This window comes from Vanellus vanellus (assembly GCF_965231255.1).
Source record: "Vanellus vanellus genome assembly, chromosome: 1".
Taxonomy (NCBI): Eukaryota; Metazoa; Chordata; class Aves; order Charadriiformes; family Charadriidae; genus Vanellus; species Vanellus vanellus.
Window position 1 is genome coordinate 146,634,463 of NC_138905.1, and position 121,896 is coordinate 146,756,358.

General features: G+C 42.7%; 3 protein-coding genes across 3 annotated transcripts in view; 1 reads left to right on the forward strand and 2 right to left on the reverse strand.

Moving 5' to 3' along the window:
• RP2 (RP2 activator of ARL3 GTPase) overlaps positions 1-4,184 on the reverse strand; it is a 17,588-nt gene extending 13,404 nt beyond the window's left edge. Inside the window, exon 1 of the mRNA XM_082494138.1 lies at positions 4,036-4,184. Within this exon, the coding sequence (XP_082350264.1) occupies positions 4,036-4,170 (135 nt within the window). The 5' untranslated portion in view covers positions 4,171-4,184. The remainder of the gene's footprint in view (positions 1-4,035) is intronic.
• Positions 4,185-21,590: 17,406 nt separating this feature from the next.
• On the forward strand, positions 21,591-96,507 carry SLC9A7 (solute carrier family 9 member A7). The gene is made up of 17 exons (XM_082498478.1): positions 21,591-21,943; positions 55,728-55,927; positions 58,013-58,090; positions 58,811-58,887; positions 59,865-59,977; positions 61,350-61,455; positions 61,746-61,887; positions 65,387-65,492; positions 65,849-65,937; positions 66,052-66,165; positions 68,593-68,704; positions 70,080-70,233; positions 77,308-77,367; positions 82,269-82,332; positions 84,838-84,920; positions 88,002-88,107; positions 93,944-96,507. The coding sequence occupies exons 1-17, from the start codon at positions 21,670-21,672 to the stop codon at positions 94,190-94,192; spliced, it is 2,127 nt and encodes a 708-aa protein (XP_082354604.1). The 5' UTR covers positions 21,591-21,669; the 3' UTR covers positions 94,193-96,507.
• Positions 96,508-117,016: 20,509 nt separating this feature from the next.
• Positions 117,017-118,849, reverse strand: CHST7 (carbohydrate sulfotransferase 7; the record flags this gene model as incomplete). The annotated part of the gene is made up of 1 exon (XM_082486346.1): positions 117,017-118,849. Exon 1 carries the CDS (start codon positions 118,439-118,441, stop codon positions 117,017-117,019), a length of 1,425 nt encoding a protein of 474 aa, XP_082342472.1. The 5' UTR covers positions 118,442-118,849.
• Positions 118,850-121,896: the final 3,047 nt, after the last annotated feature.

Consider the following 121,896-nt stretch of genomic DNA (forward strand, 5'->3'; position numbering starts at 1 on the left):
GTAGTTCTTTTGGTGCACCAGGAAGGGTGAGGGAGATACACTGGATTTAAGGACAAAATATGTCACTGTCTAGTTAGGAAAAGAAAGGAAGCAATTTTATTTATATTCCAAAATAAAATATAAAGTGGGTACCAAAATGAGAAATAGATAGTTCAAGATGTCCATGTCAGCCCAGACCATTCTAGCAGAATCCTCAAATGTAACTAACAAAAGACTATCTATGATTTACGTAGAACGTTAAGCTCTCAGGTTTTTTTAAACTCAATATAGCCATCACAGCCTGATATAGCAATGATAGCTGCGTGTTTCCTATCAACTAAAGCAGTCAAGTTGCAAGTCAATCAACATAAACCAAAACCTTACTTGTTCCTTCTAAAAGGAAAAATCACCTGGGAAGGAAAGTCCCTCTAAGCTTTAAATGCCATTGCGATCATAATTAATCTAATCCTACTTCTTTAAAGGCATCAGGCACAGCAAAAAAAAGATGATGCAGACTTTTGTGTTTCTTCTCCTGCAGAGAAGGTTACAGCATGTGGTTTTATCTGCCATCACAAGACACAAAACCCCAGTGAATACATACCCATATTCAGTTACTGCTGATCACCCTGGTCACACATGTAAACAACGTTAGTCACACAGAATGGAAGGAAAGGAAAAGGGAAGCCAGGAGCAGAAACACAATTTTACATTCCAGGTGGAAACCTAGCTGAAGAAGGCTGAGGAAGGCCAAGCACCACCAAGTTCCTCTTCCACACTTGGTCAGAAGGGGACTCTGATGACAACCTAATGACATGACAAGTCCCCAGGATGCGGTGCAGCAGTAGCAGACTGTAATTCTCCTGGACTAAGAATCACAGAGCAACAAGAACTGAACACTCATTCTCTTCGCTTCTGTTTTCAAGATAAGCTGATCCTTTGATTCGTCTATTACATCACAAGTAATCTTCACACAGTCCTCTGAAGCCAAGGGTCAGAAAGCATTACAGAGATCCCAGCAGACTTATGACGCAATCTAAGTTTCATTAATTTTTGCATACCTTAAAAACCAGACTTCTGTCCTCACTTAAATGAGGTCACGTAGAAATCTGAAAGCCCCCTCAAATTTGTATACTTTCCTTAATTTTAATTCAGCTATCAGCATCTTACAATATTTTGTATTTGGAGTTTTCTACCACACAGTCCATTTTCAGGACTATTATACAAGAGTTACATGATCACAAGGACATTGTCGTATTACTACACTAGCAGACAGTACCAATACTAATAATCTTTTGCCACCAGACCACAATTAAAATAGACTACGCTAACGACGCTGTCCTTCAGGAGCAGAAGAAATAGTTTCATTGGAGGAAACCCTCAGGTTCAGAGCTGCTTCTAGCACAGCTATCAGTTGCCTCTTTTCACATCCCTAATCAGACAAGTATGCACATGAGTGTGCCTGCATTTCTCTGCCTAGTGAGAGTGTCAGCATGGCATTAGTTTACAGTAAGACAGCTGGAGTGTCTGAGCAGCAAGACTTACCCACCAGTATGAACATACAGAGGGCAGCTTACAAGAACTGTAGACAATCATCAAACCTGCTTGCAGAACTGCACTATATAACCAAAACTGTATCACCGAGCAAGAGAGCAGAAAATTAGAAACACACCCCCAACCCAAATAGTGCAATGACACATTACTGAAAGTAGCGGGAAACGAACGTCACTAGACCACTAGCACATCTTTTGCCAGAGTTGAGGTTTTCTGGGTTCAGAATACAATTTAATGCACTTGATGAACAAAAAGGAGTCTTGATGCCACAAGTTTTCTGCCTGGCTTCAATCTAACTTTGTGTACAAACACAAATTGTGAAATGAATGAGTATAATATATGTGATGCATTAGAAATGAGAAAGCAACAGGATAATGTATCAGAGACAATACTTAACACTACTATATTAACACTGACTTAGTATCACTTAATACAAGCTTGGGATCAACAAGTTTAGCTCACTCAGGGCTCAGTATTCCTTTACCTAAGACCGGGTGTCTCAGTACTGCTTCCCTGGTTTAACGTACTAAGCATATATCCAAAAGCCCAATGAAAGATAAGGCTGCAGAGAGCAAGAGGCTTAAACATTAAATAGCTGCTCTTGAGCAGCTAATTTGACGGCTTCCTCAGTTCAGCAGCACAGCCCAAACTCACCAATTCTTCTGGTTTCGAAGAGTCCTTTACAGAAAAGGAGGAAGTTGTTGTACATGCAATACATTACGTGCTTTTTTTTCCTCCACAGAGATAACTTGTTGTTGCTGCAAGAGCCTCGTCTGTTAGCTTAAGCCTACTTCCAGCACATTAACAACAGTCACCTCCTTAGAAACGCTTCAGAAAACAGGCAGCCTTGTTGCTATGTCCTGACTTTCCTCCTGTTAGTTTTAGAAGTTAGCGTTATATGAGCAGATGGGGTAGAAAGTCTCATATCAGTTGAGCTGTAGCTGATGAATCTGCCCTAAGATTAAATCATGTGATTTCAAATGCTCATTTGGTAGTGTGCTTTTGTACAGAGCTAAGATTTGTTCTGCTACTCTAAAATAGGGTTTCAGTACGGCCCTCTCCCTGTTAGTACAGTCTCCATACAAGTAACAAGCTGCCATCCTCCCCTTCTCTCTCCAACGCTGCACTGCAAATATCCACTAGCAAGTCAGAGCAACAAGCCCAACACAGATCAACGGTCTTTATCCTCAGGGAACTGATTCCTCCGGGCCATGCGCACGCTCTCTAGCTCATCTCCATCCCAGCTTGTCTTAATCTACTCGGAAGACTTAAGGGACACCCTAGAGCACCCAGCTAAGTTTAAAAAACCAAGCAAACTAAGCATTCAAATAAGTTCACACATTTTCTTTTCTATACTTGTAAAATATGGCCTAAAGGTTGGGGATTGTTAAAACCACATCAATTAAGTTTATGGCCTGCCCCATTTTCTCCTTCCCCCACCCAAAGACGGCTAGAGAGGAGGGGAGACCTGGCAGGGCTATGATGCCATGATGCATTTAGGAAGTGAAACTTGAAACGAGGGTGGGAAGATATATATTTAATCCAGCATTTAAGTGCCTTCCTGCTTGAGACTTTGTATTGCCTTCAACAGGTCAGGAAAAAGCACTGGGAAAGATCTGTCTCCCTCTGTCACTTCAGGGACTGAGGGGCTAGTCCTAGTTCCTCTGGCCTTTCAAAAACAAATAAAAAAAACCAAACCAAACAAACAACAAACCCCCACCACCTAAACAAACAAAGAACAAAAAAAAACACACCAAAACACCAACAACCCAAGCAGCCAGGCAGGAAGAATAACTATTGCTGACAGTCAGGACACAAGTTTTAAGCCCTCACTGAAGTACCGGGTGAGGGGCTCCAGCTCCCGCAGGCACGAACCGCTCCCCACTAATTGCCATTACAGGGCTTTGCTGGGCCGAAGCGCGCACCCACGGGGGGCTCCAAGCTCTACCAGAAACCCCGACGGCGGGCGGACGGACAGACAGACGATCCCTCACCACCCGCGGTGGCTGTCACAGCCAAGCGGATGGCTCCCGCCTGCCTGGACGGGCGGTACGAGCCGCCCACAGCCCACGGCCGCACCGCCTCACGCCGGTGGAGGTGGGGGCAGCAGACACCCCACGCCCCCTCCCCGGGGCACAGCCTGACCGGGGACCGGTGCTCGCACCGGCGGCAGCCGCAGGACCCGGCGCGCCGCCCCCTCCCCTTGCGCAATTTGAGACTGCCTGGTAAAATCCTCAGGCTAAATACTTTTAATTTATTTTTTTAAGTAAATGCACTGAGCTGCACGGACCCAGCCCTAACACCGACACGGGGGGGGGGGGGGGGGGAAGCTCCTTACCGGGGTCGCTTCCCCCCACCGCCCCCGGCGAGCCCGACGCAGGGGGGGACCCCACCGCGGCTACAAGACCCGCACACTCCGTGCGGCCGGAGAGGGCGAGGCGCTGCCCGCCGAGACTAGCCGGTCCCCCCGCCCGGCCTCGGCCCCGGCCCCAGCCCCAGCAGTACCTTGGCTCGCTGGTCCCAACTGTACTGCGGCGGCGCCTTCTCCTCACCGGCTGCCGCGTCTTGGCCGGTTCCCGCTGCCGCCTGCTGCTGGCCGCCCTGCGCCGGCTTCCTACGGCGGGAGAAAAAGCAGCCCATGGCGGCACCGCCGCCGCCCGCCCGGCCCGCGGGGAGAGGGCTGGGAGGGCGGGAGCACGCGCCGGCACCGCCCCGCCCGCTTCCGGTCCCCCCCCCCCAGGTCTCCCGTAGCGACGGCGACACTTCCCGCTTCCACACCCACCCCCCCGACCGTCCCCGGGCGGGCCGGGGAGGCCCATGTCCTGCAGCAAGTCGCTTTTTCTCACTGCAGGCCGCACCGCCCTCCCGGTGTGTGACACCGCCGGCCCCGCCGCTGCCGCCCCACCCGCTTCTCAGCGGGCCGCGCCGGGAGGCCCCGCCGGTGCCCCGGGTTCCTGCAGGGTGGGAACCCACGGGGAACCCACGGCTTTGTGCCGTCCTGTGTGAACGGCTGGGCGGGCTTTTTACGTCTGTCCTGGTTTGAGTGACACAGGACTAATTTCTCTGCTAATACCTGGGAAAATCATAGAAAGGAGGGTTTAGGTTGGAAGGGACCTTAAAGATCGTCGAGTCCCACCCTCCCTGCCATGGCCAGGGACACCTCCCACTAGATCAGGTTGCTCAAAGCCCCATCCAGCCTGGCCTTGAACACCTCCAGGGTGTCCTCCCCATCCTGGGAGCCTGATCTGGTTCTGTATATATTTCATTATTTTATTTGTATTATTTTATTAGTAGTATTTCAATAAAGTAGTTTAGTTCCTTCTAAACTCATAAGTCTCTTTCTCTCTCTCCCTCCTCTCATTGAAGAGAGAGTTGAGGGACAGCATCTGTCATTCACCTCAGTGGCCAGTCTGGCGCAAACCATACCAAAATGTTTTCCCAGAGGTGCCACCAGTGTTGCTGAGGGCTCAGCTGTGCCCTGTGGTGGATCTGTTGGAGGTGTCTGGAAATGGCTGTGTCCCACTTGGGGCAGCTCCTGACCTCTCCTCACAGAGGCCACCCAGCAGCCCCCTTCTACCAAAAGCTGGCCACCTACACCCAATACGTACCCACTTACAAAACTTCAAAGACGTTTTATGTAAACTAAAGGATGGCATTCCTGCTGTGGGAGCAGAAGAAGAAGAAGAGAGGAGAAGCCCTGGAAAAGTATCTGAGAAGTGCTCTGTGGGTTGAGCAGGCTGAAAGCGTCTCCCTGCTCAGGGCTCCGGGCACAGCAGAAAGGAGGAAGCAAGAACAATTGGTCAGAAATGGTTGCTAAGGAAGGGGGTGACTGACACTCTTTTTGGCATCAGCTGTACTGTGAAACCTTACACCTGGGCAGGTGTGAAACCTGCTCTGAGCTTTTGATGCTACGGCCCAAGTCAGCAGCTCAGCCAGCGCTACCAAGGACAACACAGGGTACAGTTTTACATCTCAGCTACAACATGGATTTACTCTCTGAGCCACTTGTCTGGGTTTCTTGGGCGCTGGCTGTCTGGATCCTGGTCTTTCACCAAGTCTTCTATGCACCAGCTCGTTCCACAGCATGTCCAGCTAGGCCAGTTGGAGACAGTTTGCAGCTGCAGGGAGTTTGATATACCCTCACCTCTTTTGGCTCGCTCTCTTGAAGTCTAACAGTCCTCCCAGACCACTGTGTAATTTATACAGATTAGCAAAGTTTGCAGTCTTCTGGCAACCAGGCTCCTCTTTCTGCACATCCATTAAAAACATATATAATCATTTCTGATAGAAAGAGTAAAAGTAACATTTTATACATTTTTGTTAAAAGCTAAAATACCATTTAATTAATCTATGCAAAACCTAAAACTACATTACCAGAACATTGTTACCTCACAATAATGGATTATCTGTCATAAGAGAGAACTTCATAGTCTGTGTGTGTAAAGAGACTTCTTCCCCTACTGAGATGCAGCCAGCTCTGCAATGGAAATACCTCATCATCGACGTCAGTAATGCTTCACAAAAGTATTTAAATGCAAGAGAAGAAAGTAACTTTTACATTTCTAATGAGCAGATGCAAGGCAAATGCTCAAGTTTCTGAGCTGGGATTTTTCCATGCTGCCGTGACCAACATACTTTTCTTGTAAAAGCATCTGTCCCATAAAAATACAGGTTTTTTTTATGGCTACAGCTGATCAGGAGAGGCTGTAGGTTTTTTCTCTCTGTCACAGTACAACCTCTCAAGCTCCAGGGTGTTTCCTGATGCCAAAGCACCAGAATATTTAGTCCAGACCAAATTAATATGACATGTGGTTTATGAGCACATGACTTCTTAAGAAATTGCAAATGCCTAGTTCAGTTCTTCATTCTCTATTCATATGCCAGCCAGACCCAACCCTCTTGGCTTCTGAGATTTGATACAATCATAGCCCGAAGTGTAGTAATACAAGATTGCAATAATATCATAGTGACTACCAACCATTATTACACTTAGTTTAATTTCAACAAACTGCTGTAATTAGTGATTTCGCCAGTAGGGATGTTGTGAAATACATCTAATTACAGTCAAATACCGAGCTTTGTGATCCCCAGTCAGTAGTTTCTAGGTAACTGAAAAATAAAACATTTTCACTGTAAAGGTTATATCCTATAGTATTTGGTGAAAGAGACCTGCTGTATCCGTACCTTCTGGGCACACACAGCTCACAAGGAGTCTTTCAGACCTCCACTGTCCTTCCCAGGAGGGCAGCGATTCTGCTTCAGCGGGAGAGAAGTCCCTCTCAGGCAGACAGGCAAAGCATGTGCATGGGCGCTGTCTGTGTATGGGCTGGCTTTTATCCCCACATAGCTTTGCAGGGCCGGCTTACCCGCAGGTGAGAAGACCCTAATAACTCCCTTTCCTCCTTCTCTTGTTTGATATGCTTGTGCATCACCGCAAAGGCACAGGGAAGCAGCTGTTCCCAGCAAACGTCAGGACCTGGAAGTCTTCCCAGGTCTTGAACAGGTAGTGTTAAGGATGCGGGAGCTCACTGTGTGCACATCTGTGCTTCTAATGTCCTGCAGAATCAGGTTCACTCTCTCTGTGCTGTTGGAAGTTTGCCAAAATGCACAGCCAAACTTTTACAATCTTCTCAATGAGATTCATTGTATTCTGTGTGTGTGTCTCTGAAAGCTCTTGAAATCATATCTCTGTGACTAAATCTGAAGGGTGTCTTGTTTAAAGCAGGTTTTTAATCCTGTTGGTTATAGAGAAGGCCTTGAAAATATCACTGCTAAAACATGAAAATGAAGAGGACAAAACAAAAGAACTTAAGTACTACTACATTCTAAAAGTTCATTTCATGTTTTCTGTCAGGAAATGTTATAGATCCTGTACTTGAGATCCTGGCAACTTATCTAGAATTGGCATAAAGCTTTGAAAAGGATTCCTAGTTAAGATTAGATTCACCTATATGAAATTGTGAATTACAGATGAGACAGATTACACCTGACAGTGGCAATTCCTTACATAGTATTCAACAGAAAGGAAGGGAGAGATACTTTACTGCTGGGTTCACTCTCTGAGGCTGTGTTCTGATACACGCTTAAGACAGAACTGCTACAGAAAGCATCCCTTGCCCTCAGCTGCTTATTTAAATCCCCAACCACCTATGCAGTGGGACAGCACAAATGTTTGTACAGACGTGTGGTAAACTGTGCTGAGGAACTGATGAATGTTGAAAACAGCCATTTCAATTAGACATCTGTGCATTTCAGTCTCATACAGACACTCTTTTTTTCCAGAAGCAGATGACAAACATACTGAATAGTATTTTCACACAGCAGTCATCGCATACTGTGAGATCACACTGGCCTTTTTTTGGTCTCTCTAGCAAATTCTGTACTGCCGGAGTCTCTGGCCAGACTGAACACCAACAGAAGCTAGTCTGGAACGTGAGACCAGGTGGAACGAATAATATGTCTAATTTTCTGACAAAATGTACTAGAATCTATTTTGCATTGCTATTGGTGACTTTGGACTAACATCCTCCCGTTTTTCAAGAAATATATGGCTTTCTAGCATCTCCTTGCACATGGAACTTAGCCCTGGTCACCAGAAACTTTGGTGAAGCACACTACTGCTGCTCAACAAGGGGATGTATTTTTTTATCACTGTTCCCCACATAGAGTCCGTTAACTGTGATATACAGCTTTAATGTTGGGGTTATTTAAGTGGGAACAATGGACAGATGTGCCTGTGTCCCAGGTTACTGTGAATTTACATGCTGTGACAAAGAAAAGCAAAACTGAATAGTTCACATTTGCTAACTTGTTTGTTCAGAAATGCCCTTCCACATGTTCCCAACGTAAATTACCTTCCTTATAAGAAATTACAGCATGTCCACACATCATCTTCTGCTGCTGATGTTTGGGACAAAGATGAGCAGAGTTCTATGCAGTATACAGGATGCAGACAGAGAGCATACTATTTAAAATGGCTCTTTAAAGGCACTATACAGAACTACAAATCATTTTTGAAATTTTTTACTGAGGATCTTGTCATGGTTTGAGTGACACAGGACTAATTTCTCTTCTCATACTCGGGAAGACTGCCCTTTTAGAAGACTCTAGTGTCTGAATTGGTGAAAATATTTACTTTGTAGCCAGCTATGGTGTGTGGGTTTCAAGGTCTCAGTGCTTTTTGAGCTCTCCAGGTGCAGGGATGAGGAGGAGCGAGACCTGAGCACTTGACCCAAGCTGGCCAACAGGGTTATTTCATACCATCAACGTCACATTCAATATAAATTAGGAAGTTTGCTGCAAAGTCTTCTCTCTCCCTTGATGGCTGCCATCCTGAGAACTTCTTGCCCTGGTGCTGGAGGCCATCCCTTCCTCCTGAAGCCGTAGCACTGGCAGTGTCCAACATTTGCTGTCCACTGCTGGGAGTGCACAGCTTGCTACGGAGAGAATGGGCTGAGTGTAATCCTTGTCTATTTTGTATTGGTATTGGGATCAATATTGGTTCTTTAGTGTTATTAATGTTAATTATCTAATCTTAGTCTATTAAATCTGTTTATACTTCAGCTCCCGGGTTTCCTTATTTTTCCCAATTCCCTTTCCCAAGTGGGGAAGCGTCATAGGGTGATAGAATGATTGTCTAAATGACAATAAATTGTTATGGGTCTCTCAAAACATAACAGATCTGAATAGTCAATAATTTTAAAAAGGCATAAATTAAATATTATTGGCCAAATGAATGAAAAAAATCATTAGAAAGCAGACCATAATATATTTTATCCTGTATAGTTGAAGTATTTATCCTAATATTAGCAGAATGGACAGCATAGTATATGATACTAAAACCACATTAACTCTGAACTTTGCCGCAAGCCATCTCTGTGGCAGAAATTATGAAGCTAAGAGGGTCACAATCTGCTTAAGGACCGCTAATGTAGTGACTGCACTTAGTCAAACAGAGCACAATTATGTTTTCAGCTCTAAAGCATACTCTCGTTTAGCAATTACAGGTTCATAGATCTTACGCAAGACTTTAGATCCCAGATCCTTTTTTGTGATATGAAGAGAACTGCCATAACCAGGGTGTTGCCCAACATTCACTTTGCCAGAAAAGCTTGTGTTCCACCTGAGCCTCTAGCTGAGGCAAACAGACTCTTCAGTTTAATGTTAAATGAAAATGCGATGTAATGACAATAAAGTTTATGGAGTGTATCTTCCTTGGTTCGTGTTTAATAGGGCAGCAATTCAAATAACAAGCTACAGTGTTGATTCATCAAGGCATGTATGCATTTGCTAAAACCTACAGATTTCTGTGGGATTTAAGCAAGAGCAAAGACTTAGGCACATAGTTAAAATTAAGATGAGCTTTAACGGGTTGCTCCAACATAGCCCAGCAGCCCTTACTTTCTTCTCAAGCTTACAGGACTTTTTTTTCTTCTAAAGAGGCACCCTAGTTCCCTTTGTAGCCTAGTTAAAATTGACAAGATCATCTGCCAGCATCTGCCTCCAGTTATGTCTCTTTATCCAGGTCTCTAGCACCAAACATGGGAGCACTGTTCCAAAAGTGGACATTTAGAAAGTTTCACTCTGTCACAGTCCTAATGTGGAAAAGGAAAGCCAAGAATGCACTGAATAAAGGTTGCTTGCTCTTATCACTTAATGCCTTGCCATTTTTAGAGCCTAGATAACTTTTTGACTGGAGAAGGATAGAAGTTCTGTTTGTTTGGTTTTTTTTTTCTTGCTTAGTGTCTGACATAGTAACGACCCTCTTTTACTGTTGGTTTGAGCTGCTGCTGAGGCCTGGGACAGGGGTTGCTGAGGCCTGGGGTGGACACTGTCCTCCTAATTCTGGTACAGCAGACCATCAAAGACCAGTAGTTGGAGGAAGCAACATGTTAATTTGGTATTTCACAGTTCATCAGAATTTATCTATCTGAAGTCTTATTTTACATTGTTGCCCAGTCTATTGATGGTCTTCCAATTTCAAGCTCTTAACATTAATTTTGTGGGGTGGCTTTATCTATGGTGCCAACCTGCCATGCATGTTGTCCTTGTGGGGGAGAACAGTGGCTGCCTGATGCTCCCAGAGACTGGTGAAAAGTGAGAAAAGTGGGATCTCCAACAAAAATGTAGGAGACATCACTTATCTGGACCTTGGTGGAATCCTAGCAAAATATACTCAAGGGCTGCAGCAGTACTGGACTCTGCCTACATTAACTTTAAAGAATTACACAGAAATCTGTAACACTGAACAATCCCCACACAGGTCAAGATTTTTATCAAACTTCATCAGCATGGTAATGAGCCAGTGAATGAGATCTCAACTACACATTTAAATATTCAGTGTTAACTGTAAAAAAGTCCTGCTGTTAAAGTAAACAAATACAGGATACCATTTGTTTTGCCTTTTCTTCCCTTTCTGTCTTTCAGCAGAATGTGCAATAAACATTCTAGACACTGTTTTTGGAAATACTGCTACGTCACTGTAAGACTCTAGGGAATAAATTAGTTAACCTGGTAATAATGCAAATAGCAAGGGATTCTGCAGAGACAGCAGATGGAAAGAAACTACTGAAGTATTTATTATTTGGAAGAGTTTAAATTCTAAAGCTTGCTTTCATGTTAGGAAGACTTGTTGCACTAAGACTGGTTTTCAAAGAATGTAATTTGCATCGAAGGAACAAAAATGTTCAGTACAGAAATCAATAAATTAAAATGGTCAGACAGAGCGGAACAGGGATGGAATGAAAGATACGTTCTCTTGCAAAATAGACACAGTTACTGGAGAGAGGCATAAGACAAATCTGACATGTGGAAAGACCTTCCTCTCTGTCCAGATAGATAGAAATATAGATTTTAATACTGTAAGGTGAAATCCCAAAGGAATTCTGTGATCATATACAGGGGTAAGTACACCCCATGTAACTTACATATAGTTTAGGCAAATTGATCTTGACTTAAAGGTCAAAAGAAGGGAAGCACAGTCGTGTCATGAGAACCTGGTGCAGAGCTGGCCGATGTGGGAAACGTCTTTGAGTTAAGACAAATGAAGTCTCTTCTCATTCAGCCCTGTGCTGTTCTACTGAATTTCAGTCCCTCTTTTTCCAGGAGCTCAGGGGTTATTCAAACTGCAGTAACCTCTCTAAAATTTTTTCAGTGAGAGAAGCATCAGGACAAGACCAAATAAAAAAAAAAAAAAAGAAGAACCAGAGTCTAATAAGGATGGCTCACTTTGGGACTCATACTTTACTCTGTTTCAGACCTATTCAGCAGGATCTATGTCCCCAACAAAACAGTCTATTAATTGCCTCTGGTTTTATTCCGATAAGGAAAAATCTGTCTCTCCTCTACTTCTGTAAGTGACTGCACATCTTCAGTACAGGCAAACTAACAAAAAGTCCCTTTTTTTTTTTGAGTTCGCAGTACTCACTGGGATCCACTGCTACCAAACCAACTGGATTCATGTGTAGGTTTCCTTAGTCCTAGCATAGTAGGTCTGCTAGTTAGATATGTAACTCTGAGTACGTCACCCAAAGCAATCTCTTCATAGGCAGTGGAAAAAAACTTTGGGATGGCTATTCATCTCAGATAGCACTTTGGGATGATAGCTAACCCAACCTATCTGAACTGTCTGTTTTTCTTTGTTAACTATAAAGTCAATTAAGGGTGATGAACACAGGCTCAGACATCAAAACTTTAGCTGCCTAAAGCTGACCTTCCAAAGCTGTTTTAGGTAAATCACACTTTTAATGTGAAACTGTTTGTCATTATTTGTAGAAGCTCTCTGTAAGTTGGAGGGGCTATACATAAATGAAACCACAGTTCATGCCAGAAAGGGCTTACATCTGGAAAACAGCTAAGCCAAATCAGCTCACACACATTAAAGAGGTGCCTGCTATAACAGCTCAGCTTCAAACAACTGGCTAAATTATACTCACTTGTTAATAATGAAGGTGATGTATCTATTTAGATAAATACACTGAGTAAATAACCCTGGATCATACCCTGAAACAAATCCATTAGGAGTCTTATTCAGGCACATGAAAAAAGTTTCCAATTTAAGTACTTTGGTAAGATAAGGCAAACACAATGTTAATTTTCTGAGTTAAATTGGTCTGTGGTCAATTTTGTATACTACCTACTTAAAATTGTTTCCTTTTAAAATAATTTGCTTTGAAGTTCTTCTCTCGATTTTGCAGCTATTTACACACCAAAGGACTAAATAGCAAATAGCAGAAAACAACAAGGAAATAATTAGAAAACATCAGGAATACAGCCAGCTGCCATGAATGTAAAAGAAGTGCACAAGAGAAAGGTCCCAAACCCCAGAACGTGAGTGAAACCGAGTGTAAGTGCAAATAAAACAAAATACGTCTTCCATAAAGAGCAAATGCACTTTGTCAAAATGTCTGTGCATCTCTCAGTTGGGGCAGAGCACTGAAATATTTCCCACTGACGGGCTGTTGGGGACTGACTCATGGCACACTCAGTGTGGCTCACAGGCCACAGAATATGATGGATGAGAAGGGAAACCATGGGAACAGTCCCCGTAACTCTAAAGAACGCAACTCATCTGCCTCAGGGTGCCCTGCAACCTGCTGACTGTCCTGCCGGGAGACTGTGCCAGCAAGTCCCTGTGAGAACGCTGGTCTCCTCCTAGAAGGCCTGTGGGAAAGCCTGGTTTCCTAATCAGGCAGTCACATTCAGTTTTCTGTTGCCACGTTTGTTGCCATTTCCACCTCATCTCTGTGCCAGTAGCTTCTTTCTGGCAGCCCCGGTCTTACTTCTCCCTGCTGCCAAAGTCTGTATCCCAGGTCATTCCCAGCCTCCTTCTCTTGCTGGGGGGACTCCAGAACCTGTAGGGGGATGTAAGCAATGACAGTTTCACCTCTTCAAGGGAACAGGGCCCTGATAGGACCCACAAAAATGGTGAAACAGAACATTATTCTTCTGCTAGTTAAAAGAAAACATTACTCCTTAACTTTGAGTCACCGCAGAGAAGACATTGCAGATTTTACCTTCCAGTTCTCATTGTCATTCCTTTTTTCACTGGCGTTGCTGGGTTCCTTATTCCTCTACATGAAAACAATAGGAGGGAAGATTAATGACCGTGTGTGATTAGTTGACAACGAAAGCATCGCTGCAAGACATTTGCTCTGCTGAGTGTTTGGAATTTCTGCTGAATTAAAAACTTTTCTCAGTCTTACCCTGGCAGTGGGACAAGATTTGGGCCGGCATAAAGCTGGCAGTAAGGCGGGGTACAGCAGGATGGAACTAGCACGTATGTGATGGTACCTCTGTAACCTTGGCTTTTCCCCAACCGCATCAGACTGCTATGAGTGACTTTGACAGTGCCTTGGGCTTAATACCACTAGAGGTCATGCAATGTACTTATTATCTAAGCTGCTTCTGAAAACTGCTCTAATACTCCACATCTAGCAGATGTATTTGGACTGACTGTGTTTGCAGACACTGCTTTGGTCTCTAGATGTCCCTGCTTTGTATGCATGTAATAACCACGCCACAATAAATCACCCCATCTATTCTATTGCCCAAACTTGGAATTTATCTCGAACAGCACACAACTGGGGAAGGATGAGGAATTGGGAATATACAAATAATACTAGCATGAAAAGCATTCTTTATAGAATGAACTATCCTATCCACTATAATAAGGAACAAAGAGGGAAAAACAGTGCAGTATAATATCAAACTCTTCATTACAATAGCACAAGTGGTGGCTTGTGTCCTGTCTATTGTGATGCTGATTCAGTTAACATGTCTGCCTTGGACTTTTTCTATCTTGGGGATACAGCTTGAGATAATATTGATTGCATCTTGAAGCAGCTGACAACTGCTCTCTGTCTTTTGATTTCAAGCCTTTTGGTGTCTTTCTTCTCTTTGCCCTCTGCCACTGGCCTAGCAGTCAACCAAATAACAAGCACCCCTATCTGTATCATCCACATCCAGCTCCACCTCGAATAGGTATGCTTTTAGGGAGCTGTCAGACTTCACATTTTGTCACAAGTTGGCTCATCCCCACTACCATAATTTTTCCAGTAGATGCAGATCTGTTGTGAGAGGGCTCGACTGTTGGAGCCAGCATGTTTTCCCTTAGAGCTTGCCATTGGTATTAGCCAGGGTCCATCAGGAGCTTAAACTTGCCCAACGGCACTGCCCTCACCAGCCTGAGTTTGCTTATTCTTGGAAAAGAACAACCAGTCCCAGTACTGGCATCACCTGATCTTACTCTGCGCTCATGTCTGATCCAGGTTGTGGGGAACTGGCTGCCTGTGTAGTCTTTTCAAAAACATGTCTCCAAACTTCCTACACGATTTGGCAGATCTTGTAAAATGAGATCAGTAATAGTCAATCAGTTGTTCAGTTTCCACAGTAAAAAAAAAATTACAATTAAATTGTTCTAATCCTTTTGAAACACCATTGACTTAGACTTTTGCCAGTCTGGAAAACTCTGGAGAAAAGTATTGTTACTAAACTAGATATTACGTTCTTAACCTCATAATTAATAATCTAATCTCATTTTATCATACATTGATAATCTCATCAATGTATATAAATACCTGAAGGGAGGGTCTAAAGAAAATGCAGCCAGGCTCTCTTCAGTGATGCCCAGTGACAGGACCAGAGGCAATGAGGCAACAGGCACAAACTGAAACACAGGAGGTTCCCTCTGAACATCAGGAAACACTTTTATCACTGTGAGGGAAACCAAGAACTGGCACAGGCTCCCCAGGGAGGTGGTGGAGTCTCCATTCTCGGAGGTGTTTAAAAGCCATGCAGACATGGTCCGGGGCAACTGGCTCTAGGTGGCTCTGCTTGATCAGGGGAGTTGGACCAGATGACCTCCAGAAGTGCCTTCTGACCCCAGGCATCCTGTGATTACTGGCCAGTTAACTGACATTCTGTCACTCTTTTAGTAAGTTATTTATTATCTATGTAGGAGATTGCTTAGATTATACAAGTTGTATTAGTATATTGTTAATAATTCAGCCCTTTCAGCAGAAAAAGAGCCTATGGCAGTGTGGCAGGCAAGTTATACCTTCTTGCCAAATTAGTAGGCTGCTTCTAAAACTGCAGAGCGCATTGTCCAGCATGATGGGAGCCATTTATCACTCAAGCCCGCTTCTCCTTGGATGTTTTAGGATCTAATATGTATAGAAGAGCTTGTTCTCCTGTAGAACAAACTAGGAGTTTCTTGATTTTTTCCAGAACAAGAGCAAAAATAAGTGCCTTCAGGCATAACTTCTCAAGATAGATCTAACCTATTTCTTTCGTATGTCTAGCCATGCCTCTGGGCTGCCTAATTCAGATGAAGCCAAGATACTTAGCATAACTTTACTTACAAAGATTCACTTTCTACCCTATGCAATGCCTACAGGTATAGCGTATTGAGACTAATCGAGATTTAATCAAACATAATTTTGACTTTCTCTTTCTCTATCAAGAAAAGAACAGTGGGAATTTCCAGGACAGCTTTGTCAAAAGATTTGGTATAACTGTACCAAAATATAGACTATATAGAATATATATAGAATATATAACTGTACTAAAATATAGAATAGAAATATTTTATAACTAATTATTTTATAATTAGTTATATTAATTTTAGTAATTTTTAGTATTTTATTAGGGTATTTATAGTATATTAATCAGTAATATTAATTTTATAACTAATTTGAATGCCACACCACTGTACCCACATTTTTCCCAATCTTTCCTCCTTTGCACTTCAGAACTGCCTTCAAGGAAACCCTCTGCAGGCACTGTGGCCAACTGACAGCTGGCAGTAACAGAGCATCCATGTGCATGCTTGCAACTTCAAATGATGTTCACATAACTACTCATAGGACTAGACAAGATTATTTTTATGCAGGAGGTTGAATTATAATTAATGTGCCTCAACTGAGGCTCACTTGCTCATTTCCAGAAGTTTTTTAGACTCTTCTGGCACAAGTTGAGCCGTGGCACTAGGTTATTCACTTGTTTAAATATTTATGGGGAATGTGGTGGGGAGTGATGAGTGATAAGAACGGTGATCACTTAGCTGCTTCTTCAAGCGATTATAACATTGAAAGTCATAACCATGATTTGCCACCTGCAAAGGGTAACGAACTGCCTTCTTCTGAGGAATAAGAGAAAATCTGCTTTGTCCTTAGTAGAATGACACTTCCTGATATCACGTACAGCTAGAAGCGGAAAGCAATCTGTTTGGGTATGAGGGAGATGGCAGAGCATGCTTCTGCAGATAACATTTCTAGTCATATGCCTCTCAGACACTTTGAAAGTTTACCGTGACATAAAAGCTGTGAGATGTGGCTGCACAGTGAGTGACTTTTGCACCTTGCAAATAGCACAGAACAGCTTTTGCTCTAGCTAGACTTTTGTCTACTGGAAAGGCTAATGTTGATTTCTCTGTTTGCACTGATGGAAAATGACAGTTCTGACATTTTTTCAGATACACGACACCTCTGCAGAACTGGTACTAACAGAGAAATGTGTCACAATTGTTAGCACTTTCAACAAACTGGAGATTCGAACAAATTTGGTAAAAACATGACATGTTCTCCAGAATTTAATTGTAGAGCGTTTAGTTGTCATTTAAAGACAATAGGGCATGTCTGCAATAGGGTGTGTTTTATAGGATCCCAAGGCGTGGGGATATTTTACACAGACAAAGGAACGCAGCCCACAAGGCGATCCCACTGTTGCCACAAGTTGGCTATAGGTTGAAAATAGGTTGCCATTTTAAAGCAAAGTGATGGGAGGTTTTGGCTTAAAGGGGAAGAAAGGAGAAAGAAAGGGAGGTCGTAAGGAGAGTGGCTGACATGCCAGCTGCTCTGCAAGGTTGACATTGACCTGCCTGCTAATTTACTTGGTACTGCATTCTGGATTAATGTGCTAGAAAATTTGAGTGTGCAAGGGAAGTTGCATAAACACGCCGCATATTAAGATAAGGATTTGTTTGATTTTCCAGTTTGTTATAAGTGCAAGCAACTGTGAGGCCTCTCTCTATCAGGACCAGTCCTGCAATGGCACGTTAGATCAGTGAAAATCTCAGAACTGCTGCTTTCATCAGCACAAAGGACCAGCCTCAACAGACTTGTGTAATACAGAAAAGGTCTCGATAGAGTGCAAGCTCTTCAGTGTTACTGACCAGGAGTGGACAATGTTACCACCAATAGCTCAGAGAGCGGGACTTGAAAATACAACCTCGCGTTTGCCTTACATGACATTATTCAACTCTGGGAATACGAATAAACCTGAAGTGCATATCAGTTCATGTGATAACAATGGCATATCAGTTCATGTGATAACAATGACTTTCATAACAAGGGAAATTGTAAAAATGCTGAATGGACTATTTGATGGTGCTTCTGGCAGCATGAACTTTTTAATAAAAGACTGATAGGCAAAAGGAATGGAGTAGGTTGATCTGTATCTGTCTCTATGGTGTTTTGGTCCAACTCATGTGAATCAATCCTGCAAGTCAATCATCAATTACCTGCAAATGCATGTATTTATTAGCATTTAACACCAAAATCCTCTTGCATCCCTCCAGGTATGGCTGAATCCTGTTGAATGGCTTGATTTTGTCCTTCGCTCTATACCAGTGCCATCTCATAGGTATAGTTTTAAGCCTTTGATACCTCTATTGTGATCTCACTTGGCCATTGCCTTCCATCCCTCTAAGCACACATCATTGTCTCTGCCTCAAGTGTGGCCTCTCGAACAGCAAGCAGATCAAAGACCTCTGCCTGGGACCAGGTAAAAAATAACAAATGGGAAAAAAGCAGGAATAGAACAAAATGATAGTTTTGCTAAGCAGGCAGACTGACTTCTGCAACATACGTGGTGGCTGCCAGACAGAGGTAACGTCCAGGTCCCACCTGTAGAGAACACAGAGGAGGTTTACTGCAGAACAGCTCGGGAAGGCAGGTAGAGGCCTGCCAGAAAAAGTTTGGAGCACAAACTGTAAGCACAAGGTTATTACAGTGACGGAGCTACCCCTTGAGGGGAAATTACTGATGTTCCTAATGGACTGAAAACACCACAGCAATCTGCTAGCTACACCGCTGTACGGAGTTGAGCTGTGTGAACACAGCTGTCCTACAAGGATGCAGCCTGGTTTACAGACAAGCTCAACTTGATACCTTTTTTTTTATTTGATATCATACACTCCAGATGATCCTGTTTAAATCAGTTAAACTATTCATGCACCATGATACCAATCCATGAGCATAAAGAGACAGCAAACTTTGGCCTGTATGAACCAAATATACTGTGCATATCAAATTCCCTGGCAACAACATATTAGACAGAACACTGAGTTGAGGAGAACTTAATTACATCACTATGAAACTTTGATGCCCTAAACGGACAGAAACAATCATACTCCCATCACAATTTGTGTATGGGATTTAGTTACATCCACATAGCCCAGAGTAAGGATGAGTTATGCCTGATTTTGTGCACAACAGTGGTAAACATAATTTTTAAATTCGGTAAAAATATTTTGGGACAGTACCTACTGATATATTGATTTCAGTGGAGGTGTTCCTAGGATAAGGCAATACCTGTGCAGAGGCTACAGAGGCAAGGCAGCAGTGAAAACACCTGTAAATGTGAATGTGGACACTTAAAGCTTGTGCTGATGGTAGCAATGACACGTCGAACTATGGATGAAAGCTTTCCTCCACAAACAACACAGTTCAACTGAAAAACAAAAAAAAAAGTAAAACTGGGCTATTACGCTTAACTATTAAAAGAATCGCCTGGATATTTCTCACTGTGGCCTGGAGAGCAAGAGGCATAGTGGATGGTGAACTATGCACATGTTGAAGGACAAGTTACTGGTGGAAGACTTTGTAGAAAGTAACTTAAAACCCTGACTGCAGCTCAGCTGAGAGGTAGATGAAATTACAATATACATGGAAATTGTCTTAAAAAGAGCCACATATGCTTAGCAACAGACTTTACCCAGCACTATGCAGCACACAATAATAATAAAACAAACAAACAAACAGCAGAAGAGAATGTGTTATTGCCATTAACCTTTTTATTTTACAACTTTATCAGCATTACACATACTTAGCACTATGTTGCTATGTTACATACCCGTAGTCTGCTGTGAGGCCTGTAGGTTATGTCCTAAAGATATAAGTTGTATTGTATGTAGGTTGCATATCCTAAAGATACACAATAAAGATTTAGCAGTATAATGCTCTCCTAACAGTAATGTTAATTTTGAATGTGAGATTTAACATAAGGCAGTCTTGAGGCAGTAATTTTTAATGGTTTACTTAGGTTTAAGAGCTAGGTCTTCAGGGCAAATTAATGCTTTTCATCTTTAAGAGGTTCAAAAATTACAGCACTATCAACGTAAACTTTCAGCCCTGCACAATCAAATATTTAAAGGTAATTGCACATAATTGTACCGGATTTTGAAGGTTGTTGAGGAGTTTGCATAAATACTGTATTTAAAAGAACTACATATAAATAAAAATGTGGATTTACATCGCTGTCATCTTGAAATGTTTCTAAAAATGAGTCTCTTAAACAAAAGCTAATTCCAGATCCACTAGCAGAAGGAGAGAAAGTTTGGAAGAGAGACTCTTGTAACTAGAGCACCCCAATAAATACTCTCAGAAACAGCCAGTCAGTGATGTGAAGAAAAAAGACAGCACTAAAGGAGATAAGATCTGTATAACTAATTAAACATGCAGCCAAAGGTATTCTGCTTCGTTTAAATACAAAATGATGGTAAAATACATGTTAGAAGTTGTGATTGAAAATTACAATTCTGGGAGAAATTTCACGGGAGCAGAAATGTCAGCACTGCTCGCACCACTACTGGAAATCGGGAGGGAATTCCTCTGGTAGCCAAAGGGAAAGCACGTTCCTGCTGAAGCTGATAAAAACAACAACAACAAAAAAAAAAACAACCACAAAACCGAGTTTTACAGAATTTTGTGTTTCTTTAAAACCGAACACTTTCATTACTTGGAATTCCCTGCATTTTATTTTCTGGGTTTTTTGGGGAGGGAGGGGGAGGAGGGTTGTGGGGCTTTAGTTTTTTGTTTGTTTGTTTGTTTGTTTTAAGGTTGCGATTTTGTGATTCATTAAAGAGAGAAGGTAAAGCTAAAGGAGAAAGTTCTGATTTTAGCTTGTTTGCAAAAAGCAAGAAGTGACTTTTCCTTCTCTCCCCCAACTCGAGACAGCTTTAAAACAGCAGGCATGTGCTCTTTTTTTCTTTTCTTTTTAGTAAAGAAATTTCAAATGAAAAATACTGACCCGCTCTATTCATTTCCTACAATTGTCTTGCTTCCTGGAAGCAAATCCCCAGTAGGATGTATTTGGATGGAAACCCCCAAGTTAGCAATTTGCGTTTAGCAAGCTTTCCTGTATCTGGGGGAAGGGAAAAAGAAATGGGGCGGGGGGGAGGGGGGGGGAAGAAAAGAAAAACACCCACGTGCCAAAACACTCGAGTGAGCGTATTCTCACTCTTGTGGGAGAACTTTTGCAAATTCACGGAGACCCAGCGCGGCCGGCGCCTGCCTTTATTGCCCTCCAGGTCCCAGGGAGTCCGTCACCGCCCGCCCCGCTCGGTGCCGGACGAGGGCAGAGCGGGCTCTGGACGGATGATTTTTCAATACCGCACCCGTGTCACAGCTGCTCACCGGCTTGCTCTGCGACGCGGGGAGAGCGGCATCGGCCCCGGCCCCGGCCCCGCAGCGCTGCCCGCATCGCTCAGGCGGCACCTGCGGCTCCCGAAGCAAAACCAACCCCCGCGGCGGGGAGGGGTGACTCCTTCCCGCCACTTCACCTCCGCCGGGCGGCGGCGGCGGCGGCGGCGGCAGGGCCGGGCCGGGGGAGGGCGGGCGGACACCGCGTCCTCACGGCGGACGAGCCGCCGCCGCTGCCGGGGCTGCGCCTTTAAGGGGCCGGGGGAGGCGGTGGCGGCGGGCGGGTTCCTGCGCGCCAGGGCCGTTCCCTCCCTCCCTCCTTCCCCCCCTCCCTCCTTCCCCCGCCGGCCAGGCGGCGGGCAGTGCCCGCGGGCCGCCGCCGCGGGTGTTGGGACGGGGAGAGGCAGCAGCTTGCTCTTCTTCCCTCCCGCCCGCAGCCATGGCTCTGCCCCTGCGCCGCCGGCTGCCGGTGCTGCCGCTTCTTCTGCTGGCAGCCGGCGGGCTGCGGGCGGCGGAGCAGAACGGCGGCAGCAGCAGCAGCAGCGCCATGGAGGAGCTCGCCACCGAGAAGGAGGCGGAGGAGAGCCACCGGCAGGACAGCGTGAGCCTCCTCACCTTCATCCTGCTCCTCACCCTCACCATCCTCACCATCTGGCTCTTCAAGCACCGCCGCGTCCGCTTCCTCCACGAGACCGGCCTGGCCATGATCTACGGTGAGTCCCGGCGGGGCCCCGCGCACCGCGCCTCAGCCCCGCTCCTCCCCGGCCGGGCGGCTCTCTGAGGGCCGGTGTCGCCCCCGGGCAGGTGCTGGGAGAGGCGGGGGGGGGGGACCCGGTGCCGGCGGGTCCCGGTGCTTGGCCGCGCCCCGCCGCGCCCCCGCTGCCTGAGGCGAGGTGCGGCGGCGGCGCTGCGGCCGCGCGCCCCCCTGACGGCGGGCGGCGGCGCAGGGGTAGGCCGCACCCCGGGGGGGGGAGAGTGAGCCAGTCAGCCTCGGTGCTCCTGCGTTCCCTCACCGGCGCCTTTCCTCGGGGGCAGAGGGAGACGGAAGGCGGGGGGGGGGCGGGGGAGGGACACGGGGACGACACGGCCCGCCGCCTGCTGTACGGCGGCAGAGCGGTGTCCTGCGCCGAGGTGCGCCCTGCTGCCGTGCCCTGGCCGTGGGGTGGCTGCGCTGGCAGGGCACGGCGTTTCGGTAACCCTCCCCGCCGCAGAAAGAGAGGGGTTGTCGGGGAGGACGGGGGGACGGCGGCTTTACAACAATTGCGGGAGTACCGGGGCCGTGCCGTGTCGCGACAGTGATGGTTTTGGAGGGGGCTATCGGGATGCCCTCCCCGTGCCGTGGAGGGCGCTGGGTGAAAAGAAGGAGCGTGTTTAAACTTCCCCGCTGCGGGGTTTGCCCGCTGACTTGTGGGCGTGCTGGTCACCCACCGGCATCAGTGACACCCCACACCCGAGACGGCACCCGCAGCTTGTCCTAAGCCCACCTGGTGGAATAAGGACTGCGGCGAGTCGAGTTTGTCCTCTCCAGGTCCCCTCTCCCTCAGTGGAGGTGAGTAAAGGGAAAGTAAATCCCTCAGCAGAAGCGGTGTTCTCCCCCACCTTTGTGGGGAGGGTGATCTGGACGAACTGGGCTCTGCGCACCTTGTATTGGTAATGGCTGGCAGAGAGGTCTGCAGGTGAGCCTGAACCTGCAGCACCGGTGTGCTCACTCCTCTGCGGTTGTATTTCCTACTCTCCTCGCACGACTGTATTTTGTGCGTGTTTTGCTGTGCAGAGCATAAACAGTTGCGATGAGGGGCAGCCATCCGTTTAAAAAATGATTTGTCTGCTGGTGATTGGCTACTGCCGTAGCACCGGGGGTACTTCTTCTTCTCCTCCCTAAGCTGAATCGGTTCTTGCTGAACAGTGTGAAACACCTACCTGGTGTTGGTCAGCATAAGCATTTTGAGGGTAATGACAGATGAGAAATTTGGCATTCAAGGGGAGGGGGAAAGCGAACAGTTTCCTACGCTTATGAGTACTACTGCTCGAGAGCTACGTGATTGCTTGCAAAGCAGTGGAATTTTCCTCTACTGATGCTTCTCTTAAACCATCCCAATTTGCTCTTAGTCACTGATATATTTGCTGCATTGCTGTGCATGCTTGTTGCTGAAAACTGGCAAATTAACAATCGGGCATGTAAGTTACGCACTAGCATGGTAAAGCCCAGCAGCTGAGCAGCGCTCAGGAGATGGTAGATTAACTGTATATGTGCTGATTGGAAAAGACAGGCTAAGGCTGTATTGAAGATGTTGTTTAGATAGTACCCTGGTATTGTCACCTTCAGAAAGTTCATTTATGTTTTATGACCATTTCAGTGATTTAAGTGGTTTAGTTTATGGTGGAAATCTTGTGTATGTGGGAGTGCTAATGTATGCAATACAAGTATCAGGGCATCAAGGGCATTTGGGTATGTATTTTGATGAGCTGTGTGGGAAATAAGTTGTTCAACTGCAGAACTTCTGCCTCTCATTAAAGCCAAATTAGTTTATTCCAACATCCAGTTCCTGATCCATTAAATGGATGCTAGATCTCCAATTTGACGTACAAGTGCTGAAATTGTGTATTAGGTAAGGCACTATGTTACTGCCCTTTCTGCACCACAGACAGCACTGCTGAAAGAATGATTGGCTCAAACCATTACATGTTCTTGGTGTGCCCTCGCTTCAATCATTTTATTTTCATAGATCCTTCCTCAATACACACACCTTTGAAATAAGCCCCTTTAATATACCAAAGTACATGCTCTTCTCTCTCCCAGACTGACTCTTGCCATGCCATGGCCAACATCTAAGGAAACGTTTAGTGAGTCCAGTTCCTTTCTAACATGATTAGCCTTCATGCCAGTAAAGCTCTGCTGAGGGCTGGCTTCACTTAAGCAATTTGCACACATTCTTTAGAGCAAAGAAAACAACATAGCAAGTGTCATAGTAACTGTCTGTTATACTTCTGATAACTGGGCTTTATTCTTCAAATAGGAGTTTCTCCTCTTCATTCTTTGACACTTAAAGGATAGCGGTTAAACTGAGATGGGTTTCTATTTTGCTGATAACTTGGTATCTGACAAATGCACGTTTTTTTTCAAACTATGGATGTATTTAAAATGTGTATGTCTGATCAGTCTGACTTAAACACAAAATAATAAGGCAATATTTTGATCTAAAACCACAAGTATCTAGCGTGAAACAGTTCTGGGTGTCTAGGTGCTCTCATAAGGATGTATTTCATAAGATGGTATTGGTGTAGGCTACAAACTCTGTACATTAGGTAACTTTCACATGGTTTTATGGTCAAGTCTACAGCACTTGTACCATTGGTGTTAAGTATTTCTGATAGAGAAATCAAAGAGTTTCTATCACAGCGGTTTTCAACGTTACCTGAGTAAGTGGCTTTCATTTACAGGAGAAGTAAGCTAGCACTTCAGTGCTGATTAATTTTTATTGTGGAGACACTGACTGAGGAAAAACTGTCTTGTTGCACCTAAACCCCCTTCAAAACAGTTGGTTTCAAAGTGATGACTCTTTGGAGGATTGTATTGGATCAAATACACATTTGACCTGAGCCAGATAAAACTGGTGGATGGTTGGTTGGTTGCTTCTTTTGCTCTTTAAGAAGAGATGATGGAGTGGGATTTCTTTTTTTTCTTATCCAGCCATGTCAATTTACAGTAGACTTCTTTCCTTGAGAGCAGTAGGAATTGGGTGGCACGACACTAGCTTGAAACAGTGAGCGGAGAAGCTGCCTCCAGCCAGAGCTTTAACCAATACTTCTCACTTTTCTGAGAATCCAGACAATGAGCACATCCTGTTCTACTTTCTGCTGTTGATTTGATCACGTTTCCTTTAAAGACAGCATGTGTTTTACCCAGCTAAAAAGACCAGTGGCCCAAGTACTGCTGGTGCTGCCAAAGTCTGCATTTCTTCTGGACTTTGAGTAGCACTTTTTCTGCTGCTCATTGAATGAGAAGCATCTGTCATGCCTGATGGTTTCAGTGTGGTGGTATAATTACCCAGTCATCAACAACACAAAGACTACTGCTGCATCCAGATTTACTGTGTTTTATAAAACTGTGCTAGGTGCTTCAATTTGAAGATTTAAAAAGTCATTAAAATCATTATGTAGCCTTTCTATGTTTCTTATTTCCTGTGTTGTCACCTCTTCAACAGACAGCGGCTGCTTGTCTGCCTGTATTATTCTGATGTGTTAAATATTGTTGCCTGGAAGCGTCTGTTAAGGTGTGAAATAACATGGAGTTTACATGAGTGTTTAATGACTTGCAGTGCTGCCTGTTTTTTTGGTGTTGTGCAACTTAATTTTGTTTTTGATGAAGCAGTATGAAAGTCACGGATCTCAGCTGCACATGCTAATTCTGACAATTGTGTATGTGAAATGCACAAGATGCACTGGGCTTATGAAGTGCTAAGTACAGTTGAGTTCTGGTCTTGAAACTGTAACAAGGCTGTTGCTCTGTGAAAGTCAAATACTTGCATGGGGCAAATGTTCTTCTGCAGCTGCTCCAGCAACAGTATCACTAATGCAAATTGTTCTGGAGCAATTAAAAAAAATCAAAACCAACAACAACAAAAAACCACACAAGCCAACAACCCACAACAGAGCAATTAAGGAATCGAGACTTTGCTGACACACATATGCCGACTGGTGATAGTGACTGTGATGCTTACTTTTCTTTGTGAGGGTAAAGTGTTCTGAGCTGTGTTTTTCCTGAAGAGGTTCAGCTCAGTGTTTGGCAGGTTTCTTCGCCCTCCACTGAGGAGCATCCCCATGTGGTAGGGAGCCACAGGACATGGACTGTGCCCCTTGAGAGCTCAGGGAAGAGCTTAAGGACGGGAAGTGACAGTGGTTCCCCAGCACTCTGCTCTTTAGGAAGCAGCTGTCTGGATATGTAGAGGTGTCCCAGGAGATCCAGTGGTATCGCTTCCGTTAGGCAATTTAGTTTATCCCTTTTCATAAGTGGTAATTTGGGTAACTGGCAATCCACGCATCAGCACAGGTGTCAGCCCTACCGGGTACATTCTCGGCTGTGGGGTTGTTCTGGAACTGCCTGGGGGCCATGCATGCTAGCACTGCAGGTGAAGGTAAAAGCAAAACTGGACTTGGGTACAGAGAAAGAGAAACAATATATGAAGAAGCATATGAAACTTCTTTACCTTTTGTGGATGAGAAATGAGACATAAGAGGTAAATGTTCAGGATAAAAATGTCAGGTTTGTTCTGAAATAATCTGTATCAGACTAAGTTTCTGTATCCACAGAGCAGATACAGAAAAGACCTATTTTTAGCTCATTTGGCTGCAGTGCTCTCTCTGTGTTACCGTTCTAGTCTCTACACATGCTGGAGATGACCTAATGCACTTCCACAGCCATCAAAATAATGGCAGTGTTGATATTTAATGAGCCACTTTCACATAAGCCTTCTAATACTGGATTTAGGAGCATAACTCTGAGCACCCAGTTCTCAGAACATTATCCTTTTTCTGGCAACCTGCTTGTTCTTCCTGGATATTCTTTTAAATCACTTGGTTACAGACTTTCAAAGTGATTCTTGCTCAATTTGTTGGCTGGTCAGGACATTTTAATTGTATTGCAAATCTTGCCTGTACGCTTACTTTGTGGCCTGTGCGTGGATGGAACTTACCATTTTGTCTTGTGATAGATTTTGGAAGAAATGTTATATCTCTGTTATTAACCTACCTGTATTTCAGATTTGCTCTTCCGGTGGGGTAGTTGGATAGCTTATAAATCACTAATGTTTCTGAAATCTCTTTGGAGTACAATTCAGCTGTCGTCCTCAAAGCAGTGATTTTGTGGGGGGAATGTATGTGGTTGGTATTTTGGTGGTGGTGTAGTGGTTTGGGTTTTTTTTGAGGGAGGGCAGTGGTTTTATAGCAATTAAGATAAATTAGTTCTTTTTTATGTTTGTTAACTTCAGCTTCATGAGATGTCCTATGAAATCAGCACCCAAATACCCTTCTGATCAGTGGCATGGGCCAAAGAAGAGAGAAATGATAACCCTGTATTCTTCTATGTGAGAAAGCCTTTGGTGACATAATTGGCTGTTAAAGCTAGTACTGCCCAACAACACCACACGGTTGTACGAACTAACCAGAGGCTGAAGGGGAAGGTGTTCCTTTGCATTTACTGTAATTCTTATATGAATTAGAAAGTTATTGCAAACAGATGCCAGTTCTGCAATATTACAGAGCTCGCACATCTGCCTGCCTTCTGCTCCTGTGTGCCTGCTCAATGACTGGTTGGGTTGGTAGGAGTGCGCTGAACTGAGCGTAGGTAATGTGATGTCTGCACAAATGTGTTGTCAGAATAAGGTGGTTCTGCAGCACAATGCGGGTTACTGTTGCTCTTGCCTGGGCCCTGTAGGAGCCTGAGGTTTTCCTTAGTTCACTTCAGATTGTTTTTTTTTGTTTTGCAGCCATTTCCAATTTTTTTCATTGCTACCTTGCAATAGAAATATGACTCTAAACCGGTCCTCCAGGGAATCTCCCTAGAACAACACAGGGACTGACCTCCTCTGCAGATGCAAATCATCTGCAGCTACTCCAGTAGCTTCTGCTCTTGGTGCAGATGAAAACACTGAAAAGGGGATGGTGAGAGCGTTTATAAAACTGTCAAATCCTACAAGATGCCCAAAGCTGCTTCTCCCGTGCTGCTAGAGTCCCCATCTCCATGCTGCTCTGCTCCATAATTGGGGCTCTGTATGAAGAGAAGGAAGAAGGTGGATGGGACAGATCAGGTCTGTTTTCAGTTGTCTCCTTTCCCTTGGGTAAGTTAGGCTTTTGTTTTATGAATGATCATAGAAGGGTAATAGGGAGCATTTCCTTGGTTATGTTAACAAAAATCTATGTAGCAACTGGCACATAATCTTATCTCTGGGTTTCACAATATTGCATTGACTTATGCCTTATGCAAAACAAAATGAACAATTCGGACATTGTTCTTCCTGATATTTAATGAAAAAAAAAAAAAAGTCGTGCTGGACTGAAGTGATTCTAGCTGTGCCTTTTCTTGCAGTGTGTCTTTTACACACCTCTCTCACTTTCTGTGCTATAGAAAGACTAGAGCATCTTAACACTGAAGTCCCCTTCATCCTAAGCAATTAGCCACACAGCAGAGTCCTTTCGGAAGTGCCTCTGGTTCATCTGTATGACCAGTCCTGGGCAACATTTAGGTGCAGGAGTGCAACCTGTGAAATGCCTTTCCAAACTCCTGCATGTCCTGGGCTCACTAACAGAGGTAGGAACTCTGAAGACTTCTGCTGTGTGTGTTCCTAGCACAACTGGAAACAGGCGTAAGCCTTGACTCTGACTCGCTGGGGCCCAGACTCTCCCTTCTCGGGGAACTGGCCTTGCCTCCAAGCTGGGATGGTTTCCCACAGCACACAGCTCTGGAAGCAGTGATGGGGAGGCTTGATTCCCTGTGACAAAAAAGTGACATTCAGCTAGCTATGCTCCCCCTTGTGTCTTCTGTCCCCACAAACCTCACTTTGTGGGTACATAGTAACTCTCTTTCCCCATCCTTCCTTCTGAAAGTTGGCCTTCCCTTACCAACCTACTCTGTAGAGTAGTTCAAGACAACATTTTAATAGTTGGGTGGAACCTTCCCTTGTTTCTGATAGGGAGATATTTCCACCCCCATCCCCTGCTATCTGAACAACCATTATCTCCATTAGGTAGAGGTGGCAGTATCCATGCCCCGAACTGATCGAGAAACCAGAAGTCTGAAGCACAAACCACAGGTCAGCCATCATTTAAAAAATAAAAAAGCCTCAGAGCTATGGTGTGTTATAGGACACCTCCTTTAGTCCAGAACTAGGTACCTTGGCCTGTTAGGGACCAGAAATAAAAATATTTTGCAGTTCCTATCTAGCTCTTTAAAAGGTGCAGTGTACCATGGATGCTCTTTCCTCAGCACATGCTGACTGGTGTGAGTCCGGCACTGAGCTGCTGCACTGTCCTTGTTTGTTCGGGAGACAGCCTCAGTATTTAACTCAAGGCTGTTGTTTCCACTCTGACAGCCAGAAATGCCAGCTTGTAGAGACTTTTTTTTTCCCCCCAACAGAGTCCTTGTTTGTGACTCAGGATTAGTGCTTTATCCCAGTTTAATACTGAATATAGCTTTTCTCCCCTGCTTTAGACTAAGTGGTGTCTATATTGTAAGGATGTGATACAAGCAATTATTTTTTTAGAAGGGTATTTATCTTGAAGGGGTTTTTACTAGTGTTGTAAAAAATACACAGTTATTCTCAGCAGATCAGATCTTTTCTGTGTCTACCAAAGATGGGTAATTTAGCTCAAATGCACAGCTTTTTTCCCCGTCTATTAAAAAGCACTTCAGCCTGCAATTAACTGAGTGTGAAGGGAGAAAAGAGAAATGGTATAAAACTGCCTTTTTTTTTTTTTTTCCCCATGCCCTGAAATCAGACAATGCACTTTACTTTAGAAGGGCCTAAAAGCCCTTGAAAACTATGGTGGAAGAAGCTGAGGTGGGTGGTTTTTTTTGTGTGTGTCTTCTTTTTTTTTTTTTTTTTTTTTTAATCAGGGAGAAATAGTTGAAGGCTCTCCCTCAATTAGAGTAGAGGAGATGAACTGTGCTCTCAGCCAGAGGAGGTGCATGGTTTCTGTGCTTTCTTCCTGGCTTCAGTATTTCATGTTCAGTTTCAAAGGTTGGGGTTTGAGATCTCCATTTCTCCTGATAAAGCTGTATGTGTGAGCCATGCATGGAAAAAAGATCATACCCCTACCCAGTAGGTCTGTCCTGGTAAAGCTCTTGTAGGTGCAGCACTGCTGGCAGAAGGTGTTTTAGGGCTTGGCTAGACTGGTACCCCAAATGGCCCAGCAATGGGGTAGCTCTGCCGCCGCTGGAGGGTCCTGCCTGTAAAGCCATGCTGGTGGGGCTTGGAGGTCTGCTATAGACTGGGCCACTTCTCCATAGCTGCCATTTTCTCCACTTGCAGGGTTTTCAAACTAACCCCGCCCTGTTGAAATAGGTTTTAAAGGCAGCTGGGGACCACTAAAATACCTGGTGCAAACTTTAAGTGCACATAATGAGTGTATTGCCAGTTCTTCCTCTGTTACCTTTTAAGCCCCTTGGAGGGGACAGTTTGAACAGCAGGGCTGTGGGTCTGATGGACACCTTGGTGTGCTGGCTTTGTGGAAACGTTTAAGTGGTATGCTTATTCTGAATGCCAGGCCTTTCTGCGGTTGTCTTCACTTCTCACTTATGCTTTAAAAAAAATAATTAGTACTGAGGAGATTTTTTTTTTTTTTAAGTGGCTGCTCTTTGACTTTTTCTGCTCTTTTGTTATGAAGTTGGGGAACTATTGTTAGCAAAGAAAAGGGTGGAAACAAAGGAGCATGCTATAAATGTATTCTAAAATGCAATTAACTTGTCTGGGCATAAGATGACAGTCTTCAACATGCTGGCTGCATGTGGATGCACCTGTGACTCTTACAATCAGTAGCTAGCTGGAGAGAAAGCTGCTTGTGTGACTTGGGGTCTCCTATGTGTGAGGTTCTTCCCCGCATCGGCTCTGCAGCAGGGCATGCTGTGGCCGTGTTCAGTGCCAACATACTGGGAGTGTAGTCATTGCTTCTGGGGCTCGGTGCTATCCCATTAATTCAAGAATTGGATTAAATATGAAAACTGCTGTTAACCTTTGCCATTTCTTTGAGTATGAGATACTAATAGAAAGAAAACTGATGATAGTTTAAAAATATCAAGTGCCCCACAAGGATATGACTGGCTTTTGATTTGTACTCTTTGAATCCATTAGGCTGGATACTATCAGTTTCCACACTAATTCTGAGAAATTATTATTTTTTCCCCACTTCTTAGCACTTGATGGTATCAAGTCCTTCAGTAGTGAAAGGGGACCAGCATTTGAAGTGTCATGTACCTACCTAGCTGATGTTGTTTTACTGCTGCACAATTCTTCCTATTTGCTTTTTCCTTCATGTCAGTCTTCATTGTGTTTACTGATTGTGTAATGGCCTTTCTTCTGGGAATAGTTTCTTTATCCGTGAGACAGCTTGACTGTTCTTCCTTAAATTGCCTTCTTAGTGAGTGAATTGTTAGTGTTTAGCTCAAGAATTCACCCTCTCCTGCAGCTAGAGAACTTGCTTTACAGCCTTTGGTGAACATACAAGTCACCTGCTATGGGGTTGAATGCTTGCTCCATCCAAAACTCTGCTGAGGCTGGAGATCATGTATTTACATCTCCTGTATACACAGCACTGTTATTTGCAGTTTTAGCGTCTAGTTGTTTTTGTAGGTGAATCACAATCTCTACTTTTATACACTGTGAAGTATTAAAAAAACCAAAGCCAACCAAAACCAAACAACATTTGGAGAAGTAGAGGCTTTATCTGGGCATGTTTGAAAGTGATCTGGGTTGGCTTTTTCATACAACGGCAATCATCAAAGACCTAGCTAGGTTCTACCTAATTGATACTATATTTGCTTGTCTGTGTTGGAACAATGAAGTTGATAACCTAAAGTGGTTGAGAGAGAGAGAATACAATTCATGCTTTATTTGTGTTTGCCAGTAGATACCATATTTAAACTTGTTATTCTTGGCCCGAAATACCAACTTACTCCAGCTGGCTTTTAGGTTTGCTAAGTAATTGACTCTTTCTAAGTAGCCTTTAGAAGTTGAACTCAATAGAGGAGTTTGAACTGGCACATGTTGGGATCTCCTTGGCCAGTCGTGAGGGGTATGCCACCTGAGGTGGTAGGGGCATTCACAGGAGACATGAAGCAGTGCATGGAGCCGGCATCGCCGGCTACGCTGCAGTCCTGCAACGGCTGGAAAATACAGGAATAAGCATGGAGGAAGAAAACCCATGTAAAGGCTTATTTTTGTTGTGGAAGTGCCGCCTGATTGTTCCTCCTGGGTTATCTTTGATATTCCAATTGAATATTATGTAATGTTGTATATTAAGAGCAGAGAATTGAAGCAGGTACTTCTGCTTGTTTAGCTTGTCCTGAAGCTTTATGCTTTGGCAGTCGTGACTGCTACATAGCATAAAAGGTATGGTTTTGTCATACCTATCTGCAATGCTAGTGTCTTGCAGGGAGCGTATTCCCACCAAACACTGTTTTTGGTGAATAGTTCTTAGAAGGAGGTGAGTATTTTGAAGACATGATGGTGTGAGTGAAGTAGTCTTAACTCTGGAATAGACTTTCACATGGGCAACTGAGTGCCAGTACAAGGTTTCAGCCTAACCGTTCTTGCTTTTCACCTCTGCGCGGCTGTATATCTAACTTGGCAAATATTTTATTTATGAAGTTGATTTTTATCTCTATAAACTTTTAACCTTTTTTCAACCATGTTCACATGTGTTAGAGTACTGTGTTTATCTGCTCAGCCCCAGACACATTCTTCAGACTTCAGGAGCTTGAATGGAAAGATTGTGCTTCTGTATCAGGTTTAATTTTTCTTTGAAGTTCTGACTTACCAAGTTCTTGGAGTTTGCTGCTCCCAAACATCCTACTCCAAGAGGTCCGTCCTTGGAACACACACAGTTTTCCTGAGCTTCCAAAAATTCCTCCTAATGATTTTTTTCAGAGATTCGTGGACATAAAATTCATCTTTTCCTCAGAACTGCATGACTGAAGAGCTAGTGAGTGATTTCCTACTGGTGACCTGCTTGTTAAGCTGCAGTAACTAAATATAATTGCAGCGTACTCAGTTTTTATGCGTGTCTGCATGAAACGGAGAAACATCAACATAGTTATCTTAGTGATATCTAGTACTTGATTGTGTGCCCCTTCCTCATATATTAGCCTCAGAGAACCATAAAAAGAGTTTATTGCTCTTACTGGCAAATTCTTGAGTGTATTTATTTCAACATTTTCAGTTTTCGACCCTAATGGTTTTGGGATCTCTTCCAAAATGTAAAACATAGGACAGTTATATTTCTTCTTCTCTGTACTTCAGACACAAATATCTAATCTTCCCATTGCATCAGGCGCCTATGAAGTCAGATACATAAGTGTTTTGTCACCCCTAGTTAGGGATAGGGGAAACTTTGCATTACATGTTGTGTGTACCTGTGAGAGCCCCTCTCCTAAAGACTAGAAGGTCGGGGCAGGAAGTGTAAGCACAGTCTACTTTGTGTTTATGAACACTTGCTTCTAAGCCTGTTGAAGCTAAGGCCCCCACTGTCAGGGCCTCAAATCTTTTAGGTACTGCTTAAACTTGTAGTTATATTCTTAAACAAACCAACCCAAAACCCACCTCTGAAGCATTTGGTTGGCTGCTCTCACTGGCCAAAGTCATAGGTTGTCTTTTCTTCTCTGTTACCAGACCACAAGCTGTTTTTCTGCATTAGATGCTAACTCTACCACAGCTCCAAGAGAAACTAGGGATTCTCAAAAAATTTGGAGAATGTTGGATTTTGGATTATTTTTTTTTTTTAAGGACTTTGTTAGCTTTCTTTCCTTCTTCTTTCTTCATATTTGAGGTGCTGACACAGATACTGATAATTCTTGCCCTCCAGTGGTTCCTGTGGGTTTGACTATTCTTTTCTGGTCTTGTCTTTTAGCTCTTCTGAAAGAAGTACTATACTTATTCTGCCTGCCCACTTTTTTTTGTGGGAATTGCCTAAAACTTATTCCTTGCCACTTCTCTGCTTCTCCCCGAAGGTGCATCCAATAGCTTATCTTAATGCTGACAACCTGGGCTCCTCTTCATATATCAGACCTACCTTTTTTTTCTTTTGTCTAAACTAAAAATCTTTCCTCACTTCCCTGCCTCTTGGGAACATGTGGGAATTGGCTTGAGCTCAGAATGGCTGAGATAACATGTAATTTTTTTCTTCCTCCTGCTACCACAGTCTTCTCCATTGCTCAGGCCGATTCATGGAGCACTGCTGAAATGATCTGTACCTTGTCTTCACCTGTGAGCTGTTTAAGCAGTGCAGATTCTTTCTATGTAACATATATGTAAAGTATTAATTCCTATCTCTCTCTGCACAGCTACAGTCCAGCCTTTCATTGCAACGTTGACTCCTTTGATGTTTTGCTTCTCAAGGCACGGGAGAAGAATTGTGTTCAGATTTGCTGTTTGTGTTATAAGTAACTTTTTTTTCCTCGACCCTGTCTTGCCTTTTTGCAGTGTTCTCAGCTGTCCTCCTGGTTCTGTGTGTATTGTTTTAGATGTTCTTAAATTAATGCTATATGAATCAGCATTTTTGCGAAGTGAAAGTTTATAATTAAATATTCCTACAGACAGTGGCATCTTTACAAGAAGCAAACTAACATTATTTAACTTACTAATAGGCTGTGTCAAAAGCAAAACTGACTTTTCAGTACTTGGACTTCCAAAGAAGTCTTAAAGTTTGACTCATGGGCAAAGTACGGATTGCTCAGCTATAACAAGAAAACTTGGACCGCTGATGACTATTTACTACCAGGGTTATGAAACACACTTTTCTTGGAATGGAGAGTGAGGAAATTAACTCAGTTTGTAACACTAGATTATAACGAATTTGTAAAAAGCGGTCTTTTAGTGAATCTAATCTTCTGAGTTTATCAGAACACTTAATTGCAGAAAAGGGCAATGCTTAAGAACAAACATCATCAGCTTTTGCAATGATGGCAAAGTGCCAGAATCCAAATAATGCAATATCTCAGTGTCCAGAAAATACCATGCAGATCCTTAAACCGGTCACATTTCTGCCTCACGTGTGTGCACCCACATACAACATGCACACCTTGGTTGAATTGCTCACTTTCCAGAATAGCCTGTTCTTGTGTAATACTCTTTGTCGGAACACGGAGATGCTTTTTTTGATGCTTCACTTGATTGGAAACAGTATTTCTTTGCATTTGATTTAGTATAGAACATGTATGATTTTACATGTAGACATGGTATTTTTTTCTAACGACACCAGAAAGACTTGTCAACTGAAGAAACTTAGGTGCTTTCTTTCTATTGTACTGAAACATAAATTGAGTGTATATTGTATGGAGACCATAAAAGGTCTATAAATCATATATTGAAATATATGATCACGACAGTCTGATGCACTTTAAGTAACCATTAGGTATACTCCTAAATTTGACAAATCTTACTGTAGGTGATTTACCGGTTATGTTGTATTTGCCTTATTGATTGAGAAACTTGAAACAGCAGCTTGTTGATGAATATGGATTTATGGGAAGTTCCTGAGCAGGCAGTCCTCCTATGTGGTTCAAAGGTGGTGGGCTGGTGCGACCAGGAGGGTGTTCTGGAAAGCGAGCAATTCAACTCAGAGCCATGCATGTTGCATGTGGGAAGACCTTACTGATTCCTGTTAGCAGCTGTTTGCCGGAGGTCCATTCCATAATGCTGGGCTTCAAAGTTAAGGAAAATTAAATTTTAAACAATATCCTACAATATCCTATTTTTAAAATTTCTAGGGAAAAAAAGATCACTTTTGTACTGTAACTTGAATTGACCAAGTTCCATGGACTTGGGGTTACTACTGGGATATCCCATTTGCAGGACACGTTCTGCTAGACAAGTGGCTGTATTGACCAGGAAAAATTGTCTATGACTTAGTTTGATGTGCTTGAGGATTAAATGGTTTTGTTGTAAGCTTCAGTGAGTGAGAGATCAGCCAGTACTGAAGTCACCTACCCTGTCTGGAAGAATTTGCAGAAAAAATTGCTGGGGCAACAGATACCCCAAGGAGAAATGCTTGGCTGAATTGCATCTGTGGAGAGAGACTGAACCAAGGAGAAGGCAGTGGATTCAGTCAGGCTTGTTGAGAGACTGCCTATAGGAACACAGAAGTATTCTGGGAGGATATGAATTATTTTATTTTTTTTTTTAGGAGTGACAAAATAGTGGCTGAAAAACTAGAAGCTTTTCTGCAAGGAAGAAAAATGGTCTAGGCTTTTCATTGCCATATTCCTATGCTATGGGGCAGACTCTTCCATGTAGTTTGTGGGTCAGAGTCCAGTAATCTTAAGTCTTTGAGATGATAAATAGGAAATCTTGAAAAAGAACAGTTTTCCTCAGGAACTTAACTGGGGAGGTGGCTTCTGGCTGTGGCCAGGGTTAGGCTGTTGGGCTATGTGGCATACATTCTGAGAAGTCAATGTCAGTTGCACCATCTCTGAACTACCACAACTATATTGCTCAGCCCATAAAAATGTTAGTCACCTGTTTACACTACTGCTTTTTAGTTGGTACTCCTACTAGCTTGGCACACCTAGCACAGCTGAAGGGATGGTATGATAGCAGGGAGTGGGGGAATGGTTGGGCCACTGCTGCTCATCAGACTGAAGTTAGGACCCAGTTCTTCTCACTACCTCTTTATGTAGGCTGGGGAAAAAACAAAGGCATGTGTATGTATTTACAGCTCCATGAAATACCATATCAGTATCCAAGCATTGTAAAGCCTTAATAATTTTTGTGTCTTAAAGGTGGAAAATAGTACCGGATCTGAAGTATGCAACAGGAAAGGTTTGCTTAAGGCTACTCAGGAAACTCACTGCTGAACTTGGATCATGAGTTGTGATTCTGTCCTTACTCGGTGATTTCCGCCAGCGTCCAGCGTCATCTCTTCTATTCGGGGACAAGCAGAACCCTCCACTCTCTGTAATGATCATACAATGTCCCAATTAAACATGATCTGACTCTGCATACCATAACTGCACCTGTAGCGTGCCCATGATTTTTGCTTTATAGGAGCTGCGCAAAGCAGCTACCATGTCCCTTACAGGAGAAGCGCAAGTGCTAGAGAGCATGAGGATCCTGGAGTGCTCAGTCCCCATTGCTCAGTCTTAACTGGGCATGGGGGACTGTGAGTCACTTTTTTGACTCTTTTTTTTTTTTTTTTTTTTTTTTTTTTCCTAGCCAGTAGCTATAAGGAAAGCTGTTGTGGGTTTTTGTGGTGTTTAGTTGTTTTGTTGTGTGTGGTGTGGGTTTTTTGGTTGTGTGGTGTGTGGGTTTTTTTTTTTTTTTTGTCTGAGTGTTGGTAAAATAGTTAACAGGGGGGGTTCCCGGGCGCTTTGTGGGGTTTTTGGTATTTGCTATGAGTGTCTTAATATCAGACACTCTGTGCATTACTCATCTTATACGATCTGCTTGGTCCTTTATTTCTGTGTGATTCGGTGCAAGATTTTTAGTTACTGTTGTAACAGGAGAACTGTGGCATACCTTGTTAACTTTCAGTTCTCGATGATAAATTTTCCACTTAGACTGCTGGAAAAGATGATCTTTTGTTCGGAGTGTAACCAAAGCTGAACCCAGTGCTCAAAGCAAATCTTTTAGTAGTGCCCAGTCATTGTGCTGGTTTCTGAATATGTACATTTTATACATTTAATGATATTATCTGCCAGATTTTCTTTATTGTCACGTTTGTGGTCTAAAACTTGGCTGACTGCAGTCTGAGTGCTTTCCCAATGATCTGGTAGTTCAGTCTCTCAGCATTTAGCATGAGTAACAGGACACACCTTTTGTCTATGTTTCGCGATTATAACAACCCAGAAGGTGACACTTTCTCCTGCACCCATCTGGATCTCATAATCTGAAACATTATGGTAACAATGATAATGCTGTACTCTCCCTCAAAGTTCTGCTGTTCCTTCTGAAATATTAGTTATTTATGGCAGAAGAAAATTATAGGCTAAGTAGTCTAGTTGCTTCCTTATGATAATTAGCTCTAATCCCCAAACTGATCCTGTACATCTGTGGGTCTAATAGCTAGGTAAAACTTTACTGTAAGGAGTTATCCAATTTGATCTTCCATTTATTGTTGCTTAACCTGCTCATATTTTATAACAAGTCCTCTTGCTTAAATTGATACAGCTTGTTAAAGGCTTTAAAAAAAAAAATAAATGCAATGAATGTGTATTTACTGGGTTGCATTATCTATTGTGTAATCTATTTTTAGCATTTGGGAGGCAATTTTTTATTCACACTGGATTATAGCAAAAGCACTGTGCAGCTGGTTTGCCTGCTACTGAGGGAAGGCTCACTGGAGCAGTAATTCTCTCGAGGTCCTTGGCGTGAATAGACATCACGGCAGTAATTTTTCTTAAGAACTACTTTAATTGCTACAGCTTTAGAACATATCATTGTCAGGAGCTGACATGAACATACTTTTTGTACAGAAGCAGCAGAATGCTCCACAGTGCCCATAACAGCGTTTCAGCATATCTGTAACCTCATTTTATTTTTTTGTCATTCCTTCTTTCTGAGAGTTATTGATCCCTACACAAAGGATTGGGGAAAGGTAGTCTTTGTATTTGGGAGGGAGGGTGCTGCGAAACAACTTTATACAGAAGCACTTCACAGCTTTTGAAATACAGCATCTGAATGAGATGTAGTGCTTCATAAACCCTTTTTGACTCAATTTCCACCGTTTTCCTGTTTTGTTTTGAAGAGTGTGTATGTCTTCTAGCTGACCGTTGTACAGATCAGCAAATCTTCAATGCATGCTCTGAAAGCTTGGATTTTCTTAGGATGGATTTTCATTGTGGCCCTATTGCTGTTCTTTACAATCTAAAGAAAGCCTGCTTTCATAGGGCTTACTGCATCTGCAAAGGATGAAGAATAAGTAGGAATGATGAACTCCAGTGGTCATGAATGGATGGATTGTCCCGTGCATTTGTTCAGTTCTCAGTATATTGTGAAGTATTTGGGCTGGCAAAAAATCTTAGCTTCGGGTAACATACTCATTTTATTAAAAGCACAGTAGAGTACTCGAAGAGAGTGTATTTCAAGACAGCATGTGATGTACCAGTGTATCTCTCTTAAGTGTGATTAATATGTTTATTTCTCACTAAAAGCTTGTCACTTTAGATTTTAATTCTACTTTCCATCGCTAGCTGCGCTTGGCTTATCAGACAAGCCTTACCAAAAAGGCACTCGCAATCCTGAGTAGGATGCTGTGTTATGTTATGCCAGGAGCACTGAAGAAGGAAGACCTTGCTGTACTGGCTCAAGATCAGGGTTAATTCTGGAGTCTGAAAAGTTCCCTGTTATTCACAAATATAAATAGTACTGTGACCAAGAGTTGCGTGCCTTCAGATCCTACTTTGTCCGTGTCGTGTTGGGTGGTAGTAAATGCAAGTTTTGCCCATGGTGTTCTGATAAAGCACTTTAGCGGTTCTATCCTCAGTGATACTTTGTCTCTTCTAAATACAGCATTAATCCGCAGTAAACAGTTGCTGGGCGGTTGCTGTGCTCTTACATAGCATGCAGCATTTTGCAATGTTCCAGTACCAGAGCAACTAAATAACATCTCATGTTACCGGTCTGCTCTTGATAGAACAATATGGTTCAACTACGACCAACACTTTAGATGGATAAAATGTTAGAAGGCTAGTACAATGCGATTTAAAATAAAGAATTAGAATGCAATTGTTTGAAGTGTTTTGCAGGGTATGGGTACTCGGTGTGACTGGTGCTGACTGTGCAGATCAGAACACATGTGTCTCTTGAGACTGTTAGGGGCTTCCAATTCCATTGGCACTAGGTGGTAGAGTAACTGCACAAACCAAATATAACACCTGCTAACATTATATCAAAATATAACACTCATGTGAGTTGCACATGAGTGTTATATTGCACACATTATTAATATTCTGGTCTGAAAAAGGTTTTCTTCCCTTTAAGGTTTCACAATGGAATCTGTTTTGGTTGAGTCAACAAGAAAACCTGGGCACTTTCATACAGCTACTGAAGTGACAAATATTAGTGGTGCTTTTTGAAGATGTCTATACCTAGAGATAACCTTTCCTGAACAGTATTTTGCTAGTGACAGTTTGTTACTAACTACAAGTCTTGCATAAAGAGCCTTTGAATAGCAAACTAAGAGCTCAAAAATAGTAGCTGAGATACATATTTAGAGGGAGGGAAGCAAGGGGGAAGAAACTTTCCCTTTTTGAAGATATATTTACTAGTAGTAGACTTGAGCGCACAGTGATGTGTTTTGTTGCAGATCTCTGCTAATGTATGTGTGACAGGAGTTGGTGTGACTGCATTGCCTGACATCAGGATGTCTGTGATTATTGCTGATAGAAGTTGTTAATTGAATATTTGCACTTCTGTAGGCATCAGTTGCCCAGCTGTTATCTGTCAGGCTGGATTTGCATTGCTATAGTAATATCACAGGTTTTTTTGTTGTTGTGTTTCTGTTTGATAATTTAATAGGTTGTGCTGAAGGAACTGGCCTGTGTGGTACACTTGTATGAACCAGCTTCCAGCTACTTCTGGCACAGAAAATAGAATAACAATGTCCAATATTACTATATCACATGATCATGTGGACTCCTAGGATATTTCACCAGGTCTTTTGGAAACTCCAAAACCAAAAGTGTACAAGATCAACCTATGCTCTGCTTGTGTCCACTCTAAGAAAATGCATCATCATCTTTGTGGCAGTGTACCTGACCCATGCTTCAGCTTTAGCTGCAGTAGCATAACTTGTGCTTTACCTTGGGCTCAAGGATACTATTGCTAGCAGCGATGAAAGTCGATTCGTAGATGGTGTTGGAGAAAGAGTGTCCAAAAGAGCAAATGACCTGGTACAGTTGACTTAAAAGGTCTACTTTACTCGCAGTGTCATCTCTTCTTAGCTTATAGAAGAGAGCTTGTATGTGATACATGGAGCTGTTATCACATGACATGTCTCTGTAAAATTTTCTTCCTTCTCCTATTCTCTGGGAATATGATTGCTACCCTCGAGGGGTTCACACAACCATTAAACCCCATGATGTGTTTGCAGGGGAGTGCTGTTGCTTCATCTTGCAGGTAAGGAGTTGTGGCAAGGAAGAAGATTAAAAGCATTCACTGAATCTCTTTGTTGTCCCTTTTTGATGCCTGCAATTGGGGTTTTTCTTCTCTTTATGCTCTTATGTATCAGTGAATCTGGGAAAGCCCCCTACTCTTTGCAAACCAGACCTCTAAAGACTCGCTTGTTCAAGAATGACAAGTCATGCCCCCTTGTGAGAAGTGGCTTGTGGTTGTTTGCAACACCCTTGAGCTTGCAACACCTAGAGCTTGAGCTCTATAGACTCAAGCCTAGAATCCAGCTCCGCAGACAGAATGACTTTGCTTTAAGGCTTTGTCACTCTTGGAAGAGACCCACCTTGCTGATATAATTTCCAAATTTTAACAAACTGGACATGGTCCTAGTGCACAGCAGCCTCCTGTGAGCTCTAACATGTCCAATCTTATAGTAAATCCAAGATGTGTGTTGGAACGAGGCTGGATTTCATGTTTGAGCTGTCTAACACCATACAACATTCTTGTGTTCTGCGTGCTGATTTCTGGGAGCAGAGAGCAATTTTTTAAAGCAAAGTGAAATAAAGTTTATTGTGCTGCATTTGCAGAGTGGGAGACTTCAGTTTGCTTTAGAAAACTGTATTCTACACAAAAATGTGCTATTGGAGTTAAGATAAAGTAACGGTAGCAGTAATGGAGAGTAAAGACAAGTCAGCTCCACGCAGTTTTGGTTACAGCTTCTTTGCATTTTGCTCTTGGTGAGCATTTTTTGTCATGGGTTCTACAGCCTGTTGTCACCCTGCCTTCTTCCTCCCTCTCTGAGCTATGTCATGGTGCCCTCCCTGCTCCAGCATCTGTGGATTTTTCTGGTGTCCCATGAGTTTGTGCTGTAGTTTTGATCAAGGGAAATCTGGAAGCCTAGGTAGATTCCCAGAACTGTTTCTAATCTTTCGTAACCAATGGCACCACTGTGATGGAAGCCTCTTGGGGAGACTCATAAGCTAATTTGGATTTTTCTTTCTAGTGTAGTAAGTGATTGTCTTAACTACAACACAGAGTCTTTTCTCACTGTTGTAACTTTTTTTTTTTTTTTTCAGGACTCTTGACTTTATTTTTTGAATCCCCTTTTAAAAAAAATGTATGGAGGTCTTTAGTTAATCTTTAACAGCAAATTTATTTTAAAGCACAGGCATTAAAAAGGATAGGACTTAAGCCTAGCAAAATAACTCATAAAAATTTTATTTGACAAAACTTCCCTTGCTTTTATGGGACATTTCCTCGGAAACTGGAACTGTGAAATGTCATTCAGACAGAAATATTTTCTGTTCCTTTTCTGCAAAAAAAATCAAGTTACTTCCATGCAAGCATGCCTTTTGCAAAATCTGCAGCAACATTAGGTGAAGATACCACAGAGACCACTCAGTCTGTCAGTGTTGGGTTGCAAAGTCTTGAGTCTTGTTGACATTTCTGCAATTTGTCTGGCCTTAATATTTAATAAGCCTGATACTCTGCAATCTCCGGAGTGAGAGCAGTTGTTTTAAAAACCGCTCTGTGCCTTTGCTGGAGTTCTCACCAGTTCTTTCAGTTCAGAGGTGTGCTTGCAACACCATGTCTGGAGGGTATGGCAATAATCAATAATTGTATGGCTCCATACTCCTGTTGTATTAAACTCGTAAGCAGTTTGTAGAAAGAATACTTCATATAGCACAGCAGGACCTTGGTTTTGCTCCTTATCAGTGGGAGCTACTGCAAATCTCAGGTTGTCTTTTCAGGAGGGTGAGTGTTAAGAAGTGACTTGACAGAGGCTGCTACAGTCAGGCAGTGCTACAGACTGCGTGTTCTGGTTGTCGGTGTGATGCTGAATGTCTCGCTGGGACCTAGACTTTTCCAGAGGGAGCTGGTCATTGAATGCACAGGAGATGCGTGAGAGGTGCAACCCACATCTGTCAGTGAAATGGCAACAGTCAAGGCTGTGGATAAAGGTTTGCTGATGTACTGGAAAAGAGCAGATGGGGCTGCTCAATAAAGACAAACTGGGGTGGTTTTTTTTTTTTTTTGTCTCCTGCCAAAAGCCATGGAGAATCTTGGGGAAATAAGGTCCGAGTAAACTGGTTCAGGCAGCATCTGTGATCATAAGGGCTCTTTCATTTCTAAACTTCTGATTTGAGCTCTGGTTTTGTCTTTGGTTACACAGGAGTCAATTTTCAGGATTGCTGACTGTCTGCAGGTTCCCACAATTTGGACTTATTTATGGTAGCGGAAAGTTTTCATTCTCTGCACCTTATATCCCAAATTTGCTAGCTTGAGTTGGAGTTTGCTGTTGAAACAGCTGTCTTTGGTTTTCAGGCAGCTTAAGCAAAGAATCTGACTTCCTTCTTTCTGTAGACCCTTAGCCAGTAGAAAGTCATGCACAAATCACAAAAGGTATTTGTCAGTATGTTGGCATATTCCATCAAGAAAATCCATGATAAATATAACACTTTGAATTATTTTTGTATAAGAAGCTGCATAGCTGAAACTGAAAAGCACTGCTCAAAGTTATATGGTTTGGGAGTTCTCTAGAACGCTACCAAAAAACTCTTCAATTTTTAAACCCACGGGAAGTGGCTTTTTTTACATCTCAAAAGTGGTTTTAGCAAGTAATTTTGAGCTGACATCTAAAGGAAAAAAAAAAAAACACCTTCTCTTTTTTTTTTTTTTCTTTTTCTTTTTCCCCTGGAGGCTTGAGACAAATTTTGATTTTATTTTTCTCTTTAGTTATGTATGCCAGTTGCAAATGCTTTGTAAGAACATCTCGTTTTTATCCTAATATGTCTTTAGATTTTGAGCTTGAGCCTGAACTATAGTATTAGATTTGTCAGACTTAAGTCAGTGCTTATACTTCAACACTGTAATTTGTTTTATTTGCAGTTAATTACTGTTCTTTGGTTGGTTTGATCGTCTTGATGAACATCCTGAAAGATAAATGTGTGGGAGCTCTTGCAAACTGGTAATGGCTTTTAAAAGGCAAATTGTTAAATCAGAACTCTCTTCAAGTGCACCAGGGACTTTCAGTGTCCACAAAAAACTTAATTTTTAGCACTTCTGTGGCTTTTTTTAACATGAATTGCACGAAGGAGATCAAATGTCTGCCTATGGGGTTTAAATGAACTCAACTCTAATAGTGTGAGACATACTAAAATGTAGCTTCTGGGATGTAGGAAGTATAGTGTTTGGCTGAAAATGTTATGTTGGGCTGGAAGCTCCAAGCAGTGGGATTAAAGGAAAAGTTATTTATCTTCTAACTTCTAACTATCCTCAAACCAGGACAAGCAGTAATGGGAGGAACAGGCAAGCTTAGGCTCTGACTGGTTTCTCCTCTTAGCTTGTAAGCTTGGCTGCTTGGAAGGGGACAACACAACAGCTGTGTTTCCTGCTGGCTCTGGGCAAGAGCCATTCACTTATCCTAGTGGCTTCCCTAAATGTCAAGGTGTAGAGAGTGGTGGTACTAAAACTACGCTATGTGGTGGCAAAATAGAAGCTTGTAATGAGTTGTCCTAGATCATTTATCTCCACTGAAGTACATCCACAGTCTTTATGCATTAGCTATGGATCCAGCTTGTGTGCTGTTTACTATTAATAAGTATACATACACTGCCATTTAACCTGCAAATTCCTATGATGACAAATCTTGGACTAAGTACTTATTAAATTTTCAAGAGTTTTTTTTTTGTGCCTTTTTTTTTTTTTCAAGTGTCTAGATAATCATCCATCTCTTAACCACATTGTCCAAGAGCAATAGTACTAGCATGTGACTTCTAAAAATATAAAGCTTGTTGTAAAGACTTGCGTATTGTCTGAGGGTAGCGCTCTCTCGATGAGCAACGTTGACAGATGTAGATTGTCTCAGCACTTAAGTGCAGGGTGGTGTAACCTGTTGTCTACACAAACAAATGTTTTTGGGGTTTTTGTGTTAAGGCTCTGATATCAGATAAATAGTTTAAACTAACAGCCACGTCACTATTACATGAGGTACTTTTTTGTGGTTTGGAATGGCAGTTGAAAGCTAGACAAAATGCATTATATCATATTGCATGTTGTCACTGACACTTTTTTTAATTCTGTCAAGCATTTTCTTAGTCTAAGGAAAGAGTATCTTTGAAGTGAAAGTGAAGCCAGAATTAGCTGATGCTGTATTTCACTTGAAAAATCTAAATGAAAACATAAAAAGAAAAGGCCATGAAGGTTACATCTGAGCAGTACTGTGGCTGATTTACTTAAACTCGTGTATGCAAAAATGGCGGAAGACATGCATGGCGAGCAGCAGTGCTTGGTTTAATGGCCTACTTACTCTCTGTGCAATCTCGCGTGTGTGAGTGTGGGTCCCTCCCCTGTCCTCTAGTTTAACAGGAAGCGGGAGTTGTTCATGTTTCTGATGGCAAATGTGTAAGTTACCAGGTTTTTATACATACCATGTGCAGTTAATTCTTTTAAAAGCATGTTGACTTAAGCAGTTTTGTAACTGGACTAGTTAGACATAGTTAACACCTTGTACTGATAAAAATCATGTCATGAGAAACAACTGAGGAAGTTTAGAGGGTGTTTTGGTGACACTTATCTGAAGCAGCCCTGAAGACGCAGTAGTATGAAGAGACTGAAATATAAAGAGCATGCTTTTGGCTTGATATCTTCCTGAAAGGGTACCCATTACCTTGGGATGCAAGAATTGCTTTATAGTGATTATTTTGCGTATGTCCGAATGCAAAATTTTAGTGTGGGGCTGGGATTTGTTGTGTTGATACAGTTTGTGCGGCAAAACCTGCTGGTTCAATCTGAGAATCTCTTATGTTTCTTCTTGAGTTTGTATTTGTTTGAAAGAGTACGCAGAGGAGAGGGATCAATGGCCAAAAGACAGAATAAATAGCTTTATGCCCTTAAAATATCTAGGATAAGAGCAACCTCATAGGGTGTGCATTGGTTCTGCTCATGTGAGATCAGCCTTTCAAAGGAAGTTTTACTCCTTACCTTTTTTCTGTTCTGCTAATGTGTCTTGCAACAAGCCCCTGTGGTGTCACTGGGTCAGACTTTTCCACGTAGTGGAGATTGGCTGCTCTTTAATACGTTTGGTGTTACTAGGACTCAGCTGGCACCTTTTGGATTACGAGGGGACATGAAATCACAGGTTCCCAACCACTGTGCCACTAGCGAGACATGCTGGGGTTAGAGTTGAAGTGGGATGCAGAGGAGAGCCGAAGCGGCTATGATTGCTCAGGCACCATGCTGGCACCGCTGATGCTAAAAAGACTGGAAGGGATGGCAAAAATGCCAGGGCAGAACAGTACCTGAGATCTATCAGGAGCAGGCAAGGGGGCGTCAGTCTGTAATGGGGGAAGAGCAAGAAGGTCATGGCTGGGAACTGTAGGGTGAATTTGGCTGGAGTAAGGTAAAACTTGTACCAGTTTTGGAGGGAAGAAGGAGGGTGGTAACAGGCTGTGTAGGAGGTTGGGAATCGCAGCTGTGGGACCTCCAGACAATGTGCTGCTTGTGAGCAGGCTGAGCTTTTGGCTGGCTTTTCTTGTTGCAGCTCAAAGTGCAGTCTTTCTTTGTTCTCTCTAGCTCGTGGGAATCAGTCAGGAAGACAGAGTGTCATAAAACTGCTCACGCACCGCAGGCTGTGGCAGCAGTCATTTGCCTGGCTTCTGCACTTAGTACTAAAACAACTGCTTAAATTTTACGCTATATATGAAAGCAGAAAAAGCAGTCTTGGGCAAGTAATTTTTTTTTATCCTCTGTTCAGCTGCCTGTAAGGTCCTAGAAGAGTATTTCCTGGCTCTTTTTGGTTCCTAGCATGTAAGGTGGGATGGATGTCAGAGTAGCTGGGTCAGCAGGCTGAGCAGTTGTAGAGTGGACTTGAGTATTTTGGTGTGTTTGTGGGAAGGCCATGGCCACTGAAGTCCCCATGCTCAGAGCAGACACCCAGAAAGGCAAAACAGAGGGAACACATGTCTTCTCAGCTCCGCTTTGGGAGACGTTGGTAAGCGGCGAGTTGCCCCTATGAGATGGGATAGATCTGTTGAGCCTGTGTGTGTTTGGATGTTGCAGCAAAAGACTTCTGTGGTCAGACACAATCATCACAGAAAGCCAGAGTTGCCATCTTGCTGTTATTTCTGACTTTTGGGTTGGTGCAATTCCCTGTAAGCCACAAACCATCTTGTTTACAAATGCTGGTTGGTCTTCTGCCTACAGCTACAGAGCGTGGGGTTTGCCTCAGCAAAAAAAGGTTTCCTTGAAAATTCAGTCAACTCAAAACCTTTGCCAGTCCTTACGGGTAGAAGGTTGTGGTGTTAGTAAATAGATGGGGGTTGGTGCAAAAAGACCTTTGGGAAGAGAGAAGTACTGGGAAGTTCTCCTTGAGACAACTGAAAACCTGTCTGATGCAGACTTAATTCATTCACCTTGCTCAAACTTCTTCCTCTTCTTTTTTTTCTGACACTTTGCTTGGGCCCCTGTCCTAATCAGAAGCTCCCAGAAATGTTTTTTGGGATGAAGGCCACCACACGCATCCATCACTTTAAACATCCCTCAAATGAGTGAAGGCCTGAGGCTGGGATGCAGAACTCCTCATAGCACCAGAACAGGCTTATCTATGCTAACAGCTCTCTTTGTAGCTATTTCAGGATCTTTGAACCCAAAGCCATGCTGAAATGGATGTATTTCCTGCCCCTTCCCCCTTCATCCTCTCCTTATGTCAAACCTTCAAAATAAAATGACAGTGTCAGCAAAGAGATTGCTGCTGCTGCTGCTGCTTAATGAGTTTCAATTGGGATGCAGATTGAAGCCTGACTCCTTGCAATGACAGATTAATAACTCCTTCAGCTGAAGCTTTACAGCATATTTTAGGGGGGGAAATAATTATTGTCTGGGCTTTTTTCCTTTGAACTGGGAAGCTTTGTTTCTTGCTAGTGCCTCAACCAGGTGATATTACTGCCCAGCTTTTCATAACAAGCGGCTTGACTTCATTCTTTTTTGGACCCTGAGGAGATTGTGGCCTCCTGCTTGAGATATGCCAAGTGTTTCTAGTATGCATATGCAAATGGAGAGAAAAGCGGTAGCAAAACACAACAATTAAATAGGAGGTTTTCTGTTTTATACCGTAGAGCTGCTCCAGCTCCTGCCGTTTGTTCTTCTCAAGTGCCTTCCAGTGTGGTCACCAATGTACCCGGGGGAAAAAAAATCTCTGTGTTTGGGGTTTTTCCTCATCTGTCTTAGAATCTGTGTTGAAAGAAATCGTTCACCTCTGCTGCTGCTGCAGGGGACTGAGACCAGTTGCAGTTGGTGCCCTGTTGGGGAGTCATTTCTGTATGGGGCAAGGAGAGGGAGCCACAGTGGGGCAGACATTAGTGTCCTTGTGGTTGCCCACTGCTGCTCATGCCTCTAGAAATGCGAGTGGCATTAGTATGTGTATGGCTTTCACTGCTTTGGAGTTTATAGCTAAGGAGGAATACTTGTATTTTTGAAAGTATGAAGAATCTTTTTAAATGTTATTTATAAAATATTCAACAGCAAATGCTTTGTTAAATCTGTGTTGCATGAAACAATGGTTATGTGGTAAATGGATTTGAAAACGTGAACAAGGAGAGTTGAGATTAGTTGCGGACTCTGAGCTTCTTTTTAATCTCTGACAAATACCTGTGCCTTTTATAACTGTAGTATCTTATTTCCAAGTTGAGAGTTTCTCTTTAAATTGTCTTCTGTGGCTTGCCTGAGCTCTCCAATGAGTCACTGCTAAAGTTGGGAATTGGGTCAGGAGGCTTGACTCAGTCCTGTGCTCTGACCGGAGAGGCCACATGCTTTTACCACAGGACAGCAGTTTCTTCTGGGGCTGAGCCTTCCTTCAGTTTAGACTGTTCAGTACATGATGTGGGATGGTAGTTTGTTGTGGGGTTTTGTTTTGGTTTTGGTTGTGGTTTTGGTTGTTTGTTTTTTGTTTTTTTTTTTTTTTTTAACTCTTTTCTGGATTTTTAGATTCTAAGGGAGAATACAGGGAGCAATTTTTCTTACTGGTTATCATTTTGCCACATTTTTATGATCATGTTTCTGTGGTTGCCATCTTATTTGGAACAAACTAATTTTTCTGCAGTTGTAACTCTCCTGTGCAAATGTGAAGCTATAGGTAACACTTAACTCTTCAGAAATTAACTACTGAAATTCCAAAGTAGTCTTCTGTTTAAATCTCTCAATAGTTGTATTTTTAAATTACTCTTTTTCTATCTTAAAGCTATTCTTTAACCCCATCGTGAGTAAGAATGTGCATTACAGAATAAAGCATATCTGCCTACTTCTGTAATTCATAAATTTTTTTGACCACTTCATTATACATGTACTCATATGTAGATCACACTAACATGACATGACCTGAAAAAGAATTAGTTCCCCTAGGAAAAAAAACAGAGCAACAGTTAGTCAGAAGGCATTTTTGACCATCATAGAGTCTCTTCTGGGTTTTTTGGAACCCAAGGCTTGCGAGAACATGAGTGTGTGTATGGTGCACACGTGTCTGGCCACAGAGCCAGCAAGTTAATTTGGCATTTGGTTCTGCACAGTGTCCCAAAAACTTTTTTTTGAGTAATCCGTTTATTTAAACTCAAAAAATATGGTTGGTTTGGCTTATTTAAAAAGCAAATAAAATGCTTATTACAAAGATGTCCTTGGTATGATACTGCTACGTTTCCCTACAAGGAAGAATTACCAGCCTGTTTACTGTCTTCTAACTTCCTTATCTAAAATAGCCCTAAGGCAATAACAAAGCATGACCTTGAATCTGTTGTTCAGCACTTCGGCTTTTGGATACCCCCAAAATTTCCTTCTGACTTCAAGAACTGGCATCACTTGCCTCCATTCCCTATTGAAAAATGCCTCCTTTTTTGGGTGTTTTTTTTTTTTTTTTTTTCTGTTACTGAAATGCAGTGAGGACTTTGGCAGTTTATGCTCAGCAGTGTCAACACAAGACAAAGATGAGGATTAATTTCAAAACAGGCTTCTCATTTTTCAAGTCTCACATCTTCTGCAGGGGTGTGACAGGCTGATGAATGCCATGCTGGCAGTATCGCGCCATTAAGAAAGTAGCTGATAGATTAGTGATGCCAAGTTGGATACCCTAACGGAGGTCTGGAGCTCTGCAGTCACTTGCCTGACCCTTCTTCAAGGGGTTGTATAGCAGTGTTCCTCTGCATTCCTGTATGGGACGACACAGTGAATGGCAAGCAAATGGTATAGAGAGTTGGTTGCTAGCGCTTCTGGAGGTGGTATAAAACATTTGATCTGATTTTTTTTTTTTTTTAATGTGCAACATTACTGGCTTATTTCTGGATCAGAAAAAAATGATTGAATTACTTTGTAAGAACTGTTGAAACTTCCTCAAAAATCACTGTCAAATTTGAAGGTGTGGACTGTGACGTTCAAAGGTTGACCCTGTACTAGGAAAAATAGTTTTTCTGTTGGTGTTTCAGGCTATTTAAAGTAAAACTTTCCAACTGTGGTATCTTGATACACACAAACATCCTATAGTAAAACATGCTGTGTGATAAATACTGTGTATTATTATTATTAGTCTTTTGCCTTGAAAATACTTACAGGGCTTTTTTTCATCCTTCTTCCCAAGTTTTTCTTCATCTTTGTTTCTTTGTCTTTAAGCTGGTAAAAAGTTCAGTTTGGGAGTAGGGAGGAAAAATCTAGACTTACATTTGAAAGAAATCCTTTTTACATATTCTTTGTGTTTTTTTTCAAAGCAAACAGGTATTTTACTCACCATCGCCTTGCACAACGAGGAAGCTGGTGTCCAAGTACCCAAAATACTGCAGCCCACACAGAAGTAGAATGTTGTAAGGGGAGACAGGCTGTGTGCCCTGGTGAGACTGGGTCTCACTGCTGACAGCACTGACTGGCTTGACAAATTAGGGCACAGCTTGCTGTAGTGTCACTTTCAAAATTTGCTACTTCTGCATAAAAAAAAAAAAAAAAGATGACTACTTAGGAATTGCTTTCTCTGCTGTATCACAGTGTCTGCTTTTCTGTATTTATGTGGCATTATCAGTAGCTGAACATCTCCTGGTCACTCCCTCTGCCTACTTCTCAGAGGGCAAGTTGTGGCCCAGGGCAAGGGGCAAGTTGGGGCAGAATGAGGAAGTAAAAGCATCCCCTTCCTGGTCTGCTGGATCACTTTGGCTTTTATGATCAGACTTTTGTATTGCCATTTCTTCTTCTCCAACTTAGTCAGCAGTGCAGTCTGTCATTTAAAGAACACCAAAAAAACCTCCACCCAACTCCAAAGCAATGGAAATCCCCAAGACTAACCCAGGAATCAACAAAGTTGCTTTTAAAGAAACCTTTGTAGCATAAAGTACCTGTCTGAGGGGTCTAAGTTTTCTTGGGAAAGAATAGGATCACAGAGTAATCTGGGCTGAACAGGACCCCTGGAGGTGGCATGTCCAGCCCTCTGCTCTCAGCTGGCCCCCACAGCTTGTGTTGCTTGGGGCCATATTCACATGAGTTCTGGCTGTATGTAAGGATGGAGATTATACAGCCTTTGTGGACAGTCTATTCTGGTGCTTAGCCACTTCATTGTTTAAAAAACAAACCCAAACCTTAACTATTTTTTTCCCCTGCATTGCAACAAGTTTGTTGCCTTTAGTCTTAATCAGCATGTGCTTTTTAGAAGAGTCTGTCCATCTCTTCTCTGTCTTCCTAGTAGATAGCTGTGAACAGCAATAACATCGCCGCCGAGTCTCCTTTGGGCTGAAATGTGGCTAATGCAAACTGCACTGCATAGGGAAGGACCCTCAGTGTTCGGTGCCTGACTCTTTACCAGGAGCGTATGAAAGAAATGGTATCTAAACAGGTTTGAGTTCACTGATTGATCCAGTCCAACGATTCACGGTTTGAGTTCACTGATTGAGCTATGTGTCTCGGAGCGTGAATACCTCCTGTTCCTGCAGACTGCTGCCTGCTGAGGTTCCCTAAAGCCTCAGGGCTACTTCTTCGGCAGAGAATTGGACTGGAAACCGCACAGACCACGGCTCTGACCAAGGACAGCCGTTCACGCGTGCTTCTCTGAATTCATCTTCTCGCTTCAGTGACTTCTGTGCTCAAACAAAACCAAAAGTAAATATGCCATTTAAAATGGTATATTGTTAGATTGGTGTTGAGTATGTCTGAAGTCTGATGTGTGTTTTTTTTATCATTAGTGCTTTGTTTTAAAAGGGAAAAAACATTCCCAGCTTTGTAATGCTTCATTTCCAGTAAGATGTTCTTTGTGTACCAGCTGTGTGATCAGCATCATACAGGTGAGGTACTGGCATAAATACTTTCTCTGTTAAAAGTGAGAATGCAAGTCATGCATACAGGGCATTAAGTATTAATTTATGAGATTATCCTTCCTGAGACTCTTTGAGCAGTGATGTAAACTTGCCTCCACAACACTTACCACAAACCAAAACTTTGAAAGTAAGTCTATTCTCAAATTTGGAAGTACTTGTAGCTCATTTCTAGCGCTTTTGTTTTCTTCTTTTGTGACAGTTTTGCAGTAAAAGACAGTGCTGGATTAGTGGCCTTAACTTTTTAGTGTGTAAAATACTTGATGTTCTTTGGAAAACTGAAAATACTTCCATATGGTTTTCCATAAAGACTTTAATTTTTTTTTTTAAAAGCACTAATGACTTCAGGATTTCTGCAGCTCACGCCTCTCAAACGTGTCCAGCTGATGTGTTTCACTTTAATGTTAAAAACCTGTTATTTTGGGACTGTATGATAAATACAGCAGTATGCCTGTACCTTTGCAAGATTAGGGAACTTTCTCCTCTCTTAATTCATCTTTTGAATTACTAAATGCTTGGTATTTTTGGCTAATGAAGCTGTCAGTGGTATTTGCATGGCTTCCTTGGCCCCTTCTATTTTCACACCTATTTCCTTTCATGACTGAGGCCCATGTAGCTTTAGCTGGTCGACTGCATCTTGCCTTGACCAGCTGCTGCTGCTTCTGCTGGCGTCCTGCCTTGACACCGGCCATTCTGGTCCCAGCTGCATCCTGCTGCAAGACAGCAGCCTGGCAGCAGGGATCAGATGTTCCTGATCACTGCAGTGCTTGGTGTAAAGGTCATCCAATTTGGTATTTTATCAGTAGAAAGTGTATGAAAACAGGATATTTCCTTGTAGCTGTGTTAGCTGAGCCATGGGACACTGAGGGTTAAAGGATGTTTCGCTTCAAACACTATCAATTATGGATATAATTGGCATATCTTCAAAACTTGTTTTAAAATAAATGGTATATTTTATTAGGGGGGGGGGGAAACAGGTGAGTGGATTACATCCAGTTGTATAATGCAATTGCATCCTGCTCTCGAGCATCTTTCTAATGCAATAACAACGGGGGGTTCCCATCTGCTTTTGCAATGAATTCACTGAAGGACAGGCTCTGAGCCTAAGAAGCTATTACGTCTATCGGTGTCCCCCTCTCTATTCTCAGCTTAGTAGCAATATAGAACTGGCTTTGTGCCACAGTTATGCATAAGCTCGTCTGTACAATTTTCGGTCTGGCTTCTGATTTACTGCAGGATTGCTCGCTGGTGCTGGTTAGATTAGTTTTTAACACTGACAATCTTCCTGATGTATTCTGTGAGCCTAGCTCTTCCTAGGTGTGACAGGGGGGTGTGAGAGCAGCAAAGAGCTTTGGCGGCTTGCCTGGCTGAGTTGAAGATGTCTCTACCCATAACTGGTAGTGCAAGTGGCTTGGAGGTGACTGGCCCTAACCTGTCACTTTGTGCAGAGCTGTGTTTCTGCTGCATCCGTCATGTGTAGCTGTAAAATGCTCCAGGGTTATTCAGAGCATGCTTGTATAAACATCTGTATTTAAATTGTCAGCATCTGAAATTTCAGTAAGTAGATTTATCTTGCCCAGGGGGTTTCCTCCCCTGTGTTCTCTTTGACTGTGTATATTAAAGGGGGCCTACAGGAGAGCTGGGAAGGGACTTTTTACAAGGGCATAGAGTGACAGGATGAGGGGGAATGGCTTCAAACTGGAAGAGGGTAGGTTTAGATTAGATATTAGGAAGAAATTCTTCACATTGAGGATAGTGAGGCACTGGAACAGGTTGCCCAGAGAAGTTGTGTAAGCTCCATCCCTGGAGGTGTTAAAGGCCAGGCTGGATGGGGCTTTGAGCAACCTGGTCTAGTGGGAGGTGTCCCTGCCTATGGCAGTGGGGTTGGAACTCGATGATCTTTAAGGTCCCTTCCAACCCAAACCATTCTATGATTTCTCTTTTCTAAATAAAATGCATCTTAATCTTCCAGTAGAGAAAGAGGACGGGAGGCAAGCCACCCACTAGTATCACAGCTACTACCTGTTGTACTTTCTCTTGCATTAAAATTGTTTTTCCACTCTGAACTTGAAGAGAATGAGGCGTGTTCTTTTGGTTGGCTTTTTTGGGGTACAGTCTGGTTACTCTTTACCCTATGCCATGAAGATGAGTCTGGGGTTTTTTTTTTGTGGTATGTGGTAGGATTTTTTTCTTTGTTACACCTCACTTTTTCTCTGGTTATTACCTGTCAACTTCATTTACCATCTGGGGAAACAGATCTATGGATGCATAGTGAGGGTCACAGGGAGCAAAACCAGCATTGACTACTGACTCATCAACAAAAGGATCAAACATCCATCTTCATCTTGCTGTTGTCTGGAACAAGAATTAAATCACAGATCATCCTAATGCGACAGGGGAGCCTTTAGTATGTGGGTATCAGTTTGTTTACTTACCAGACCAAAACCACTTTCACTGTTCTTATACATTCTCTCCACAGAACTGGAGTCTTGTTCTTTTCTTAGTACATTGTAAAAGGAACAGTGCTCACTTAAAACCTTGTGCTTCTCCAGCCTCCTGGCATGGCCCTTCCGTTAGGTTACAGATTATCTTTTGTCATTGTGTTTGATGCATCCCTTACTGATAGTGTTCTCTGGTTGGATTTTATCTATGCTCGCTGAGTAATTCTTATTACATTCCTGAATCTCGGGTCTCTTATTGCTTATTTTTACCTAACTTTATTTTTGGTTTGGTGAAATGTGGAAAATACTTGCAAAAGACATGTAGCTGGCTTTTTTTTTTTTTTTTTTTCCCCTGTGCTTGTCATCTGAATTTTAGTTGCAAAATTTGCAGACTGTCCAGGAGGTTGTGCAAGAAGCATTGTTTGCTTGCTTAGAATTGCCAGGCAAAAAAGATGCATCCTTGTTGCAGCTGTAAAATATTATGGCAAGCATCACTGTTTCAGCTCATTTATGGTCACACGTTTTCAGCAGTTGTTATTTGCTGGAAATGGTGTATCTACTCAGTTCTGTCCTTAGGCAGGTGAAATGTATTTCATGTTTCCTAGTGTTTAGCCTCTAGGACTTTACACGTTAGAGGTGTGAATGAGAGTGAGGAAGACAAACGTGAAATGGAGTATTTTGTTAGTCACTTCAGGCAGATACCAGATTTTATAAATCCATTGGTAGTTTTGATGTGCTCAGGGCCTCTCTTCCTCTGCAGGAAACTGATGGTGACGATTCACTGCAAAATGTTTATGATACACATACGCTTGTAAGGCTCATACATTATACCTTGGGGTGTTATTTGAAACTAGAAAGTTGGGTACGGGAGTAGCAAATCAGCCTCATGGATTTTTAACTCTCTTCCAGGACTCATAGTTGGGGTGATCTTGAGATATGGGACTCCCTCTACCAGCGGCCATGACAAGCCGTTCAGCTGCTCGCAGGAGGACAGGCCTTTTACAACCCTGCTGGTCAACGTCAGCGGGAAGTTCTTTGAATATACGCTCAAAGGGGAAATAAGCCCTGGGAAGATTCACAACGTGGAGCAAAATGACATGTTGCGCAAGGTGAGGGCAGACCATTTATTGTGCTTGGTTGAGTGATTCTCCTTTATCTGTGCTTCCTTCCCTCCTCCCCACTCTGTCCCACTTGAATGTTAGGTAGTATCAAGTGTCTGTATTCCTGGTAGTGACAGCACTTCAATGCTTAATTCAAAAGCACCTTCTGTATTGTATCGCTGCTGACGAAACTGCGTTCTGTTGCATGTATGTGGTGCTTTCCCACAGCTGTTGATTGCTGTTTGAAGACTGAATGTACGTTTCTAGTATCTGTAGAATTCATGAAGACCAGCTGAACAAAAAAGCCTGATGCTGCCTTGTATAATACAATATAAGGAAAATTATAATTTCTTAATGAAAATTGATTGTTACTTAGTGTTGTTTTTTTTTTTCCTTGAGTTTTTTAACCTGTTTGTCAGGAAATAGTTACCACTTACATCCCTATAATCCAGCAAATGAGACAGTCTGCTATTGGAAGTGAAATTCATCTATCAACTGTTACTCAGATCTGCTATTTGGCTTCTTATTCCATTCAGTATCAGAAATTAACCACCTTTTGTGTGTATCAAAGCTAGACTCTGAAGTATAGGATTGAGACTTTAAAGTTTGTAACCTAAAAATACTTCTTTCTGCTGACTATGACGAGAGCTTAGATATCTATAGCTGACAGGTACATATAAAGAGACACCTAAAGTTAGCTGAAATTAATCTTATTCTAGGAGCGCACACTTGTGTTTGTCTTCTTCTAACCTGTGCTTAGATGGGGGTGAAGAGAGCCTGCTTAATCTCACATGTGCGCAGGTCTTCTCTTTGGATTTTAAATGTTGTTTTTCATTCCTTACTGTAGTGTAGTCTTTTATGGATATCTGAAGCTTCTACTGAAATACATGGAAGTGACGTATGATCCCAATTCCTGAAAACCGGTCTTGTATCTGACTCAGTTGGCTTACAATAACTGTGCAGTGGCTAGACTGGCAAAAAATACAAGCTAAAATAGCATTTAATCTGCAGATATATGAATATCATAGAATAGTTTGGGTTGGAAGGGACCTTTAAAGGTCATCTAGTCCAATGCCCCTGCAATAAGCCCCTGTCTTCAACCAGATCAAGTTGCTCAGAGCCCTGTCCAACCTGACCTTGAATGTTTCCAGGGATGGGGCATCTACCACCTCTCTGGGCAACCCATTCCGGTGTTTCACCACCCTCACTGTAAAAAATTTCTTCCTGAATCTTCCCTCTTTCAGTTCAAGACCATTACCCCTTGTCCTATTGCAACACGCCCTGCTAAAAAGTCTGTCCCCATCTTTCTTATAAGCCCCCTTTAAGTACTGAAAGGCACTAATAAAGTGTCTCTGGAGCCTTCTCTTCTCCAGGCTGAACAACCCCAACTCTCTCAGCCTGTACTCATTGGAGAGGTGTTCCATCCCTCTGATCACTTTTGTGGCCCTCCTCTGGACCTGCTTCAACAGGTCCATGTCTTTCCTGTGCTGAGGGCTCCAGAGCTGGATGCAGTACTCGAGGTGAGGTCTCACCTGAGTGGAGTAGAGGGGTAGAATTACCTCCCTCGACCTGACCACGCTGCTTTTGGTGCAGCCCAGGATACAGTTGGCTTTCTGGGCTGCAAGCACATTGTCAGCTCACATCCAATTTTTCATCCAGCAGTACCCCCAAGTCCTTCTCAGTGGGGCTCTCTCAATCCCTTCACCCAGCCTGTATTGATACCGGGGGTTGCCCTGACCCAGGTTCAGGACCCTGCACGTGGCCTTGTTGAACCTCGTGAACCACAATAAGAGATATCTTCTACAGCATAACGTCTATTAGAATTTTTTAATTTAAAAAAGGGAACTGTGTTTGGGACTGCTGCAAGATTATCATTGGTGGTGCATGTGATGCCTGTTTTTTCTAGATGCTGTTTGCCAAGAAAAGCTGTAGCTTTTCACTCCTGCGTGTGCGTAGAGCTGGCTAGTATTTTGGAGGGTCAACTTAGCTATTTCAATAAACAAGAACAATAGTTGTCAGAAAATGAAAGAGGAAAAAGACCTAACAATTTGTGCATGTCTGTTTCTAATAAAAGTTTTGTATTTTATTTTTTAGGTAACATTTGACCCAGAAGTTTTTTTCAACATTCTGTTGCCTCCTATTATTTTTCATGCTGGTTATAGCCTGAAGAAAGTAAGTGTAACCATTTCTGAGGAGAATAGCCTTTTTCTTTTTTTAAATGTGAGACTACTGTTTTGTTCAGGAGTGCAGTCTCCATTTCAAGTGTTGTTTGGTTTTTTTATGGCAGTAAGAGAAATCTCATTGCTTCCATAGATGCCTAGGTCATATTGTTTTAAGAGAAAATACATGTACTTCTTACTATACACGCATTAAGCTCTATTTAATCTTGCTGATTTGTTTTCCTTTGAACTTTGCCAGCGGTTAACATACCTTTTACTTTAAATGAAAGTGATCTTGCTATGAATTTTTTTGGTCCTTCTCAAATATCCAAAATGCAGTAAATTATGCTGAGAAGTGGACCCAAACCTAAATCCCAGTGGGGATGTGCCAGACCCTGAATGGCAGAAGGGCCCAGATTCTGCTCTCACTTGAAGATACAAGTGAGTTGGTGCTGGTTTTCAGTTTTGCAGCTAACTCTTAGATCTCTTATGAAAACATGTGTGTGGAAAGCTTTTTGTCAATAAGCTCCATGTAGGATTTAATACATGATTCAGATTTGGTTTATTCGATTTATTGAAGTAGGACAGAATTTATGTTGAAGTAATGGAAGCATTTCTCTGAAATGGAGGGGTGTTTCTGTGAATTAATGCAAGTATGGTAGCGTGCTTTATGTTTTTGAACAGGTGATGTAACTTGTTGTAAATAGCGTATAAACCTCTTTTCCCTATACAGAGACACTTTTTCAGGAATTTGGGGTCCATTTTGGCTTATGCCTTTTTAGGAACAGCAGTCTCTTGTTTTATTATCGGGTAAGTGAACTCTGATATCGGTTCCTTTCTATGCTAAAGTTTAAGTTGATAAAGTGTATGTTGAGTCTTCTAGATTGCGTCAATTTTGTAATTTGTTTGTTAGAGGATTTTATTTGTGTATCCTTCAGACAAAATGCGAACGTAATTTTTGCTGAGATTTATCCCACTTTCCAAGCAATACTGTCCCTTGAAATTATATTGTGAAGTTTGAATCACTTGACAAGTCCACAGCACTTAAGAGAAGTGTTGGGTTTTTGATGTAATGATGCAATCCAAAACAAAACCTTGCTAGACTCTTACTGGAATTAACTTTAACTTGAATTATGGACACAACTCATAACTTTGAGATGTCCCTTTCAGTGCCCATAAGCGTGCATGTGCTCTTTCTCTTTCTGCATATGTGTGTATATATATAACTTTATGTGTATATGTGCACTCACATTTAGTTTGAGATAGCTGGTCACATTGGTTTACTTGAATACAGTCTCTTATGCTGCTAATATTCCTGTGTCTGGTGTAGGACTATTTTGAAATACAGAAATCCTGAATTGCATAGGTGACCTTGGTTTGTCTCAAAGAATTTCAGTAGACAAATACTTTGAAGGCTATTCTTAGCTCAGAGCTTTTGGCCTATGTACTGTGTTGGGAAAAGCAATATTGAGGGGAAATTTGAGCAGGAAAATGTTCCCTTTGCTGGGAAAAGGAAACAACTTGTAGATTCTGTGTACTAATTGTGCAAACAGATTTTGTGCTTTGCTTACCGGTTTTAAATGATATTTTTTGGATCATATATCACTTAGCTCATAGGGGAAAGAGGAAAATTAATTTTGAGATCTTCGTGTTAAACTGTGGCAGTGTCCTACAGAGCTGTGGCATAACCAAGCCCACCTGAAGTGTTGCTGCTTGTGCTTTTCTTTTGCCTGTCTGAAATGCACCACCTTGTTTGACTTGGATTGTTTTATCCTCTTTTTCTTCAGGAATCTCATGTATGGGGTTGTGAAACTAATGAAGTTGGTGGGTCAGCTCTCTGATAAATTCTATTATACAGACTGCCTCCTCTTTGGAGCGATAATATCTGCCACTGATCCAGGTAGCTTGCTGAACATTTCTTAATAACCTTCTAAAATAATCCTATTGCTAGGATTGTTGGCTGCATAGCACGAAGGTATTAACAGCACTTTATTTTCAGTTATGTCATGCTAGTATCTCTGATTCTCTTCTCCGAAATGCATGCAAATTCTGAGTGTTGTTAAAGCTGTTCTGTGTTAGTTTGGTGCTGGACTGGTATGGTGTCATGGTCTGTTTGGGGAAAAATGTAATTTTCCTGTTCAAATACTTTAAATATTTTTTTTTCTCCCCAGTAGGGTTTTTTGTTTAGTGTGCATCACATTTAAGACTGCAAGTAGGTGAAATTACTACATTGTCCAGATAGCAGGACTTCCTTCTTTAGCTACATTGCTTGGGACATTGGGTAATTTAAGAGCAATATTTGAGGCTTTTAGGGTCTTTTGGTGTGGGGATTTTTTAAATTTTTTTTTTCTCCTTCAAATGAACTTCACGTTTTAAAAATTTAAGCAGAAGAATGCTCTTCTGGCAAAGTAATTTGAGCTTTTGCCAAAATAATCTGGTCATCCTTCAAATTCCAGCAGGCTCACATAGGTGTCTCTGCTTGACAGGTCAGTCTGGAGAGCTGCTGTGTGTCAGGTGCCGGGGTAGGGAGTGGTGAAGTATGAAGCTTGACATTTAAAACAGCTAATTTAAGGTGCTCAGTGGTGATTTGTGTGAAAATGGGAAGTAGCTCCTGTGATTGAGCCGAGCTCTGAACAGCTGGTGGTTGCACACAATTTATGCAAAAAAATCACCATGTGATTTTTATTTGAAGCTCATATATGGGAACAACTTCAAGATCATGGTCTTTCATCTCAGACTGAAGTTTCTTGAAAGGATGGTTATTAATATTTAGCAGTCTTGCCCTTTTCAAATTCTGCACAAATGCATACTCCTATGGCATAGTTTAAGCTATGGGGAACACTTATGATTAGAACTATTTTACAATGGCTGAAATAATAAAGCTATGTCAACAACCCATACAGCCTTTAAAAGCAGCAAGAGCTGCACAACATTTTGTTGATTATCTTATATGGAACATACTCTACAAAAAATATCAGGGCTTTGATAGAAGTGCTTTGTCTGCTCCATGCCCCTTGATCATGGGGGCTTTCCTAAGAACACTGTGCAGATAGGAGGTGGCTGTGTTGTCCTCCCAATGGAGCTGCCCTAAACTGATGGTGGAATTGCTTACCTCTAGATAAACATGGTTAGTCTGTTTCCCAGTTTAATTTTGATCCTGTACTTCAATTTGTGGGTTTTGTTGCTTTAGGTGAACTGGCAAGTCTGCTCTGTCAGCTCATGCAGTCGTTCCTGAAGTCAGCCAGTGTGGTTTTTCTCTTTTCTTTCTTTAGTTACCGTGCTAGCAATATTTAATGAGCTGCATGCTGATGTCGATCTCTATGCCCTTCTATTTGGGGAGAGCGTGTTGAATGACGCTGTTGCCATTGTATTATCTTCGTAAGTAACTACCTGAATTTCTACTCTGAAACTGCTTAATTGCTTTTGGTATTTGTCTAAAATAAATGTGTTTTTCTAAGAAATGTTATTTTATATGTAAATGGATTGTCTTGAAATGAATTCATAAGGGATCTTGTCAAATTTTTGCAATGTTTATGCATTACATACACCAGAAAAGGCAAATTTGCCTCAGTATGGGATTGTCTCTACTGTTGCTCAGGTATTGCTGTTATGGAATAAAACTTTTCAGATGCCACTTCTAACTTCTCATTGTGTTACTCTTTTTCTAGGTCTATAGTTGCCTACCAACCAACAGGTGAAAATACCCATGCTTTTGATGCAGCAGCGTTTTTCAAGTCTGTTGGTGTTTTCCTGGGAATATTCAGTGGTTCTTTCATGATGGGAGCAGTGACGGGGGTTGTGACAGCTCTGATATCCTTTTTCATGTTTAGCTCTTCCAGACTAGATGCTACATTCGGGTACTAACAGGGCTCACCTCTTTCCAACTATAACATTATTGACACTTGCTTGTTTTAATCTGAATGTGAAAATGTGATCAGTATTCAGGTAACCTTTGTCTATAGAAAAGCGTATAGTTACACACAGATATTGCATTTTTCCAATACAACTGTGGCCACCCTAGACATTTAGTGATGTTCCTGCATGCTGCAAGCTAAGGGGAGGGTCATGTTCTGATATTCTTTTTCTTTTTAGGAAATAAAAAAAGGTGGTTTTTATTATTAGGCTTGAAAGACATCTCATATGATAACTGGTGTTTGATTCTGTTGTCAGCAAAATCATTAATAGCTATTTCTGATCCCACAGGGCTCTTTCTGAGAGTCCTGCATTTAACCTTCTGCTGGAAACCTGATGTCATCTGTCCTGGATAAGACTGTAGCTCTACCTGAGTTAACAGCATAGCGTGACCTGTCCTGCTCTCTTGAAGCTCACTGCCACTGTCTGATTAGAGGTCGAAGGTGCTCAGCAGCGATCTGTGTGGGTTTTGTTTTAGGCTCAGGTAGTAGACCTTACTAAGCCTGACATGCTCCAGAAATTGTGATGATGCTTCAGGAAAAAAATGCAAGTTCTTTGCTTTTAGACTAGCTAGTACATTTGTATACATCCCAGGTTGCTTTGATCTGCCTAGGTTTCTGAAAACTGATCTAAAAGGGGTATAATGCGATACTTTATACAATAATCATGAACCTGTGATTCTTCATCTTAACTAAATGTCTCAACTGTGTCTTGTTATATACATACCTTGCAGATTTGTCTGATACATATCTGCATAATGGTAACTCTTCAGGTATAAGGGGAAGATATACTGTGATGCTTTAACGTTTGGTCTTCCAGTTCCACTCTTCTGCAATCAACGTGGCCCGGAACCATGATTCTTCGTCTGGCTTTTAGGCTACCAGCCATCCATAGCTCTAGCTGATCAAATACTGTTGTGGTGGTGGTTTTGGCTTGCTGGTTGGCTGCTAATTACAGCTGGAATGCATTCAGATCCATTTTGTAAAATCGTGCTTCTGAAGCAGCAATTGGTTCTTGCTGTTTCTAATGTTTGTGGTCAGGGCATATGAGGCTAGGAGCGGGAAGGCAGTTCAGAAGACAGCTTTTGTGGGTTGTTTGGTGGGGTTTTTTGTTCTTTAAAGAAAACAAACAAACAAAATCCTTAAAGTGATGCTCAGTTATATAATTATTTTTCCAAAAGAAAATAGTTAAAATTGATGTTGTGCAATACTGTAGAAGCAAACTGTAAATTTGCATTTTACTCTTCATAGCTGATTAAAACGCCTAACTCACATCATGAAGTGAATAGACTGTTATTCCTGTAGCTGTGAAGTACCTATAACTGTACCTCTAAGAGTGAGGGGTTTCATGCAGACATGCATTGTCCTTTGAAAACGGACAGAACACTTAGTTTCCAAATATGATGCAGATAATATATGTGGACTTGTTCAGGCTTTCAGCAAGCTGTCTTGGCATCACTGTCTGTGGCTATTTTTATAACAGTTAAGGTATTGTACCACTTTTCTTTCTAAATTGCAGAATCTGCCTGGTTGAAATGAAGTGAAGCAGAAGTCCATGCCTAAGGAATAAAGACAGTTGTCTTTGCTTTAATGTTTAAATTAAGAAAACAGAAATAATAATTTAATTTGAATTAATACTTCAAATTAGTCAATTATTATATGAAATAATAAGATGATTTTTCCCTTACCTTTGTCTCCCACTCCTCTTCTTCCAGAATGATGAGCACAGGCTTTCATTTCAGATTTAATGCAATGTTTTGATATGGTTACTTACAATAACAGCAAAGGGAATAAAGACTTTTCTTGACAAAGCTCCCAGAAGAGACTGGAAATGAGGAATCTGTTCTGACAAGTGCTCTTGCCAAACTTCAAGGGAACAAGGTGCAACCTCTTCTTCTCTCCTGGAGTGGCTGTGGCTATCCAGTTTCCCAAGTGAATGTCTCTTGAGGCAGGCACTGGGATAAATTTGCGGTGGAATTATCCGAGCGATTTGTGGGAAGATGTGTTTTAACTGTTGCTCTGGTGGATGGTGCTGCTTCAGAAGCATGATGTTACAAAATAAGCCTGTTTAAGTGGGGGGGAAATAATCTAGCTCAGTGTGACAGTACGTCCTCAAAAGTTTTAGAGAGATGGTTTATAAGGAGAAGTGACTGTGTGGAGAATAACAGCTGTTTAAAAAAATTGCTGAGTCTTATATTTGGTGTAACATCAACTGTAATGGAGATATATATACTGTTTTTTTATGATGGTTTGGGCTTTTGTTTGGAGTGCAGCCTTCTAACAAAGCAGGGTCACAGCTGAAGTTGTGGCTGGAGTATGTGTTACAGAGCCCTCACCCTCCTCCAAGTTAGCAGAGAATGCCAACAGAAGTAGGTGTGGGTGAGGAGTGGGTGGCTGGCCTCAGGATTGCTTCATCCTAACCAGACTCTTATTGAAATGCTGCCAGCTGTTTGCCTCTGTTAATCACGTGTGGCTTGTTTTTTTCTTTCTGTGTTTTCTAGTAGAGTTGCGCATAGATGTCTGCACTTCAGGTACAGTGAGCTGTTCAGTGTTTACCTTCTGTCAGAGTAGTGATGAGGGAAAAAAAAACACCACCCCCCCGAAATCTATAAATACATGAACGACTTTTGTAGTATGTGAAGAGTTATATTTAACACTACTGAAATCTGTTCCACCACTTTGGTAGCTATATGAACTGTTAATTCAGTGTGTGTTTGACATTCCTCAAGTTTTGCTTTCCTCTGGAAGAACTTGTTTTTTCTTCCCATAGAAAGGCTGAACTACTCTGAGTTGGCTTTTACTCTAAAGCACATCAACACAAGGAAAGGAGATATATTTTGCTGTAGGCAGGTTTTCTGTTTTGCCTCAAAAGTTCAGAAGTAGCCACGCTTGCTGAAAAAAAACTTGTCAACAAATCCAAGCAGAAAAATTCTGATAAATCTGCTTCATCTTAAGGATGCTGTAGTCTAGAACAGCCCTGTGAATTAAATGCTTCTGACTGTATTTTATGCTTTATTTAAAGATGGGGGGGGGGACACAAAACCCAAAACAAACAAACAACCCTCCTCCCCACAAAAAAAAAAAAAAAACAATCTAAAGAAATGGCAGGTATATATCCCTTCCCTGTTGGCCCTTTCCAGGGAAACATGGCATAAAGTAAGATATTACTGTTATGCCATGGATTTGCAGCAAAAATATCCAAAACTGACTGTTGCAAGGGGAGACCTTGATTCTGAAGTTTTGTTTTGATGTGATGGAATTGATGTTTTTCAGCACTAAAAGTGTCTTACTTTCCAGTTAGCATTGGTTGTCAGTGCATAAAAGTGTTTCTCAAATACTGGGTACAGAGAAGCCAAAGGATTTTTTTTTTTTTTTGATCCCTTAACAAATGACTTAACGTGACAAAGTTTACGAAGTTGCACTGCTTCCCCCTGCTGGAAACGGCTCTCTTCTTCTTGATGTCCTGGAGCACTTTCTTGCTTGCAGAAGCTTGTGGATTTACTGGTGAGTTGTTGGGATTCAAGCATATGGAGACAGAAGTCCTGTGTATCTTAGCAGCCCTTTTTCCACTTTCTCTTTGAAACCTTCTGATGAGAAACAAGATGTTGGTGCTTTCAGGTTTTCTGTGTTCTGTACAATGCCATTGAAGGTGCAGCTCACGCTGTGGCTTTTAAAAGCACTGCTTTGCTTCCCACACCCAACTCCCCCGATTCCAACCTGGAATCAAACTCAGTTGAAAGTAAGGTTCATAAAATCTCAAGGTTAAGGATAATGTATAAATTTAATAGAACTTGAGATGGATAAATATGTTGAGCTCACACAGTAAACAGGCTGATTTTCACATGTGATTCTGTTCACAGGTGTGGTAGCTGTCCTCTTCTGTGGAATTACGCAGGCGCATTATACATACAATAATTTGTCGGTTGAATCAAGAAGTCGCACTAAGCAGGCAAGACTGTCTTTCACTTTTTGTACACTGTATTGTTGTAGTAGTCTGTGTACTATTGTTTTTGAAAAGCAGCTTTATTGCTTTGCCATTAACATGTGACTCTGTTTTCCCTAGCTCTTTGAGGTATTGCACTTCCTGGCAGAGAACTTCATATTTTCTTATATGGGTTTGGCACTGTTTACTTTCCAGAAACACATATTCAGTCCAGTTTTCATCATTGGAGCTTTTGTATCCTTTTTTGCTTTGTGTGAGGTTTCTCTGTCTTATGTTCCTGAAAACTTGTGGTGTCTGTTGGCTTTACCAAATAGAGGATGGCAGCTGACTTAAGTTTCCCTCATGTCTTGTAGGCACAAGAATTTCGAGAACAATCTTTGATTACCCCTTACATTAAATCCCTGAGGCCTCTGTGCCACACAATTGTTGGGTCTGCACCTGAGCAAGTGTTAGAAATAATATAGTTTCAATAGATAAATGGAATATGCTTTACTGTGCGACTTGTCTATTGACAGCCAGCAGTGCTTGTGTTGCTCTCGTATTTGAACTTTGGGGGCCTAGAAGAGATTAATTTTTCTCTTTACTTCCAACAGTCCCTTGAAGAAAACAAATAAATTTCAAGTAAACAAAGAAAATCATGGGCAAACAGAATATCTTTGAGCAATGCCCCAAAGGTAGAGGTCAAGTTCTCAGGAACTGAGCTATGGTGCAGACCATGACATGAAGGGTACACACTGTTGAAAGGTGCTGGTGTTGGAGGTGGGTATCCAGTTCCCATTGTCACTGGGTGACTTGGTACCTGGCACTCAAATTCCTCAGAACTGAACACTTTTGTAGTAGTCACACTACAGTAAGCTGGGAATCACTAGATTCCTCCCTGCACCCCACCCCTGTTAGCTTATGTACCTATTTCTTCAATGTATTCCTGGCTGCTGGAAAACTTAGAGCTAATAAAAGTGCACACACTAGTGGGATCTAGTCTTCCAGTATTGATTTTTCTCTGCCTGCTGCAGGAGTAGGGCTATCGGCAATGAGATAAAAAACCCAGGACAAATAAAGATGGCCTAATCCAGAACATATTTCTCTTCTCTCCTTTTTTTCCACTGTGTTCTGTCACCTCTGTACTGCTTCTAGGAAGTTTATCACTTTTGGTTTTATTTTCCTTTGGCCATTTACTTTTTTTCCTGAAACAGTAATAAATATTCCTCTGTGTCTCCTCACATCCATTTTTCTGACCTAAAAATGCTCTAGAGCCCTGCAGCTGTCGGATAAAGACAGGAACAGAATACTTGCATCTGGTATACTAAGCATTGTAATATTTCATCTCTGATGTGGCCTTCTGTCCTGTCTCAGGTTATGCTAGCTGTCTTGGGTTTGTTTTCACTATTTATTTTGTTCCTTTCTCTTCCAACTGACCTACCTTTTATTACGTTTTTCACATCTTTTTCTACTACTGCACTTAACCTCTGTTGCCTCTTGAATGTTTTTCTACCTTTGTGAAGAGGGCAGCCAGTACTAGCACCTGCATTTTGCCTCAACAGCTACTGTCCCCATTGAGTTAACACCTTGCAGGAGCAAAATGTTAGCTCTTGAAAGAGAAAAGTTGGACTGCAAAGGCAGAGCTAAAGCCTCAGTGTCATTGACAAAATCCTAGCCATTATTCCTACATACATGGGTCATGATGGCTTCTGATGTCCGATTTTTGCAGTCCTCAAAAGGACTGCTATGAAAGTTGTTTGGAATAATTACATGAAGCTTTTTGTACAAAGTAATTATCAAAATCTTATTTTCTTGGAGATGTAATTTCCTGCAGACAGTATTGCTTTACTTTAGCTATGGCAACAATGCAGTGGTGTCTGAAGCTCTTATGGTTTTATTTCTTTTCCGTAAGAGTTGTTTCATTCTTCTGTTACGGTTATCTCAGCAGCAAATGATCAATGTTTGGTGGTCTTCTGGTTGTGTTGGTGTTTTATAGGATTTCAGCATGTCACTCTAGTTTGTCCCAAAGTGTGCCTTAGATGGTGGAGGGTGTATTCAGTTTTCTGCTTCTTCACTGGAACCCCACTGGGTGTTTTACACCACAGTAAGGGAGGGAAGGAGCTTGCCACCTACTGTCATGAATTCCAGCAATAGTCTTTTACTACTCCTTTTGAACTTCATTCTAGTGCTGACAAGTATTTTTTTGGATTTGTCATCATAGTAACTCTGTACTCTTAAGTGCTTGCCAGCCAGTAGGAGATTTTGCCTCTGCAGGAGCCATAATGGAGTGGCCATTTGCTGGTCTTATGTTGATTTTCCTTCTGTACATAGGACTGCGTTTCTGTTGGTCTGAAACACATAATTGAATGGTGGCAGTGATAGTTGTTAAAAGTGGGATTTCTTTTTTTCAGTAAATTCCATTTGTACAACTGGTAATTTTAATACTAGGTATAATTTCACTGCATTAAAAATCTTGGTTATATTAGTTAAAATTTGCATTCTGTGCAATGAGTTCTGCATGCATATGATTGGTGAAAGTCTGTTTTGTACAGACAGAGATAACAAGAACACTTCATATCATGATGTAAACCTCTCACTAAAACAGAGGCTTCATGTTAGAGCCAGGTACCCAAGAGTGGATACCTCAGGAAAGTGAAATCCTTAACCCTCAGCTGTGAACAGATTGCAATCTTTTTGGGCAGAGCTGCACACATCTACCCTCTCTCCTTCTTGTTGAATCTGGGCCGGAGGCATAAGATCAACTGGAACTTTCAGCACATGATGATGTTTTCAGGTAAAGGCAAAAATGTTTGGTAAAGCAAAAAAATCTTATTTTTAACTCATAAGCAATTTATAGTACTACCTTCTGCTTTTACAATCCACATCCATGTATCCTGAATAGAAGACTTACATGATGGCATGCTGCAACAACCATTATCTTTCAGCCTTTTCAGAAGTATGTCATGTCTGGGAAAAGTGACATTTTGAAATGCCAGCTGCTGGCAGCAAGCAGTCACCTGAAGTTGGGAATAGAGTGTTTGCATTTGAAGTGCATCTGAAAGGGATGGGGGAATTGGGATGCATCCCTTCCAGAAGGTTATTTCTAGCTGAGATGATGTACATGCTGTGCAAAAACAGATATCTGCTGAGAAAATCAAAGTGTATTTATGGGTGCCCTCTTCCACTTACTCAGAGGATGCAAGGTATTTGACTTAAACTCCCTTACGATTTCTGTCACACAGATAACTGTTCAAATTTGTCATTTAAAGCAAATCATGGAGTGTGTGTCGGTGTGTCTAAGCATGTGCATCCTCAAGAAGTGCCAGGGATGCCTCTGTACACAAGAGGGTGTAAAGAGGAGGGAACCAGGCTGTTTCCAGTGGTACCCATTGGCAGGACCAGAGACAATGGGCACAAACCGAAATGCAGGAGCTTCCCTCCGAATATCAGGAAATGTTTTTTATTGTGTCCAAGCACTGGCACAGACTGCCCAGAGAGGTTGTGGCATCTTCATCCTTTGAGATATTCAAAGGCCATCTGGATGTGGACCTGGGCAACCTGCTCCAGGTGACCCTGCTTGAGCAGGGGAGTTGGACCAGATGATCTCTAGAGGTGCCTTCCTACCTTAACCATCCCTTACTAAAGAAGTCTACAGATGGCCAAATGCCATGGCTTGTCTTCGCTACTGGAGTTTCATAATTGGGGTGGGGAGGGGAAGAATATAGTCTGCCTGTGAACATGTTAACAACTAGAATATTTTCACAGCTGATAACAATTTCATATCAAGAACTCATGCTTCAGTTATGGAATCAACTGGAAAACTACATTTTCATCTGGATTCAGGGAGCTGCTTGATTTCCATAATATATTTTGCTGTTGTCCACAACTTGTTTCTGCATTTCTTTCCTGTTAGTTTCTGGAAATATTTACACCTTTTCTTAGCACTTGTGGATTCTATAATTTACAGAAAACTACCAGGGCAAATTATGTTCTAAATCATCCCAGGACATTATTTATCAGGGAAACTGAGGGAATTAAAACTTGCTGAAGCCCAGTGCTTTCTGCCTGTCACTTTGTGCTTCCGTGGCAGGGAGGGAGCAAGGAAAGATGCTGTTATAAATAGGTATGGTTTCACTTCTGAAGCTCTGTTATTTCATTCTTTTGCATAGGTCTCAGGGGAGCCATGGCATTTGCTCTGGCTATACGAGATACTGCTACATACTCACATCAAATGATGTTCTCAACAACGCTTCTCATCGTCTTTTTCACTGTGTGGATTGTCGGTGGAGGTACAACTCCCATGCTGTCATGGCTGAACATCAGGTCAGTATGCAACTGTACACTGGGGAAACTTCACTTTTCAAGTGGCAACTGTGCTAATCGGGTGTAGTCCTACAGAACTTGTTTGCTTGCTAGAGATGTTCTAGGTATTTAGAACATTATGGTTTTTTAGAGGAAGGTGCTAGTGCAGGCTGGTGAAGAAAATGTACTGATGCTACTGGGATTCAGTCTAACTAAAGCTCTCTGATGCTCTGCAAGTAGGTATCTAGGTCCTTGTCAGCCTGGTGGGATATGGAATAGTGTTGCCTGATACAGCAGCCCCTTTACTGAAAAGAAAGAGTTAATCTATCTAGTCCCATATAAACTTCTCTTCCTATTATAGTAAGACATTTCCCTGTCTTTTGGCCTGTTAGGTTTAAGTTAAATGGAGTCTTTAGTGGGTGGTGCTAAACTGAATGCACTTTAAACATCTATCCAAACAAACCTGATGTCATCCAATCAACTAGGATAAAAGGGATCCTGCTAGTCTTCTAGGTGTGTTTCTTCCTGTCTTGAGGAAGTGAAAATGGGAAGTTTGTCTGTAAAACCTGGCCAATATTCAGTGCTTTTGAGCTGCAAGTACATTCATGTTTGAGGATACTTATCAACAGAAGTGCTAAAGAATCGTGAATCAATCATTGTTAAAGACCACATATGTTGTCATTCTGTGAAAGCTTTGGCAGTTGGGGGAGCAAAGGTAAATAGTGGAACGAAAACAATATAATGCTGTACAAACCCTTCAGTGTGTTTCTCATATATAAATTATTTGTGCTCTTTGGCACATGGAAGCTTACTTTGTCTTACTTTCTAATTGTGCTAACCAGAATTTGTATCCTGTTGTCTTGTGACAGGATAGGAAGAAGCAATCCTAGGTAAAAACAGTTTCAGTCTCTGAAAGAACTGATCATTCTTAGGGATTGGTGCTGTTTTTGGAGAACTTAAGTGAACTGCTTATGGCAATAGGTAGCAGGTGCTTTCTAGGTTGGGAAAAAAAAAATGGATAGGACTCTCAGAAATACTTGTGAACTTTTCTCATTGAAGACAGCATACTTCCAGCCAGAGACAAGCATTACAGCAGTGATTTAGAGTATCTCAGCTCTGACTAACAACAAACATTAGGAAATCGTGGTTTCCTTTTTGTGGTGCAAAATTAAATCCATTTCTGTCCTTTAAAACTGTCTTTATATGTAAGTTCCAGATGTTTGGCAGGCACACCAGAAAGAAGCATCAGTTCCATGTAGTCAGGCTCTCTGAAGTTTGTGTTGCTAACAACAGGTAATGCAGCACCTGGTGTGAAGTCAACAACAAAAACAATTCCGGTGCAGTTGTGTCATTAATGATTGTGGCATACCACATCATAACGATATTTCCAAGCCCAGCCTGATTGGTTTCTGTTCCCACACGAGAGCTGTGTATTGACTTAAAGGTACCTGGAGTTGGTGCCACATGCAGCTTTCCATTTGGCACCTCTGACAACAGAAAAAGATTTCTGTCTGATGGTGGTATATAAGGAACAACCGTACTAATACACCTCTGCAAGCAGGGCAGGCACAGTGTCTGTGTAACCAGCAGTGTGCATAGACTGTCTGAGGTGTGGGGTATGAGAGAGCAGGAGATGAAATCTGGCCAGCAGCACACAGGTAAGAATGCTGCTTGCAGTCTGCTTGCCTTGGCTGGGCAAAGTCTGCCAAGGTCTGCCTGCAACCTCTGCAATGGCCATTGTGAGGATGTCCCTTGTCTGATCTCCACCTGAGTGGACTCCAAAGCATCTTCTGAAGCACGGCTGCAACAAGGTCAACAAAACTAACTCTCATCAAAACAGCTCTCATCATAGGTGCTGGCATCCTGAGCCTTCTGCCCTGCTGCCTTAAGCTCTTTTGTTGAGGGAGCATAGCTGGGTGTTTCCTTCAAGCCTTGTCATCCAGCAAGGGACAGGATGCACTGCTGCACAACTGAGTGAAGAGGAATTGTGTTCAGCCTGCCTGTATCAGAATATCAGAAGGCAGCTTCTGAGTGCAAACAACCATTACCTCTGCCGCAGAGCTTCTTCAGTTGTCAGCAGTAGGACAGGACTGAATTCTAGCATGTGGTCTAGCTCCTGACCAACTGGAAACTAGTTCTGAGGCAGCAGCTTTTTTTTTTTTGCTTTTTTTTTTTTTCTCCCCTCTCACTGAGCCTTGAAAAGCAGTTTGTGGAAGTGTCGAAGAATATGCACTTACTCCTTTACCAGGACTAATCTGGTTCAGTAATGAGACTCCATGAGCCTGGCTGAGTTGCTCCTGAAGAGAGAAAGGACTAACACCACAACCATTTCAGGCTTGCCCCTTTGAGTAGGCTATACTTGCAAAAATCATTAGTGTGATCAACAAGGCAGAACAGCTGGAAAGACTATGATACCTTTCCTAGAGTAGTAGCTGCTGAAAGGCAGTTGGCCAAACCATAGTTTTGAGTGTTTAGCTGTAGTTTTTTGGGAGATATGCCCATCCTTGCCAGTAAGCAGTAATTTTAACTGTCATTTGTTTGACATGGTTGCCGGAAAATAAATGGTTAACTTCCATTTTAAGGGAAGGATATCCTGTAAGCAAGGGAACTCTAAGTATTTTAGAGAACTGCATGGGTCTGCCTACAGCTGCCTTGGTAGGCGCTGCTCTAGTAATGATGGAGACTGCACTATTCGAGACCACGTGCAATCAGATTTGGGCCAGGAGGTGGCAGCCGTGTGCAGCTGATGGAGAATTAGAAACTTGGTGCTGGTAAAGTACCCTCTGGGATAGAGCCCGTTCTGCTGGAAAGCGAGAAGTCCTGTCTGACCTTACAAATTTCAGAAAGGGAAAAATTAGTTTTCAGCTGAATTTTAGAAATATGCTGCTTTTCTCTCTTCCATCCCTCTCCTCGCTCAGCAGCACAGAGTAGAGTGCTGATGCAGACCTGAGGCTGTACAGTAGGTAACTCACCCCTGGGGTGGCCTGGGATGTTTTCTGAGCCCTGGCACTTGCCTATTGAGTTAGATTGCAAGAGACTGGAAATAAGTAGTGCTTCCATACAGGATTATTTACCAGAAAAGAGGTTAAAAGATAAAAGGTGGTTTTCTTCCTAGATTAAGTGAAGGGACAGAGGAAATTAACACCATTTGTGTGTTGGACTTCAATGTCAGGATTTGTGTAGACTCCTAAAAGTCTAGCTCTGATGTGAGGTTCACACCAGTTGTATCCTGGTTGCCTTTTGCCTTTATGGAAGGAAAGATGGAAAGCCAGTCAGCCATTACAAAGTCCTCATGAAGTAGTTGGCCTTGCTGCAGTGTGAAGGTGAGGAGAAGACAAGGGCCTGCTTTAATGAAGAGTCAGCCAAGCTGACTGACCCTTTAGGCTGGTTTAGCTTTCCTGGTCATTGTGTGGCAGAGTGGCATTACTGTAATCCTGCAAATCCTGGTCTACCCATCAGTGGGGATTCTGGGTGGGCCCTTCAATAGCTCCTGTGCACTGCAATGAACTGAGCTTCTTCCCTAGGAACTGCAGGCACCTGTCTGTTGTATGGGGCAAGTCAGAGGAGCTAAGACAGACTTCAACATCAAAGGGTCTTATTTAAGGTTGTGCCTGCACGATTTAAGTAGAACAGTACCAGAGAGCTAGCTCACTTCAGCCAAGACTTTCAGCCTGGCTTGATACCTCTGTGTTCATGGGGAGGCAGTTGCGTGCACACATGGGACAACACCTACACAAGAATCCAGAATTGCTTTGCTGTGGCTCAGAGGCAGAGGCAGGTGCCTCTGGCCGCACCATTAGTTGCATAGCAATTGGGATGCATGCTTTGTTGTTTACTGCTGGTGATCCCTTCTCTCCCTTGATGTCGAATGTATTAAAAGTAGGTGAGGGACAGAGAGGCTAACATGAAAGTTAAGTTTTGGTAAAGTAAAAAGCAGTATAAGGAGGAAGATAGGCAAAAACGCCCTCTGCCTCCCTTTGCTCTGTTCTGAATGTCTCAAGTAATCAGAAGAGCAAGTGTCTTTCCAGATAGGGTATGTTACCAGTGTACCAAGGTCTGCTAATCAGGCTTAAATGTATGGCTAAGCAGAGGACACTATGGTTTGTAGCAGAGACTTAACTTTAGTTTACTGCTTAACTGGTTGGGAAAGTGAGGTCATGACAGCAAAATCGGAGTAAAAAAATAATGGGATCTTTAAATGCTTTTGGTTTCTGCCGCTTGACACTAAGCAACTTAAAAATTAACACCAGAAACTGGAGTTAAAGCCATGATGTCATGTGCTTGAATTTCTTGGCTCTCTACTAGTGAGATGTATCCAAGCATGTGAGGGGTAAACAGTTATACTTTTCCAGCAGTAGATTTTTTTTTTTTTTCCTTAGAAAGTAAAGCTTGACTTGGATCTTAAAAATATAGTCTCATCCTTTGAGACTAAAACAAAGAAACAATTTCCTGCCTGAAGTTTTAACAATTTCAGCAAACTCAGGAGCCCTGTAAATCAAAACCACTGGCAAAGTTCCTCTTTTCTGAAAAGTAGCTGACTTATCGTTTCATTTATCTGTCACAGGAAAAAAGGGAACTCCTAGCATTTGTATTGCAAAATAATGCTTTCCATTTTTCATTAGAGGTTATTGACCTGGTTCTTTTCATGTTGAATGAAGCAACATGTAGATTAATGCCTTCCTGTCCTTCATAATTTGCTTCAAATGGGGAAGTTTGTGTTTAACTGAAATTAATTAATTAAAATATACTTAGCAACATTTTTCTAAGCCTTAAAGCACTATATCTTTCCATTTAAAGTATTTTAGGTATCTTTATGCCGTAAAAGTTAAAGGTTGCACAGACAGTGTCAACGTAGATATTTACTGCCTTATGTCTGGCTTTGCAAATACAATCTTTAAGAGCTTTCTAATTAGTGATATTTTTTTTATATATATGAACAAACTAAAAAAAATAAATCTGAAAACACTAACTCTCACATAGCTGTTATGTGACCTGTTATTTGTGGTGGTGGTATAACTGACAGCTTGGTGGCAGTCTCAGGTTATACTCTGTCATCTTACCCAGGGTGGCCCAATGATAAAATGTGTGTTTCTTAAATACCATGCCTCATCAGTGTGCTGCGATGGCAGGAGGCGAGTGTTGATGCTGGGATCTAGCCCTGTGTTATGTTCTGAACTGGAGTGGGAGATGTCTGATAGGCTGCAAAACAGAAAGATGTAATCTCCTGTTTCCATTATTGTGAAACTTAGAACCTTCGTTGCCTTCTAGCTGCTCTCTGCTGCCCTTGAAGAGCAGATGCACAGATGCAGGCACTGTCCCTTGCCCTCTGTTTCCTTTCACTATATCTTTTTCTGCACTGTTTTCTCCAGTTGTCTTTCCCTATCTAGTTTCTCCCGTTTTCCTCTTTCTTTCCCAGTCTCTAGTTTCTCATCATCAATCTTGAATCTCTCTTAATGGAGGTGCAGTGTAGCCTCCGAACCTCCAGCCTCACCCCTCTGGGTTTTTCCCTTAGCAGAAAAGAGATTGCCTCCTCTTTTGGATGTCTGGAATTACACATGGGGGATGCTTCCTTATCTCTGTTCTTGTGCTCTGAAACATAGCAATTCACACCAGAAAGGAAAAAGTCTGGGGAAGGCCCGGACCCTGTATGAGCTGGGATGAGGTATATCTAGAGCACATGGGTGATATGTGTGTAACTGCCAAGCTCTGGCAACAGTAGCAGGCGGTTTCAGCAGTCATTATCTTGATTAGGTCAAGTAAAAGAAATACTCAAAGGCACCCTAAAACTAACCTGAAACAACTTTTCTTAATTCCAGGGTTTTTTTAGTGATTGGGTCTTACGTATTTATTTAATTATTATGGTGGTGGGAATTGTCTTCTTCCTCAGCCATCTTCTGAGAAACAGTTGAACTCTTCCAAAATAGCTAAAACTTTCCAAAAGCGCAGCGTTCATTATAGACATCTGGAAAGACTTCAGTATACTAACTTGGCAAAGATACAGCAAAGAGAAAGAAGTCATAGAAGGGAAGTTATCGAGCAGGTTTTGATTTCAGTTTTTGCTGCATATGCAGAGTCATCTCAGTGCTGGCCTTTCGGAGCAGAGTGCTCTGACCTGGAGTCTGTGTTGGTATGGAAGAAGAGCTATTGAACGAGGAATCAAAAACAAATGTATCCAAAGTTTGGTATTTGCCTCAAACTTCAAGGATTAGATGAGTGCATGCTCTTCATAGAGCAAGCTGTGGCCTTAAATATTTGGTTTGTCAAGATGTCAGCCTGCAATCAGGGTGTGTACACCTGCTCTTTGTAAAGTGAGGCCCCTGTGGGTTTCTGATCATCTGGGCTTTTACTTCACATAAGCAATATATAGTTCACGTAGCATGCCTTCACAGAAACACAGGGGAGAACCAACCGCACAAGCTGCTAAGGAATCTACGTGGAAAATATTAGAAACCAAACATGCTTTCACTTGTGGTTTGGTTTTCTTTTGTTTTAAGTACAATTGAAGAAGGCAAAGCAAGGAGTAAAACCATACTTTGCTATGACTGCAGATTAATGATGTTAAAGATTGTTAGTCAATTGTTAGTTAAACCAATGGAGTGATTTAGTACGTATTACCAGTTGGTTTGGACTCCTGAAACTAGGCAGAAATTGATGACCTCTTTCATATATGCATAGCTTCCTGTGATTACTTTCTCTAATGACTTTTTCTCTTTTAGACCATGTGCAGGTCTGAAGTGGTAGGAATTGTCTTAGATCGGCCCTGTCTCTGTGTAGCACCTCTCTTCAGAGCTACTGAATCTAATTTTCTGGAGGAGGTAGCCTGTCATGAATACAGGTGTCTTGCCAGCCTGAATCTGAATGAAGGAAGAATATTACTGGACGTCTCAATCATAAAGTGCTGCTGTTGTTAATTTTTGTGATTTTTGTCACTTTGTTGTTGTTCTGCCATTCTTATTCTTGTATGCTTTGTCTTTTTTTGGTGGGGTAGTTTGTTTTTTTGTTGGTGGTGGTTTGGTTTGTTTTGCTAGGGAGCTCTGTAAAGCCACCATCTCATGAGCATTTTGTTACTCACATTGCATTCTTGTACTGTACCAGAGTTGGTGACCATGTTCCATCGGTGGAAGAGATGAGTGAAAGCCGCTGGCTGTATTTCAGGTGACACTGTGTGCTTTCCTTCATACCAAATTAACCTGGTGCTTGGCCGCCTTCATCTTTATAACAGTGTGTGCTCTTTTTCTGTACTATGGCGTGCTGCTGCTTCTCCTTTTCTGCAGAGTGCCGTAGATTTTCCTCAGTTCTGAGCCTGTTCTCTTCTGAGCTGGGAGAGTGTGGATCACACATCATGTCTTTAGCTTAAAAAAACCAAACAAACAAACAAACAAAAAAAAACAAAAAACACACCACATCCTTTAACTCTGTGTATGGGTAATTAATGAAGCAAAACTAGCATCTCTGCCCTGGGAAGACTTGAAAGCTGAGAAATCATGGGTGCAATCCTTAGTCACACAGGTATTCTTAAGCATTCCTTGGTGTTATTTTGTACAACTTTTCAGGTTGGAAGGGACATCATGGGTGATTTAGCTCAGCCAGCTCTTTAGGGATGTATTTTAAAAGCTGGTGGTTATCACATTGCTTTATAGGAAGACTCCAATAAGAGTGGAGATAAACCAGAATCCTAGTCTTCTCCAGTTGATGGTTTCTAGAACTGGTACATGGATAAGAGAAGAAAAAAACATAAAATAAATCTCTAACTGGCATCTGTAGGGGAATGTGTATATGTCTGTGTGTGTATATATATGTATAAAAATATATACAGAATATTTACATAAAGAAAACTCTTTGGGATGGGGCAATGGTAGGTTTTTCATGTATCTTGTCACACTTCAAGGTTCCCAGCCAACTACTAAATTTGCAAGAGATGCAGTACACTAGCTGGTACAGAGGATCTGAGAACAATTATCTATTACAGTCATTCTTGGCTGTTGCTACAGTAATTACATATTCTAAAAATGTAATAAAGTCTGGTATTTTAGTAACTTGTCATCTGTGTTGCAGGGCCTTTGAAAGGTTTTTGAAGCATCAGAAGAAATGGTTCCACCCACTTTAGAATGACATAGTGGAGAACTTGAAGTAGTTCTGCTTTTTTTACCATTCCTTTCCCTACATTTATGTGTTCCACATTTTGTGTCAACCATTTTCTACCACACTGTTTAAATTACTGAATTATACATAGGCTTAGCATTTGCGGGATCAAATCTGAGTAACTGCTCTCTTACATGTGAAGCTGGAGTTGTAGCTGTAGAATAAGGACCGAAAAGGTCAGGAATCAATTAAGAGCAGAAAAGTGGTGATTTGGTATTGGGTGTTAGGAGCTCGGTGGTAGTCCCTTTGCTATTACAGAGCTCTTAAAGTGCGAAAAGCCTTTTATGCCTTAAAAACAATAAAATATTTTAATTAGGGAGGAGGGAAGTAATATACTTAGATTAATTTTGTACTGTAGTGTGCTCTTGTCTACAGATTCCAGTAAACTTCCCAAGGCAGAAATAAAGACAGCTGAAAATTACGTACCAGTAACTGTACATACCGAAGAATTAAAGTATCTATCAAATACTGAGTTGATGCCATTGGGGAAATAGGTGGATTTTTTTCACTAGTTTTGGTGTATATATGTATATATTGTTACAGCTGTAAGATTGCTCATATTCTTCATCTGACATCTGCTTTTTAAGAATCGCTTATTTGAATTGGTTCTGTACACCCTCAGGGAATCCACACGCAACTGCTGTGATGGGTTTTTCAGAAAGCGTGGAGGGGAAAGCAAAGGTGCTTGCTGGCATTTGCCCTGGCCTGGCCTGGGCTGTCCTGCAGCTGATGTGCCCCATGACATAGACTGTTCCTCTTCAAGAAAACAGTCTTCAATCAGAGCTTGCTCACCTGCCTTTCTGCGAGGGATTTTGCTCAAAATCCCAGAGTCATTAGCAAGGCTACCCTCTCTGTGCCCCTGATATCTAAGAAAATCAGTCTAGTAACACTTTTTCTTAATTTAAAAAATGGTTAAATAAATGAGAACTGGTATTGGCCTTTACAGCACATTTAAATTATGGGAAGCTTGTTAAATGTTCTTAAGGATGTGAGATGGATTTGTTTCTTTCAACCACCAGAAGAAACATTGTGCTGAAGACATACATGCATCAGCTTTACTTGTACTTTTAATTATGGAAGTAGCTAAGTAAGGATGAAGTAACTAACTATTTTCTGTGCTTCTCTTCACTGTAAAGGAGGTCAGGAGACACTCGACTGGTTTTTGGTATTGTTTTGTTTCGGGTGATAAAGATGAGACTTTCTTAGAAATTTGAGGACAGGGCCTGCAAAAATGTGGTGCTTGTCATGAGACCAGGGTGTATATACCTTGAAACTTAAACAGGCAGTCTTGCTACAAAAAATAAAGCTTCCTATATGATTCGTGCTAGAGTAGAGAATAAGAGACACAGTATGCTGGTTGAAAGATACAAAAAGTAGTCATGGGAATTCAAAATAGTAATGTATTTTGTGTTAATATGTGAACTGAAGAAGACGCTTCAAAACATGAACTTAAAAGTGATTTAGAGGAAAGAACTAATTAGAAATACTCAAAATATAAATTCATCTGAAGAATAACTTTGAAAAAAAAATAATTTAAATGGACAAGCCTATGTCGATGAACTATTTCAGTATTGAAAGAAACATCTGTAGTGAGATTTTTTTTTTTTTTTTTTTCCTAAAAGTTGAACCATTTTAACATAGAAAAGCTCTCTTTTTCTCTTCAGTGCAACAGTGAACCCAAACATCTGGCTGTGATATACTATAACTTTTCACTGAACAGTATGGTCATCCTGCTTTGGTCTTCCACCAAGCCCCCTTCCCCTGCCTAAGGGCAGTTAAAATCCCCCACCCCCCAAATGCACATCCTTGTAAGACAAATGAAAACTGAGGCATTCAGAATTGTTTGGTTTTCTTATGTACTGTAAAGTGAATGGGTAGCCCTGTGAGTTAAAACTATGCAGGGAATGCAAGCTATGTTCATCTTCTGGAACGAGCTTCTTGAACTCCCTGTTCCTATTGCCAGCTGCACAGCTAACATGAGCGTGGTTGCTGTGCATAGTGTGTTGAACCTCTCCAGCATGCAGCTTTGGAAAGCCACAAATTGATTTATTTGTGCATTCCTTTATAAATACACATAACTCTTACACATATTGCCATACTGAGTGGGTTTCCTGATATTGCTTGTCAGCTTTCTGCGCGAGGCTTCATTAGGTAATGAGTTTGTCTGCAGAAAACCCTTCTTATGTCCTCACTACTTAGTGATAGCCTAAGCAGTAATGTCTAAGCCCTTGTAACCTTTCAGAGCTCTTCTGTGTGGAATTTTATTTTAGCATATATTACAATCCAGTACCCAGTCTGTCCAGTGTGCCCTTAAACTGGTGAAACTTTTCAGTCTTGAGGCTGGTCAGTGCCTATGGCTTCCCAGGCCAAATGTGCCTAAGGGTTAAGGTGACTCTGTATGTGGAAAAAGGAAGGGATGAGGAAAGAAAGGAGACTCAGGAAAAAATCCAAGCAGAGGACTGGGCCAGCACTAGCCCTATATGGGGATACTGCAGGCTGTCTTAGAGTGGCCTTCTGGATTTTCCCCTGAACTACACTGTCATCTCAGGCCTTGGATTGGCCATGAGTCCACAATGATGATGTAAAACTTTAGTTCAATGCCTACTTTTCTTCTAATGTTCTATTAGGAAGTACTGCCCTGCAAGTTATTTGAAGCTGTTCCCTTTCAGTTTAATCCATGCCATTTTCTGTGCCTGAAGGTAAATCGTGTCTGGATCACTGCTTGCCTTATGCAAGCGCTGTCCCTGGGACACAAATCATATGGTCTTACCAGGAAGGTTCTGTTGGTTTCTGGTGATCCTCAGGGTTGTTGCATAAACACCATGTCTAGAAATAGCTGACACAAAGTCTAGGTAACAAAGAAATGACACTAAACGGTCTCAGTCCCTTCCAAGAGAGGGGAAATGAATATGTTTTTGTTACTGTGTGCATTTTCCTATGCTTATTATGCAATGTGGTGGGACTGAAACACAACACGCTTGAGACTGACAATCTTGCCTAACATTTGACTTTGGAGGTCCAGGTTCTACAAGAGAGCACAGAGATTAAGGCATGAATAGGATTTAAAACTAGACAAGTCTAGTCTTAGCAAATAGCTACCCCCAAAACAGACCTCAAAAACCTGAACGTGATTGCAAGGATTAAATACCCAACTCAGATAGGAGCACTGTGTGAAAGGATGGTTCAGTAATAAGATGCTTGCTAACTATGCAAAAGTGAGTAGACAATTTCTTATTACGGTATTATTCTGTAATCATCCACCATCTCATTATACAGACCCTCCCTCACTCAGGTGGGAGGCTGGACTAGACAGACTTCTTGTTAATCTACTGTGGCTATGTTGTGTTAAGTGAATGTAACTTGCAGCAAGTTAATATTATGAGTCCTTATAAAGTACTTTTGTTGCTTCACGCAGTGCATTAAAACTTGGGGGATGTGTGTCTTTTTTTAATCATATATTTGAGCCATTCTCAGGCCTATCTTGCAGCTAAGTTATTTGTTGTGTCAAATATTTAGGGTGGGTTTATCCTTAGTCTCTAGTTTCTTGTTGTTGGACATGAGGGATGTTCTCCACTGAAGAGGATGTCACCCACAGTTCGCCTGTTAAACCAAAAATAGTATTTTCCAGTGTCCTAAAAGAATTGGCAGCAAAGGTAAGCAGTTAAAAGTTGATGCTGGGGTGGAGTTAAAGCCTTTATCTACAGGTAGTTGCTTCTTGAGTGAAAAAGTATCTTGTTTATAGCTATGTAACTGCAGGGGAATCATGGACAGCTCTTCCTCAAACTATTCTTATGACCTCTCTGAATGCAGCTTTGCTGGGTGCTTAAAGTGCTTTTAAAATGCATTCTGCCAAACTTACAGCATTTACAACCCTCAGTAACAGCACTTGCTTTGTTTTCCGAATGTTTCTGTAGGGTTGGGGTTGACCCAGATCAGGATCCTCCACCTACTAATGACAGCTTTCAAGTCTTACAAGGAGTAAGTAATTACATAACTTCTCTATGAGGCTGATCTTCTTATTTTATACCTAAGACAATAAGGAATTACAGAAGCTATGTGCATGGATAAAACCTTTCTCTTAGCTGTCAAGTTAGTAATGCACTTTATAATATTCAAGCAAAGCCCACTGAAAAACATTGTGATGTTTGGTGTAGTGCTGCAACATTTAAATTTTTGTGTATACAGATATATATATATAAGGCATCAGAAACCTTCCCAAATCTACTAATATACTCTATTTAACAATGTGCTTTCCTCTTCCCCCACCCACCCAACATGCTTGCTTTTAACATGCCACAGCATAAACAGTCCTCCCCAAGACTGACCCAGAGATGATCCTCTTGGCTTCTGTGTTCAATAATTGATACCAAATTTTGGCCCTTGGACTTGCTTAGAAGGATTAAGTTTGCTAATCCAATTTCAGCTCCTGTATATGGTACTACAAGCCAGCTGAATCTTGTCTGTACTACCTACCACCTGTATAAGGGAAAAGGAGTGCTGGAAATTTGTTATTTATGCTCAGGAAACTGTTGCTGTGAATCTTAGTGCAGCTTTCTATGCAACAGTAACAATCTAAGAGTTGACTGTTTTCCCTGCAATATGCTATTGGCAAAGCTGTCAAAAGAATGTCATTCATAGCAGAAACTTCAGTTTTCCTCATCTATAAACTGAGGGAATTCACAGGAGGAGTGAAAGGTCGGGGGGGCAAAAAAACCTAACCCAACGTTTCCAGAGGCTTAACTGGGAGCTTCCTCTGTACCAGACCTTAGTATACACTCTCCCAGAGTGCTGCTTGATGCTAATTGTTCAGCAGCTCAACTGGTTGCTTATGCAGGAACCCGCTAGAGGAAGTTGAATGACAGGAAAGACAGATGACTTTGGACGCAGGGGATGCTTGGGGTGCAAGTGAGTGAACTCTGCTTTGTAAACCTCAGGTTGTATGATGCTGGTGCTCAGGCTGGTCAGATACGCGCATGGGATACCTGCTGTATTTGGGATCAGCTGTCTTATTAGTGGCTTCTCCTGCCTTGATTTTGTGTTGGTTTTTTTTTTTTTTTAATATCACAATTTATACAGATAAGAGTTACTTGCTTAGGGAGCATCTTTTTCATTGCAGATACTGCATTAAGCATCTCTGTGTTCTTTGTAGACGCCTGTCTGCAGCACACAAAATAGATTCTGAAATAGTGGGTGTAGGTACCAAAAAGGGTGAACTTTGGTTTTGTATCCATCTGGAAGCAACCAGAAGGCCAGGCCTCAAAACACCTTTTGCAGTGAAGGCCACAGTTATTGCTTAAAACCAAGGTTAGGAAGTGGTATCGTGGTAAGATGGCTTTGACCAGTTCAGACTGTATTTGAGGAATTGCTTTAGCAGGAAACAGAGCATGGGTATTCTCTTCTCATTCAGTGTCTGGGTGGAAATATCTTGTTTGCTTCTTTCCCATGTAAACGTAAAGCACTTACCCATTTGTTTCCCTCTTTAGCTGTGCATTGCATTCCTAATGGAGTCCATTAGTCAGTTCCCTTTGGATTCCTCTTTCTGTCACCAAGCCAAGATTAGCAGCATGTCACAGTTAAAGAAAATACATCATTTGGGATGGGGAGGGAGGGAAAATGAACTAAGTTTTAACTCTTGGTGGATCATGGATTTTCTGCAGATCAGAATTAACACAGGGCAATCCTGTCTTGTTCTTTTCCAGTAGTTTGGAAGATGATTCATACAACACATTCTCACTTAATCTGTTTTCCTGTGTTTAACTTTGGCCTCTGGCCAAAAAAATAAAAAGCCACCCAAAAAACCAAAACAGTTACAAATGTAAAAACAAATGCAGCTGCAGACCAGCTGGTGGGATGACTTGCAACACAGCTAGTAAAGGGATTATATTTAACACTGTTAGCACTTATGAAATTTGCATGACCTTTCTCAATTGTGATTTTTTATATGGATTCCCTGTTAAGCATGTTTCTTTTCAGTGTGATATGTTTCATCAGGTTTGTGAGAGTTTATCAGATATGGTAAATTTCCTTGGTCTTTCAAGGAAGCAATACGCTTAAGGGAAGAACATCAAATAGATCTAGAGTTAAGGAAGCCAACCTGGCACTGAATAGGAATCAGTCTGGATTATTCAAGTTCATGTATTTGGGGAGGGGGATGGGGATGAGATCAATGAGGCTTATTTGTAAGTTTTATACTTATTTCTATACCCATTACTGCATTAACTGTGCAATAAGCTTTTAGACTCAAGGGAACTTGGTGGTAGAGGGCTTGTTAAGGTAACTAAAGGGCAATGAAGAGGGCCTGGTTCTCTACAGTCATTTCTGGTCATTTTAGGGAAAGTAACCTCAATTTTCTTCTGCAGTCCAAGTACAGTATTGAAGTAATTTGGCTTTTTTGAACAGGATATTGTAACATGAATGATTGGAATGTATGATTTGAGTTTTTTCTGCCTGAAATAATGGAATATGTTTTAATCTTATTTTTAGGATGGCCCGGATTCTGAAAGAAGGAACAGGACAAAGCAGGAAAGTGCTTGGCTCTTCAGGTTATGGTATAGCTTTGACCATAAGTATCCTTTCGAAAACACAGCTTAGCTTCAAGGCATGAAATGTTTGCTTTTTCCTTTCCATGTGTCCATGTGTAGCCTTAAGCACTTGAGAGTCAAACAGGAGAAAGATCAAGTATTTGACAGGTTCAAGGAACAGAACTGAAGCTTGAACTCACTGACTCCGAAGACAGGCCTTTCCTTTATCTAATGCGTGGTATGTCACACTTGCTGAAGGACAGAAATCAGTCAGTTCTAGGAGCTGAAGTTCCTTCCTAAACAATAAGACAGCCGACTATTTCAGATCCTCTGGCTTTTTCCACTAATCTGTTATCTTCATTGATGCTCATAGCACAAACTAGTGTTGTAGTTCATTGTACATGTCTGTGCCCCAACCCGTTGCTCCAAAGAGCCATCTGCTTTTGTGATGAAGCCCCCTTTGAAAACCCGTTGCTAAGGTGGGAAGTTTTGGAACTAAAAATCTACATGTGATCCAGCTTATTCCTTTCAGTATATCTAGAACTTCCTGTGGGTGTTAAAGCAGAGAGTGTCCTTGTGTGTGTATATAGTACTGTACAAACTTTCTGAAGCTATTATACTATTTAAGAAGCCTTGTTTAAGCTTTTGAGCAGTTTTTGTGTAGCTGTCCTGTCTTTCAAGCTTGTGGGGTTTTTTTTTTAGTCTACTTAGGATATTGTTAATCAGTATATCATACAGGTGCCCCTCCTTAACAGCTTACACTCACTTAGTGGAAAATGGCAAAGATAATCTTGTGGCCATGGCAAGTCACTTATAGCCAGAAATTCAAAGAAATTTCAGTTCTGGATTCCTAGTAATTTCTGGGGCAGTTAAATATACATAAATACCTGTGACAGGGCCTTAATCTTGTTAAAGCTTGCATCTGAGAAGTGAGTCTTTTCACTGGGGTCTTAGCCACTGATTGATTAGAGATTGCTGGCCTGGTTGGAACACAGTAGTTTCCTTCCATGCCTTGTGCATCAAAATTTCCCACCTAGGGAAACCCAGGGGTAGCGTTGAAAGCATTCAGATCCTTATAGCACCTGCCTATTCAGGATAAAATCTGTTTGTTTGATGCTTTCAGATGCAGTAGTATTGGGCCTAAGCGCAGATGGGAGTGTATGTGCTAGTTTAAATATTCATAAATGTTAGTAATTTCAAGTTAACCCTTTGGATGGTAGTGGCTGGTGTCAAAGTGTATTGAGGTCAATTGTTGTTATTTAAAAAAAAAAAAAAACTTCTGTGTTAAGCACGGAAGGATCTGGCTGTGTCTGACTGCTTCTTTTTTGTCTTTTTAAGAAAGAAGCAGAGCTATCCTCTTCCCCTGCCTTTACAAAAGGGATGTGCCCGATTGGAAAAAAAGGAGTAGCTGGCAATGCTGACTTCCCCTTGGCTGATGCTAGCACTAGTGTGGTCCCCAGCAGCTGCAGCAAGGGCAAGGAGAGAGCTAGGTGAAAATTACAGCTTAATTAACTGTTTCACAGAAATGTAAAGGATGCCGATAGTGGCTTTGCTTTTTTCGGTGCTGACTAGCAATCCTTAGGGAAGGTTTCTTGAAGTTTGTGCCAAGGAAACTGATACCCAGAGGCAGAATTGTCTTGTATCTTAGAGGTAAAATTCTGTTCTTCCTGTTGCAAGGAGGTGTTCAGATAAACATTGGCTGGGTGGGCTTAGATTGCACAGGCAATGATCTTTAGAAATGTCACCTCTATACCCATGTCAATGTCAAAATATTTTTTGCTGGTGTATCCACTTGGTTTGTGGGTAGAAAGGCAGATTGTTTCAGAATTCACTCTTTGCAAGGAAGCTTAACTTGGAAAAGACACAAGTAGGATGCAGTTGGCAGTGTGCTCCAAAGCTGGCTATTGCCTGCAGAGCTCTGTGTGGATGGATAATCGGGAACTTCATTCCTGTGGAATGCAGAGTTCATTTAATGTCATGGGCTGTTCTCTGGGTTCACCCACAATTGTTAAACATGAAGAAAACTGCAACTTTGCAGTACCAGATGTCCTTTACTGGGTTTATTTTATTATGACTGAGTCACTGTGTGCATGTCTGCCACGGGGCAACATAGAGGGTGGTAGGTTAGTGCAAGGGGGAACAGTTTATGTCTTTCCAGGACTGGGTGTAGCCACACTGTTACTGGGGGAGGGAAGGAGGAAATGTAACTACGCAGTGGCATAATCACACCATTATGTGCTCAAGTAAACATGCTATGTGGGGCTCTGCTAAAGGGGAGGGATACATCTCTGCTAAAACAGCCCCTCTTGTTAACTCCCTCTTTGCCCCAAGCACCTGATCTATTGAGAGCAATAGGGAAACTACGTTATATTTCACAAGTGGACTAGGTTCTCTCTGTGCATAGAGGCTTTAGAAAGTAACTAGAATACCTGCAATATATACTTGTATATAATCAGACTGACTTAAAAAAAAAAAAACACAACCAAACAACCACAACCAAAACAAACTGAAAAACCAACAAACAAACAAAACAAAAAAACCCTACACCTTCTGGTCCCGATTTCAGACAATGTTTGGAAGTCTTAGCACTTTCCTCCTGAGCTCTGTTCTTGTGCCAGTCAAGATCAGCATGCTGCTCTGTAGCAGGGACACCTTTTTTGACTCCTGAGCATCTTCTCAGGCATATCATCAGTCTGGAGTACTAGTGTGAACAATTATGGATTTACCTGGAGGCAGACCTATGAGGAGAGGTATGAAGACACCTTCCTTTCCCACCCCTGTGCCCATCAATGTAATCTAGGTAGCGTTGCCTGGGCACATGCTTTCCTTCCACGCTGCGTTATGTGGTTCTTGGCATAAAGTTTTCCCTTTGCCTTTCTGAGGCTCTGTGTGGTATGTATATGTGCACTGCAGAGGTGTAAAGGAACTCCTCTCAAAAGGATCAAGTGAAACTTGGAGGGAGATGTTTTTCATTTGTTTACTAATGCAGATTTTTTCCAATAGATGTTTTATATACAATTATTGAGCAGCACATAGATCAAAGGCAGAACCACATTTATATACAATTGTCTTTTTATTTTCAGTAGTGGTTTTTGAGCACTGATGTGTTTTCCTTAACTTCTTAAGTTATTTAAAGCCAATTCTCACTCACAGCGGCCCTCCGTTAACCACAACTCTACCCAGCTGGTGTGGCCTGATAGCCCGCTGTCTGACAAGTCCCCAGGTTTATGATGTAAGTAGAATGACTCAATACTTCTATGTTTTGTTTTTTATTTAACTTCAGCAAACCAGGATTTTTTCTTTTTAGGCAAAAAGTTGGTATGATGTACATACTGTAAGAAAGAGCTGGTTTGTCCTGGGCAGAAAAGATTTAAGATACTCTGCCCCGAGGCAGCAGCTTCTGTTAGAAGAAATCAGACATGATCTTATTTTTCAAATACTACATTAAAAAAATAACATCTGAGGATATTGGAAAATTAAAGGCCTAGTCAATAAACCAGTTCAGTGAATTGCTTCAAAATATTCAATCCCTTCCCAAGATGTTTGGACAAGATTCTTTTCCTGTTATTGCTAAGGCTGTGTTGAGGTTTCCTTCAGAGAAGGCACTGACACATTTACCCACGCCAGAAAGAAATCTGGTAGAGCTTCCCTTCATTGTTTCCACTGTGAAATTTGAGATCACATTTCAGAAACTGTTAATCAGTTACTTATCTCAGTCTAGCAGGTCGCTATACTGTCTTTACAGCCATGTCTTGCAATAATTAATGCTTCAGTCTCCTATTACTCTTGCATGATCCTGATACATGTCATTCCTATCTGTACAGCGCTTCTGAAATCTACAACTTTACGAACTGCTTGTAAATAAAACCATAGTACTGTATGGGATCACTCAAATTTACGGGTTCTCTGAAATGGTAACATCTCTGCTACGTTCAAGTACTCTCAGACCAGATTTCTATTGATCTTTCCTAGAAAGTTACAAATCCTGCTTGCAACTTTGAAATACCTCCCTGCGTTTCTTTCTGGTATAATTAGCATCTTACTTTTACCTGATAGTAAAATTTCAAAGAAATTGGAAATATCTACTGTGTATTTGGAGCTATTAGTAATGCAAGAAATTGGCCTTGTTCCAATCTTTACAATGCCACTGGAGATCTTAAAACAGATCTAGGCTGGAAAGCATCCACCAGACCAATTAGCCTACTTGTGTGTTGCCCATATGTCTATCTAGGTATGATCTTATAAGATTAGTTACCCAGTAACTGAGAATCTAACCAGAATGAACATGCAAGCTTTGACTTACATTTTTTTCTAACAGTTGGGCTCTTTTTTTTTTTTCTCTTTACTCCCGATTCTTAGCTACTACCTCATGTAGGAGCTTATAAGTGGAAGCTTATTCTTTAATTGGATTGGTTCTGTGACACACACACACTCTTTCCCTCTTGGGATGTTAACTTCATTAAAAATGCTTATACGGCTGCATACTTTGTTAAGATGTATAATGTGGAACTTTCACATTGTATTGTCTCTTCTTGTTCCTATTTTGGTGCATTGCTATGTTAAGTTAGGAAAGAATATAGTTTTAAGATTTTATTTCTGGTTTCTTTTCAAGATTTCCAAACTTTGCGGTTGCTTTATTGCTTTTCATTTCTTTGTGTGACTGGCTTTGCTACAGCACTTGACTATATAACTTTACTACTGGCTAAAAAGCTGTGGAATCTTTTTGCTTCCCTATTAAGTTCAGGTGAAGCAACTGAGACCCATGTCTTTGGGGGGACAGAAACTGCTTGGAGTAGTTGTGCTTTTGTGAGGTATTTGCAGGACTAGTGCATCTGAGAGAATTAAAGACTGAAGACTTTGAATTAAACAGGCAAAAACGTCTGTAAATAGACAACAGAATGTAACATAGCTGGAAAATGTGTTTCAAAAAGTAATAGTAAATCCTAAATCTCATTCAGGTGCATGTCTGAGCAGTTCTAACATCTATAGAGAGAGAAAAAAGAGAAAAAAGCATACAAGTATGTGGCTATACTAACTGTACATTTGTGTATTGTTTTCAGCTTTTGTAGTTTGTTTTTTTTTTTTTTTTTCCCCTCTGGCTTTATTACAACCTTATTTAGAATTCATTTTCACTTCCGTGAGTGGGTGTACATATTTTTAATTAGATGCCAAAGGGGGGGGTTAAAATTTGAAAGTCAAATAATCTTATTACATAGTCCACCTACAACCTATTCCTACATATGAGATCATGTCCTCTAAGCTTGAATTTACATGGCATACGTGTAAGGTTCCAAATCAGAGTGCAGGGGTGAGGTACAGTAGACTTTTTCCAGAGCTGTTGTTACTATTCCTTGCTGATGTTCTCCCACTGCTATAAGACTGTTCCACTAGGTTTACTATTAAGTGTTTCCCACCCAAACAGAATCCAAGTTGGAATGTAAAAGCATGAAAGGTTGCTGTCAGTAATGTTTAAAATTATTATTTTTCAAAAATTCACTGTTTTTTTTTTCTCTGTTGGTGTTATCTTCAGTGCATGACCATTTGGCAGGGTTTCCAATTTATCCCGGACTAATGTAGGTCACATCTTTTCTTTGCTTTTGACATGTCCTTTGAAACTTCAAGTAATTTTCTGTTTCATCAACCATTTATCCCATTTGGAAGAAGCATCTGTGTTATCACCTGCTCTTCTTGATGAAGTGCTCCTGGGGATTTTTTTTTTTTCTTGTTTGTTCAGGGATGCATTTTGTGTCCTACACACTCTCCCACCCATTTTTTTTTTTTTAAAGTTTAGTTCTTGCATCATACAGTGTGACAGTTGGTATGAAAGTAGAGGGTATTGAATTACTTTTCTAAATATGCAAACCCAGTAAAGAAACTTCATTTGCAGTCTGTATAAGTCTTGGAGGAGGTAACTCCCAAAATTGGTAAGAAAACTGTTCAGCCGTGACTCCCCCTTCCCCTTTCTTTGTAGTTCTAGCTTCATAGCAAAAATTGTGTAGTTTCCTTGATGAATTTTAACTTAGCTGAGAAATAGAGAAACTCTAATGAGAATTAAGTTGTAATATATTTTGCATGCATACTACTTGATGTTTTTGGTTTGGACCCACGAGATAAGTAACTTCTGATGCAAGTTTGTCACCCATGATGCCTGTGCTTTATTCAGCACCCGCAGCGTACGTGGTGACTACCAAGGCTTTCTATGTGCAGTGTACTTTGCGTATGCTTCTTTTTGCACTGCCTTAGGAGGCAGTAAAGACTGGCTTTGTCAGCAGTAACTCTAAATAAGCTTTAGCCGTTTTAACATCTCCAGCAGGCATTCTTAGGAGCATGAGCAGACTTTACCACAAATGGGACAGAATGCTGTGAGGTGCCTCAAGGTTATGGTCAGCACGTCAAAGCAAAATTCAGTCTTTTGTAGAATTTTGGTTGTAGGTACTTAGCCATGTTAGTTTGTAAGTTTTAAATACTGAAGTTCAGACCTATGTTTTTTGAGTGAATTGAAGCTATTCCTACAGAACTGTAGGGGATTGCAGAGGCCAGTTTAGGGTTATTCTTGGAAGAATTTCAAGTCTCTGGGGATCTACTTGGATACATTTCCTGTCTTTCTTGAAAGAATTGTTCATGCTGCGTGAAACACAGTAGGTTTATTCACCCACCCTTCTTGCTTGCAAACATCGCGAATCTGTGTACTACATGGGATTGTTCATGGATGTTCTCTGGGGAAATATATGAAATTGCATGCTGCTTACAGTGCTATTCAGAAGTGAAATAAATAAGTGGAATTTGCCTCATACAAGGCAATGTTTGTTCACTGTGTTGGGAGAAAGCTCAGTGTTTTCTCTGGAACTGATAAAGTTTACATGCATGTAAGTATAGCTTGCAACAAACCAGCGAAGGCTGAGTTAGGACTTGCCATACAGTATAAAGCCTGTGGCCCTCTCCTTTCAGTATAGTGCTTCCAAGAGCTTGTCTGCCTTTTGGGGAAGCTCGAGTGTAGTGTGTGTGTTCTTACCAGTTTCTTATCTGATGGGTGGCTGTGAGGATTTGCTGTTAAATAGCATTGTGGAGATGCTTTGGGGGCTTGCTGCAGCTTTTTTGCACGTGGCCCTGGTATCACAGTACCTCCTGATGTGCTGTTAGCCCTGCCTTCCACTCCTGGGTGCTTCTCCAAGAGAAAACACCATGAAAGGCAACTTGCGATAGACCTTCTCGGCTCCTTCGACTTCTTAAAACATAACCGGTCAACAGTAACAAACTGCCTGCTTCTTACTTGTTTCTCTGCTTTTCATCTTTATTTGGATGTCTCCTCTTCAAAAACAGAATATGTAGGGATATCAGATTTTCTTAAACAGCTGATTATTTTGAGTACATTTTTTAATTGTCTTGTCCCTCAGACTTTCACTTTTTGCAATAGAAAGCTTGTAAAGGCTGTTTCTGCCTACTATAGATGAACCCTTTAATTTCAGCCCTTTTTCTTTTAAAGATAGTGACAGTAGTTCAGTGTTTTCTTTGCAATCAAAGAAAGCAAGTGTCCTAAACTGTATTTGCTCTTTGAGAACAGTGATCTCTACCACACCAACCCTGTCTGTAATAAGCGATGATAAATTTGGATGCCACGAAGGTTCTGAGAAAACAACATTCATTCTACATACGGTTTGTCTTGCACCCGACACTGAACTGCACCACTTCTTTTGTTGGTTTTGGTAAACTCCTGACACCTCCTCAATCTTCATCAGTTAAATGTTCTGTATCATCTAGAGGCTTCTGCTGCTCTATTTTGGCTGATTATCATCCTGAAATAACGACAGGAAGCTTTCCCAGGAAGTTTTATTTAGCCAGGCACTGCATTTTTCATCATGGACAGGTTCATCAGCATTTTCAATCTGAAGTGCCCTGAACTCCTGTTCTGCAATACAGGTAGGTCTTTCTGGTCAAGCTGACCACAGGGATCCTATCTCATGTAGCCTGTGCCCTCCTTCCTTTGCTGAAGTGGACGAAAATTACGTATTTTGAGAATGTAGCCTGATTGGTGTCTAGCCTACGGAGAACAGCAATACACGCGCTTAGATTGCCACTCTTGCTGAGCAGTATGGAGCTGTTCATGTGGGCAAATAATTGCTCTCAGTTGCAAGAAAGCAAGCTTATATTATTGATTTGAATTTTCTTCAAATATGAGGAAGCCCCATCTTCTGACCAATTCAGCTGTTTTGCCTTTTAACAAGAACAAGTCAAACAGGAGTGAAACACGGTACAATTGCTTGCTGTTGTATTATGTTGTGTAGAGAAATTAAGTGCTTTGTTACGCTTCAGCAATTCCTAGTCTCTGACCATATATTTCATCCCAGCTCTGCCAAAATAAATGCACAGGGTTTCATGAGACGCTCTCTTAAATGATTCTGAAAAGAAAACATATCAGAACCAGTTACAAAACTGTGAAGCAAGCACTTTCTTGTATCAGCCTTTTGTACTTTTATGACTCAGGAGTGTTCCTAAGAACTAGATCGAGTAATTCTCTGTTTAGTGCCAGGTAAGAGTAAGCAAATAGTTTAAAAGAATGCTTAGTTTTCAATCTATAAAAAAAATTGTTGAGGAAACCTTGAATATAAAGAATTTGGGCCTAATGAGTTCTTACCAGTTTGCATGAGTCTGCTAATTAGTCAAGTTAATTAGTCAACAGACACAACACTGTATCTAGAGTGACTTAATTGTGCTTGGCCTCCAGTCTTTTACCTATACTGCCTTTTAAATTGTCATGCCAAAACCAGTGTATACTGCTTATCTCTCCTGTACTTCTGGTAAACTTCCAGTGCTGTTAAATCCCTAGTTACCTGTTTCATAACCTAGTTCTTGGATTCAGCTCTCCCTCGTCTCTCCACAATAGCAGTAGTTATACAGGGAGCAGTAAGCTGATTTGCAAACACTGGGTTCAAGGTTATTTTTAACATTTCTTAAGGTGGAACTTTACTGCTTCTGTATTGACACATAGGTAAACTCTTCTGTTCAGTTACCTTCTTGGTAAAGACTAGATGTTGTGCATTGTACAAAGATTTTTTCTCCTTTTTTTCCAGAATCAAGAGCAGCTTAGAGAAGAGGATTCTGATTTTATTCTGAATGATGGTGACCTTACTGTGACATACGGTGATACAACAATAACTGCAAACGGTTCTTCTGGCCCCCATACAGCTACCACTAGCCTTGACGGCAGGAGAACAAAAAGTAGTTCAGAGGAAGCACTGGAACGTGATTTGGGAGCAGCAGATCATGAAGTTACAAGCCGGGGTACCCGGCTTGTATTTCCTCTGGAAGACAATGCATGATTACTGACTCATTAAATGTAACTCTTGCTCTGTGGATGGATCAAGGAAGACTGCAGGCCACTGTGTCACTTGAGGTGGGGATGTTTATTTAAGCAAGTTAACATGTGTAAGTGGTTTTACTAGGGTCTGAAGATGTCACCTATTTTTTACCCGCTGACAGCGGGGTTTTCTAGGTGTCTAAAAATAGACAAATGAGAAAACTGGTCATTCTCCTCTCTTCAACTGCATATTGAATCCAAGTATAACTAGCAAGCTGCAATTGTCTTGTTCAGCTGCAGCAGCTCTCTCTGAAGAGAGGTACGTGAAAACATTGTCATAGAACTGAGCTTGTCTTGGCTTAGCTTGGGAATGTGGAAGAAGAAATACAAACATGATAATTGTTATGAGATAAAAAAGGATGTGTGTGTTTATCTGAATGAGGAGAGACCCATTGTAAACTTCTCTTGTGAGGCTGAGGAAACTATAAAGCAAAATGGGACGGTATACATTAGGACCACAGGTGCACGAATGCAAAACTGTGGGGAATCTGTTACTGCAAGCTGTACTTAATGTATTTCAGGGAAAAAGGGAAAAGAAGATTTCTTCACTGGCCGTGTTTTTAAATAGGAAGGCAATGAGAGCTACTTGTCCCTTTAGCTTTGGGCAACTTGACTATTACTATTAGCCTAACTTACAGTGCCTCAAAAGAAAAACATCCAGCTTCCTGTGGTCTAAGGTGTACTGGACCTGACACAAGCCCGGAGCCAGGCGCTCTCGGGTAGAAGTCATGACGTAAAACTTTCTCTCCCTTAAGGTTCTTAAAATCATTTGAAGATAGTTGGAAATGTATCTTGGGCTGGGGAGAACAGCAGGTAAGAGGAGGAGGGGAAGAGAGAGAGAGAGAGGCAGTATTGAACTTGCGTGGAACCATGAGGTTTCATATTACTCAGAAGAATCCATGGACTCTGCTTACAGTTCTTGTGTGTGATAAACAGCGAACATCTAATTAAACGGACAAACAAATACTACTGGCTTTACCATTTGTGACTATCCTAAAAAAAGGTGTTTACTCTTGTTCTCTTTTGCAGAGTAGATGTGACACTTCACTGGGGCATTGCACAACAACATATAAGCTACAGAAGTGATGAACTGTAGTATCATCTTAAATGTGAAAAGGGAAAAATCTTTGCCTAGTATTTAGCCCGCTTACACGTAGGCTAGCTTTAACTTATCGCTAAATGCTTTTTAATTTCCTTAGGAGGAGGTATCATTGTCTTTGCCAATAGCTGAAAAACTCACGCTTTGAAGAGCAGTTCAGCTATTTAAAGCATGCTGAAATGTGATTTCATTCTCATGTCTCACAAGGTTTATTTTTTTAAAGAGTTCTGTAGCCCCCTAATGTGTTGTAATACCAGTTTGTCTAAAGTGTGTTTTTCTTGCTGCCATTTCAGTTGTTCCTCTCATAAAATTGTGTGTGAGTAAAATACTTTGTTTTTCCCTAACTGTTAAACTTCATGGGCTAACCTCAGTACAAGAACTTACTGCTGCAGAGAAACATTGCAGTCATATTGTCCTGTCTGCTCTCTTTCAAATGTGTTTTCTAATGAGTCATCTACCTCCTTGTCTGTCCTTCCAAGGTAAATTTGTAAAGGGCATTGATCTGTCATGACTGTCTGACATTATTAAGAAAAGAAACATGAGGAAACCAGAAGGGTTTTTTTGTGGAAAAACTGGAAGAGCAATACAGTCTGAGCTCTGTTCTTAAATGGTGAAGAGTAACAAACCCTGATGAAGATCTCTGAGCAGAACAATTCCTTTTTAATTCTCCTCTGCTTTCAAGAAAGACAAAGCAAATAACAATGATCCATGCTATTTATACTGTTTACATGGCTTGTCTTTTTGGTTTGGTGGTTTTTTTGTTTGGTTGGGTTTTTTTTAAGTGCTCTGGCAGTGGAAAAAGTAATTTCCTCCTAAATTACAAAACCAATTGCATTCGTTTTGGACAAGTATTTGGGACCCATGCTGTCAATGCTGAGTGTGGACTTGAGACTTCTACAACAATTAGGAGTTAATAGCTGAGTCATATGAAACAAGTTTTGGGTTGATGAAGTGAAACTTACCCAAAATAAATGGACTTACTGCAATGAGGCAAATCTTTACATGCAGCTTGAAGCTGAAGCTTACCAAATCACTTTGGCTGAAAAACAGAGCCTTATGCAGAGAGAGATCTGTTCTCTGGAAGAAGGATCAGGTACATATTCTGGAACTAGAAATTCTGTTTCATTAGCTTCCTCAGGAAGACTGAATCTCTTGAAAGCATCAATAAACCATCCCTGTGCAGATGCTTCTCTGTCTGTGTCTTTAATTGCCATAGCAAAAATACACAATTGCATGAAGTCCACCATTAAGTCCGAAAGGTGGTTGTGAAAGAGCAGCCAAATTAAATGGATCATTGGTGAGAGGTGAGGAATATAAGGTCTAACGTCACATTCAAAAATTACTTAAACACTTATCCAACATGGTGAGGAGAGGACCATATACACAAGTTTAATTTTTATTCATATATTACAACAATGAGTTTTATTCCTTGATTTTTATCTATTTTTCATTTTAACTCTTCTTCCAAAATTGGACTGCACTGCCAACAAAACATAAACTAAAACATCTACCCTCCTCGTACTACTGAGACCGATCTTTGTACCAAATTCCTAAGGGACTCCTTTACTGAAAAAGGGGGGGGGGGGGGGGGAGGGGAACAAAAAAAAACACACAACACACCCTCCTTGTCCTGAAACACTGCATATTTCACCAACTCTCTAACAGATCCTTTTTTCTGGTGTATATCCTTTTGCAGTTTAATACTTTCAATTCCTTTACAGTAAGATCCTGAGCTGCCACAAACCTGACCAAACTGTACCAGCAGATGTGTATTTTCTTACAAACTTGGTGTGAGGTTTTGAATAGAAAACACAGATTAAGATTGTAATGAACAGCAATTGTACATACTAGTACCCTCTCCAGACTGAAAAAGAAAATCGGTAAGATTATGGTCTTCATTGAAAACAATTATTGTTATACTCTCATAGGATGTCACAGCTTATGTGGCTGCCCTGGTACTTGGGGCTGAGTAATTTCTTCTTGTAGTTTTTTCCTTGCTGCATCGTCAATTTACTGCTGAAAATCTTCACCTGAATTTGCCAAGGAATCTCCTAACTTCAGTCCCTGGAGAAAGGCAAAAAGAAGTCCCTAATCTTATTTCAGTGTTTCACAGAAGTGAACACTGACCGTAAGGCAAGACTCTTCTGCAGTTGCTCAAATTCCCATACAAACAAATCTTTCCAATTTACTTGCATTAAAGGCCACAGCAATCCACAAGCGGTACACAAACATCATGTTTAAACCGATTAAGAAGTTATCCCTCCTGCTGATTCTTCTTCACTGTTTGGGGGGGGGGGGGGGGGCGGAATTACATTTCAATTTACAGAATTTGGAAGAACACAAAAATATAATCTAGAAAAATGGCATTTTTGTGCTTTGCTTGCTAATTAATTCATGGTGTGTAAGAAATTACTGTGTTTCAAGTCACCTGTAAAACACTGCACATGTTTTGTGCAAAAGAGCAAATTCTCTGAATTTCCATGGGATTACAGGCAGTTTATCAGTTAAAGTTGAGTAGCTATGAGCAGATCCTGTGACTGTTAAGAGCAGCACCGGAGTGACCTCACTACAAACATGGGCATGTGCTTTTTGTGAGAGGTGCTGCTTCCATTGGCTTCACAGTAGCTCTCATAGTCTCATCTCAAGTTATCAGAAAAAAGGAATGCTATGACAAGTGTATTTATGCTGTACGTTACATGTCTGCTATGCAGAGGAAGGGAACAGTGTAAGTTACCTTTTCAGATAAAGACTGACCAAGAGTAAAGTATCGCATACTTGGTGCTTGACCAAGTCTGGCCCTATTCCAAGGATGCAAGTGGTTTTGGCCTATGAAAGGACCAAAACTTTTTTTTTTTTTTTTTTTTTTATCACTGATGGAATTGCTTTTGGGGAATGTACTGCAGAAATTTTAACTGAAGGGGGGGAAAAAAAAAAAAACCACTAAGTTTTTTTGGCTTAACTTCCGAAGAGCTGATGTGAAACAAGTACATAGCAAAGGTTAAAATGATGATGTCTACTACTAATATAACTACTACGTTTTAGTCCTAGTGGGAGGGGAAGACCTCACAGTAGGAAGTCTAGCAACCTTAACAGATAGCATTGTGCAGCTTATAATAACTAGGAGGCCAGATCCTGTGATTTTAATCTCTATAATAATCAGGGAGGTGGTGGAGTCTCTGTCTCTGGAGACATTCAAAACCCACCTGGACGTGTTCCTGTGCAACCTGCTCTAAGGTGTCCCTGCTCTGGCAGGGGGGTTGGACTAGATGATCTCGAGAGGTCCCTCCCAACCCTATGATTCTATGATGTGAGGCAATTTATAGACTGGGGTGGAAAGCCCGGTCCTTCTTGTGTAAGTTCAATTTAACTTGAATTGCAGTCTGTCTTCAGACAGTATTGGTCAGAGGAGCTTCTTTGAGTCTAATTCTGAACAGTAAACCCCTGGAAACTAATATGCTTCACATGCTTTTCAAAGAAAGGTCCAGTGTTTCTTTTAACTCTGTTTGAAGTAGCTCAGAGGAATAACACGCTTGACCTCAGCCTTGGCAGACGTAGTCTCTGTTTCTGCACAAGTGTGGGAATGGAATTTGAGTAACCAGAAGCCTCAACTTCGTGTGCTTTTTTTTAAGATGAGGGTGAGGGGAGGACCTTTTTGGGGGAGAAACCAGAGAATTTACAGATACATCAGCAGGGAGTGTTCTTCTCCAAAATACTTGTGACCCACTGAGACTTCAAAGCAAGGGAGGATAAACCATGACCAGGAGGCACAGACCATCCAGCAGGAAAGTTGTCTGGATGTAGTCAGTTTGGGGTATGTACTATCTCAGTCATGACCACAGTCACAGAAAGTAGGACAGAGCTGCTAAGTAGCTTGAACACATTCCTGAGAGAAAAACACGTAGAATAAAAATGTCAATGTCCCCATATTGAAAACTGCTCTTTGTAAGAAGCATTCCATGCAAACCTTCTTTGCAATGCAGGAGGAGGGTCTTCCTTCCCAAGTTTGGGGAGTGGAGTTTAATACTGCTCAGTGAGAAACCACAGATACTTTTTGGCCTGGGAATTTTGGGAGTGCCCTTCCGAAAAATAACTTCAGTCGAAATAAGCCTGCAAAGTGAAAGAGAAGGAAAGTGTGGAGGAAATCGTGAATTACCAAGCCAGGAAATGGCTTAAACAGGCAGCTTTACTGTGGGAACAGCACTGTAAACAATTGCTACTCTTAATCTTGCGGTCCTAAATGCTGAAAAGTTATTGGACTTCTGCATACCTTATCCTAAAACAAGAGCAATGGGATAATGCAAAAGTAACTAAACTACCCCCGTCCTAGTTGATCACAAAATCAAAGGCTTTCAAAGACAAGCAAGTAACTTTGAACATTTTTTTAAAAATTAATCTCACATCATTACTATGTTTTCTTGAATATAAAAAGCCTTTAAGAATTTTGGAGGTAGTTCTAGGGTAACAGTCTGATAAATATGGAGGTACCTTACAACACGCGCATACATACAAACAGGCTGTAAATGTTTGGCCGTTCATATTTGAATCTGTGTTGCAGACTCAAATGAAATTCCATATCTTAATTTGATAGCTGCAATTTACACAAGCTTTTGGTATGGAAAGTAAATGGTTGTGATAAAGTACTAATACTGGTTCAGATTTTCGGGTAATAAAAAGATCTATCTGGTCTGGATGCTTTATCCAACGCACCTTTATCCTATGCCGCTTTCTTGATCATAATCTGTTTTCCACCACCCTACGTGGACTTGCAGACCTCCAAAGTGCCAGTGGGTTTGAAGCTTTATCTAGGGATGGAAACTTAACTGGGAGAGGCAGCTCATAATAATTTATACTGGAATGAAGGACTTTATTGGTTGCCTGCACTGTCTACATCAGGGAACTTGGTGGTGTAGAAAAGCGTCAGCAAAGAGGGAGAGAAGCCCCGGCTTTTTGAATACCCAGTTATGCTGGTGTGGATAAAGCCAGTGCCCCTCCCAGGTTCACATACAGTAGTACAGACCCAGAAAGGATTTATATTGGTGCATGCAAAGGAGCAGCGGGTTTTGTCCTAGGGAAATTAGAAACATTTGGGTTAGTTCTAGCTTTTTGCTAACATAAGGTTTTTTCATTTGATTTGCTGATGCCCCTAGCGTCCTGCATTTTTTTAACACTTTGGAGCTTGAAAGCATCCCGTATAAACACGTTTGATATATATTTTAAAAAGGGAGGGGGGCAGAATAATCAGACTTCATTTTTGTGCCTGAGCACAGTGTCAAACCTACATTGCTAGTTTATGCAAATATGGTTAATTAGATAGTAATGATTTGAAATACTGCACTAAAAGGTCACTTCTCTACTTTCATGTGGAAAAAAAAAACAGATTTGCATTCCCTCAGAGAAAGTGAATGCTTAACTTAAAAGGGTTTTGCTGCAACGCTAAAATACTTAACTTTAGGCTATGAGAAATAGATTGGATTTATTTTTTAACTAGTGAAGTCTCTTAAGTTGTTATTGCAGAGTCAGGGAGAAGTAGGTCGTGTGGTTCCATGTTATAACATATTCGTGAATTTTATTTCCAGGTTTCAGTTTAATCAAGGAGGTTATCATCCACTGTCTGATTCTGAATTTCAGTCCTGAATTGCCTGGCTGAATGCCTTGATGTTGACGCAGATTAATACCAGAAAGCAAAACACCAGAAGGTCCTCTTCTGGATCCTGACAGCCGATTAGTAATAGTCATTGTGAAATGACTGGTTCCAGCACACAGGGTCACTTGAGGTAAGTTTGTCTGATTTTAGTTTGGGATATTGGAAGTAAAGAAAGGGCTGTGACCCATAGCTGGTTTCGGTGGAGCAGGGAGAATGTAAACCATATAAGAATGTCTCAAATTTGCTTCCTTACTTTAAGAGAGACAGGCTGCTGTGCCTTTCCTTTGCGGTTAGAGGGTGCGCGCTACAGGTTTTCTGTGTATTAGTTCTGATCTGTTTGTAAAGCACAAAATGAGAAGCAGCATTTTACCTGATTTCCATCAGTCTACCATTCTCAGAACTCATACCCTCGTGTCATTTCAGATACGGACACATCAGCAAGGTTGCAGGAGGTGTCTCAAGGTTGTTTCAAACATAAAAACGCACTAGGTATCCAAAGCATGCCATGCTGTCCTAAGACTGCCACGGTAGATGGTCTGTTCAAAACTTTTGGTAACTTCTGTTCCCTCGTTATGAAAGCACCTAAAGCCTATGTGGTGTGACAGGTTCAAGCTGGGAGTGGGCCACGATGTCTGTTACGTCCTGTCCTTCCTAGAGATAGTGTTTGTCGCGCGTGCAAGAAATTAGGTGCTACTGCACCAAACATCTTTAGAAACGCTGAAGTAATTACTTTAAGCAGAGGATCAGTAGAACTGGAAATACTGTTATATCCCCTGATGCATCCTCTTCATAGTGTCGATGGCTACAGCAACAACTGTCTTTCCTATACTTGCAGTTCAAACTGTGAGGATCTAAGAAGGACAACAACTGTCTGCAGTGTCAGGGCTTGGCTTTTTGGTCTTAAGCAATAAGCGCAACGATGGCGTGCAGGTGCTCTCAGCCCTAGTTTGGGAGCTCAGTATCCTAATGAGGTTAAATGGCAAGGGATTATCGTTTAACTGCAACAGTGGGTGGGGAAGAGAGAAAAAGCAAAATATTGTGAAAGCTCTCCGTGTTGTGGGAATAGTAGTAGTGGAGGAGGGGGAATAGAAGCACGTGCTGGGCTTTCTGCCACCGACTGATTTGTGTACATACTTAGCTAAACATTCAATAGGGTGGACAAGATACTGCAGTAATTTCAGCTTTGAGCGTGTTGGTTAAGGCTTCATCCACGCGTTGCTTTCTCAAGAGAAAAAATGCTTGTGCTGCTTGGAGCTCTGGCTCTGGCAACAAGTTTCAGGTTAGGTATAAAGACGGTGTTACTGTTCCAGGTCAGCAAAGTACTTCGTCTTTCCATTTCTTCTTAGTACTTTCTTACTTCACGTAGACCTTGGAGTCACTGGGAAGTAGGAGGCACACAGTGTTAGCTTTTGTGGAGTTTGTTGTTTCATGTGGAGTTACACCATTAGCTGCACTAGAACAAATAATCATGTTTGCCATCTGTAGTCAAGTCAGAAATAGGTCATCTCTTCTTATTTGATTAATAGTAGTGCAAAACTTACTGTGGGTTGACGTATGCATAAAAACTCCATATTTCAGCTCAGAAGTGAAAAAGGCAAAACTAGCAACTCAGCCTTCTTCTCACAGTACAGAATTGATTTGGGGTTCCCTTCCTTAAGATGTAATTAATGATTCCCACCTGGGAGCATCCAACAGTTGTTCCGATACCCTTTTATTTTAGGAAAGGCTGCAAGCTACGACTAAAAGTAAACAATATTATATGGAGAAATAAAATACAGATTTATGTCAATATGGCAATGATAGTGAGGAGTTATAACTTCTAAATCTGTTCTTAGAAAGAGTGAGTGATCACACAGACGAAGGAGGTCTGGATGGTATACTTCATTTTATGAAATGATATTTGGAAAGTCCTTTCACAAGAAGTCTTAGCTTATGCTGTCTTAGTCACTGTAAGAAAAGGAATCTATCAGGATTAATAACTGACCATTTATTCTTGGGTTCTGTTTCTTATCTTTTCACCGGTTTTCACAACAGAGGGAAGTTGCTAGCAATGTCATCCAGAGGTTTGTGCTGCTGGATCTGGAGAAGGGAGTGAGTAGGAAAGTGAAAAGTGTGGGGGACATTCAGTTACTCAGGATAACGGAACCCAAGGTTGATGGGAAAATGTGGGGTAGCACTTAGTGAAAAGCACCTCCAGCTACACAAGTGCAACGGCCTATAAAATAACTGTTTCTTTGCAATAAAGAGCTTGGCATGATTCTGGTTAGTGTTCAGAAGACAGCAGGAACAATTAAAAAGACAAACAATGTTGGGAACTGAAGTCAAAATCACAAACCTTCTGTAACCAGAAGTACAGTGCGATTTTCACGTGATGAGTAAACACCTGTGTTGTTTCAGTTGGGTAGAAGAGACGGCAAAGGAAAATCTGATACAGTTTTGTAAAATTAGAAACATTGGCAAAGGCGAGCAGGGAATGGTGCTTCACCCATTACTAAAACAAATGAGAGGGTACCGGCTGACACGAAGCGGCAAATCAAAACCAGAGGCAATGTTGTTACCCTGAACAAACAATGGCACTTGCTGTTCGAAAGCATATCAACAGGTTCAAAAGTCAGCCTTGCTGGCCAGACCAGTTGCACCGATAGCCGTCCAACACAATCCAAACCTGGCCTCTGCCTTAGGCACTCCCCGAGCAGCTGAGGAGTTGGGGGAGGACTAAGGACACCTTCTGTTCCATTGGTTTCCCTAAGCGTGGCCTGCTGGCCTCAGTTGGGTACCGCTGCAGTGAGGTGTTTGGTTTTTTTTTCTCTTACACACACACACGGATGCTCAGAGTGAGCTAGTCTGAGTTTTTCAATAGGAGATGAATGCTGGAAACAGACACCTTGTGTTAACCCCTCTGCTGTACCTGTACGGACCCCGCGCTGGGGAGTTGAGCGTTTGGAGCAGAAGCTGCTTGTTAGTATCGTCCAAAGCAGCGATGCGCGGGTGGCTTTGAGAGCTGAAGCCTACGCAGAATGGTGATTCCAGTGTCAGACACTAGTGGACAATCTTATTTCTCTTGCATTATCTTATCACGCATTTTACAGCTAAAGCACTCTAGTTGCATACAAATTGATGGGTTTGTTGCTGTAGTGACTGGTTAGCACTGGGATTATTTTTCAGCTTAATGAAAAGTCACACCTCAGGATAAATATTTACTTCCCACCTTGCACTTTTTCCATAAGAACACGGAAGAAATGGGCACTTCTTGGTAGCTTATGAAATTGCTGGCGAGGCTTCTGCTCACGGCGTGACCTTCTCTGAGCAGGGACGGTCTTCCTCTTCCCAGTGATGCAGTCGGAGGGCTTTGCTGTACTTTGTATGCAGTGAGTCACTTCTTTATTTTTTGACGGCAGTATGATCCACAGAGTCAGCAAATCTGAGCATGAACTATTACAGTTCCAGTCAAAGGAGATGAAACCCATCTCACGCTATCCTCGTTGTCTCATTTCCTTACAAGCAGCTGGAAGCAGTGTCTCCAGTCGTTAAGAGTCGCAGCATTTTGACTGTACTTGTTGTCCATTCTGGTCAACAGTGAGGTTTTAAAGAGATTGGAACTTGGTTTAGGAAGAAGTAGTTCTTGATCCTTTCCAGATGGAAAGTTTGGCTGAAGTGCACAGATCTCTACATTTGGGAATGTGACTCCACTCGCTCACTATGGTACCGTCTGTGCACAGCGTGTGCTTGCTGACGAGGCAGAGCAGGTACCTCCGTCCACTTTCAGTGAGAGCAAACTGCCCCCTGCGCTGAAGTTCATCCTGTGGTTGAGAAGGGAAGCTCTGCGGTCAGTCTGCAAGTGAGAAGCACATCGGGTTTTACAGTAATAAGTGGGTTTTAGCATCTATGGGAAGACAGGAAAGCTTGTAATCGCGTAAGTTGTGATGTTCAGAACTGTTATCTAATGAGAAAGCGAGAGTTCTTCACCATTACCAAGTGCTATCTTGGAAAACTGAGATCTAAGAAAATTACAGCTATTTCCTGCCCACAGCTACAGAGCCCTTTGTTCGGGAGGCCCAAGAATTGACGCTGTTAAAGCTACTTGTTTTCAACTTATTTTTTTTTTTTCAATCCAAATAAATCATTCTTCTTTTGCTTTTGCAATATGTTTTCCTCAAATATGTGGGAGCTTCCTTCTAAAAATAAGCTTTTTAAGGGTACTCGGTAAATTTTCAGTTTGCTAACATCAGCTGAATATTTGAACTGGATCAACCAAGGAAGGAGGGGAAATGATGAGAGGACATGGTGATCAGAATTAAAGCGCGCTTGAAGAGCTACAGGTGTTCAGCACACTGTGTCTTTCCCCCAGCCATTCTGTGTATTCTTAAATATAATCAATAAAGGATGTTTAAGTGTTTATCGATGTAACATAGCTCCTCTTCCAAGATTAACACACCTATGGTATGACTGAGTTCAATATTCTCAAAGCCACTGAATTTTGTTTTTCCGTTTACCTCCTATTTTCCCTAACCAAGCGTGGATTCACAAAGTAAAAATTATTCCTGCTAAACTAATCCACACTCCAAGACAAAATGATTTCTGGAAAGCATTTGAAGTAACATAAGCCATGTGTGTTTTTGAAGTTAGGAACTGTTTTCTTTTCCTTTTTTTTTTTTTTTAAGAAGAAAAAAAAGTGACAGCTTACATTCAGTTTTGTGTAGTGTAATGCTTGAAAATATGACTTTTTCTAAATACGCTACATGTTCTGAGCTATCTGATCAACGAAATAAAATTATCACATTCAACTCTATTAAAAATCTTAAACAAAAGCAAGTCTGCTCTCTTATTATGGGACAAGAAATAGTATTTAAATACTAAATGATTACATACAATCTGAAAAAGGGAAGCATAACCTGAGGTAAGAATAGAGCTATCTTGAAAACATCCTTTATTCTAGAAAGGCTGAGTAATTAAACACAAGCCCCAGCTGTAGACAGAAACTTGGGTTATGGTGTGACATTTTCAACACCAACCGCAGCATTGAAAAGTGCCTGTCTTTCTCTAGAAACTCCAACCTCATCTTTCCGGCAGTGCTTTAAGTCTTTGTACTAAAAAGAGGAGAGAGCGCTCTTCTTCATGCTGAGTCACAGCCCACCACTCACTGTGCGCTAGTCAGCCGGTACAGAAAATCGCGTCTGCCCTAATTATAGCGGTGAGTTTGTCTTGTGTGGCGACGCTTGGATTTAAAACAGCGAACGGGAGTTGCGCTTGCTGGGAGGCAGAGCTTTCCTGGTGCGCTCCGCTCTGCCGGAGGCAGCCTCCTCCCGGGCACCGGACCGGCTGCTGCGGGGATGGATGCGGCGACGGAGCTCCAGCCGCCTGCTCCCACCTGGGTCCCTCCCTACCCACACCTTGAGAAACACAGCGCCGGCTGGGTTATCCAATAAGTGGGATTTTCGGCCAACAGTAGGAATTTGGGGTTAGACCCCAGAGAAGCAGCGGCGTTGAGCAGTTTAAGGCGGGGAAAGGGAAGGGAGCCCAGGGGTGCATAGGTGCGGTTTTGTCTGATGCACCGTGGGAGAAAGTCTTCTCAGGCACAAGTAATGCCCACCTTGGTAAAACCCTACAGTAAAATTAAAAAGGACAAAACATGATTGACCCCGGCAATTGGTATTTAGAAAGGGAGGAGAAGGGAATACCATCAAACGTAAACAAAACTACCCTCAGGTTACTAGAAGCTATCAATAGCTGTGTGCTTCAACAAAGATGCCATAGCTGTGTGGGGCAGCGGCAGCAGTAAGGGGAAAAAAAAATGCTTCTAAAAAGGGAGGTGGTCCATCCTGGGCCTTTATCCAAGAAAATTTGCAAAGATGGATATGCATTTTTTTTCTTGTAAAAGTTCACACTTTATTTGGACAGTAATACTATGCATGTATGAAAGCACTTGGTTACAACAATCAACCTAATCTTACCTTTTGGCGGTTATTCCAAAACCTGACTGTACAAAGGATGTAAACTTTGCTCTGTATTAATCGCACTTATGCTATTGCAGGTATTCTGTATTAATTGCACGTATCCTATTGCAGGTATTCAAATTATTGCTGACAGTTAGATGCTTCTAGTACTAGAGCTGATTTAGTTTAAGGAGTAACTATCACCTTCCCTAGATTGTTTTTACCTTTACTGATTTAAAACCACTCAATATTGGAATGAACATTTCATGGGCAGAGCAGCGATGAAGCCCTGCAGACATTCAGAAATAAGTCTCGGGAATTATTCTGTAGGGCCCTATACTGCTTCTGCATTCCCCAGATCAAAGCATCGTTAGAAAATGAAAAAGTTGTATTAATTAAATGTTTACCTCAAAATTATTCTAGCTGTTCTGTAACGGATCACAAGAGACTTCTCTCCTCTTTATCCTTGGACCTTCCGCTCCCATGCATTAGTAATGGTTTTTAAAATAAATTTTATTAAAGGCACAGCCTAACTCTTCAGAAGGGTGGGATTTTTGCTATGAAGATGGGGCATCACCCACCTGCTCTGAAGCCAGCAAAGGGCTTCCACCTGCTGAGGAGTGCTCCAGGGCCAGCCCTGGGGAGCTCAGCGTCTCGGAGCTGGAATTCCTCCTGGCAGGAATGTGTGGAGCTGTAGGTACGGGCATGATCGGACACGCGTCGACAGCTCCAAGTAACCTGAAAGTCAGTTTAGAAATAAACCGAGTTAAATCTGCTGACTAGCTGTCACCTTCAAGGTTAGCATCACCAGTTTACAAGCAACATGTTAAGCTACAGTGAAGAGCTAGAAGCAGCAGGGTGGCCATTTTCCAGTGCAGAAGCATCAAGGCAGCTACACGTAACCTGTATCACCTGTCAAGATTTTAACTCCTTTCCCATTAAGGAACAAAGTTTAAGAAATACTGGCTAGGGACCTCCAATCTGAATGTAACTGCTTTAACTGTAAGTTCTTCGAAGAGCCAACACACACAAATATTTTACTATGAATTTACTGAGAATCAATAGGAAGATGAGGTTTCCAATTTACAATTTAAGGTGCAAACTGAAATTCCTACTAAAATGACTCATTTGCTGCAGTGTAACCAGCACTCACTCCCTCGATCAGAAGGCAGCACATCTTCTGAGTGCTACTTGCTATCAGTTCCCACATCTTAGACATAAAAACCTTTGTGAACAGCCAAGACCGAGTTTCAGGCACACAAAAGCATCTCTTCATGGAAGAATTTGAGGTTATATAAATGACTAAAATATTTATCTGGTGATCTGATTTGGTGGCATTAAGGCAGAACTGGGAATAGTTCCGGGGCTCGAGTCAGGTGGAGCGTGGAAGTTGCTCAGTGTGAAAGGATGAATGAAGTGCTTTATCAAAACAAGAATTGTAAGATTGAGACCTGAAATGGAAGCTAATAGGCTTGAAAGCTGACTAGAGGTTTTTTTATGTGGTGGTGGTGGTGGTGGTGTAGAAAAAAGAATCATATGATTACATGCTTATGGGAAGACCAAGTTAGCACAGAGAAATGGCAGCAGGCTGTTCTCCGCATCCAGTAAGGGAAGTAAAAGGCTTGAATGTAATCAATGATTCAAACAGATGGTCGAGAGCGCTTTTTAACAGTGGACGTACTGATGTAATGGAGTAAATGACCACTGGAGGACAAAGTGTCCATCCTTAATGATTTTAAGAACAGCTTGGGCCAGGTGACACATGCCCCTTCCTCTTGTCATTAAATCCATTTAGGTATCACTAATTGTACTTAAACTCGGTTTAGAAAGAAAAGGATGGAACATGACAGTTTACCCAAGTCATCCCTTCTCAAGCCGCAGCTGAAGTGACTGTGAAAAACTGCGGAAAGATTTCCAAAACTTCCACCAGAGAGGCCTCTGCTGTACTAGAGCTGATCTCCTACAGCCCTTTCTCGTTATTTTAGCAAATGCACTTACACCTTTGCTGCACTTTAAATGCTATCCAGAGCCCACCTGAAACCACTACTGTTTCGTGCCTAAATAAACCAGGCGGTAATCACTTCACAGATCTATGGCAAACTTTAAAGACCGCTCATCCACAGCTAGGGCAGAGCTAGGGCTGTACAGCCCCACACTTGCCTTACGCACCTGGGATTTCTGCCCGCTGCAAATGAACATCCACACAGCTTTTGCTTACAGGAACACATACCGCCTTCCCTTCCCTTCCCCCCTCAGCTCCTGTCTTCTCAAAAAAACCAAAAAACCAACCAAACAAAAAAAGGGGGCAAAAATTACTGAGTTACTGGTGTGGGGTTTGTTCTCTTCTTGGTTTATGGTACAGCTTTAATAGGTTTTATTCAAATCTTGGCAAAGACAAAATTACCAGATTTCCTCCTAGGGAATGTTATGAGACGTTAACCCATTGCAGAGTACTCCAGAACCAACTATTTTACAACATTTCCATGAAGGTCAGCGTTGCCTCCTTTTCACAGGGCGCAAACAAAATGTACAAAGCATCTTTAAACCAGGACTTGGGTCTTCTTGTACATTAAAACTGATTTTCAGGAGACTTCAGCACTCTGTACAGACTTTTTCAGGGATCACAGGGCTCCTGGACCACACAGCTTCATGTCTTACCATAACATGGTTGTCTACCATATCAGTTCCTTTCTATTTCTAAATTAATGGAGCTGTATTTTAAAATTAGTTGTCTTTTTTTCCCTCCCTTCCTGCCACGCTGCTCTCATGGATAAAAAAAAATAACAAAACAAAAAACACAACCACCATCCAACTTCCAGGCTGAAGTGATTCATTGCTCATGTACAAAAATCTGTTCTTATGCCAGTATTGTCCATAGCTTGATTACCTCTCTCCCACACTGCTGCTCATGTTGCTGTGCACCGCTGTCCTCTTTCAACCTTGACTCTGAGGCTAAATAAACCACATGGCTTGGTCCTCTCCAAGACAGAGGGCTTTTATTTCATTTGATGTTTCTCCGTATCTATTAAAAATGTGAATTCATCCCCTTGGGTGACTAGGAGAAAGAACACGTTAATGCCGCCATACATTTGCCCTTTTCACAACTGGTTTGCTCGGGGGTTCAGAGCCACCCCGTGAGCCACCGACGCTCCCCGACCAGGCACACCCGCACGCTGACTGCCGCTACAGCACTTCAGCGCCGCCAACTCCGACATACCAAATGTGTCACTCAGCTGCTGGCAGCCCGATACGGACTTGGCCTCTTCAGAAAAGCTGACTTATTTGTCTAACATCTCGCAGATAGCCTGGTGCCAGGGACTGCAGTCCAGTTCCTCTGAGAGCTTTTGAATACCTCAACCGTCAGACACTACCCCCATCCTTTCTCCTCCTCTTTCAGTCTCCTACCGGATTCCTGCATGCTTTCTAACTTCTGCCGCAGACCAGGCAACGCTCACAGTGCCGGACACGTTGCATGAGCCATTCCTGCCTCAGATGGATCTAACCTTGCGTTGATCAAGTGCTGTAGGGGAGAAAACCCAACCACCTTGTGATAGATGACCGTCAAGGAGCATGAGAGGGGAGGCAGCAGATTTCCTTCAGCACTTGGCTTCGCAGCAGACATTGAACGTGTCTGGAATAGTGTGCACATACGAGAGGTTTCCTGGCATTTTTGAAAAACTCATACTGAAAACAATAGATGTCGGTGGCACACACGTGAGTCACTGCCGGAACTGGCACTTTTAAATCCAGTGTGCAAACATCTGACGCTTGAACCAAGGACACAGGCAAGGACCTCCTCTAGACCCCTCTGTTCTGGTGGCTGGTGGTAATGCCCACTGCAGGAGGGATGGCAAAGGTGCTCCCAAACGTACCTCAAGCAAAGGCAGACAGATGGGGCAGCTCTCACATCATCCCTGGTACTCACAAGACGAGTTTGTTAGTATGAGGAGGTGCGGGAAGACTCTATTTTTACAAGCTGAAGCTTTTCAACTTCAGTTTTGCAGGAGAGCACTTCTTCCCATGCCTCCCACCCCGACACTGCTAGGAGAGCGGTAGGGCAGTTAATAAATTCCTTATGTGGAGGGGAAAAGAGGAGTCTGGTTTGCAGGAGAAACTGTTTGTATGGGCTGAGAAAGGGATAGTGGATGCCAAGTCACCATTGCCCTGTGGACCAGCGCTCCACCAGAGGGGCTGGTCCACCACCAGTTGACTGCACAGCCATTCGAACAGAGGAGTGGGATGACCTGACTTTGGAGAGCTACCAGTTTTCCCTCTACAATCTGGATTTGGCCTCACCCTGCTCCCCCTCCCCGAGCTCTCCCCGTCCATTGCCTCCAAACAATGCTCTTGGGGCAATTCCCAGTGCCTCACTGCAGCCCAGCCCTTGGTCCCTACTTCTCCTCCCAGCATTCTGTCTCCATGCCCATTCCTTCCCTCCCACCTGCTCCTAGCTCCCTTTTCCAATTAAACCAGTCACAGCTTCCAGCTGCCCCTCCTCATCACATGCCACCCTCTTGTCCCTCTCACACCCAAGCCCTTTGCCCAACAAATCCCGCTCTCTACAATTCCAAAGCCCTTTATCCTGCCCCCCTCATGTTTACCCCATCCATCATCAATGTCTTCTCCCTCTCACCTATAGCCCTTTCCATTATTAAGCACTGGAAGGCTGAATGCTGGATTCCGGAGTCTTCCTTGGGACTACCAGCAAGATGGAAAGAGGGGCTAGAGAAGAAGGCATCAGTGGGAGCGCAGGAATGGCAGACTCCTCCCTGCCCAGCCCCAGTGCCACAACCCTGGCCATAGTTACATGGCTTTGATTCCCACTGCTGTATGTCTTGTACCACACTGAGCTTTTCTATGGGAAAGAAATAGGTTTGAGCACGCTCACTGAAGGTAAAACCAAGGCATATTTTATTCGGTATAAAATAAAGATACACACACATACCAAAACCACTTTTACTGAGCACATGCTATCCATTTTTTACAAACATTAATATATTTGGCCAAATCAGAATAGAAGGCAGAGGTAAAAAGAAAACACGGGGGCTGTCCTCCACACAGAGGTCATTTCCCCTACTCAAATTGGAGTCCCTGTCCCAAAGCACTGAAGTGAGAAATTATTTCAAAGAAACATATTTGAGAGTATTTGAACATAGGCAGAAGATCCCCACCTCCCAACCCTGGGTTCAAAAGAACATGGTCTGTGTTGACTGAAGCTCCCCAAAGAGACTTGAACTTTAAGGCCAAGATGAAAAGTTTCAGCCTACGTACAGCTGCAGTTTGGCAAAGACTGGAGGACTGGAAAGAGGGTGACAAATTTGGAAGCACCGGAGGGACACCCGATTCCTATTTACCAGCACCAAGAAACGGTGCTGCAGGTGACGTCGGTCAGCAGCAGAGCTTAATGCCTCAGTGCTGGAAGCAAGAATTTCCTGGGACTCAATACCCGGACAGACCGTAAGCACTAAAACGTTAATCGGCTTCCAGCCATTTGCCCGGTGCTGAGACTGCCAAAGGTACTCCTCAGCAACAAGCAACAGGTCCCTCAGTCACCAAAAACCACCACCTTAACAAGTTTGGATTTAACATTCACCTCTTTAAATCGCAGTCAAGAGAAGGACAATCGAGACCGCAGCCCCTCCCTCACAGACACGCAGCCAGCGGGGCACTGGAAACATCTGTTAGTGCAAGATTTGCTTTGACAATCGTCTTTTTCCCATATCCTTCTCCAAGGTGGTTGGTGTCATGTCAAGTTAAACAGGAATGGGCAAAAACCATTTAAGATCATCCCAGTGCTGCATGGATCGCAAAGTGATTCTGAGGAGCAACACGCACTGTTCTTATGGTCCTGGTACTCCAGATACAAAGACTCTCAGCAGCAGCTCTTCATGTTCAAGAAAGGAACAGGACATGCCATCAGACTTGTTGGTGCTCAGTCTTTCAGGAGCTCAGTTCTCCACTGAAATGCTGTTTCATGGCATTACCATAACAACTCCAGAAATTCTGCACTGTTTTTTTATCATCAGGCTCACTAAGTGGGGATATTGAGAACTTAATGTAGAAACTCAGAGCTTTTCTTGATGCACAGATTGATGGGGTGGGGTAGGAGGGGAACTGAAATGACCCCTGCAATACTGGAGCTGTTAAATAAGTAACTTCACGACCGTTTAACACTTCTCAGAGGATACTGCAACTGGGAGAGGTACTAAACTATTTCTGTCACATCTGAAGTATGCAAGTACATACCATGGGTATCTGCAAGGACTCCACCAGTAACGTTCTAGGGAGTGCAAGCAATGCAGGGGCTAAGTATTTCTTGACCCTGACATTAAACATTTCTCACAAGTAGGTTGCTACAGTTGTCTCACCAAAAGCAACAATTTAAATACAGATAGAATGTTGCAAGAGAGCAATTAACCATTCCAGCGTGGAAACATCATGGCCTTTTATGTACAACTATAGTGCTCAAGTTTCTACCTCCCTTAAGGCAAACACACGAGGACCAAAAGTTAAGTAAGAACAGATGATAGAAATAAGTCCTGTGAGCATTTCTCAGTTGTGTTCCCATTTCCCACTGTGACTTTTTAATATATTAAAGTTGTTAATTCATTACATGTAATACAGCACAAGTAGGTTGTTTTTCCCAAATCTCAGTCTGAACGACTAAAACTCTGGCTCAGTCCTGCTCTCCAATTGTAAGCCTGCCAAGTTCAGCTTGGCTATAAAAAGTGTTTATTGTTCCCTTGGTTATCATGCCATCCTCTGCTCTAAAAGATGCAGTTACGGTCGGGTTTTCTACATCATTCCATAGAACTGGGACTTCGATTTGAAATCCCAGTTGAGCCCAGTAACAGTAAAAAAGCTGGTGACCAAGCCATAAACACCCAGCTGCTCTCAAAACGCAGTTTAACCCTGGGCGTCCTGCTTTCAGCAGGTTCTACTTACTTCCAAAGACCTCCACTCGTGAAACCCCCTCCGTGCTGGTTGTCCCAATCAGACCTGTTTCTGCCTTTTCAAGTACCAACGCTGACATTTGACAGTACATTTTTTTTTCTTACAAGGCCAACAAGGATATGCTGTGAGCACCCTGAATGATGCCTTCCGACACCATCAGAACACCTTGAAGAGAAAAATGGGATGTATTTGTTGGTGAGCCTGAGCTGTCCTCCTCAAGCAGGGGAATTCTAGAAAGCCTTCTACTGACTGAAGCGCACCCGTCACAACATCAGCCATTAAGCAACTGTCATCCAGTCTGAGATGCTCTTGCACGTCATGCTCAAAGACCCCACCCTGAGCTACTTACTCCTTTTTCAGTTTTGGATATTCCCTGTAGATTTTTTTAGAGTCTTCTAATGAACTCAGGTGACCTGAATGCAAACCAGGAATTGTACTTGCTTTATTTTGTACACTTTGCCAAACAGAGCCCTTTTCACAGTATACAAAAAAAAACCCTTAGGGTGAGAAAAAAATTGAATTAATCACTAATAAAGAGCAATTGTGCTAGTGAACAACTTCCACTGAGAGAAATAGCTCTTGATGCAGAAAGCGCATCTATGTCAAACAAGGAAACTGCTTCAGAAAATACTAAACACTTTGCAATTAGTGGATTTCTTCCCAGCTATAAGCATCCAGTTAAGCTAGATGGCAACACTTCTTTCTTCATCACGATGAACCAGCATAAGTGAAACTAAGTGCGGATTTCTAAAAAATTTGTATGAAAGACATTTACCACCTGAAACAGCAAGGTGAGATTCCCTGTCAAGGTGAAGCAAATGCGTAACAATTGCAGTGTACAAATCTGTGACTGCACCCTGCTACAAACAAATCAACACGCTATACTGGATTTTAATCTCCCATCCCACATAAGAAAATAAGTACCGTATCATCTTTTGGCATGCAAGAAAATCTTATTTTCTTCCCAAACCTGTCAGTACAAGCCAGGCTGGGTGTATTCCCAGAAAAGCTTTCCAAATAAGGTTACCCAAAACAGGTCATCAAGGCTTTAATACAGGTATTGTCCATCTATAAAAATACCATTATTAAATTCCCACGAGAACACCCAGAGACAAATTTTGCTCTCCTGGTGCCTGTGAGAGAATACAGAAACATCCCTTAGATAATATGAAAGGCTGTTCCAGCACAAAACAAGCCCCTGTAATTTTTAGTTCAAGCAGAACCCAAAGGATGCAGAACTGTACGGAGCACACTACCGTGAAATGAATAGCTTTACTCAAGAACATTTTTATGACTACATTTTCCTGTCAGATAATGAAAGAAACCTGCTTCTTCTGCCAATGTATTCTTAGGTGGAAGGGCCAAGGAAGAAAAAGAGCTAAAATAAATCAAGGTTTGTCCTAACTCACCGACATGTTTCACAGCACAATATTCAGAGCACGAAAACCTACAATCAAATTCAAATGTTTCCTCCAAGGTAACGTAACGTCTTTGAACTGATTTCGAGCACTTTATATAAATATAGCTTTCTTCCTAATCCTGGATTATCTTCAATTTGCAGTTCATGTTCTTGGTTTGTATTTGAGGACTGCAGGTAAACATCCCTATAACCCTGTATATGCTTGTGGGGCCGTCTAAATGCTGCCAGACTGTAATGGACTCAAAAGCAGCCTCTAAGAAGTTACACTCCTGCATCCCTAAACTACCATTGAACCTTCTATCCCCAAATTAAGAAATAAAGAAAAAAAAGGACTCGCACATACACACACATACACACCCTTCTCATACAAGTGGCAGGACGTCTACAGGTAAATGTAATTTTAAAATCCAAAATGCAACTTAGGTTTTTCTTTTATTTTTAAATACAAGCTTTTATTTGGGAACTTTGCAATTAATTTGTCTCAGCCTCATCAGGAAACATTTGCCTTTGTCCAGCAGTTGCCAGCTGAGAGGATGTTATTGTTCGGAAGGGATGTGACCAGGAGGACCCTGTGCACAGCACAATGTGTCAGCCCGGAAGCCAGGGAAGAAAAGTGATTCTCTCATCTGGCTGAGAAAACAAAAGGGAAACACCGAGTGTTCGCCTGCCAGTTACAGTCACCTCTACGCCTGTCCCCAAGAAATATGTTAGTCACCTGTATCTCACATCAGCATCACCACCTAACCACATCAATATATTAAAAAAGATAATCCTACTTTAAAAAGAATTACAGCTTTCTTCAGAAAATCTCAGATTTCTGCCACAGACATCTTTGAAACAGTTTGAAAACACAAGTGCTTAGGTTCCCCCCCCCCCCCCCACTGCTTACCCCGCTGCTCCGAACAATGGCGGGGGTCGGCCACGCTGCCCCTTCCCTCGACCGGTGGCCCCCTCCCCAGAGCACCATCAGCCCCATGGAGCCGCCCAGCCAGCAGCAGGACAGCGAGACCTGCTGCCACCGACGGGCACCCTCCGGCCTGTCCAGGCCCGCCTGGACCTCGGCGGCCAACTTCACAGAAGCCCCTTGTCTGCGTTTTGGTAGCGATATGACAGAGCCCAGTGTGCTTCTGTGCTTGGGACAGGCGATGCTCTTGACAGCAACACCTCCCAAGCCCTCCAGTTCCTTGCCAAGAGTCGTCATTGGGGGGATTTTTAAGTTTTGATACAGGTTTGGTGGTTTTTTGTTGGGTTTTGGTTTGGGGTTGTTTTTTTTTTTTTGGAAGAACACCCCTGCTTTGCACATGGTCACGGTTTCACGTCGAAAGGGCTCCGAGGTTGACGCCCTCCCCAGAGGACACCTCCGACCAACCCTTTCTCTTAAATAAAACGTCCTCTCCCCCCACGCCGCCGCGGTCCCCAGAGGGAGCACAGTCCCACCGAGGCGGCAAGACGGCGGTGTGCGGTGGTAGTGCGCCCTGACCGTGCCGCGCTGCCCCTACCCGAGGCGAGGCGGCTTCGCCTCCGCCAGGGCAGCCCCCCGCGGCACCGTCCGGCCCCTGAGGCGAGCGGGCACGCCGCCCCCCAACGCCCGCGCTCGGCTCTGCCCGCCCTCCCGCCGGGCCCCGCCATCCGCCCTCGGCGCACTCCCCGCCGGGCCCCGCGCCCATCCCCGCCGGGCCCGGCCCGCGGCCCTCACCCGTCGGCGGGCTCTCCCCGCCGGCCGCGGGGCGGGGGCGCTACCGGGCGTCGCCGCCGCTGAGGGGGTAGGCCAGGAGGCTCATGGCCTCGCCGCAGGCGGCCTCCACCTGCCGCACCTGCTGGCGGCTGAGGCGCTCCCGCCAGGCGTGGATGGCCTCCCGCGCGTCGCGGGCGGAGATGAGGAAGGGCCGGTCGGAGGAGTAGGCGGCGCCGCGGGTCATGTTGAGCACGAAGGCCTCCAGGGCGGGCGGCACCGGCAGCCCGGCGAAGCGGAGCAAGCGGCGCAGCTGGGCGCGGGGCTCCCGCACCAGGTCCTCGTAGCGCAGCTGGGTGTAGCGGCGGCGGAGCCAGGCCGGGGCGCGGCGGGCCAGCAGCAGGTCGCGCAGCCAGGCCTGGCAGATCACCTCCAGGGCGCCGCCGAGGAAGAACTCGGCGCGGTGCTGCGGGGCCGCCGCCGCCCGCCCGCCGCCGCCCAGCAGGCCCGGCGGCAGCAGGAGGTGCTGCGGCGGCGGCTGGTGGCGGGGCGAGCCCCGCGGCTCGGCGCGGTGGCGGCTGCGCAGCACCTGGATGCTCTCCCGCAGCAGCGCCTGCCGGGCCTTCAGGCGGGAGTTGTGGACGGCGCGGGGGTCGCGGAAGAGCTGCACCACCCGCAGGTTGAGGCCGGGCTCCCGCAGCAGCGGCAGCAGGGCGCCCAGCTCCAGCAGCCGCACGTCCTTGATGACCACCACCGGGTACTTGCGGCACTCGGCCTCCAGCTCCCGCAGCGCCCGCGGCGGGCACGTCTCCTCGCAGGCGGCGCCGTCGACGAGGCCGATCTCCCCGCGGGGCCGCCGGGCGGCGGGGCAGAGCGGCGGCGAGCAGATCACCTTGTTGGTCCGCCAGCCGAAGATGCCGGCCGTGGTGAGGTTGGCGGCGGCGGGCGGGGCGGGGGCCAGCGGGTCGCGGGGGCCGGGCGGGGCGGCGTAGAGGCGCAGGACGGAGAAGTCGCATCGGAAGAGGGCGCGCAGCATGTCGCGCAGGGCGCCCTGCAGGCTCAGCGCGTCCCCCGGGTAGAGGGCCTGCCACAGGTGCCACATGGGCTCGTAGAGGTAGAAGACGTCGGGGTGCTGGTTGAAGAGCTCCCCCAGGAAGGAGGAGCCCGTCCGCCAGGTAGCGTGCAGGTAGATGTGCCGCTTCCCCGCCGCCGCGCTGCCGTTACCCGCCGCCCCGGCCGTGCCGCCGCCGCCTTCCTCCTCCTCCTCCTCGTCCAGCGGCGGCTGCCGCTGCTCCCAGCCCCACTCGCTCAGCGCCTCCTCCAGGCTGGGGCAGCGCCGCAGCAGCGGCTCCTCGTCCGCCCGCCCCCGCCGGGCCCCGTAGTCCAGCGCGTAGGGCACCAGCAGCAGCAGCAGCAGCGTGTACAGCACCAGCACCGCGGCGAAGCGCCGGTGCTCCCCCCGCCACCGCCACCGCCGGCGGCCCTTCATCGCGGGGGCGGCGGGGGGCGACGGGGACGGGAGGGGGGAAAGCGACTCCGGACCGCCGGGGCTCCGTCGACCCCTCTGGCTGCCCCGGACGGCGGCTCTTGGCCAACAGGCAAAGTTAGCGGCGGCGGCGGCGGCGGGGGGTGTGGGCTGCCGGCGGCCCTCCCTGCCGGGGAGCACGCCCACGGGCACGCCGGCCAGGCTCGGGGCCGCCCGTCCGCCGCCTCCTCCTCCTTCTCCTCTTCCTCCTTCTTCTCCTTCTTCTCCTTCTCTTCCTCCTCCTCCTCGCAGCGCGACAAGGAAGCGCCCGCACCTGCCCCCGCCGCCGCTTGAGGAGCCGCCGCCGGCGGGACGCGGGGCGCGGGCTGCCGCCGGCGGTGCTCCCGCTGCTGCCGCTGCGCCGGGCCGCCCCTCGCCCGGCCTCCCGTTCCCCCTCCCTCCCGCCCCCGGGCAGGGCCGGAGGGGCGGGCTCGGCACCTCGGGAGTTTCCCCCCCCCCGTCGCCCGGGAAAGGGCGCACCGCGAAGGAGGTGTGAGAGCCGGGGCAGGTACCGAGCAGCTGAGGGTGACCGGAGGAGGAGCGTCTGGGTCCCGTTATCTGCCGGGTCTCCAGAGAAAGACCACGCGACGGCAACGCAAAGAGGTGCAAATGTATTTTTAGGATGGATGACAGCTATTCACATCTGCAGCGGGTTTCAGAGGCGCTGCGGTTTCGGCACTGTAGGGAGCTGCGGGGTTTCTCAGCCATGCTTTTGCCTATGTGTGCCTGCTGATGGGTACCGACATCTCGTTCGTGACTCGTTGCTGCAGTTTATGCATCTAAAAGTTTCATCTCTGTCTGAGCTGGTCACCCTTTGCAGCTGGTAGGAAGAAATGGGCGCCCATGGAGGGACATCCAGCCTGCCTGGGATGTCTGACACCCTTCTGATAACCCTTCTCTTTATTAGGAGCATAACGTTACCAGCTCTCGCTTAGACTTCCAGTTTTCTTAGACATCTTAGATTAAATAAATCTCTTGTGGGATGGAGAGTCAACAGGGGGTTGACCTCAGGTTTTTAAATTCATATGTACAGCCCCAAAAGACCGTGAACAGTACAGACCTAGGAAGATGCTCACAGAAAGAGATGGACCACGATACCGTGTTAAGGCAGGAAAGCAATGTCCCTGTCCTGCTGACCGTAGCAGGGGCTGCTGACTGTCCTAACCTCTAGGCAATGCAGCGGATGCTGTCCTCTGTAAAACACTACTAATCTTTAAGTACGGCACGCAGAGTGAAATTCAGCGAGGATAACACAATTCTCACCGCCTGTGTGTGATGTTTTGACCCCCAGAATAGTCTATGTGGTACGTATCCACTTGTAGTAACGCGCATGACACAACTGTAGTCAACAATGTCACATACAATGGGGCACAGAAATGACCCACTAGTAACATAGGTTCTAAAATACTCCTTCTATAGTATAAATATATAGGTACAGAGTCTGCAACTGCTGGACATTTTTCTGCCTGAATGTCTGGGTGTTAAAAAATAATCTAATTTCACATTTATCAGGCAACATGTGAGGAGCACAAAGTAATGTGAGAGAAAAAGCACGCTTCTCTGCTGTCCAGGTGGCGAGCCAGCAGTCCGCCTGCTAGCACTTTACTTGACCGTCTGTTAAGTAAGTGTTAAAGACTGGGCTTCCTGCAGTTTATGGCGTGCTGAGTGAGGAGATGGTGCCAAACAAGACTTGTAGGCTCCTGAGCAGAAGAACGTAGAAATGATGGCATTGGAAAGGAAATTCTGCCCTAACATACATATTCATCATGGGTTTGGGCTTTTTAAATGGGAAGATACAACAGCCTGAGTTTCAGCTCTGATTCTGTAAAGACCAGGATTTCATCCAGACCCTTAAGCAAGCAAAGGAGGACAACAGAATAAAACCACACTTGCCAAAAGCCTTTCACCTATTCAAAGAACATGCACATCTAGTATTTTGAAGAGCTATCTCCAGGGTAGTTGACCAGTGATAGGACACAAGGAAATGGACTAAAGCTGCGTCAGAGGAAGTTCAGAATGGACATTAGGAAAAGGTTCTTCACAGAGAGGGTGATCGGTCACTGGAACAGGCGCTCTAGGCTGGTGGTCACAGCATCAAGCCTGTCAGAGTTCAAGGAGCATCTAGAAGATGCTGTTAGTCATATGGTTTAGTTTTAGGTAGTCCTGCGAGGAGCCGGGAGTTGGACTCGATGGTCCTTATGGGTCCCTTCCAACTTGAGATAGTAATTTTTCTTCTATGGCATCTTGCAAAAATGTAATTTTGGAGGATTTACCAAGATGGGATCCTGAGGAGTGCAGATGAGAATGGATAATTCTGACCTGCTGGGGTTACCCTTTTGTAAGACAAAATAAAATGCTGAGTTGGCAGTAGCATCAGCACCGTCACTGACAAAGGAGCCACAGCGCAATACGTGTTACCTTAAACTAATTTTGTATTGGTTCCTATGATACATAGTCACCTAAAAACTAAAATCAAGGTCTGAAAACTGCCTAACTAAAGCAAAGCTGTTTTGAAAAGAATGAAACATCTCCCAGAGTAAGATGGCCTGCCAAGCAAAGGAGAAATCATAGAAATAAAACTATGTATGTGCTACATTGATTTTTTTTCAGACAATAGAGCTACAAACTTCTGTGGCAACTGTTCTGGAAAAAGTGAAAGATGCAAATCACTTTACCACAGGCTGCATCTTTACTGAGATAAAAACACAGGCAGTTCTTAAAAGATTATCAAACCAAAAAAGAATCACAGCAATGTTTTGTTCTGCACCTTCACATCAGTTCCTCTACTGAAAGAGGATTAGCCTGTAAGTGTTTACTTCGGTTGTTTTGGGTTAGGGCTTTTTTGGTGTGGGGATATTCCAGCAAAGGCGGTATTCATTCTGCCACTCAGCAGGGGGATGCCTGGGCTAGGCTAAATCGCTGAGCTCCAGCCTTCCTGAGGGGTCACAAGAAGTACCCAGTTTCAGCGCTGGGGAGTCAATTGCTGGTCCGAATAGAGCTGGGAAGAGATTGGCTTTTGCTGTTCTCGCTTTTCAGTTCTGTCTTAATAATTTTTTCTCTCTTCAGCACAGATAAGGGGCATGTTCTTTCCCCATTTAGGCTTTTTCTGTGAACCGTAAAGATACCATTTACATATACAGATGATCTTCTGCATCTCCTTCCAAGAGCAGGACAGTTCAGAACCGGAGAGAGGCAGCCAGGTTCTTCTTCATTGATCTGTGAAGCAGTCTGCCCATGTGCCACCTAGCTCCTGTCATTTCTTGCTGATAATTCTGTGCTTTATGTTGTTTTGTAAAGCAGAAAAAGAATTAGTATAGGCATAAAGTGTTCTGCATAGTTTAGTACAGCAGTATTTCCTTTCTAGTTTCCAAGCTTGTCACTGAAAGCACTGGCTGTTTTTAATCTAACATAACATTGGC

What these genes read in the sequence shown, in the direction of transcription:
- SLC9A7 (XM_082498478.1), top strand. Translation starts at nt 21,670, where the DNA reads ATGGCTCTGCCCCTGCGCCGCCGGCTGCCGGTGCTGCCGCTTCTTCTG. An exon ending in CGGGGGTTGTGACAGCTCTG is followed by an intron (nt 61,888 to 65,386) that starts ATATCCTTTTTC and finishes AAATGACTTAAC; the next exon opens with GTGACAAAGTTTACGAAGTT. An exon ending in GCACATGATGATGTTTTCAG is followed by an intron (nt 68,705 to 70,079) that starts GTAAAGGCAAAA and finishes TCTTTTGCATAG; the next exon opens with GTCTCAGGGGAGCCATGGCA.